Raw genomic sequence first — 144,179 nt, 5'->3', positions numbered from 1 at the left:
GAACACACATGTCAAATCATGTCAAGTCTTCTACCACTTCTCATTATAAATGAATAACTATCTGTTTTTAACATGTATGTTTAGACCGACATCCACAAAAGAAAGCTACATATAGAAAAGGCAAAAGAACAGATAATTTAAAAAGGAATACTTTATTAAAAAAAAGTATCAATAATGATAATAATAATAACAACACAGTGTAATTTTTTATATAGACACTTCTTATTTTCTATCTGTTTTCCTGGCATTGGACTCACCCTTCCCTTTCTCCTCTGAATCCCATGTCAGTGGCTCAGTCTGGTCTTGGGGAGGGTGTTATGGTGAGTTGTCCAGAGTCCTTTCTGGGAGGAAGAGGATGTTTGTGTCAATGGTTTATTCCTTCTCACTCTACAATCCATTTAGGCAGCTTTTTATAAGTTTAGTAACACATTTTTACACCTATTCTCCTTCTGCATTGCTCCATGTTACATCTGAATTTATAGTATGTGGTGAATTTTGCAGATCTTGCATACTTCTTTTTTCTCTTTGTTACCTCTAAAACTAGATTTGGTCAGGTCCATATCTGTATTTCTTTAACTGACAACTACTGAGTTTTTTATAGCCGTTGGGTTTCCAATGCCAGTCCGTGCCCTGACTCTTCTCACCACAACCCTGCACTCCTCTGCCCTGCATCCTGCCTCTCCACCCCTTAAGGTCTCTGGTATTGTGCCAGGAGTGAATATCTGTACATGACATTGTTGTGTTAGAGCCAAAAATATCTCATTCTGTACAAAATAATTACTTGCCAGTACAACCGCTATAAAATTATGATTGCATCATTGTCATGGTTTAACACTAGTAGGCAGTGATAAACAAAGGTAAACCAAACTGGCCATAGACACCCGATGAAGTTAAAAGAAAAAAAAATCTGTTACAGATAAATCAAGTTAAAACAAAGCTGCAGGTATGCAAGACACGTTCCGACAAGCAAATCTGACAAGCCTCAGTCCTCAAGCCTTGCAAACTCAGTACAAAGCCTATGGCCTGTTACCGGCAATGGTAATAATGTATTGTAGGAGTACATGGTTACATTTGTTAAGGTTCAAAATATTATCACTAAAAAATATCAATATGAGCTTGCCCATATCTCACACAGTAAATACAAAGTAACTCTTCATAGTCAAGTTCAAATAAAATAAAGATAGACATATTGTATTATGTCTATTGCTAAAGGTTCAGATCATGATTAAAGTAAAAAAAATCCATATGAACAGTTTTCTGACACAAATTTCAGAATGCACCCAGGCACAAACTTTCCTCTGAGACAGGAAGTTTGACAGATGACGCAGGATATTAACGAACTTTGCTTTTATCTCATACCCTTTAGATGGCTAAAAAAAGTTCTCAGAAAAACCTGCCGATCACTGAGAATAGCACTGGACTGATTTAACAGTGTTTGTCCTTTTCAAGCATTGTGAATAATGATCACTGTCTTCAAAGATGCTAGAAACTAAAGTTTTCTGGATGATTTATGAGATTATTAGTATTTTCTAACACAGCTCCACAATAGCTAGAATGTAGTGGGCAGACGTTTTCCAAAGTGTTTGTAAAAACATTAAAATTTCTGCTACATGAAAAAGAAAATCTTGCATTCTATTTTTCCCATTTTTTTTTGTGCTGCAATACCCTAAAATATTCCATATTCACAAACTGAGCCTGACCCCCCACTCAGTTGTCTACTCTTTCCTTCTATGATGCTTTTCTTTTTGTATATAATATTTCAGATTTGTATATAATATTTCAGTTTTGTATAAAATATTTCAGGACTGTGAGCCAAATTACACCTGGCAGAGAGCTATACCTTACTGTGGCTCAACGAATTTTCTATAATCAGGTAGAATAACACGCTAATTTTGCTAAACACACCTCATGTGTGATCTATATATATGGCCTAATTTCTTGAATATACCTTACTGAGTGTTTGCCAAAGACCATCAAGAAAAAAAAGCTGAATTATGCTTTTAATTGTCTCTAACTACCCAGGTCTAAAATAGCATTTATATAAAATAAGCCTTTAATGAAAGTGTGAATTACTACTTTTCCATTGCTGTGTAACACTCTGGATTAATTTCCAAAGGTAACTGCCAGTGATAAGCTCCAAAAGGTGCACTGCCAGCTACAGTTTTAATGCTTTACAGAGAGATAATATTACACAGATTGCAATGGTGTCTGAAGAAAGGACCTGTCAGTCAATTTGCCTAGGACTCTAAATGTCTTTATAATCTGTTCCCAATTAAAAGAAATTAATCAAACCATGACCACTCAGCTAGTGTTCCCTTGTAATGGTTTAAACAGGAAAGTAGTTTTAAATGCTTATCTTATTAAATACTCCATTAAATGATTTAGTAAGGTAAATAAAGCTGCCTACTTTTCCCTGGTGATTGCTCTTTAATTCTAGAAACAAAATATAACACAGTCAATCCATATTTACAGAAAGATTGATAGGGTTTAAATTAATGATGTGGTAGACTAAAGAACAGTGAGGTAGGCCATGAAGCTGTGAATGGTTGCAATAAAATGTATTTACAAGATGGTAAAATCTGCCCTAAATTTGGAGTTGCCAGCAGAGTGCAGAAGAGTCAAAATAGCTCTCTTTAGCCTCAGATCCACATGGTCTGTTGTGCTTTTTGGATGCCAAATATAAAAGGCACCTTGCCACAAAAAAAAAAAAAAGCCTGAACCATATAAATAGAAGTTGAATTCCTTGTATTAATTGAAAAATACAAATCTGAAAATGTTATGCAGAACTGGACTTCTCAATTCATGCCCACCATCATTCCTCATTCTATCACATCATTAACTTAGAGTGTATCAGAAGTATTCAGAGAGTTTATTTCTTCTGATCCATTGTACAACTCAAATACAATTCAGAGATAAAACTGCATTTTAACAAACAAATATTTCTTTCTTTCTCCTTTTTGTAAAAATATTTTTTGTTGTTGTTTGGTTTTTTTTTTTTTGGAGGGGTTACTTATGTGGTTTTGATTTAGGCTCATTTCTACTTCTAAGTCTAAGTATTTTCTCAAAAAAAACCCTGCAGTTCCTAAGATAGTTGTAATAGAAACGGTTATCTATTTGGAGTACAAAGCAGATAGAATCATAGAATCATAGAATGGTTAGGGTTGGAAGTGACCTCCAAAGGTCATCTAGTCCAACCCCCCTGCAAGGAGCAGGGACATCCCTGACTAGGTCAGGTTGCTCAGAGCCTCATCCAGCCTGGCCTTGAACGCTTCCAGGGATGGGGCCTCCACCACCTTTCTGGGCAACCTGTTCCAGTGTTCTATAACCTGCATCGTAAAAAATTTTTTCCTAATTTCTAATCTAAATCTACCCCCCTCTATTTTAAAACCATTACCTCTCGTCCTATCGCAACAGGCCCTATTAAACAGCCTATCCCCATCTTTCTTGTAGGCCCCCTTGAGGTACTGGAAGACCGCTATCAGGTCTCCCCGGAGCCTCCTTTTCTCCAGGCTGAACAGCCCCAACTCTCTCAGCCTGTCCTCATAAGAGAGGTGCTCCAGCCCTTTGATCATCTTCGTGGCCCTCCTCTGGACCTTTTCCAACTGGTCCATGTCCTTCTTGCGCTGGGGGCTCCAGAACTGGACACAGTACTCCAGGTGGGGTCTCACCAGGGCAGAGTAGAGGGGGAGAATCACCTCCCTCGACCTGCTGGCCATGCTCCTCTTGATGCAGCCCAGGATGCGGTTGGCCTTCTGGGCTGCAAGGGCGCATTGCCTGCTCATGTTAAGCTTCTCATCCACCAGCACTCCCAAGTCCTTCTCCTCAGGGCTGCTCTCAATCCATTCCCCGCCCAGCCTGTATTTGTGCCTGGGATTGCCGTGACCCAGGTGCAGGACCTTGCACTTGGCCTGGTTGAACTTCATGAGGTTGGCACGGGCCCACCTCTCCAGCCTGTCAAGGTCCCTCTGGATGGCATCCCTCCCATCCAGCGTGTTGACGGCACCACACAACTTGGTGTCGTCGGCGAACTTGCTGAGGGTGCACTCTATCCCACTGTCCATGTCGCCGACAAAGATGTTGTACAGGGCCGGGCCCAGCACGGACCCCTGAGGGACGCCACTTGTGACCGGTCTCCACCTGGACATCAAGCCGTTGACCACCACTCTCTGAGTGCGGCCATCCAGCCAACTCCTTATCCACCGAGTGGTCCGTCCATCAAACCCATGTCTCTCTAGTTTAGAGAGAAGGATGTCGTGCGGGAATAGTTTGGGGTGACCAAACTGTGGCATTATTTAAATTTAATCTTCAGGTGTTTTATGAAATCTTATTTTGTTTCTTTAAAATTCAAACATCCATATGGTCTCATCATCTAGCATTTCTTTAGGTTTCATTGCATCCTAAAATCAGTATTTTCAGGACAGTCTCACACTTTTAATTAACCTTTTATCTGTATATCAGATTTTTGTCCACTAAACATCGCTCTTATATCCAAAGTCAAGCAGAGACCTCAAGTCCATTTAGGTGTCTTTTCCCATCATTTTTTTCCAGTTGACAGATGAAGGATGCAGAGAGAAAGATCCCTCCTTCGTTTTGGGAATCAACTACCAGCCAGATGCAGGCATTTAACAGCCAGAAAAATGCTAATGGGTTTGATAGTTTTTGTTTTTACAAATATATTTGTCCCATCCCACTCATAGTTAAATGTCTGGAAGTGTCTGCTTCATCTGTCCAATTGCACTACTAGGTGACCTGTGAATAATTCAAAAGTTTAAAAAGGATCAAAAGCATAGGTCACAGCAGATCAACACTTCATATTGCACATGCAATGCAAACATGGAACATACCTTTGTTTCATCTGGGTGTGAGCAGTCTGATCATGTATTTCAGAAATTCATGAGACCTTAGTCAGAAAATTGAGAGGCTGTTGTGTCATCTCATTGATGAAATATTCAGATCTCTGTCTGTTAACAATACATTGAAGCAATTTTAGTTAAACATACACACACAAAAAAATTACCAGCATGACAGTACCTGTGAGAAGTGTGACAGAGGTCTTTTATTTTTAGGTGCTTTCCTAAAATTTGTCTCACAACTTCTCTTCTTCACTTTTGTGCCCTCTCCATCCTTACTTTTTGTATAGTTTTAGAGACAAGTAACTAAGCCAAAAAAAAAAAAAATACAGTTTTAAAGACAAGAAACTAAATTTAAAAAAAATTACTTTTTTTCAAGCTTTGTCTTGGAAAAACAGTTATGAGCCCATCAGTATCACTGATTGGTACTTACTACAGAAGTAGCTATAACTGGCTTTGCAGTTTGGTTTTTCTCATCAAAGTCCTCCTTAATACTTCTGTTCTTAGATTTATTACTTACAAATTCTTGCAGCTCACTTTCTTGTTCACTGTGATGTTTTTAAAACTTGGCTACTTCTGTACTACTTAAGTACTCTTCTATCAATGATAATTAGTCATCTGAAGCATAAACAATCCTCCACTCTAGGTTAAACTGGTGTCAGGATGTTGTGTTGGCTGGAGCCTTGCTTATGTTTGTCTTCACTTATGTTAAAAGATTAGTCCTTCCAACATGCTGCGGGATAGTCTGTGCAGACCTCCACATGCTCGCCTCTTTTGTTTTGCTCAGGCTCAGCCATCCAGAGAGAATTTCATCGCTAAATGGAAAGTTCTAATTTGGCTTTCCCTATTTTAAAAATATACATGTACTTGCCTTCCTGGAAGTCTCCAATATTTCACTTGTCTCAAAGGACTCCTGGCAGACTCCTTCAATATCATTTCTGTGTCGAACACATGACTTGGCTACAACTTCTGTTTGCATGATTGGGATGAGACTTTAAACACTTTAAGGTTAAAGGATCTCTCAATAGTGGGTGGGCATATTGTGTAATTCTCTTTTACAGCAATTGTATTTTCATATCTGAATCCTACTTAGTCTGCATTAAATGCTGCTTTCATCATCATGACAGCTTTTGAGTTTTCTGGGTGGCAAGTTGATTAAATAAATCATAAAAGCAAACTACATTTATAAGAAGGGTTTTCCTACTATAACATCAGAAGATGTCTACAAGCTTGATAAACAACATGGAAGTTGTTAATAATACTACAGAGGCATATTTTTATTTTATTTTTTTTTTTTCACACTACAGCTAGTCATAGATAGAACAATGCGGTGAAACAATGATATTTACTCAAATGCAATAAATTCTAGCCTTAGTAACCATAAAACAGATCTATTGTGTCTGAGATACACTTCACTGGAAACTAAATGGAACAAAACTGGTGTATTTATTCCTATTGCTGACCTGCACTCGGTTAATTTTCAGCCGTTGGGCTTCATTCACATATAGCACTTCACATTATTTGAGCCTAGTGAAGAAGCTTTTATAGTACAATAGATTTACAAAATAGGGTCAGTGTAAATAAGTATCCAACCCATATTTTCAAATAATGTCCATTAAATAAAATATGGCAAAAATGAAATCTTTATTGAAAACATGCATTTCTACTAAACATGAGAAAGCTAATGAAGACTGGTTGTGTGATTACTCAGAAATAAAATAGAATTATTGGGAGATCAAGAGATAAACCTTGTTGGGAGGATAGTTATTGACTAAAGGATGATATAAGATTCTGAAGCCATCATATAAAATAGTTCTCCTTAAGCAGAAAAATATAGGAAAGGACAATATAAAAAAAAATTACAGTTACAAACATCTCAGTAAGGATAGCTATTAACAAAAGTCCAGTGTACGAACTGCAATGATACTCTGCTACAAATATTAAAGTTGAAATTTGAAATTATATTAAAGTTCAGCTGTGAATGTATTAATAAAGGGTAAAGAGCTGACCGGCAAATGTAGAGACTGCAAACTTGGCTATTATCCCTTTTAGACAACCAGAAGCTCAGCAGTAGAAAGTGTGATAGATTGCTTTACTGACATCTAGGGCTTGGCAGAATTTAATTTAAAGTTTATTAGTCCTTTATAAACTGAACTTTATTGTAAACAGAGACCAAATGACCACAGTAATTAAACAACAGGTGGCCAACCCTACTCACAGATCACAAAACCTTTCTTCCATAAGTCTCTGTTTTGCTGTGCTCACTAGAGGGAAGTAAACATATGGAATCCCCAAACTAAAGCAAGCACATTTATGATGGTGAATCATAGCTCAGCAAGCAAAGAAGAATATGAAATAAATTCTAGTCTTCATTCTGCTGTCTTTGTTATTTTTAAAGAGTAAACTTTTACTTGAAATAGGAAGATCAGAGACTTCCAACAAGAGACGCAAGTTAGGAATATATAAACATCTTGGGATAGTAGACCTTACTAGTCCCATTAAGAACTCCACTGGCAGAGGCTTGTGTCATTCTTAATGATTTCTATAAATACACATCGGCCTTGCTATACAGTCACATTATCAGTCACATGCTCCTCTTCACTGCAGCTTTTTGGGTTTTCAGGCTTTTTTTATTTTACTTTCCAGACAAATCCACTCTGTGCCTGAGACAGTGACACTATCATTTCTACAGCACTATGATGTAAACAAGGACCAGATCTAGTTAGAGAATGATGTTCTAATGTTGAAGAATGCAAGGCAATAAGCACTTTTTGCTGGAGATCCATAAATGTCATTGTGCATCCACAAAGCTATTATTTTTTTAATGTGACAAGACAGAGAAGAGAAGAGAAGAGAAGAGAAGAGAAGAGAAGAGAAGAGAAGAGAAGAGAAGAGAAGAGAAGAGAAGAGAAGAAAAGAAAAAAAAAGAAAAGAAAAGAAAAGAAAAGAAAAGAAAAGAAAAGAAAAGAAAAGAAAAGAAAAGAAAAGAAAAGAAAAGAAAAGAAAAGAAAAGAAAAGAAAAGAAAAGAAAAGAAAAGAAAAGAAAAGAAAAGAAAACCATAGCACCAGAAGACTGAAATTACGTCTATATCCCAGACTTCAGTGGAGTACAGAAATTTCCAAACTAATTTTACATGATCAGAAACAATGATAAAAAGGTTTCATATAGGTCAGTTTTTACTTCCACTTCTACAGGACTGTAGCCAACTCTCCATAGAGGATATATTTTATCTAATGGTAGATATCAACAGAGCAGTTTCTTCTCCAGACTTAATAATAATTTTGATTATTAAGAATATTGAGAGTAGTCAGATCTATCTCAATAGAGTTGTCTGAAAGACATCTATTTAAGGTACAAGTTGTCTGACTTATTTCTCTCCCTTACTCTAAACTGAACCTAGGAGGACAGGTTCAGGTGGAGAGTTCTAGACTGTAATCAAAATTTAGTAACTTAAATACCACCTCAAGGGTCATCTACATATATGAGGTCTGGACTACACCATAATCAATTAAAAGATTGCCATTGACATGAATTAACTCACGTGCACAGTCTGGCATTAATGAGGTAAAATTTCAGCATTCTAATAAATGCAGCATTCTAAATATTTAACTTTAACATAAAATCTATAAGATACATTTTAATATTTAGTATTTACAATGTTCTTTTACTTCTGGTCTGAAAATTTGTCAGAAAGGCCACACCCAGATAGCTTACCTAACTCCTTGTATCCAACTTGTTTGTCATCTCTAGACAGTTTCTTGCTCAGAAATTTACTTCTTTTTGGAAAATCTCAGAAATGTATTGTTCTTGCCAGTTCTCCATTCCAGGGCCAAGATTTTTGCGGAATTCAAGCCTTTCAATATAGATCTCTAAACCAATTTGTTTCTATCAATCTGCGGACTCTCTCTCCTTTGAAGTTTAGACTCACAGCAGGTTCAAAGCATTCTCAGAGTGTCAAGACATGTTGTATAAAGCCATTGCTTGACGACATATTAAATATGGATCTGGAGAGGAGACAAGAGCAGAGAAGCTGGAAATGAACATGAGCTTCTTTTTCTAGCAGCAAAATTGTTAAATTATTTCTTCTTTATTGTATCATTGCTCACTTTAGTCAAAGGGGAAACAGAACAGAAAAGGAAGGAGATGTAACGGCAGGTTAAACACTTATATGAGCTAAGAAATTCTTCCTGCTGTAAGTACTGGCAGTACCTCAGCACTTACAGAACAGAAGTATCAGAGCTTCGATGTGGAGCCAGTAATTACCAGTGCATCTTATACATAGGTCTTGTTGGAACTAAGCTAGCTGCAAGACAGATGAGCACCAAGACAGAAACACTGAACAAAAATGTTTGTTCTAAAAGATAAGCAAAAAGTAGATACAGAATGTGCTTGGACATTTTATATAGAAGTATTTTTGATTTATATTACATGGAACTGTTAAATAAGAGTGAGTTGCAGCAGCAGAAAATATAACTTCAAAATTCAGTATATGGTAGACTAGGTTTTCTCGTGTGAAATTAAAAGAAAGATCATAGAATCATAGAATTAGAGAATGGTTTGGGTTGGAAGGGACCTTTAAAAGTCATCTAGTCCAACCGCCCTGCAAGGAGCTGGGACATCTCCAACCAGATCAGGTTGCTCAGAGCCCCATCCAACTTGGTCTTGAATGTTTCCAGGGATGGGGAACCTACCACCTCTCTGGGCAACCTGTTGCAGTGATTCATCACCCTCATAATAATTTTTTTTCCTTATGTCTCTTCTAAATCTGCCCTCTTTTTGTTTAAAGCTTTACTCATTGTCTTATCTCTACAGGCCTTACTAAAATGTTTGTCCTCAAAGATAACAGACAGTAATCAAAAGTAAGAACAGCCCTGACTATTTAAGTACAAGATATAGCTTAATTTCTTGCAAATCAAATAAGTTTGTATTTATGTCTAATCCTGTGAGGTGATGCTTTCATTCATAAGCCTTTAAATAATTATTTAAATTAAAAAAAAACCAAAACCAAAACAGTTGTTTATGAACAACACCGAATCATAGAGAATCACAAAAAATTTAGACTGAAAAGGACGTCTGTCTGTCATCTAGTCCAGGCCTCTGCCTAGAGTAGTACTAATTTGTGTTAGATCAGGTTGCTTGGGTAGAGTTTGATTTTTTAAGATCTCCAAGGATGGAGATTCCGCAACTTCTCTGAACAGCCTGTTTCCTTTTTTAACTAGATGTATAGTATATTCTTTATTCCCTATAACAAGCCAGCATTCCTGTTTTTTCAATCTGTCATAGCTGTTTTTTATCTTCTTCCTGTGCACTTCTGAGAAGATTTTGGCTTCAGCTTCTCTATAAAAACCTTTTCAGGCATGAACACTGCAAACAGGTCTCGTTAGTCCTCGGCCTCAAACTGAACAAACATAGATCTCTCAACCTCTCACTACATGGCAGTCCGCTAACATCTTAGTGACCTTCCACTGGACTGTCTCTAGCTTGTCAATCTTTCTCTTACTTGGTGACCCAAAACTGAATGCAAAATTCCAGGTGAAACCTCATGAGTTCTGAGCAGAAAGGACTAATATCTTCCTCTGGTTGTGGTAATCCTGATATACTTCAGCATACAATTAGCCTTTATTGACGCAAGGACACTGCTAATTTGTCATCCAATAACTTACACCTTTTTCAGCAAAGCTGCTATATAGCCACTCAATTCATAGTCTCCGCTGATCCATCCTGGATGCATTTGTCTTTGCTGAAATTCATGAGGCTCCTTTTGACTCATTCCTCCAGCTCACTAAGGTCCATTTGAGCAGCAGCTCTGCCTTTCAACATAATGAGGACTCCTGCAATTTGATGTCATTTGCAAAGTTGATGAGTGTGTTTTCCATCCCATCATCCGGAACACTGAAGAAGGCTTTAAACAGCATTATCCTCAGTATTGACCCCTTGGAAAGGCCACCAGTTAGAAGCCAAACAATTGTCCACCAATTGAGCCCAGCAGTTCATCTAGTTTCCTGTATACCTTGTAGTCCACCCATCCAGTTCACATCTCCACAGTCTGGCTACAAAGTTCTGTGGGAAACTATGCTGAAAGTCTTGCTAGAGTCAAAGTAACTGACGCTCACTGTCTACCAAGTCACTTCATCATAAAAAGCAATCATGATGAGGCACAGTTACCAGGTAAAGCCCTGCTGACGAAGTCACCTTCTTGTCCTGCTGGCATGTGAATATGGCCTTCATAAGGACTTGCATCAGTTTTCCTGAGGACAAAGTTGAGACTGAGCAGCCAATGGTTTCCTGGGCTCTCCTTGTTCTTCCTGAGCATAAGCATTATATTTTCTTTTTCAGTGATTGTGTTCTTTGAAAGCAAGTCGCTTGAATCATCTGGCCATAGGCCCACATAGTCTCTTTGCAGCTGATGATAAGCCGTTATTTTGCCTTTAACATCCTTCACCAGTTCGAAACAAGCCAAATTAAGGTTTGGTCTTCCTAATTCCATCCCTGTGCCTTTGTGATCCTTCCACATTCCTTCTAGGCAGACTCTCCCTGCTTCTTCCCTCTCTATATTTTCTTTTTGTATTTCATTTGGGATTCTCCATTCGGCTAAGCTGGCATCCCGCTATTCTTCATAGAGAACTTCTCATGAATAACAGTTTTATATTTCAATAGACTGTTTTTCACAGCTTTCAGCCACAGGGGCAGATACTGACATCAGTTAATCTGCTTAACTCCACTGAGTTCAGTGAAGATACTTCAGTTTGTGCCAGCTCTGAACCTGGGTCATTCACAGAGTTTTAATCAATTATGACTTACAGTGATGAGATTGTATTGTTCATAACACACTGTACAAAATGTATGCACAATGTCTTTTATGCAGTAGTTTGGCATAAGGGTCAATACATTGAAGGACTAGGGAAAAAATATGTGATTCTATAGAAACATGATCGTATTTTGCAACATATTGCCTAGGTTGTTTTTTTGTGAGTGTGTTAGAACACTGTTGCATTGCTGTGGAATAAAACTACAATTTCTAAAATACTTCTATTTTAGTTTGAAATTTAATATTTATTTTCTTTTATATTCATGGTGCACCTGAAAAATCTGTCCTTAATATGTATATATGTGTTATCTCCTTCTCAGTCAATAACAGGGATCTACATATGTCTATAGGTGCAGATACGAAATTATCTCCTCTGTATGCTCAGGAAATGGAAAAGAAGACTGCGTTACTTATTCTGCACAACATTTTTTTCAGTCTACAGTATAATCTTATGTTACTGTAACAGTCCTTCATTTGAACAAAATTATAATGATTTCCAGAATTTTGTAATTATGAATTTAGGTATCTAATGGCATGTATTGCTTCTTTATACATGAGAAAAAATTTCAGTGGCTCTCCCTATTATGTTGCTCTCTATAGCTATAAATTTAGTTCTGTTTCTTATAAAAACATGGTAATACAGAACTTGAAGATATCATATTTATACTCACCAGATCTAATTGCAATCTTACATCATGGAAATTTTACTTCTGTAGCTTTAGTATTATTTTCCACCTATTAATTGACATCAGAATGTTGATTGTGATGACAGCGAAGTCAGCCTTGTGTCATATGAGATCAGGTTTAATGTCAATACTCAGATTGACCGCTCTAGCTGCGAGAGAACACTGAGATCCTCTTTTACTATTCAGTGAAATTAAAATCTTTGCATACCTGGAAAAAGAAACAACTGCATATTTTTTTCTGAGCTAGATTTTTAATTGATTATGGAGTAGGATCAGAAAAAGTCTAATTTAACTAACATTTAACATAACTTCATTGCGCAACTTTGAGTAGTTTCACAGATTTTTAGCCCATAATTTATTGCTATAATTAGATACACAATGGAAAGCTTAAAGAAAATAATTCCTTTTTTTTTTTTTTAATTCAGTTCACCCTATCAAGTTAAGCTGTGCAGATTTTTAAGAATAGATAGAGTCTAAAGAGCATCTTGCTCTTTATAAAATGCAGGAGGATTTCCTAAACTGCCTCCAGAAGAAGCGTACTTCAACTTACTGAAGCTGGCCAGTCCTGCAATCCAAATATTATTCTCTTAAATAGGGAGTCTGTGCAGCAATTGTCAAAAATGTTGAACATGTCTGTGTAAGCACTGGTAGGCTGTTAGCACAAATCTCTTTTGCAATAACTGTGGCAGTACCTGTGGAAAAGCACGTCTGTTTATGATTGTCATCATGGTTATACATATTGGGAGACAGAACAATGCAAAACAGAAGAAACCCAACAAAAGTAGATAGATGGGTGAATGAATAAATAAATAAATAAGTCTTTGCAGCTTCTAAGCAGTCCTGAAAGGACAACAGTTGTTTATCTCCTGCCTGTTTTTCTCCTAGGTGTATTTTCATGTATTTCTCTGGACACATCACATCTGACAGTGGTAAACAGCACCTCCTCACACAACTGAGCCTGTGGGTCTCTCCAGGGAGAGATTCTACGTGACAGCTGTGGAGCCTGGTCAGCATCAGCCCAAGGTTGACCGTAGTTCTCTCTGTGACACAGTATTTGAACAAGACTAATGTTGTCAGAGTTTTGGCAGCTCGACCTTAACATTGTAACCTCTCAGCCTGCACTCCTCATCGAAAAGGACCCCAAAGTGCCCTAAATTCTCCAACAATTGCACTGTCTCCAGATCCATTTAGCTAGTTTAAATCAAAGCAATCCCCACATAGAAATAGGCTGCATTAAACTAATGGACTATTTGCTCCTAATCATATATATAAGTATATACGCAGCATTAATAAGCTGTAAAAATACATCAGCAATTTACATGTTCACTAGCTGGCAATTAGAGTTGGAGTATTGTAAAAATACATAAATAATTTTATTGATTCCTCATGTTTGGCTTTTATATTGCTGTTTTCAATGCTTGCTGCAGTTGTTGAGAACTGTCTGCTTTTACAGCTTGGAGGAATACGTGTGTGTGTGTAGAAATAATCCCCTTATACCTAAGGTATTTTTGTGAACTAGACGGGAGCATAGTGTATACTCCTGGACAAATTACTTGGGAAGAGCATAAAAGAAGATGAATTAATGACTTGACCCAAAGAGCATTAAGTCAAAGAAGGTGATTGTACAAATTTAATGTTCTTACAGATGGTATACAAGAATATTATGCTTAATTTGTGAGCTATCCTTTCATCTTGCTTTTCCAACAACACAAAAGCATTTGTTGTTCCTGGAGCTTTAAGTCAACTACTGTCAATGCTTAATTTTACATAAAGGCATAATAAGTGAACCTATGTCAACTAACATCATTGGAATCACTCCACTGGGCCTCAGCAGTGTTTGCAATTTCAGCCAAGATGCAAACTGAGTTTTCCTCATTGAAGTAAGTGAAGTTAAAGACATTTATACCAATTTAAAACTTTGTATTGCTATCAACAGGTACAGCTCATCTGTGAATGGAAGGTACATAGAAATATATCTATGTAGGGAGAAAATGAATTTTCTACTTTACTAACAGACTTTAAGAGAAAAGAATGTTTGGTCAAGTTAACCAAGAGGATCTGGTATGAAAAATCAAAGGGTTATTTTTGGAGGAGTGATGGGTTTTGTTTTGTTTGGTTTTTTTTGTACTAAGTGTTATTCTCCACAATAGGAAAATTTTGCACAACCATTTTGACAAGCACTTTAGCATGTATATCCTTCAGCTGCAAGGTAGTACAATTTATATCCTCTAATTACTTCCAAGGTTTGCAAATGACCCCATTTGTTTGTGATAGGAACCTTCCATCCAGATACATAGATTACCAGTGTGTGCTAAAACTGCATCCCTGCAAAAGTGTCAGGATCACCATTTAAATGTTCAGACTCAATCTTTGGTAACAATTTAATTATATTCATGTTTTGTCAGGCATCTAGAGCTAGTAGATTCTTTTGAATAGGATTTATATTGGACTTTGAGGAGGGCTAAATATTACTATATATATATAGAAATACATTTCAGAGTACTCTCCTCCTTGCAACAGCCAGATCCTACAAGAAAGATCATACTTCTTTTATTTTCACTTCCATTCTATCAAACTGAAATGATTACACTGCTGATACATAGTGTAAGGTCCTTTCTTCTACAAAGTCACATATAGACATGCTTTATTTTACACAGCATGAATGTGTATCATTAGAATCAGCTGTACTACTTACATGGCAAAATATTAGATAAACATATAATTCTTTGCTGGACTGAGGTTTAACAATATACTTAAGTCCCTAATTCATCACAGCTTTATAAAGTTCCATTTACTTTAACTCAGTTACTCGTAACAGTTAAGTTATAAAAAGAGACGGAAAGCAAAGAAGAAAGGGAAAATCCTTCAGACTTAAGCAGATGCTTGGCAGGGGCAAGTTTGTAACAAACTGTTGAAGTCTGGTAAAATTATAGTAAGATGACAAATGGCAACATACCCTTAAGCACTAGGCAATTGTAAAGGGATTTTGCTGCTGCCATAATGATAACTAGTATGTAGAACAGGTTATACAAAAATCAGTAAGATTAATAATATATTATTCTCCTTCTTCCACGATTATAGGAATATATTTGGTGTTAATGATAATGCATTTAATTTAATGGATTAATTTGGAGTCAGTGCAGAAGTTATGGACATTTAGGAAATGATCAGTTTGTAATTCCATATGTTTAATATTAAAATAAAGTGCCTCACACTGGTACTCTGGTAGATGTCACTTCACAGTGAATTAACATTGCTTCAGACCTCAAGAATCAAAGAAGAATTCAAAATTATTCTGCTATATAGTCACACTCACGGATATAATTAAAGATCTGTCAGCACTTTCATTACATAAAGCCTTTTTAAAGAAGTTTTTAAGTTAGCCATGACATTTTTACTTAAAGCTGGAAATGGGCTGTGAGTTTCCTGCCCAGGAGTGAGTTTTTGTTTCTTATAAATGTAATTGGAATCAGATTATTTTCCTGTGTTTCCCATCCGTGACAAAAGGGTTAAAAAACATTGTCTGGTTTTTATGTTCCTCCCACACGTACAAAATAGCTCTGTGCTTCAATTTAGCACCTTACAGATTATTAGGCTCCATCAGTATATAGGCAATCAAAGCAGATCCAAGGCACAAGCTGGATCACTGGCCCACAGACATGTGCGCATACACAACCCTGTGTGTGGGTGTTGTTGAGTGAGGTGGGGCTACTGTGGCAGCTTCTGCACGAAGCTGCGAGAAGTTGCTCCCCTTTGTCCAGTGGACTTGGCCAGGCCTAGGGCGGACCCACTGCTGGCCAGGGCCAAGTCAATTCATAGCTGAATTTTCCCTCTGTGATAAGGTATCTAAGAAGGGGAAAAATAAAAAAAAAGAAGACATGATGTGAAGAAGCTGAAGCAGGGGCAGAGAGGGGGAGGTGCGAGCCTTGTGGACCTTGTGGCCCTCACCCTCTGGCCTCCTGCCGGGCAGCCGACTGGCCCCAACTCGGCCCAGACTGGCTGCAAGAAGTGGAGAGGAGATGAGATGTGAGGAGAACCTGAGAGGTGTCTGCCTGAGCCGACTGTGAAGAATTTCTTGTGAGAGGAACAGCTGCAGACACCAAGGTCAGTGAAGAAGGAGGGGGAGCAGTAATGCTGCTCCTTGCAGAGATTCCCCTGCAGCCCATGGTGCAGCCCCTGGTGGAGCAGGCTGTGCCCCTGCAGCCCATGGAGGTCCACGGAGGAGCAGAGATCCCCCTGCAGCCCAGGGAGGACCCCACGCTGGGGCAGGCAGATGCCTGAAGGAGGCTGTGGCCCATAGAGGGCCCACGGTGGGGTAGCCAGTTCCAGAGAGACTGCACCCTGTGGAAAAATTACCCACGCCAGAGCAGTTCATGAAGGACAGTAGCCCGTGGGAGGAACCCCACACTGGAGCAGGAGAAGAATGTGAGGAGTTCTTCCCCCAAGGAGAAAGAAGCGACGTAAAGTGGCAAGTGATGAACCGACCATAACCTCCATTCCCTCTTCCCTCTGTGCCGCTCAGGGGTGGGGAAGGAAGTAGAGATAACTGACATGAAATTTAAGCCCAGGAAGAGGGAGGGGTGGTGGGAATTTATCTTTTCTTCTCCACATAATCCTGCTTTGGTTTTAATAATAAACAAGTAGTTTTCCCCAAATCGAGTCTGTTTTTCCTGTAACGGTAACTTTAAGGATCTCTCCCTGTCCTTATCTCAAACCTCGAGCCTTTTTTCTTACATTATCTCTCCCTGTTCTCTCGAAGAGTGGGGGTAGTGAGAGAGAGACTGCGTAGTTTGGTTCCGACTGGGGCTAAGCTATGACACCCTGGTAGGGTTTTTGCCCACCCCAGCTATTGCCTTCCCAATGTTCAGGGGCACTTTGGGGAATATCACAACCTAAGGGCAGTTTGCATGTAGCTGTGCAGTTTTGGAGGTTTGAGAGAAACAGTTTAGTCATAACTTAGACGTAAACTATAACAAGACATTTAGCTTTAGGGCTAGAGAGTAATGTCAATTTATTAGTCTTTTTTTTTTTTTTTTTTTTGTATATGGCAAGTAGACGAACCTGTTTCATTTGCCAGTGTAGACTTTTAGTATATTTTGCAGAGACAGACTGGTCAAAGGTGTGATACCAGTTTGGTTTGAGCTTAATTCTAGATAAGAAGAAATCAATTGCCATGGGAGGTTCAAAACACAGAATAAAATCGCTCAGCTATTAATACCAGTACTTAAAAAATGCATTATTAGTTAGGCAGAGCTTCAAGAAAATCAAAGGATGAGACTATGATAGAATGGTTTAAAGAAGAACAGTTCACAGATATGCTGCTTAATTGACTGTTATGAACTTCGGAGGCCAGAGGCAAGATGAATGGATGTGCAGTCACTGCCAAGGAATCCTTTGAAAGGAAAGTGCTTGCTCATTCCCGAGAGAAATCATGAGATTGCTGAAGAGGTTAAAGGAGCTCATCATGCCCATCCTCCATTCAGGCAAACCTTTTCCAGTGTATGGAGTAGTTCCAGAACTTCTCTCATCACCTTGAACAGCATCCCAAGTGGAGTCACAAGTTGTTCTCACGACTGAAAGATAAGCAGTACAGACTTTATTTATTTATGAGCAAGTATCATCATAAATCAGGAAATATGACAGAGAAACTTATTTTAATTTCATTAGTAGTCAGACTAATTTTTTAAATCATAAATCTCACAAAGAATTAAATCCTTGATGAGAAGATTACTGTAGCCTTTTCCATCTCTACCCCTTCATAAGAAGGCAACTAGGAATTCTCCAAGAGGAACTGTTTTGTGAAGGTAAACACCATATGCTTTTAAGACATTCAGAAAGCTATCAACAGCAGGAGATTGGTCTGTCTTATAAACATACCAGTATCATGCTAATACATCTTTTGGCACACTCTTTACCTGGAAAATAATAATTAAAACTAATATAGTGGCATTAGTTCACCTAAAATAGAAGGAAATCATCTGCCCTCACTCAGAAAAAAATACCTCTAAATAAATTCAGTGGCTGGAGAAATGAGAACCCCAGTCACGGGAGTATCATTTTTGCTACAGAAAAAAATAAGGAAAAAGAATAGGCTATGGTTCTTCAGCAAAAAAAAAAATAAGGATAGGCACTTGCTTATAAAATTGGTAGCAATATAACAAAAAAAAAAAAAACAAAACAAAAAAAACCCCAAACAAAAATGCAAATAAAGAAAGAGCAAAGCACATGACCAAGGATAGCTTGAAACTTAGCCCTTTCCACAGACACTTTACACCCAAAGCACATCACAGGTATGAGGATTGAGAAGGATTCAGTAAGAACCAGATGGATGTCAAGGTATACTTTCCCTTCAGAGATGCCATGGCAAGCTGGATCTACCCTTACTAAGTAGTGATGATGACCTGGAGGAGCAAACAGCAGGGTTCAGAAGGGAAATTCTCCACTGTAGATTGCTTTGCTTGTGAAGTTAACTGAACAGTTAAAGAAATACAAGGATTTGGCTTGAGACTGTCACTCCAAGCTAATGGAAACCCCAGATCTATTGAATTATGGACTCCATCTGCGGTGACTGACTCTCAGTGAATTGGAAGTAAATACAGTCTCTCTGTCTTACGCAGACAAGCCATGTGTTTTCTTACTATTTTTCCAATTTTCACAAGAATAGTTAAAGTAAAATGCAATGTTGATGTTTGCCTGACATTCCAACTGATTGTGGGGTGACAGAGCATAGGACATTTCTGAAAAGAAAGAGGAAGATTATTGTCTACATCCTTTGAAATAATGGGTACTGTTGCAGTCACAAAATACATTCTGTTGCAGTCAATGCCTCAGAGTTCTGAAGCACTCTGGTAAGGAGCCATAAAGCCTTCACAGTTCAAGGAGATTGTAGTCTAATGGTACCTCAATGAAAGATATTATGAATAAATAAATACATGAGTAGATAAACCAGACATGCAGTTATTAAAAGTTGTTTTCAGATATCCTGTATAGAGTCAAAAAGAAAGTAGACCACAAGATTCAAAGAACCATTAAAATGGGAAAAGGCCTGTTTTGATCATTCGAACACTGACTGTAGCATCGTATGCCAGTTCATGTAAGGAAAAGTATATTTAGCCTATACAAACTGCTAAATACTATTTCACATCTTGGCAGTACTTATTTAACTCTTTTCTCTGTTTAAAAGTCAAATTTAGCAGTAAGCACATAAGTTTTTCCAAGTAATAACGTGATTTTTCCTGTTTAATATTTTTTTGAACAGCCTCTTCTGACCTATGCAGTCAATAAACAGTCCAGTAAACTCTTTTGCAATTGCAAGATCATTTTATTTTACCCTGGTCTAAAATCTGCACAGATTTTGTTTTACAGTATGCTACCTAGATACAAGCTAAAGTGGGAAACAGGGATATTTCTTTACCTTGTAGCTTGTGTGTGTGAAGGGTTCTGGAAATATAACTCAAAACATGACTCAGGTGGTTTTATCTGCAATTACTCACTATACTTTTCATATTTTGTTATTATCTGAACTAATCTAAAAACATTGTCTACTGTATTATCTGAATGTTCATTTCATTTGTGCTCTGGGTTTTAATTTAGAACTCATTTGAAAGTGCTTTGTGTTCTTAAAATATGTGTTTGCCTCTATTGAATTCCTCAAATTTCATTTCCAGAATGAGAAAAAAAAATCACCAAATACATCCGATATCTGGTACTGGGACTAATTAGGAAAGCAAAGGAGCCACGCAAACTGGCCTTTAGACTTTGGAAGATAGTTGATGTCAGAGGAATATCAGACATAGCATGGCTTAACTCTCACATGGCTCAACATTCTGTAAACCTTCCCAACTGATACTGGAGAAAAAGTGGAGGACAGGGATATGGCTGATGCTGATGGAAAAAAAAATTCATTTCTTCATTTAGTCTAATAAGGACTTAGCAAAGGACTGTTCTGCACATGGGCAGCTATTTTAAGCTCGTATCATTGTGCTCATTGAGGACTAGAGGAAAACAGAACAGAAGAAAAAAGTGCATGAAAAGCATCATAATCTTCATTGAATTTTCAATAATTCAATCTTTGTGTCTAAATGTCTATATTTTAAATATTAAGGATAAAAAAGGACTATTATTGACTCCATGAATTGCTCTTGATTTTTTCAATGCCACTCTTTGGAAGTTAAAAATGGGGGGATGCTGTAGGCCAGAGCCTCAGCCAGCATATATTAAAGTCAGTAGAGTGAAGCGGACCAACTAAGGAATCATGTAGTTCTCCATTAAGTTTACTGTGAATCTACCAGTTTTGTGAATTTATGATGGGCTTTTAGGCACCATCCAAAGTAAATTAGGATGTCACATGTGCGCTCTCACTGTATCGTGAAAGCAGTAAATACTTTGAAATGTGCAAATTTTGATTCTCATACAAGTTGTTCTGAATCCCACCTTTGGGAATGTATTTTTTTTTTTATTACTTCACCACGTCTAGTATTCTAAGAATGTTAAAGAGTACTTTAATAATTAATTTTATAATACAGTTTATAGATAATAAACTTTTAGGCTCTTGGAAAAACGTATCCTATGAAACAGGTAGGTAAAATGAAAAGGCATGTTTTGACTCTGTCACAACCCCCCTGTGACCCAGAGACTGGTCAGTGTTTTCCTTTTAAGTCTATATATTATTATCCTAGGTGTGGTAATAAGAATACTACTATCTTAAATAAAACGTAACTTCAGCTTAAGCTTCATGATGTTGTATTCCAAAATAAATAAGCTGTATTGCATATTCTTTCTTAAAATAAAGTAGGTCAAGCTATTATAAAACTTATACCCCTTTATTACTGTTAATAAACAATGGTTGTCTTCTCCAGTCGTTAGCCAGTTTAATGCTGTTTTCTTATTTTCAGGCCAACAGGCCAATTGGCAAGCAAACCACACAGCTGCAAGGCCTGCTAACTTCAGCTTAAACTCTGAGTGTTCAACTCTTCTGAAAATCAGGTCAGACAGCTGAAGTCAGAGTCTGGACTGCTATCAGTTGCCTACCTTTCTAGTTTGTACTGCTTTAAAGAAAAAACTCAGACCAGCTGACCGAAGAAGTCTTCTCTGGCTTTAAAGGTTGTAGAATTATTGCTAACTTTTTTTTCCCCGAAACACAAGGACAGAATTTACTTATTTCAAGGTGGAAGTAGGTATAAATAAAAACAATATTTGGCCTTAATAGGTGGATTTACATTCTCTGGGTTCATGTAAATGATATTAATGCAAGGGGTCAAACTGAGGTCACTGTTATTGAGTGCAACTGGTCGGAATTGTTTTGTCAAAACACTTCTGAGTGAAGGAAGACTGTTCCATTTGTACTGAAAATTTTTCATTTTCTTGAAAGTTTCTGTGAAAAAAAAATTCCTCAAATTAAAGTAATATCACTTGCGAAATGGGAAATTTGCATTTGTTTTCTTTTCTTGTATTACTTCATTTGACTAGTCAGACAAAAGTACAGGGAAAATAACTTCAAAAGTATAAACATGAGAAATTTCTCACAATCTGTAAATATATCCAAAAGTAATAAGCTAGGATTCTTTACTGAACCAACCATGCAGACTTTTTAGGCAGGAAATCTAATCTTTTTCAGGAAATGTAAAATTTTTGCAAAGCAGAGTTCATAAATTCCAACTGTTCTACTCAAGGTTCAGAACACTCCTCAGCTCATGAGATAAATACTTCACTCAGTAACTGTACAGTTTTCTGCCCCTTTAGTTCCAATGTCTAGATTCTAGTAAACACTACTTTCATTTAAAACACAGCATCATTGTGCAGATGAACATCAACATGGGATACATCTTGCTGTGTCTTAGATCTTCAAAGACTACTAGGAAGATGGATTTATATTAGGAAAGGTCTTATCATTTCTTTTTTAAAACAGTCTGGGTACTTCTTGTTGTTTAGCTAAGCTATAAAGGAAGTCACTGTAAATTAGAAAACTAACTCAAGAAGTTGAATAAATAATAAGCTGGTTTGGGGCTATTGCATTTAACTTCAAGAAATATATGAAATAAGGACTTCAAAGTGAGATATCTTCCAATAAAAACTGTAGTCATTGTGATAACATTGTAGGTCACATCCTATTGTCAGTTTTGGATTTGCAATGAACATGTTCAATTTAATAGTCTGAGATTTCTGTATCTTAAAAACAAAGTAATATAGGAATAGCATGATGTGTTACAGATCTACTATTCCGTTTGTGTGTTATAATAGACAGTATTCACCAAAATGCAATAGAATATATCAGTTCTGATTAGGTAACACACTTTCACTTCCTAAATTACTGTCCACATTTAATGTATACACATGCATGCCTTTACAACATTTTCACAAAACAACTTTTGTGTGGGACTTTGATCTCTGTTACGTAACTGAAAGTCCAGATTTCCATCTGTATCTGCACATCTGCCCACTAAGTTAACCAAAAAAGAAAATCAAATAATTGCAGTATTTTATTAGTCTTAACAGTTTGAAAAACACTCCTTTAAAATCAGATAACATCTTACATAGTGAAACAAAAGAGATTTTTCTTGAAGGCAAAATAATATGTTGAAAAGAGTGATTTCGAAGTAAATCTTTTTTTTTTTCAAAAAAAAAAACATTGAGATTATGTTTCATTCATCTATTAGAAAGAACTCCTTAGGCACTACGAAAACCAGACTTTCTCATTTTATTTTCACTCTTAAACTCCAGAAGCATGATCAGGATCTAAAATGTCACCTTTAATATTCTTTTACCTTGATATTAATGTTTAATTGTAAATAACCCCTCATATTTTTAAATATTCCTGGCCTTAGAAGAAGTGACATATTGAACTTGATTGAGCTGTTTCCTATTTGTTTGGTCTTGTTGCTTTCTCATTCCTGACCATCTGACCTGCTTTTGTTACTCCAGAGGTTAGCCTTATTATTACAGTTTGCAGCAGTGCCATGCATATCACTGGCCAGCACAATTGAATTAATTATGTTTTTCTGAAGAAGAAATGGGTCAAGAAACTAGGCCAATTAGTCACTGTTAACCAACAGAAACACATTCACACTAGTGGTCCCAAATGTTCCCTGGGCCTCTGTTTAAAATTAATCCATCAGAAAATCACATGGAGGATGCTCAAGACCCCCCTCCAATTATTTAAAATCATGTCATTAAATCAGACAAATCCTGGCACTGCAACTCAGCAGGCGCTAATTTAACCCATATGCTTTGGGATCGTTCCTACATCCTTTTGTCCTAGCCAGAATTTATGCAAGAATTATTTTTTTTCCTATAAAATAAAATTGTATTGCAAGATAAACATACAATTTTAAGCCTGATGGGTTCTAAATGGAAGCTGGATAAATATATATAAAAAAAAACCAAACAACTTCAGCTCATCAAAACATATAATGACTTCTTGGACACTAATATTATAGAAAGGAAGATCCAAAAAGTGCCAAGAATCTGAAGACTGGAGCACAAGCATGGAAGTCCAGTCACCAGGCATTATGTTCCATACTAAAAATAATCAAGATAAATTCCTGCAGATGCATGACATTATTCTGGAAGTACTCTACTAAAAATATTAAATGTTTGTCTCCATCTCAGTCTCATAGTCACCTTTCTTGTCTTTCTGCACTTCTCTCTTCCATTTCTTCATAATGTTTCTTTCTTCATTTTTTCCTGCTTTGTCACTTTTTTAATACATTCCCATATTTCTCCTCTGTTCTATCTTCTCAGGTTATTTCCTATTCTTTCCCATGTTTTCCTTTGAAATCTCTGTGTGAAAGAAAAGGACAAAACAAAACAAGGCTTAATATAGTTTGGATTTTTCTAAAATGACATTGTCATTATGCACAATATGGAGTGTAAATAATCTATACATCAGTTTTACATATTGTGACTCATTCCAAAAGGAATTTCAATTAAATTATTGTGTTTATTTCTATATGACTTAGTAACAAAACCGTGATTTTTGGTATTTGAAAAAAAATAATAATAAAAAAGCACTAAAGTTTTGGGGTTTATTAGAATATTAATGAAGAGAAAAAGAAAAACAATGTTGTCTGGTGTAGTCATGGCTACTGACATTACTCTATTGGCCATTTACTATGTCGTTAAACATGTTGCAGTGCAGTAATCCCAAAAGGATGATGCAGGAAGTACCTACACACACACACACAAAAATGAATTTTCATTATTTATAATTTTGATTTGTGTTGTGATTGTGTCAGTGCATGATTTAGGAGGTTAGTATGAGAGGTTTTTTGGTTATTGTTTTTGTCTCTGTAACAGCAACTTGCCATCTGGAAATGCTAAAAGTGCATAAAAGAAATACGATTTATATGCAGAAACAATAACCTCCTTCTTCAAACTTTCTTCAGTTTGGGCTATGATTTTGTATGCAAGTTGCTCTTCTCAACTGTAATTTGGTTTTTGTTTTTGTAATTGGTCATCACCATGAGATTCAAGTATATAATTCTGTGAATGCTTCTGTGTATTAATGAGTGCTTCAGCTGATTAGAAATAGGCTTCTTTACAGGAAATTCAAAGGATGTATGCCATTTAGACTGAGATGCTTTTCTTCATTTTTACAAGCAAATTAGGAATTGTAAAGAGCTTTTATTTAGGAAAAATCAAAATATAGTGCTACCAAAGCAAGCTCATGCCTTGGACTATGCAACCTTTCTATGAGTTATCTTTCTTATCAATGTTGTACAAGTGAGAATAACAGTGAACTTGATAAAAACTTGGTTACAGAACATGATGGATGCACCCAGAATCTTGCTGCCTCAAGGGAGAAGTTCCCTCAGCCATAGACTTTGGAATCTCATCCCAGGATAACCAGTCCTTTGCTGAAAGGGTTTCTAAGCTCTTGCAGCCTGCTTGACAGTAAAGTTCTCAAAGCCTTAATTGGCAAAAGCTTTCCCTGCTACCTTTACAAAGCATTGGGTGACATTGTTCTACTCTCTCCCTGCTCAGTTATGCCCTTCCTGGTTGACATACAGGTACAAAAGGCAATGACAAAGGAGATAGAAACAGGAATTAAAGAATCATAGAATCATAGAATGGTTAGGGTTGGAAGGGACCTTCAAAGGTCATCTAGTCCAACCCCCCTGCAAGGAGCAGGGACATCCCTGACTAGATCAGGTTGCTCAGAGCCTCATCCAGCCTGGCCTTGAAGGTTTCCAGGGATGGGGCCTCCACCACCTTTCTGGGCAATCTGTTCCAGTGTTCTATAACTCACATTGTGAAAATTTTTTTCCTAATTTCCAATCTAAATCTACCCCCCACTATTTTAAAACCATTACTCCTTGTCTTATTGCAACAGGCCCTACTAAACAGCCTCTCCCCATATTTATAGTCATATTTATAGTCATTTCCACAGGATATTTCCAAAGGCGGACTGGCTGAACCAACACTGTGTAAAGCTGAGGGATGGAGAGTTTACAGAATTGGAAAGGAGAGAAGAGGAAACAGTTCATACTAGTGGAAGTTTGGAGGCTAAAAGGGCACAGACTCTAAGTTACACATTGCTCATGGATAGGCACATTCGCAGAGCTCCCGGAAAACATCAGAGAGAACAGAGAACACCTTTAAGTGGAGATCTGAGGGAATGTCCCCCCCACACACACCATGACTCACAGCCGGGAGGGAAGGTTGAGTGTGGTCTTTCCAGGATATTGTCTCTACAAGAATCTTTGTGGTCAGTTTTCCTGCTTGGTTATCAAAGCGCGGTCTGACTGAGAGACCTGTGCAGTCTGGAGTCTCCACACACAGACCAGCACCAAAATTGCCCATAACCTGGACCTGCTACGATAACTTGAAAGTTAGTTACCAATGCCTTTAACAAGGAGAATACACTGAAAAAGCGAGTAATTCAGGTCTCAGTCAGGACAAACTCTAAAGCCATATCAGTTGCCCGTCCCCCTCACATGCTCTCAGGGGAGGTATATGTTACTAATAATCTAAAAAATTCCCCTGAATAGCTGCTTTCCCCAGGTAGATCGTTATAGGGAAAAACAGATCTGAACATTTCAGTTGTGTTAGTTAAGACATGAATGAAACATGCACAGTTACCAGAGCAATTAATGTGGCATAAGAACCCATACAAACTAGAACAGCAAAGCCATATTATAATTTATACAGCTTTTCTGAAAATATTTACAATTTTCCCCTCTCCTCTGAGCAGCTGGAAAGCATTCTTTCATTCCCTTCCTATGTCCACTGAGATCCGGGAGGGAAAGCATCCTCGACTTTGCCTCAGAGGACACATGGCAAGACACACTTGTGTGATCCTCACACTTCCATGAAGATGAATATTTATTATCTAGTCAACAAAAGCTCCCATTATAGTTAACAAAAAGAATTAGGCACCCCAAGTAAGCAATTAATGAAATAAACAGGTTTTACACTTCACAATTGCCTATTTTACTCTATTGAATATAAATATGGCTTATTTAGCTCAAAACGAGACACTTAATCATCTAAAAGTCAGTTAAATGTTTCCCTGCATGTATTCTCCACATCTGCCTTTTTGCAGGCTCTAACAGCGTTGCATTCCACATGCTGCTTGGGTTATTTTGTATTTGCCACATTGAGGAGCTTCTGATACACAATAAATAAACATTCTGTGGTACTTTGGTTTTTGACAGAATCCATTTAAAGATAGCATTAAATGTCTTGTGACTCAGTCTGAAACCAAATGAAATCAAGTGACAGTCTCTCAAGTTTGTACACAGGAATTGTCTTTTAAATTTATTTTTCTAGGCTATGATTTTGCAAAGAATCTCTCATCGATTTCAGTTTTGAGGAGCTGGTAGTGAAAATGCATGTTAGTATATAGTCTTTGACTGAGAACCTGGTTTTATAAATATCATATTCAGTTACATGTTAACAGCTTAGCTGGAAGGTAAATGCTATATATGAGAAGAGGCCATGGAAATTGTTGGAGTAAATACTTTCTGAAGACTTTCCACTCCTATTGTCTAATCCTCTTCCCCTCTCTGCAGGACTTTTATTGCACAATCTATCTTAAAGTCTTCTTTAAAATCAATAGAAAGAAATAGGAAAAGTTTAACAAAGAAACCATCTTTTTGGAATAAACATTGTTTATAGATCATTTTGTAGTCTTACTGTAGAGTCGATTTCATAATCCAGAGCTGGTTCAGAGGTTTTATAAATTATTCACTATCTGGATCCACTAAAAAGAATGCAGTTGTTTTAGATAAAGAATGCAGTACAGAAAAATGAAAAACAAAATAGTTAAATGAGCAACATGATTTTTTTTCCTTATGCTTTTTTTTAAAAAGCACTCTTGAAAATAACATACTGTGAGCTAATATTAATCATATGAGGACACATCACAAAGCCTATCTAGTGATCTAGTTCCAAACTTCATAAGGACTGTGAATCCTGTTAAATTTTCATTTTTATGCTTCTAAGCCATTTTTATATTGTAACATTTATTTTTGATAATGCTCAGAACTACAAATCATTTTACTTTACAACCCTTGAGTCTTAGGATTTATGAATACAGAAGAAAATCTGTTTCCTATTTGTATCCTCTACTGTTTGGAATTACATGCTAGCAGAAGAAAATCTGTCCTTATACAAATGTGATAACACAAAAATATATGAAGGTGCCCTTGCTTAGGTATGACTAGTCAGCCTCAATTGCATAGATCTGGTGTGTCATTTTACTTGAACTATATAATGATAAATAAAGTTCTTGGCTCACAAGAAGGGGAATGCTATTACAATATATATGGGCCATATACTTCATTCTGTTTCTGGTTTGTGACTGTAATTCACTGTAAGACTCAAAGGTTGAGGATCAAGTGTTCTCAGTTTAACATAGATTTATATCACCTTTATTCCCAGTATCACCTTTATTCCCAGTGAATTCCCAGTCTGGGCACTAATTTGTCTTAGAGTGTAAATTCCTTTCTTTGGTTCAGAATGAAATTCTATTGTGAACTTAAGTTACTGTTTTCCAATGGAAACTACCAGGCATTTGTCAAGCATTTCTCATCTTAAAAAATAAGAATATTAATTAAAAAATTCTCAGCATCCTATAGTTGAATGCAAAGGAGCTTGCTATTTTTTTAAATACAGCACAGAAACACATAGTAAATATACTTGCTTTTTCTGCATTAGTAAAAAAAAAAAGCCTCCATATAACAATGGGCCTAAATTATTTAAAAATGTTCTTTTGTTCCTAATGTAGTTGAAAAAAAATTATTCGGAATAAAATATGTGCAATTTTTACAGACTTAATTGACAGAACTAGAATTCTATAGTGTTATAGATGGTCAAGATGCTTCTGCAATCACTGAATTCATTAATAAAGATATGTGATGTTATACATGCTGAAAATTTAGATCTGTGAGCAAGGGAAATGACAAACAACATCAAAAGTCTATTAGGTGTCTGTTCAAGCTTGCATAGTGAAGACAAATAAGTCTCTGAAGGCAGTGACACATAAAAGAAAATATAAGTCGCTTGATTTTAGGGTCTCTTTTCCTATGGGATTTCATAGAAAAAAAATCAAATGTGGTTACTTAACATTACTTTCAATAACATTTCAGGAGCATATCTTTAGACTTAGAGATATCAACCATCTTGTGCTGTGAGCCAAAGCAATTTCACAAGAGCACTGTAAGCTTCACAACTCAGCCCTGGATTGACTAGGTCAAGAGAAGAAAGAATAGGAACATATGACACTAAAAAAGCAAAATCTCCTGGGTCAGTGGCATTTTCACCTGGTTTAAGGTAATGAGAAGACTAGGATCAGCTAGGAATATTATCAGTATTTCCAAGGTCTTGATAAAACAATGGCTTCTGTAGGGCAGTCTCATGTACTTACAGAAGTCCTACTGAAATCAAAGAGTTGCATTTGGACACAGGGGTCTGCCCAATTGTCACTACATTGCAATTGCAGTAACTTAAGAGAAAAGAAAAAATAAATGAAAAATAGTTATTTCGTCAAAGCATAATTAAAATAATCTACATTTTCAGTCATTCACATATATAATTAGCCAAAATCCATTCTCAAATCACACTTCATCACTTGCAACAGATGTGCGTTATTGTGTTCCGTGCTGAGTGAATGCTCTAAATTTACTTTTAAATGGCATTCCTATTGAATAATCCATCTATTCTAGTGATGTTTCAACCAGTGGCTCTCAAGTTCAGTTTGACAGACCTAACAGGCTACAACTTCTGTACAGGGATACCTCCCTCACAGTTTTCCTCAAGGATTTAGATGGACTGCTATTTATCTTTGGCTTTTCTCAGGGAAAATGGTGGAAAAAGGGTATGACTAGGCTGCATAATGTGCACTGCACACAAGTCTTGAAGTTCAGAAGTCTTTTCTGGAGAAGGGTCCTATCACATTAGTTTAGCAGTTTTCCCATGGAGGTCTCCATCCGGGCATTCTCAATATGAAATCAGGACAAAATGTGCAGCTCTGTTGATTATGTAGGACATTTTTTTTCAGCATGTTTTATAACATATTTCAAGAGTTTCTTCAGCATAAGAACTGTATAGACAGCTACTAAAGTGGTGTACATTTCAGGAATCAATACTGACACCCCTAGGCCATAAAATAAAAATAAGACAAATTACTTTGGTGAATCAAGTTTGTCTAATTTTCTGAAAGGTCTGATTTTATTTAGTTATAAATATGCATTGCATTAAATTTGTCAGCACTGAATATGTGTAGTTCTTATGCAAAAGCTAACAAAACTTTAGTTGATTTCAATGAAATTAACTTAAAAAATATTTAATTTAATTAACTCCAAGAAGAAAAATTAATAAACATCCAAGCATAGTTAAATATCATTGTCTAACAAAGGCCATATGTAATTTAAAAGTGGCAGTGTATCAAGTAAGATACACTACCACCTTAGGCCCCCCCCACCAAACAAAACCAGAACAATGAGTTAAGAGACTGACAGCAAAAGTTGGTGTTGTACTGATTTGTAGTGATTCTTGAAATGCAGCCTTTCACTGGAACTATTTTACCTTAACTCCTCTCAGAACGCAAAGTCAGAACAGAACAAGAACGCGGAGCTAGTATGGACCTTCCTGATGCCTATTGTAAATTAAGAAATGGGCCTTTGCTCTCTCTGTTCAGAGCAGATGAAAGTGTATTCACAACTATACAAGGCTCATCCCATTCTTATTTTTATCATACTTCTCCTTCAGCTAAAAATTACTGTAGAAAATTTTCCTGCTGACTATCATGCTAGACAACTTAGTTATAGCGTGTTCCTGTGACTTACCATGTGTCAGTAGCCGTTTTTCCTGCCCTAGACTGTATTCTGTAGCTCAGAGACTATTTTGTGTCCTTGGACACCTGGCACGCTGTGGTTCTGGTCCACTGGATCAGGTGCTACTTCATGTAAGGTATTCATTCATTCAGTATTATTAAACACCCTGGCTGCCTAGACCAATACATTCATAGCAGCGGAAGAGTTGAATGTGTGCATAAGATATTACATTTACCAAATTGCAAAGACCATTGTACTGTGCAAATAAAACAGAAAGAGCCCATAGTAAGGCTTTGCATAGCATACTTGTTTTTTGCACCGCAGAAAAATTCTCCAAGCCAATTCTACATTGGCTGCTACAGAAGTCTGGCTTAATTCCTAAAAAGGGAGGCCAGGGCACTTGTTCAAACAGACCCAGTACCCCTGGCTCTTAGCACAGCTAGCACAAAGGAGATATAACCAGGCCATGTTTTGAAAAGCAGCTGTGAAGTGAGGGGTTATGCAAAAGGCATGTATTCTGACTGTCATCTTGGCAGGGGTGATTTCCAGACCTCAGTTCCATTGCACTCCGCCTAAACAGAATCAAGCTACTTGAAATTTATGTAACTAGGTCTATTTTTTCTCCAAACGTAGCTGAACAATCATGATTGAACACAAGAGTAGGCACAGAAATATTACTTTGCGTTGTCTGTTTATCTTTAATTGCCGTGTAACATGCTATAGAGCTGGTTTTTGCTTGTTATTTTAACACAGTCTTCTACTGGTTGTGTCATTTCAGTTTTACTGTCTACAACCTAGGAAACACAAGATTTATAAAAGGTCATATTTTATAAATTTTATCTTCCTTGTACACACACTTGTAGTTGTAACACACTATTCTACTGAAACTTTGAAGTTCAATTCTAATTTGCCTGATTGCGTAGAAAAAACTGGTTTATATTGGTATTATTCAGAAATATCATTAGTGTGTAGAAGGCAACAGAGAAATTTCCAGTGTCTCTAAATTCTAGAGGCATGGGATAGACTTTGGGCTTCTAAAGACAGTCAAATAGGCTGAAGAAGCATGATCCTATGTGCCTAGGTATTTTAGTGTGTGGGTTTTTTTGTCTGTTTGTTTTGTGCTTTGTTCATTTTTTAAGAAAGGAAAATGAGCACAATCTCATTGAAATACACCATTGATAGCTACAACTTGGCAGCAACTTTAACTCCCCTAGATATCTGAGAATGACAGCCTATGATTTATTTTTATTTATTTATTTATTTTAAAAATAATAATATTGGCTTAGTATTATGGAAAAATCTATTTCAGAATGTGGCTTGTAAAAAAGAACATGTTAAATAAAGAAATCAAATAACATTTTCAGCAGTAGTCTAGTTAAAATCTACCAGAACTACTGAGACTGAAAAAAAAAAATCAATAATGTTTATATGGAAAGAGACATTTTAAACATTGATAATTAATATAGCAGGTCCTTGTGTTGCACAATCCATCATGGCAACTAAGGTTCTTTCACAGTGGGGCAATCTCCAGGTAGTCTAGAGTCAGCATAGCTGTTTTATATCATTTCCAGGCTCAAAGCTGAGTATTCATCAAAGGTTCTAGTTAGGGAGTGTTTTGTGGTGGGAATAGCCAGAGGCTATATTCCATTCATGTATTTTTTGAAATATTTGTGAGCATAAAAAACCAAACGTCTTCACATTATTATTGCCAATGTTCTTTTTGGTGAAATATGTGTTAGCCTCAGTAGCAGAAAAGTACAAAAACAGGTGAGTGAATGAAAATAGTAGTGCTAATTCTTGCTTCAGTACCAAAATTATTTTGGTACTGAAGTCCTTTTAGCTCAAATTTCCTCAGAACTAAAGAAATCCCTCATTTAAAGTTAAGAATGTGCTGAAAAAAATATTAATTTTATCCTTGAACCAAAATAAAGAAAATATTGAGTCAAGGATTAAATGCTACAGATCTACAAAACTGAAATACTATAGAAGCTGGAAAAAAAAAATCTCATTTATTTTGAAGATAGAAAGACACTGAAATAAAACAAGATCCTAGCTGGCAGAAGTTTTCCAGAATAAAGTGAATGTGTGAGAGATGCTGCAAGAAATGTGAGTAGCTGGATTGCAAACATGTAGAAAAAACAGCAGCTTATAACACCGTTTCAGAAGCAGGAAAAGACATACAAGCTTCAAAGAATCATGTTGAAGAAAGGAGACAAATTTCAAATCTATTCAAAAGAATAACATTTCAACAACTTTCTAAAGTGGTTCTTCAGTCACAGCTCCTCCTTATATTGTCCTAGTTCTGCTGATTTTCAACAACAAAAAAAATGCCAAAATCAACCTGAAATCTATTTTAGACACAAAATATAAGATTACCAACTGAGTTAGAAGAACAAACCCAAAAAAATGCTTTCAAAATTTCAAAACCTATGGTATTTTGGATTCTATCCATATGAAATACTGCTCTTTTTTTTCAAATGCATGAGAGAATTCACTGGTATTAAACAGCTCTGGGAATTGTCACTGTCATGAAGGAGATTAGTGTCTTGCGCTCTCCTTATGGTATTTTCAACTTCTGAACCAGCTTATGACTAAATTTTTATAATGAAAAATGTTTTCAGTACTAATGCTGACCTCATGTGTCTCTTAAATGCTAAATGAACTTTAACCTTATGAATCTAAAATTTCTTCTGTCGAAACAAAAATCTAATCATTTAGACATAGAGAAAAAAAATACTGGATTTACTAGTATCCAAGTAAAACACTGTCTGTGGAACAGAAAATGAACAGGTGATAACAATATTTACATCTGTCTCTTTTCCTTTAATCTTGTTAGATTTGTTCCAGCAGGTTTATTTTCAGTTGCATAGAATGCAAAGGAACAGTGTCCCCCAAATTTTATTTACTCTAGAGAAAGCGCTACTGTCTGTTACTCTAAAACTGGAATTTTGTAACTAGATTAATGCGAACATCTGTTTTACTAGGTAAAATGAGGTGGTTTTGAATATTAACTAATGCCTGTTCTGCCTACTTTGTATTTCTTTGTCATCATTATCAACTACTGCGTTTCAGAATTCAAGACGTTGAGGAAGGAAGAATTAGATCCCAGAAAGAATAATTCTATTCTAAGTATTAAAGCTCTAGTTACTCTGTTGACTGTTAATGAAAATGTTTATGTGTGCATTCATTTTTTTAGTTATGTGAGTGGGTACAATGGATACAAACTGAAACACAGTGTTGTGGTTGATGTTGTGTCATCCAAACATCAGCAAACAGTTTTTTACTGGGAGGGTGGCTGAGCACTGGCACAGGTTGCCCAGTAAGGTTGTATAGTCTCACTTCTTGGAGATATTCAAAAGTTTCCTGGTCTTGGCCCTGGACAACCAGCTTTAGATGGCCCTACTTGAGCAGGGAGGCTGGACAAGATGACCTTCAGAGGTCCAAATTCAACAATTCAACCATTCTGTCATTCTGGGTATATTGTATGTTTGTGCTTCTGTTTTTCCACTCTTACTGGAAACACCTATTTGCTGTTTCCATAATGCTTCATAAAGAGTAAGTAACTAAGAATTGCATACAGCAATTCTCTTTCAGTCATAATACAAGATGAAGAGATAAATTACTCCCTATATCATTTATCTGCCACCATTTTCAATATCATCCCCTGCAGTGAAAACTCTTTAGATTGAGTGAAAAACTTGGTAATTCTCATTAATAGATATTTTGGCTGTAAATCAAAAATAAAAATTTGGTTTTGTTTGGTTTGCTTTTCAAATACTCTTCATAGGTACTACAGTACAATATGAGCAGTGCAGACACAGTTGTATCTGTCTCTTTAGTTTCTCTAAAGTAATGTTTTGAAAAATGTTTCAGAAGTTCAGTATGAGAGGAAAGTATTTTTCAAAATTCAGGTACTTATTTTAACTGTTTGCATTGGAAATCCTTTGAAAGTTAATCTGGACAGATTCGGGAAACTGACCAAGGCCTATCTCTAAGGTTTTCCTGTCTGTTTTCAACATGACACCTTTAATTATTACCTTAGTAGTTGATCGATTTTTATTAATACTAATCAATCTCAATATATTTTTATTTAAAAATGAAAGATTTTTATTTTTAACCAATCCAGACTTATCCTTATCTTAACCTTTAACAAGAATGAAGAAAGCCTCATTTTCATTCAGTTTAGCTTTAACTGATGTTCATTGATCAGATTCTGTCCTGAACTGTTTTTATGACAGAAATAACAGTGAGGAGTTATTGATATGGTTTATCCACTTATACATGAAGTATTGTAACAATGGACTCAGTGTATACACTAACATGAACGATCTGAAGCTACTTTAAATTAAATCAGTAAACCAGAAAAATGAATTAATCTCCATTTCTAAGTGATTTGTTCCGATTCTGCTGTCAATGCCTGACGATGTACTTCATTACCATGAGCACTAGCTAATTGACAACCTTTTCTGAGCATTCTCAAAGACAAGGCAAAACCTATCTGCTAATAAAGTCTGAAGTTTCTCTTGTATAGGGAATAGGTCTCCCTGCATTGAGTTTGAGATGTGTTAGCAGAAAATGGGATATTATAAGACTTTCATTGTGTATTACTGCTTCATCAGAGCTAGAGACATTGCAGAATGGCCCCTGAGTCAAAACTAATGACCAGATTTTCACTTCCATACCTGATTTATCTTCAGTAGCACTCTCCTGGCCAATTTTTGTACTCCAGGGGAAACTCAGCTGTACTTGCTCCTAAATGTTAACACAATGTTGTCCCGTAACTGACTTAAAGCATGCCAGATGGCATGCTTGCCTAGGAACATTCTCGGTGTCCTGTCCTAAGAGAGTCCCTGGATCATTTCTTGAAAGCCATGATGTATGTCTCTGACATAAGGCAGGCAGGGTCTACTCTTTCAGAAAGCTCTTGTCATTCATATTTCACTAGTTACAGAGAAAAGACCTTGGAGGGGAAAAGCATCACCATTCACATGTTCCTTCAATAAATATAGGATCAGTTACACAGGGTTTTCAGGAAAACAGAAAATATTTACTGTGAAATGCTTTCTTTCCCCATGGAGAAAACATTATTTCAATTTTTCAGTTCATATCTTTTTACATCAGTTTCAGAACTGAAAAAGTTGGTTTTTGTAATGACAGCAGCACCTAAAAAAAACATAGATAAGAACACTTAGAAAATTCACATGCTTTCCTTGAGATCTGAAATATGATTTTCCTTTAAAATAATATTTTAAAGGCTTTCACATGCATTCCAAATACTTTGAAAGTTCATATTTATAAATGCAATTTCTGTGGAATGTAATTAAACAGAATAAGACAGAAGTCCACTGTATTAAGGAAAGGAAGACTTTGGGGGCACAAATGGGAGGTAAGCTTTCCCTTTTCTTTCAGTGAAAGTAAGATTCACATTTTGTTTGGGATTGAGCATCAATGACATCAATGGCATAGTCTAGCTTAGGTTGTTCTGGATCAGTTTTTAAATATAAACTATAATTTTAAACCCATCTTGGAACCCCATGTTTTAAGAAAGTAAAAATTCATGAAGTGTATGAGGGCTTGTAAAACTGTGGCTCACTAAAGGGGCTTCTGTCTACTTCTACTGTCTATTCTGCATAAACTTACAAAAAGTTTCCTTTATTGAAGTATATTGTAGTGCAATAGGAGCATGCTCTCATGCTTGTGGAATGTCTTTTGTAAAAAGAAAATATTTTGGAAGCTACATCCATGGAATGAACACAGATTCCAAATCTGACTCTGTCCAATGAAGATGCTAATCAGAAATGTACTTAAAGGATGGAGTAGAAAGAAAATCGGGAACTCACTCAAGTCAGTGCTGAATTCTTGCAAGTTGCCAACAGTTTGGTAAGATTTTTTCCTGCCAACAGCAATAGGATCATAAGTTCATCTTAGTTGTGTGGCAACAGGCTTGATGTTACTGAGATTCACTGAGTTAGCAATAAATATGAGACCAGCTGTAACCTTAGAAATCAGGATAAACAAAGAGACTGGAGCAGGTGAGAATCCTTTTAAAGGCAGTAACATCTTTTTAACATAACAACTGAACTGATCTTCACTGTTAGAAGTTCTTTCCTCTAGCACTAGCTGAGTCTCGTAGCTGAACATCTTATTTAGGCACCGATTCCCATTCACTGGACCAAACAGCTGCATTAGTTTAAGGAATAAACCCCTCATCTTTCTGCTTTGTTTTCTGTCAGAAGTACTGCAATGGGACTGGAGTAATAGAAGCAAATGTGTTTATGCCTCAGTATAGATTAATTGGTGCAATTCTGCCACTTCTAGCTTCAGAGGTGCAAACACACTTTTCTTCTGTCAGCCCTTTTCAGATTGTCCAGCAAAGTGGTAAATTAAAAACTATCTTCAACCACCACAGCTAGATTTGCCAAAGGTTTTGGTCTTGTTTTTTTTTTTTAGTGACTCATTGCAATAAGTTCCCTTATTGTAAATACATTATTTAATGTTTCATTTTTTTTTGTATTTTTTCTCTCAATACCTAAGACATCAGTCCTGACTGCAATTTTCACCAAAAGGATTCAATGACAGCACAAGTCATGAGAAAGGAAATTTCCAATATAATTTATGCAGAGCTTTTCTCTCTGATATTTTGATCAGAAAATTAATATAGACTCACTTAGTTTGTAAATCGTGGCAAATTCATTATGTGTTTCATGACAACCAGGGAAAAAGTTGTGATGTTTGTATTCCCTATTTTTTCCTCTCGTTCAGTTCCCAAAAAGTTAACTTCCAAAGGCAAAAGACTACCTAGCTCCTCTCAGTTAAAAGTTAAGAGGTACACCAGGAATTTGCAGAGGAAAGAGAACAAACTGAAGCTGGTGAGCTGTTGTCTCTAAGTCTTAAGTTGTATTATTTCTTTGTCTGAATATCTACACTTTCATGAACAAGATTAATGATACCTTTAGGGCCTTGTTGCCACAGATCTAAAGCACTTGGACAAAACTAAACACATCAAGCCAGGTCCTAACCAGTCTTTCAAGGAAGCAACAACAGCTTGCGCCAGCTCAACATGTAATATTTCCTTTGGATGTTTTTAAGCATAACTTACATTTTTTATTTGAATATCGGGTGATTTTCTTCCCTCAAAGTGCAGCTAAACTAGCCTATTAATACCAGAAGAGCAGGGAAAAAAAGTTTCAAAACTGTGTTCAAACCTGCTCCTGCATGAGACTCTCAGAACAACTGCATGTGGGCTTGTATGTTCTCTTGCTTCCTTTGTATGAAATTGCTTAGAAACAGAACACAGTTGAAACAAACACTTCAGTAAGCTTCTTGAAATGACCAAAAGCCAGACTTTTTTTTTTTTTTTTTTTGCTAAAGGGCTGCAAATACTTAGGTCATATTACCATTGATAGCAGTTTATTTTGTTTGTCTGCCATAGCTGCAGATGACAGAGATCCAAAATCCATTTACTTGAATAGGCTTTGGATTGACTGTGGGGAAAGGATTTCTACTGTAGATAGGAATGCTAAAAACATAATCATTTAAGGCTCCAGTTTCAGAAAAATGATTCCAGCCTCTCTCTCTGTCTTGCACATACACTCATTTGCTTAGGATCAAGTTCTCTCTCCTTTGTTCATGCTAGATAACTATAAAACCACCAAAGCCATTCAAAGAACAAGGTGCAATCCATTGTGGATAAAGCTTTAAGTACTTGCCTAGAGGTGGAAATTTTCCCTTCAGGCATTGCTGAAAAGCTATCAGGCACACCCTGAAATGAGGTCAGCAGATTCCCATGTGTTTTTACATGCAACATTGTCATAAAAAACCCACTTGTATTAAAATCGCATTAAGCTGCGAAGTCAGGTACTCTGTGGCTAGAGTATGCCAGAACCGGTGTTGTCCTTTCTTCACCAGATAGAAACAACCTCGCCTCAGGCTGGCTGTGCTTTTGCAGGACGGTAACTCACAGATGCAGAGTGAGTGGTCCAGACAGCACTCACCAACACATACATGCCTCAGACTTCCTCAGAACAGCTGAAAACAGGATTGATTCAGTGACCAAGCAACGAGGACCAAAGCACAGCAGCCAAGTAGCTTGTTGCTATCAATCATTTATTTTCAACTTTCAAAAGAAAATAAATAATTTAAGAGGGCCAGGGGTACATGAGAGGAGGAGAGTAATGGGGAGAGAGAGAGGAAAAGGGAGAAAGGAAAGGGAGATCTGACTCAGTCAGTGAATTATTTTTTTTTTCCTCTGAACAAAAGTTCAGACTTATGAACAATTGAAGATCTTCTGAACCGAGAACTTAAGTATCCCAAGGAGACAAATAGTAATTTTCAGTTTCATCTTCTTTTTTTTTTCTGTGATAATCCAAACAAGTTATCTTTATGTGATTCATTAAATCCACATATTTCTATGCTAACCAGATACCAAATAATATAAATTAACTTGGAATGGGAAAAAAGGAATAAATTAAATACATTTTGAAAACACAAAGATAAAATTTCATGCTGAACATAATGAATGCAATTTCCAGAATCACCTTAGGTAACACAGAAACTGAAGACATGCCAAGGGACTGAAGCCCTTACAAGGCGACTTGGTGCATCCATCAGGACTTGCCAGGAATTCTGTAGACTTAGGTGCTCTCCTGGCTTTGTCACTGGCCCATTGGATTAATATGCACTAGCCACTTCCACTTCTGACAGTTTTCTAATGCCCATTTGATTCACTTCAGGATTGATGACAGAGAAACTTTATATGAGATATGTTTCACTCAACACTTTAAAATATCTGCTCTCTAAAACAGGATGTTGTTTGAATGTAAACAAGCCATGTTATTAGGACATGTGACACATGACAGTCACTGGAGCAGATAGGCATAGGAAATCTGAGGCTGAAATCCATCTCACAAAGACACCTAGATTTAAATGCCAACATGTGAGTAAGGTAAATAAAGATCTAGTCAATGGAATCTGGAGAGCTACTTGGGATGAGACTTGTGCATAGACAAAGGAAAGCAGTGCCACTGGATATACTCTGAGGTAGCCCACCTTGCATTCCAACTCCCAGAATGATATGGATGTCCCAGAAGTGCTGCATCATAACTGCCAACCCCGTGAAACTGACTGAGTTACAACATTAGATGTCCAAGTTTAGTCAAAAGAATCTTGACCCAAGTAAGTTTTTACTTTGAAGATACTCACTTTAGGATGAATCAAGTAGCCCCTGTGTGTCACAGACTGCACTGTATAAGGACTCAGTTCAGTTGCCCTTGTTTAGTGCCATTTAAGATGTCTTCAGGTGTCCTACCTGGACTCCAACTGATGGTCCAGAAGGGCACATTGTTTCCATGGGTCCTGTGTCTTACTTGTCTCATCCATGTGTGCATTTGTGATACCCTATGGCAGCCATTCCAAATGGCTCTAGAAGCTTGTGTGAGGTTAATAAATACCAATTACTGTAAGTTGAGATGCTTATCTCACATGTAGACACTTATACATAGATACCTCAGGCTATGAGTTGGATGTTATTTTACAAACCCCAGTAGGATTTAAGTTTAAGATCAGTGTCAAGTTTCTCTGCATGGGCACAGAAGCAGCTCTGTGAAAGCACAAAGGTGGAATATGCGGTATTTGCGGCATTTGGGAACCGAAAATCAAAATATTCAGCATGTGATAATCACCTAAGTTAAAAAGCAATAGAACTGTAGTTTCTAGCACTGAATTTGTGGCTGTAAATTGTAGCTAGAACCTAAATTTGACATCAAAGCAATTTTTGAAGTCTGATCCCAATTCACCCACGGACCAACGGCCGCTATTCTCTCTATTCATGGACCTGTTAGCAATTTGGATACAGTTTTAAGTAACTAAGGTAAGAACAGGTGTCAAAATTTCACAGTTTGCATACTTCAGTTCATAGATGTTTTCTATCATTTTAGACTGCTAAGATTTATTTTTGTTCAGAACTCTTTGTGAAAACTTTCTTCTGAAATACAAATTTCCTGCAGGGCTTGTTTTTCCATTTCTGAATCTTTATTAAAAAGTATGTCACAAATGTACTCCCATTCTTATCACTTCTTTCAGCAAAATAAAGAGAATGGATTGGGATAACTTTAAAAAACTCCTGGTTTTATTCTATATATTATTTTGTGAAATAGCATACTGTTTGAAACCAAAGCTTCCTGATTAAAAGCCAATGTATCTATTACATTCTGGTGACAGTTAAAATTACAAGGATACATACTTTCAGTATGTGAACTACATGTGAATTAAACATCTGTCTAGTATTATAACATCAATATATAAAAAAAAAAACCCAACTATTAGAGCCTCAAATTATCGTCTTGCAAAGCTGGGAGACTCATTCTGTCTCCGGGGACTTCCAGATATTAGACTGATGCAATACTTGTTCTTAGCCAAGTAAACTCTGTGCTACTTTCTTTGTTTCATTATGTATAAGTATGTACATGCATTGTTTATAACTATGTATACTAAGCAAGATCTGATTCACAGCTGTGAAACTAATTATGTTCTATATACAGTGGATTTCAGGGAAAATAATTTTATATCTGTACTACGACTCTTCACAGCGTTTCTTTTCTTGTGTGGCAAAGCTTTAAGGCCAGGGAGAACAACAGATGAATTAATTCTTTGATTATATAACAGGCTTAAAGAACAGAAGATTAAAGGTACAAGCAAACAAAAGAGAATAACTTAAAATATATATTGAAACACAAACTTGTAGCCTTCAGAACATAAGTTAACATCTTAATGCATTAACTGTTTGTCATAAGAAAGACATTTACCCTATAAACTGTTGCTTCAGCAACCTCCTTCTCTGATGCAGACAGCAATGCACAACAATGGAAAGTCAGCAGTCCTGCCTGAATGTGCAGGTGAGAGGAGCTCAAATGGAAGAAGGTCAGTGGGTACTTTTCAAAGTGTGAATCTAGGCTGTGAACAGCTTCCATGCATCATAACAGCAGCAAATGCTTTTTGATGGTTTATAGTCTGAATTGCCATTTATAGAAACGTGCCATTGGTGATTTTCTAAAATTACTCTGACCATGAGGCAGCGCAAACCAAAGGGATTAAAAATTGTTTTTCTTTTACAGTCAAGGAAATAAAACAAGGTCTCTCTCCAGCATCACCAGCTGGTTAACATCTTTCTAAGAAATCCTGGGAAGATATCTGGTGGCCCCCTCTAAAACAGTTTGCATCAGCAGGACTCCAGTCATTCCTCTCCCTAACCACTAGTTACAGAGTAAAGCTTCCTCCTGCTTTCTCTGATCAATCCTTCTTGTGAACCCAGCTCGAGTGTATGAAGGGGAGGTTATAAACATGCAGGATCCCCGCTAGTCCTTCATTACAGTACTGTCTTTTACTGAGAAACAGATTGGGCACAGAGAGACTGATGGGAATGATCTAAGCCACAGAGTATTTTGTGAGACGGGTAAAATCATTTCACTAACACCTATGTTTAGGTGAGACCAGAAGAGAGTTTCAAGCACTAAACTATAGTTTCATAGGCATTCTTAACTGCAGCCCTGAGGTGGACACTGAAAGGTTTTGGTGCAAGAATCTCAAATAAACTTTGTGATGCCTTTCACATTTCCTATTAACTGTATTAGTGCTGTTGAACCAGTTTCAGAGCCTGTGTCCAACAGAGTACACAGGATACAGAGTGGAGATCTAACTATGCATTGTGAATTCCAGCCCCATGTTTATGGTACATGAATTTTAGGCAGTGCAGTGCTAAGATGAATCAGCTCTTCACTCTTACCTGAAATTCAAGCAAACAAAAAAAAAAGGTTGACTCATTCAGCATTGGACTTCAGCAACTCTAAACATTTTTGAGAATTAATTTTTTTTGTGCTAATTCTCTGTTTAACACTTTTTACAGGAAGATCTAGATTACTCGTTGCAAAATAGTAGAGTGGAAATTATCTTAAAAATAAGAGTAAATCAGAAACTTAACAGCTGAAATTTGCAGAACTCATTGTTCCTCCTGAAGATATAAGCCCACGTAGGGAACAAGAGATCATTAAAGTTAATATTTTTCCATTCCATCTATCCATACTAATTTTAGGATTTTACTGCTTTAGACTTTTGAAGCCAATTCATACTGAAATCATGATGTGCCATACAAAATAGAAATTGGAACATGTTTATTTTTTTGGCTCATGACAGTTAAGTAGGTGAAATCATCCTGTTTTAATTACAAAGCAACTCCCTCTCAACTATGTTTCTTATGTTTAATGTTTTTCCCCTAATAAAATGCAAAGGATTATTAATACATAGAAAAACTTATGCCATTTATTGAGAAAGAAGAAATATATTTCCTGTCTACTATGTCTCTAAATATTGTTCACTTTTCTAGTTCAAACAATGCCACTGAGTTAAAAGTAGCTTTTGCATAAGGCAAGATTTGACCTCATTTAGATTAATCCTGAAGAAGGTATTTAGGGAAAATTAGTAACATACTGAGAAATGTTAGTCTAAAGTCACAGGGCAGGAAAAATGGGTTGTAGCAGTCTTCTTCATGGTAAAACTACACTTCATTTAATGCAAGTAAGATGAGCTACTCAGAAGCAAGTTATGTTCTCCATTACGCTGGAAATATCCTTTCAAACTGAAGAACTGTCCCCCATCCTACCAGTATTCATTACATGTTTTTGATATACAACTTTAAGTGCCAACCGATATAAAAGACATTAGGTCAAACACTTGTCATAACTGTTGTAAAAGCTTGTATCCTGAAAGTGCCATTTCTTGGGCTTAGAAAATACGTAATTCTACTTAGGAGTGTTGATTTATTCTTCAAACACAAATGTCATGGGTACTCATCCAGAAGGACAGCTGTCAGAGAAGAAGGAGCTATATTATTTTCTTGATGTCTATCTCGGTGCCAAATCATATTCTCAAGGGCAAGACACTTGGATTCAAAGCTCCTTAAAAGTGAACTCTACTAGACATTTTCCTCTTTCAATAAGAGACCCTCAACTACCAAGGTCTTGTTGCCTGCTCCTCCTGGTGGAGCTTTTGAAACAGCCTCTGCCTGGAGATGGAGCAAAACTTACTTATCCCAGTCTGTGAGCACACTGTTCACCTGAGAAAAGTCTCTATTCCCACTATTTTTTTCTGGTTTTTTTTTTTCTACGATTCCTCTTTTTATAACAAGCATAAACAGCCCTAGAGAAGGAACTAAAATTTGCAATCCTTTGCTGATGTCCAGAGTGTGAAATCATATTCCTTTCTTCACATTCAATAAGTCTTTGAAGATTTCCCTGAAAAAAAACAGAAGATGTTGACCCTTTCAGTAGTAGGAAAAACACTGAACTAACATTTCATATGACCTGGAACAATGTTTCAACTGTTGCTTTGTTAGTAACTCTTTTAATCATAGAATAATAGAATAATAGAATAATTTAGGTTGGAAAAGACCCTTAAGATCATCGAGTCAAACCATTAATGTTTGTCCTGATTTGTTTTGAAAGGGATAGTTTAAGGAGCTTTCCAGGCTGTGAATCCTAATCTCAAATACGGTGAAACACATGAGCCTCTGTAACACAAAATCTCTCTTTTCCTCAAATATGTTATAAACAGATGTCTGCCTCCTGCACACTCTACAAACTGCTTACAGGTGGCAAGGAAATTGTTTTAAAACACCATAACAAAGATTCAGAGTAAGCATGTACCACCTACCTAAAGAAAACTTAGAAAATCCCCAGAAAGTCATCACAGAAGAATAACACAGGACATTAGAAAGAGAAGGGCATTCTTCAAGAAGTGGAAAATGCTTTCAAGCAAGAGAAGTGGAATTAAGCATAAACTCTGGCAAGTCTAGAAGAATATAGGCCAAAAATAATTTTGTTGAATAATTGCATGAGGAATAAAAACTACGAATAAAATTTGTTTAAACATATCAAAAGCAGGAAGTACATCAGCTTCTCTTCAGGGTTGATAGATGACATAAAAGGTAAAAAAGACTTTCTTCAACAAGGTGCAGTCATAGCAGAAATATGAATTATTTACATTGATGTTCACTATAGAGGAACGTAGGTAAGCTCTGACACTGAGCTTTTCCTTATGGCAGACAAATCCAAGGAAATAACTCAAACTGAAGTGTGCTTAGAAGAGTTTTAGAGTTCTGATGAGCTTTTTATCATTGATAACATGAAGAAAGCAAAATAGTTTTCCCTTGAAAATTCAAAATCAAATTATATTTGACATTGTCAGAATAGCTCAAACCAGCTCAAATGCTGAAAGACTGAATGTGCTGAATGAAATGGTGTGTTTTCAAAGAATCTGTCAGGAGAAATCCATGAAACTGCACATTAATAAGCCTCTTTTGTCTTGAACTAAGCAACCAAACTGCATAATAAACCACATGAATAAATGTGATGTTGTCGTAGTTCAGCCCTGATCGGGACCAGACTATGCAGTCTCTCTCTCTCACTCCCCCCCCACTCCAAGAGAATAGGGGGAGATAATATAAGGAAAACGTCTCGAGGTTTGGGATAAGGACAGGGACAAAATCCTTAAGGTTACCGTTACGGGCAAAACAGACTCGACTTGGGGAAAAGTATTCATTTCTTTCTAAAACTAGCAGGAGAATGAGACAGGGAACAAGATAACCTCCCCCAACCCCTCCCTTTTCCCGGGCTTAACTTTATCTCTACTACCTTCTCCCCCACCGAGCGGCACAGGGGGGAAGAGGGAATGGGGGTTGCAGTCAGTTCATCACGCGATGTTTTACGCCGCTACTTCGTCGTCGGGGGAAGAACTCCTCACATTCCTCCCCTGCTCCAGCATGGGGTCCCTCCCATGGGCTACAGTCCTTTGTGAAACTGCTCCGGCGTGGGTCATCTCTTCCATGGGGTGCAGTCCCTCCAGAACAGCTGCCCCAGGGGGCCCTTCACGGGCCACAGCCTCCTTCAGGCCTCCACCTGCTCTGGCGTGGGGTCCTCCACAGTCTGCAGGTGAATCTCTGACCCTCCGTGGACCTCCATGGGCTGCAGGGGGACAACCTGCTCCACCATGGTCGTCACCACAGGCTGCAGGGGAATCTTGGCCAGGAGCCACATTACTCCTCCCCCTCCTTCTGAACTGACCTTGGCGTCCCCAGCCATTCCTCACAACAGGCTGGCACACGCCTCTCAGGCTCCTTTTTACATCTTATTCACTTCTCATCTCCTCTCCACTTCTTGCAGCCAGGCTGGGCCGAGTTGGGCCCAGCTGGCCACCCGGCAGGAGGCCAGAGGGTGAGGCCTGCAAGGCCCACAAGGCTCGCGCCTCCCCCTCTCTGCCCCTGCTCAGCTGCTTCACATCTTCTCCTTCCTTTTTTTTTCCTGTTTTCCCCTTCTTAAATACATTATCACAGAGGCATTATAACGGAACATTCTGCTACCAATTGGCTCGGCCTTGGCCAGCAGTGGGTCCACCCTAGGCCCGGCGCAGTCCACTAAACAAAGGGGAGCGACTTCTAGCAGTGTCCAACAGAAGCTGCCACCTTAGGCCACCCTCACTAAACAAAACCAGAACAGATGTAACAAGGAATACTCGGCATGAGTTTCACTGGGAGAAATCATGCTTTACTACAGACCATTTGTGAGAAACAAGGATCACAGGTGAGCTACCTATTATACTATACCTGGATTTTCAAAGAACTTTCTAAAAGTTCCTCATCAAATAATGATCATCAGCAATTAGAAAAAAATAGGATGCTAGTAAAGACAGAATAAGAAATCTTGTACCATTGTAGAAACCTGTGGCAAACACAGGCCATCCATCCTATGTAAAGTGTTCCTCACCATCTCCCTCTCCAAACATATATAGTAAAACTTGTAAAGGTATAGAGAGCTGTGACAAGGATGATGAGAGGTAAGGAATGTTTTCCATATGAGGAGATTTTAAATAGACTAAAAATCTTAGAAAAAGAAGGAACTGAGAGTGATTTGATGGGTTGTAAAACCATGAATGGGCTGGAGAAGGGGACTAGGGAATAATCATTCACTGCATTTTATAACACGAGGATGAGAAAGCACCAAGTAGAATTATCAGGGAGTAGGTCTGAAGGAAGTGAAAGGAGTACTTTTTCATACAACACCTCATTATACTATGGAACTCACTGCCACAGTTCGCTTCCATTGCAGGAAGTGTAAATGGGTTCAAAAACACATTAAACAAATTAAGGATTGGAAGATCCATCAAAACCTAATAAACTCAATGATGTGGTGCAATCTCCAGTTTGAGAAAACTCAACAAGATATGACTGGAAGCTGCATGGCTGTGCAGTTACCAAATCATTTGCTGACCACTGTCAACAATGTGATATTGGCAAGCATGAGTTTTAAATCTGACTAAATCCAGATGTTTTTCTATTCTTAACTTTTCTCACAGTTCCCAGTGAGTTCTCATTACCCTCAGCACAGTTCTTGAGATACATTATCCCTATGTTCAGTCTTTAGTGACCATCTTCATCTGACTTAATTTATTTGGGCCTGTATGTTGCACATGCATATCCTCATTCTTCTTAGACCCTTGGATTATACCTATGAAGAGAAACTGACATTTATTTTAGGTCAAATTCATCCAACTAGGACCATATTTCACTCATTGGAAGTGCATGTCTGTTTCTCTTGACCACTCAGGTTTTTAAATTAGGCATCTTAGTTCTGGGTAGGACAGATCTAGATAGTAGAGTAGTTTTAGATTCCCTTAGCTCTATTAAAATAAAAAGGCGGGGGGGGGGGGCGGAAACAGGAAGAGATGAGAAGAAAGATGAGAAGATATCTAGAAACAGAAATGTAGTATTTTTAAATGTTTAACACATTTTCACATGTGACAATTTCAGTCTTTAATTTTATTTTTAACTCATCTTCTCCAGTCTTCTATGTTTGAATAATATGAACAAAACACTGAAAATTATTCATCTGTTAACAGCTTTCCTTGTCATTGGACTGCAGAGGAATGCTACTGAAGGGGAAAAAAAAGTCACAGTTTATAAGGAATTTAATTGAAAGTATAATGAAGAATTTTTCATATTTTGTAGAGAAGATCCAACAATCTAAGCAGAAACTGTAGTTTTCAACATATGTTTCATCATATGCATTGCATTATATTCTAGATATCATATAGTATCTGTATACAGATCATTCCACAAAAACGATTCCATATGACCAGCTCAGAAATAGAAAAGAGCAAGTAGTCTATTAAACACGTAAGAATAAGATAAGAATAAGAATATATTAACCTGAAGATATTGGGTTTGTTTAAAGAACAAAGATCAGTATCCTGAACAGTAGTATTGTTTTAAATATGGAAACTAAATGCATTCAAAAGATAAAAAACACTTTACTTGACTATTCCGGAAAAAAAAAAAAAAGAGACAAAACGCAATAATGTGGTTTAATTATGCTAGAATGTCACCAAGTAATGTAAGATCATGACCCTTGTAGACAATAGATCACCATATTTTCTCTATTGCTTTCAATTGGTTAGATATCCCATGAGCCTCATATTTTTCTGTTTGATTCAGGCACATCACTGTCCTCCGCTTGCACAAGAGTTCAGAAAGACGTATGCTTTTCACCATATATGGGCAAAAGGGATCAGACAAATAGACATTTCATCCATGCTGTAACATCTTCTAGGTCATTGTGAGAGACTGTGTCGAATGTTTGTCTCAACATTGTCGAAGCGTCAAACCATCACCTAAACAATGGTACATCAGTCAAACCATAGGACTGGAGTCTTCCTGTTTTTTCCTGCAAGATGATTCCCTTATCTTGCAAGCCAGTCAAGCCACAGGGCTGGAAGCTTCCTGTTTTTTCCTCCTATTTTCCCACAAACCTGAATGCAGAGCTGATTCTGCAAAATTTAGCCTTACCCCTACGTATGCGCCCAGACCCAGGCCAGAAAAACAGAGGGGCCCAGAGATGGTATTGGGCATGCGTATCACCGCCAGGTGAGGGGTGCGGCCAAGCAAACCCGCTCTTGGAATATGTGACGTGGATAAGACGAACGATAAAAGGACAGAAATGACCAACATCGGACGGAACGTTTCCCCCACCGAGTCAACTGGACTGTCGGGACGCCGCAGCTCCGTGGTGGTAGCTATTGCAACTGAAACTCTTTTCCCTCTTTCCTTTCTTTCTCTCCTTTCTCTTGCATTTGCGAACTTCTTGTCAGGTTAATAAAGTTACCTGGCGCTTGACTCCGTTTTGAGTCTTAATTCTGTTCCCGAGAAATACGAACAAAACCACGCTCCGGTGTGTGTGAGGTTGGTCTAGCCACCCCTAGCCTCCCAGACTCGTCTGGGGTCGGCTAGAACGCAAGGGGGCCTTCCTCCCACCCGAAATCGGAGCGTGACAGTCATCGCTAGCATTTTCAGGAGGACTCTTCTAATTCCAACTCCAGCTCAATGAGCAACTGGTGAATGACTGATCAGTCTTTTAGAAAATGTCAATTTTCTTCACTGAGACCAATACTTATGTCATCATACTGCTGTCAAAGAATGCAAGAGAGGCATTAGCTTTTGTAGAATGTGCTTTCCTACTCACTTCACAGGCAAGCCCAGCCTCATCTGAAACAAACCAGTAAGTCACTAAGTCATTCAAAGACTATGAGTATTCACACCAATTAACCAATTTACATATGCCTATGTTCCAGGGCCTACACGAGTCTCTTTTAGGCCCTGAAGCCAGTTCCTAAAATCTGTCACACATAAGTGAGGTAATATCTTACATTCTTTCACATATGGCTGTAATTTTAAACTTTAGTAAAAAAAAACATTTATTTACAGAAAAGTGTCCTGATTTTCATAGGTTCTATACAATAAGCCTTTACCAAGGTTTTCTAGATGAAAAATTTAAGCTTGAAATGGGCAAGATTCTATACGTATTTCAAAACAATAGATTAAAATTACCTATGTTTGAAATCATTGGCATGCCTTTGTGTTTTGTGTTTTGGTTTTTTTTTTTTTCGTGAGGTAGCTTTTGTGAGAGACATTCTGCCTCTACTATGCCAAAGTAAAAAAAAAAAAAAGAAGTATGCTTTGATAACAGCCTGTCTTTCTTGCTGCTGGGATGCTATTACTTTGTGTTTCAAAGAGCTGGAGATTGAGAAAAGGTGTTCCCTTTCAGTTCTCAAATTTCATGACACACTGCTTTTTTTTTTTCCTATCACATGGGAAATCCCACTCAAGGGAAAGGATATATAGGAGTACAACTTGCAGTTACTTTGAGATGACAAATACCATGATGAAAAAAAAAGAAATTTCCCATTAAAATAAACCACATGTCAGATTTCAGCTCAGATTCAGCCAGCTCTCTACTAAGGAAATATGCCTTAGCTGTAGATCACAGAGTAAATACATATCTGCTTTACTCAAAGTGGCCCATAGAGAAACAAACAGAAATATGAGCTAGCGCTGACTATGAGAATAAACAGAAAAGCCTTCCAGGAACAGGCCATCTCTTGCTTTTACCAACATATTCCTGAAATAAAAAGATGCACACATCTCCTTGCCTTAGGCAATGCTTAATTACCTTATATCAAAATAAGCTGTGGAATTCAAGGCTAAACATATCCAGTGGATGCTGGACCTCATACTGCTCAGGATATTCCCTGTCGCTGGATATAAAAAATCACAAAGAACTGAAGCTTGTCACAAGGTCCAGCAAAATAGAATTAATTTCCTTTGTCATAGCTAAACGGATTTCTCAGAGACATCTTTTTACCCAATTAAATATAATAAAAAATAGATTTCAAGAGTAAAGTAAATACTGAAAATGGGGAATAAAAAATAATAGAAAACTCCCCTGTTACAAGTAATTAACTTTCTCCATCCTTTAATTAAGTAAACCAGGGAGGTATGCTATGGGCTTAGCATTGATGTTAGTCCCCTTAGACTAACTCCATTCCCACAACAAGCAATGTCGAAGTGCTTAGGAATTTTTTGATGGGTATTTTTTTCCTTAGTACTATATTGTTTCAACAAAAGGAAAAGATTTATCAAAAGTGTATATATTAACAAATTTTCTTTGGGCTAAGTTTCATGTCTACCAGGAAGAAAACTCAGAGCAGGAATGCTATTATTGCTTCTACCTCCCCTACCTTTCTTTCACTCTCCCTTAATCATACTTCGTTCTCAATTTCATAAAATCTAATTTTTTCTTGACTCAGACATTCAACAAAATCTACACAATGATTGCTTTCAGGTCAGCCTGCTTTGGTGTAATTCCTTAGATACACACTGGGGAATAAAGTATTCCAGAAAAAACAGGTGAACTAACTTTCCTGATGTGAGAAAAAGAAGTCTTGAATGGCCGACAGGGTTTCAGGCCTGAAATTTGAAATGTCCTAGCTGTAAGGTACATCTCATCCTTCTTGGATTAAAAGTCAAGCTTGATTTTTTTCTAAAATATTCATTTAATTCAATTCAAGACCCAGTCATGAGTAAATTATATAGGCCTTATTAGGTCATCAAATATTCTTTTCTCAGCTGAAGTATTTGAACAGCTTTTAGGGAGTTGTTCTGTGAATGGAACAATCATTATCCACACACTTCATTGCAAAGAAATAGGAATGGATTGTTGGAGAGATCCTAATCCATATGTAAAGCTCTCACTCCAGTTGAAATAAGCCCTGTATAGTAACAGACGTTAGAGCAATTCTGTCTGTGGTCTTCTTTAGTGAAAAAAAAAAAAACAAGCAGAAAAAAAAAACCAAACCCAAAAAAAAACAAAAGCAAAGAAGCCCATCTCATACATAGTTGTATTGCACTGTAAAACTAACTAAATAACTAAAATAATTTCTGGTGAAATTGAATTTAAACAAAAGTCAGACAAGGGAAAATTACTATTGTATCTTTAATGGATATACAGTGGTGCTTCAATGCTCACTGTCATTGCAAGGCTATACCTGAACAGCTGGATGGCAGTAAAAGTGTCCATTTCTATTATGGTATTGACTTTACGTTTCTTTAAAAGATCCATTTGGTAACAGTTTTACTATTTTATATTTTTTGCCACAAACTTACATTTAATGATAGCGTTTCTAGCTAGATATCTTGGGTTTAAAATTAAATGTAAACGTTTACTTAATTTTTTAAATATTATGTTTATTACATTTTAAAAGTATGCATATGCACTCACTGATCCTTTTTTTGGTTCAAAATCTGATGAATATAAAATTTAATTTTTTAAGCAGAATCTTCACAAACCACATGTGCTTTGGGAATTCATTTGGTTCCCTGCTTCAGGATATTTTATGCAATCTATTTATCTGTCCATTTGGCACAAAGTAGGAGAATCAGCTATATAGGTAAGGTACGGTACAGAAGTCATATAAGGTAGAAGTATTTGTATAGATAATGCTTTCAAGGATAGGCTGAATTTCCAAGGTTTTGGTTCAGTTATTGATTAAAAATATTTTCTTCTTGATTATTCGTAATAAATTACCTACATTCTTTTTCATAGTCTTCAGTATATATTCCAATATGGGATACCTCAAAGCTGTGGAAAGTTAACAGCCCCTCTGCTTCTTGCTAGGTAGGCACAGATTAATTTCTGCAGGAGAGATCTCACTCCGGGTAACTCATTTGATGCTACCAACCCCAGTTTCATCCTCCTGCAAAACTGCTAAGATTCTCACACTTGTTTGTCATTGGAGGCAGTGCTGGTATCCACAGCATTTTTACATGGATTTTTCACTTGTGAGGATGAAAAAATAAAGTACTAATTTGAGATTGCTTTAAGCATGAGATATATTTCCTGAAGTCCACCAAGCCAGAGTAGATTTAAATATAAAATTGTACATCAAGACACTAAAGTCATGAGCAATAATGAAACTCAAATATGATCCTTTATTTATTCCCATGAAGAGATCAGCTCCAAAATAAATTGTAGAACTTGTTGAACTATGACTAGGTAGATCATGTGATGGCTCCTTTTCCCAGAGTGACTTTCCCCTTGAACATTATCACTCCCTCAACAAAACATTTAAGCTTGATCCAAAACAGAAACCATAAAAATTTATATTCTTATAATCTGTGATTCTGGCCCATATTAAAAAGCAAAAATTAAAGAATTACTTGTAGTCTAAAGTACATAATGCCCCAAAAGTCTTTAAATCATATGCTGACTAAAACTTGATGAAAACTGGATATAAAGACTTTTTTTCTTCCACATATTTCAACTTGCATTGCATCCCATAATTCCCTGTATTTGCCAAAATTTATATTATGTTTGGAATATTATTTGGAAAATGAATATTTCAAATGAATATCATGACATATTTCTTTCTTTTCTATGTCCCACAGACAGCAAGTCATCTGTCCCTCTTTTTTCTCTCCTGTATAATAGATAACTTTGCACTTCAAATATCTCCTCTTCATCTTTGTTTCACAGTTACCAACTATCTTTTCTCCCCAAAGACCTAATTGATAACATGTTTGGAGCAATGTCTTTTTGACTTTGAGGACTGGGCCAATTCAGACCTGAAAAAAGGCTTGTGTGCTAGAAATCTTGTTTATTCAAACTATCTCAGTTGCTCTCATAAAGGTGTTCCCTTACAGGAAGCTGTCTGTCTCAGTGAGGACACCAATTCACAAATAAAAAAAATCTGGTTTCTGTTATCCATTAGTCTATCTTTTATTTTTAGCTCAATAGTAAAAAAAAAAAGAGATGAAATGTGACTAGCAACTAATAGAGTCGTAATGTAATGTGGTTAGCACAGTATAACTGGCAACTAATCACATACCACTAAGAATAAATAATTCATGACTTTGTGAATAACCACTGAAATTTAATGTATTCACAAATACAATGATCACCGATAATTACCAGTAGAAACAGAAGTATACAGAAGTTAGTATCAATGACTTAGAAAATAAAAGACCAACTTTTCAAAGAACAACCCAGTTGAGCTTAAGCCGATAACAAAAACTTGGAGGCATCATCATTGCAATTATAGCTGGAGTTGTATGATTTCACCTTTTTTGGTATTATATTTCAAAAAGTCTTTGTTGAAAGAAATGGCGTGATGGAAACAAAAGTGATGAATGCACTGAAAAATTGCTTCCTGTCATAAATGACTTTACAAACCTATTGGGAAATTTTTCATGTCTACATCTGGTAGATGGTGACTAATGCAGGATAATCAAATTAGAAATCATTCAGCCAGTAGGGACTAGTGACCACACGAAGGTCCAGTGACTAAAGCAAGATTAGAAGTTGATATGTGTAAATCACAACTGATTCTAATCAGAAACAGATGCCTGATTTCAGACAGGTCTTCATGGACAAGATGTCAAAGAAGATTAGAAATAATTGAGTAGATGGAGACAATGAAATGCAGACTACATTATAGTACAAAAAAACCTACATTATAGTACAAAAAAATCGACAGAATTCTATGCAAGTAGGTACACGTAGTTTAAATGTACAGTGTCCACAGAAGAAATAACAACTAAAAAGAAATATTTTCTACCTGATGATTGTGTAATTTAAATGAATAATATTTAGTGTGCACATCATGTGTAAACTTATTGTGAAATTGTGAATTGTGTAATAGTTTATTAAATTTGACATATGAAATAATATTCCCATTCTCTGATTTTCCGTGGGCTAACAGTATCAGCATCAAGCATTTGCTATTAATTTTTAGACTAAAAATATACTTTTGAAGATTATATGCTTATATTTGTCCTAAAACAATTCTAAACTGTAAATTTACATTTTAAAATGTTCTTACCAGTGAATATCGTTAAAAGTCATGGTATAACTGCAAAATGAATTTGTTGTGGCATTTATTTGTTTTCTTCTGGAAATTTTACTGCAACTTCATGTAACCTTTCTATCATTATTTATATGTATATTTGGTTTTATTTTACAGGTGCTATGTAGAATGTGTTTCACTGTCTAATAAGGAATATAGGAGGTAAAATAAGGGACAGTATAATTTTTCATATTCAAATCATTTTCACAATCCATTGTCATAATTTAGGAGTACTGAATATAGATACATGTCTCCATCAGTACTCTGCAGACTAAATAGTAAACATACAACATCTCCTACTACTAGCTTATTCACATAGGCACGGAAAACTAAATATAATGAATCATATGTTGTATTACGCAGGTTTGAATTTATGCAGTATATCTTAAATCGAGAATGTTCTAAACATTTGCCATAGAAGGATTTCTAGTGCTAGCAGAAGACAAAAATACACTCTATAAAGCCATGATAATGATTTACCAGTAATTTGCACAGTAGTGAGCACAAAGAAAAGAAGTCTAACAGTTCAAATATCTGATTGATTTTAGCAAAGTGCTTGTGAAAAGCTAGGACATAGGTTTATTTTACTAAATGAGATATTTTTTACAATTCTTTACTTTTTAGTTCTTTTCTACTTTTAATTAGGTGTTTTTTACAGACTCTGATTGTTTGACAGCTTCTCAGTCTGAATATTCGTGTGACTCATTACACATTACTCACACTTTCTGATTGTCCAGCTAAGTCTCATATGGCTCCATCTCCTGTCTGGATGACTATTTTACAAATGATATTTGTTGATCTTTAATCATGGTTCTGTATGCAAATACTCCTGTGAATTGAGATTTAGAGGAACACAATACACAAACACTACACTGATATAAATGTTTTTCTAAGCCAAAGAACAATTTAGACAAAGCAAGAGCTGGTGAATATTAGTAAAAATGTGAATCAGAGGCTTTCCTGCAAACTGGGTGGGTGGGGAAGTTTAATAGAAAGGACTGAGCTTACAATAGTTACACCTTTACATTTGCTGATTGAATAGGGGCATAAAAAAAATCAAATGGATTTTTCCACCAATAATATCTTTAACCTAAATGTTCTTTATTGATTTTAGTGGTAGAATCTTCAATATGGGTTTAGGTATAATGCAAAAGTTTGTTTCGACTATCACATTTATAATATGCCTGGAATCTTTGCACGTAAATGAGATGACTTTTGAATTGCAATTCTGCACCACTAAAAACAATGTCAGTAAGAGCAGGCTCAAGCTGCTGGCTGCTATTAGAGCACATGTAAGTCATGTATGCTAAACATAGTGTCACTAATCCAGGGATGAAATCATACTCCAGTGCAGAAAATAGGAACTTCAACTTATCCAGCCGTATACAATAGTTTCCTAAAGATCAAGACAAATGTTTGGACTTCTACTCTTTTTACAATGACTGATAGATTAAGAAAAAAAAAAGGAATTTTTGTGAGTATATATAGGATATATTTAGTAGGATAAATTCATGACTTAAAGTACATGTGTAATTGACATCTAAGTCCTTCTCAGCTTCTGAATGCAAACACTTAGAAACAGGATAAATTAGCAAAAGCAGAAAGTATATTGCACACATTCAACAGATAGAATTTTTCAGCATTAAAAACTCCACATTTTGTTAATTCTTTGAATCAACAACATATGTTGTTTACTTATTGTTACATCTTGCAGAAAAAAAAATAAAGTTGGATTCAGCAAATAATGAGCAGATGAATTTTGAAGGAAGAGGACTGTGTGGCTACAATTACAAATACCAGACAGTAATGCCATTATACTGTGGGCTTAAGGTTTTTCCACAGCAAAATAATAGCCTACTAGGCAGACAAACAAATTAGCTGATAATGGACCTCCCTTCCACAACTAACCTTTAATCCAAGACAGTTCATTTAACTAATAAGGAATCCTCTTCTTGTACTACTACGATAATATGAAATTGATGTGGAATTGATAAGCTGAAAAGAGTCAGTCAAGTTTTTGACCTTTCTCAAAAGTGCCTTTAATGTCAGCTAGACGAGAATGTGAGGACTCAGTCTTTTGGGTAAATCTCCAGTGATGTAGCCCCTAGAAAGTCTTAAATAACTTCCTTACTCATAACAGGCACTTCAGTCTGACTCACAAAACAGACTAGCATGTAAGTTCAACTCTTGGTAGTGGTTTGAGTTCATCTCACTTAGCTTTAACCAGCTTAAATATAGGGGTCTAATCTGAACTAGTCACTTCCCCACATAAGTTCCTAAAAATTTTTCAGTTTCTGAATTTTCCTTGTGAAGTCCTTCACATTCTAAAGGATGTGCTCTGTTTTGAGTAAAATATCGTAATTAACTTAGTGGCTATCTCATACTTTACTCCTTTGGGACTCACAAAACAGGAGTTTTCCAGCCTTTGACATCTGTTGACCAGCAATTTCAGAGTATATGCAAATCCTCACAGAGGCAAAGAAGGATGAAGTGTTGCCATTCTTCTACAAAAACTTTTTTCTATTTGATTGCTTAGATGATGGAGCACTCAGCCTTTTATTCCACTGCCACGTGATAAGGTTTGAACTCACTTTCTTCACAGTACTAGGACTAAGAAGAAGTAAATGTGCTAAGTAGTAAGCTCTTTGGAGAGAGGGCAAAAAGAAAGAGAAAGAGAACACAGATTTCCTCTCTTCTTCCAATTTTTCTCAGGCTTGTCTAATTTTCACAAAATGAAATAAGAGTAAGCCAAGAAACAGGTGAGGGTATTTTGCCCTGAAGGCCGTGGAAACAAGTGTGAAAATGTATCTAAAATGTAATGTAAGTCTAACCAGATTTTGCATGACAAAAGCAAGCTACTGTAATGGAATTGACCATGTTACATTAGTACTGTTTGAAAAAATGAATAGATTTGTGATAGAAAGTACATGTTTTGGGGTAGATATTCTCTTTACCTCATTTGCCACTGAGTGCAATGTTATCTCACTTTGTAGCAGCTCTCTAAGACCTACAGTGTCAAAAGAGATGAACTGCTGCCATGACTTTACCAGTTCTGGTTTGCATTACTTTGCTTCTAATTTTTGAATACATGTTTAATCACCCAACCCAGTATAGCTGTCTTTCTAACCATACATAATCAAAGGCAAAGGGCTAGGGAAACATATAATGAAAAGAACAATGCTTTTGGCTTATTGTTTGATATAATCAACAGGTGTGTAATCAAAGACTGCTGCCATTACTGTCATCAAGTTTTGTTATGGATTAAAAACATTATGAATTATCACAACAAGACTTATTTGCTCATCTGCTCCCCTCATTCCCACGTACAATACCATTTGAAGTGATGTGTTCTCCCTTGAAGGTGGAGCTTCCAGGATTCCTCTCAGCACACTACTGCAGATCTCATGCTTATGTAATTTGTGATTAACTGTGCCCTGCTTTTTCATTTTCTTAACTGTTATTCAAAATTCTTCTCTCTGCCTCACACGTTCTTTGATGTAGTGTTGCTTGGGGATCACAACTGATGGTGAAGACTGTGAGATGTATTGGCAATAAAGTTTCTGTGAGCAAGAGGTGATCTGAAGGCAGGTTGTGCCTCATTATCAACCTGCAAGAAGAGAAAGTTAAGGAAATTACAAGACCCAGAGATAAGGCAGGAATGAGCTTTTTCTTTGTTATGTTGGTGGATCAGAGTCAGCACAATAAAGGAAACAATATTTCAAAGAGCACACATGGCCCCACAGTGCCTATCAATATGTTAACAAATGTCCCACTCAGTTGGTAAGACAGAGGATGCACTAGCTGATCACTAGTTTATACCATAATCCCAAATCCTTGTAACACTAGGTGATACGTGTATTTGTCTTTCTACTTGTAGTACCTTAACTTTTGATTTAGCCCTGTTTTTAAATATTTTTCTGTGACAATACCAAGCATGAAACAATGTTTTGCTGCAGTTGCATCCACTCTGTTACTTCTTTGCTAGACAACCTTTCCTTAAACCACTGAATTTAGTTCATGGTGTGTAAATTTCAGTGGAGCTGTGTTCTTAGAATGAGAGCAGTCCAGAAATTGCTTTGGGATCTCATCTTCTGCCCCTTCTGATACTGCTAGTCTTCATACAATTTCAGAAGGATATTCCTTGAGAAGACATATCCCCCAATCAAAGCAAACATTTTGTTAGAGTATTTTGAAAGGATACTTCAACAGAATAGTTTTATTAACAATAGACCATGAAACCGACTCTGTTTATGAGCTTAAAAATTCTTTGTTTAAGACTTTAAGAGCTAAAATGTGATCTCAGGATCCCAGTGCATACATTCATCTCATAAAGGATACTTCCTTGTATGTAACATTTTAAACCTGAAGACCACTGATCAGTTTATCTAACGACAATTAGTGTCACTTTATCATAGTGAATGGCCAAAAAAAACGTAACCGATCTGGTCAGTTATTACTAACTTTGTACTTGGTTCTTTTATCTAATCCCTACATTCTCAAAAATCCTGTGTTCCTTCTGAAATGATTCTACAGTATGTTATGGATATTCTTGATATACTGATAATGTGAAGACCAGCATATCACTGAGGATCCTCTATCCAAAAAGAAAGATAAGTATCAGCAAGACATATAGCATATTGTTGTACAATCACTTTTTTTTTTGTACTAAATAAAGTTAAAAGTAGTAAATAGTACAGGCTCAAAGAAGAATATATGGTATGCTCTTATAATTATCTGAGAGGAGCTGATTATGTGTATTCTATTTTAGCATTTCCAGGGAAAATGTGTTCCCTTGCAGTAAGTTAGAGAGACACTACTACCCTCTTTACTGCTCCATGGATTTCCAGAGAGTATAAAGTGGATGGACTATGACATTAAAACAAGAATCCAGGTAGTGCAGAACTATGTTGTTTGGTTTTTTTTCAGAAACCACCTACCTGAATTGAATGTGATTTCAAATGACAGAGTAACATGGGCTGTTGGAAAAAAAAAAATCCATCAAGATATCTCAGACAAAGGCAACAGGAAATGTAACATCTGGTGACCCAAAAATAGAAAACGTTTCCCCAATAACTGCAGCATTAAGTGTTTTGAATGACTGAAGGAGAAAAGGCTCTTAAGAGACTTATGTACAAATTACCTTCAAGGTTGATGCAGGCATACCACAACAGTAAAAATCTAGGAAGAAGTAGATTTTGGTCTAGAATTCCCTAAAGAGAGCTATATGAATTGCAAACACCAGAATTTGCAGTAGAAAGCAGCAGTAAAATGATGTCTCCTTTCTCAACATATATGCCTTCCTTCAGCTTATCTGATTTTATTAGAAAAACAGTATTTTTATTACTCTTTTTGATCCACTGGCCTCAGAGTTCTGATGCTGTCTGTAGATGCTGTTCCCTGCTGTGTACAACAGAATTAAATACACAAACCCAGACAGCTTAAGCCTGTCAAAATCTTTCTAGAAACCTGTCTGTGCATGCAAGGATGGCAGATAGAAAAAGCTTTCAAGTTTATTGAAATAATTTACGTCTAAATCATTCAATCCAGTCAGTAAGTTCTGCTGAATCATTTTTCATACGGACATATCTGAAAGACACTTCAAGATGGATTCAGTCTACAAAGTAGTTTAGAAATTAATGAATTTTTGTTGTTTTAAGTGACGCTTTAAAAATAGCAGATTTTTCCTTTCTCACATACAGATGTCATCTACAAGCATTCCCTGTTCTGCTGAAATTCTATCATCCTTTGAGGCATCTGGAGTTGGCTGTTAGCAGAGGACAGATAGAAATATTGGTTGTCCTCTAGATGGATAGGGTATGACAAATTTTCTTTTGATCTGCCTTGAGGCACAGGAGATTTCAGTTCTTGTCTAAAAAGGATGCAATGCAAATGTCTTGATGTGAAATAAATTGGAATAATTACAATAACTGCCGAATTATACATGGCATGAAATAAACCTCAATTTCCATACAGTTCAGGAAAATCTAATGAGGTCTGATGTTTACACCTATTTCCTGGCTCCAAGTCAAGTTAATTTTCTCATCAAATCTGATTGGCTCTGGCAGGATCAGAATATCTGGCATTATAGTAATACAAACATTGACAGTAAAGTTTTATAACACAGTATTTTAATCTATATTTATGTTAAAAGTAACTAGTTTGTCTTTTCTCTTTTTTTCTACCACTTTCACTTTTAACCCATATTTTAAAAATTGGGTTTCACTCTCTCAGCAATCTTGATATATAAAGATGTCTTACTTCATTCACAAATGGAGAACTGTAGCATAGGGTGGAATAAATAATTTGGTTGAGTTACGGAAGTATGAAATCCAGAAAGCTTGATTTTGCTTGATAGTATGATTCAATGCACCTATACTCATCACTTGCACCTAACTAAGAATCAATGAACAGCAAGTTTCTGATAAGGAAGGATAGGAGAAGCAGTTCCGTTCCCTCTCCCACATAAACACTGTAATGCTATCTAAGCTGGAAATACAGGACAAACAATAGCAGATGAAAACCTGATGCCATAAATCCCATATCAGTTGAGACTTAGATCTCCAGAGTGTATCACATCCAAAACAGCAGCTGTATTTTCCAGGACAGTCTAATCTTGTATTTGTGATCCGCCTCCTTTCACAGTCTTCAAGTTTGCCTCAGGTTGATCACAAGTACTTCTGATGAGATGGCAGTCTTTTATATACCAGCTAAAGTGCTGATACAATCCAGTTTATGGGGAACCATACTGGAAATCTGTATAAATGTTCTGGAGAAATCCCGAAAGTTTTATGTTGTTGTAACTGAAGCCAAATTTCATAGTTGCCAGATACCTGCATGTAGATTAGGTAACTTTCATATGCTCGTTGACTGGTCCAGGTTAGTGTCTATGTAGTGATTCAGGTCAGCAGACCATGGCCTCAGGGAGGGAAACACTCTGTTGGGATACTAGATTATATTTTGAGCAGAGCCTAGAGTCCTGCAGATATGAAGTCTCATTCATTTTGCAGATTTGGAGATTTCTACTTCTGCACAAAGAAAATTAGTAGGGGGCATCCCAAATGAATGGAGGAGCTGAACATTTCCTGTTATTTCACTGTATTCTCAATGGAAAAAGACAGACATGTACCTTAGTCTGGGTTTCTCTCAGGTGGTACCTAAGTTGCATATACAAGCCACAGAGCAGACATTTGATTTCAGTAGCCTGGAACTCCACCTGCAGATCTCAGAAGTGCTTATTTCTTTTCAAAAATGTTCAAGAGATGCAGGAAGCTACATTAGAGAAGCTCAGATATTCTGTCTTCCCCTTTCTGAGGTCAGGCAGTTCAAACTGGAAATGAACCAGTACCTAAACTGAATAGACTAGACACCACCATATTATAACATTAAACAGGAATTCCTGAAAGAAGGAACTCAAGTCTGTGGTTCACATGCGAAGCTCAAGGTCTTTGTCTGGAAGGGAAGTTCACAACTGTGGATCAACCTGCCAAGTCCTAGCATAAGCCATGGCAAGAATAAGAATATGCATATGAAAATAGGAAAATCTGTCTGGAAACCAGCTAGGCAAGTGTGATTTTGTGCTAAAATATGAGGAAAAGGGTAAGGCTAAGCCTCAGCTTTCCATGGGCTGCAAATTCCTCTCTCTGTGTTAGAAGAAATTATTTCTTTAGTGTTCAATTTCAGAGTTTAATGCAGAGATTCAAACTTCATCTGGGCGTTGATGTCTTCACAGGAATGAATCAGAAGGAAATTTGTGCTTCTTCACTACTGCGTAGTTATGGTGACCTTCTGGCAGATGTGTGTGGATAAATTGAAGGGAGATTTCCTTATAATAACCCAAACCCTCTCCTTTGCCAGTCTAATCTTTCCCACTAGATCCCCACTCCTGTCCTGCAGTCAATAGTGAGCTAATACAGAAAGCTCAGAAAAAGTGTGCTGGCATTACCTTGCCATTGCAAAGTCAAGTTATCAGGGTAGGCTGTAGGAAGCACAGCCTGAACAGGGGCTGAGTTTCATGAGCATCCAAACTGATTTTCAAGGGAAATGTGCTGTAATCCAAGCAAAGTTTATTGAGATTTGAGTACAGAAGTTGGTTTTGTACAGAGCCCACAGGAAAATCAAGCAGAACTAAGACTCTTGCAGTCAGAAGGAAGGATTTTAACTGGTGTAAATTTTTACCCCTCGGAAAGCAGGTGGACTGATGTTACTGTTTGTCAGCTGAAGCTTTGGTCTTGTATATTTGGTTTCTCATATTTCCAGGAGACTGGTTTGGGAAAATAGAGAAACAATGCTCATAGTATAGACATTTTCAGAGGCCTGAGGGAGATATTTCATAAATACATGAGGCTTCATTCTTGACCAAACAAGTCCACACAGAATTTTAAAACTGATGAACCGTCCTTTACAAACAAAGTGAGAACACTGAAGATATACTACAAAATTAATTAGTATCTTTCCATGTTTGCCATATTAACTAAAACACAGACTTAAATTTACACCAGAAAATTTTATAGAAACTTGGCAGAAACATAAGTACAAAATCCAGAGGGAGTCAGAATCATTGTCTTATGTAATACAATGAAATATATTGGTAATGATTCAGAAGATATGACAGAAGTTTGCACTGTCCACATAATTTCAATATATTTAAGAACAAAAAAAAAAAAAGAAGCAGACAGAATAATACTTCTCAGTAAGGATAATTTTACTGTTCCAGACATCACGTGGGAATAATAGATCTGTAGAGACAATAACATTTTCATATCAATGAGTATAATCTCACTGCTATATTGCTGGAACTAAACTATAGTCTTCTGAACACAGTGATCTCCATGGATCATTTCTTCCAAGTGACTACTATGTGTTAGCCAAACAAGATTTCTTCAGACAGTACGTGTTTTATATCACTGTGTATGCATGTTTGTGCATGTGAGTGTCCGTGTGTAAGTTAGATTTTTTACAATAGTCTCATCTGAAGAAAAAACTCATTAAATAGTATCCCAGCCACTACAGAACATCTTACAAATGAATGAGCATTGTTCTTTTTGACTAACAGCTGCTTTGAGTTTAAGTAGTTTACTGTAGCTAAAAGCTCTGACAATCCAGATACTTCTTACTATCAAGGTTTATCTCAACCTGCTAAAGTCTAGATAAGAGGTTGCCAGTTTTCCTGCTTCAAAGGAGACAAGAGTAATTGGAACTATAAACTCTCCCATTCATCATTAAAATGCACATTTTTATAGGACCACAGAAAGCATCTGTATCTTTACTAAGACAGGGCATGCATTAGACAGATTTAAACTGAGACTGCTCAATACAGCAGATCACTTGTCTGACATTTACAGATGTTAATATGCACATATTCATTTCAGAAGAGGAAAAAATAGCACATACTTAATCAGAAGATTATTTTACAAAGTGAGGTCCTCATTCTGCACAGTTCTTTGCTTTAGCTGAAGCCAAGAGCCCTTAGTCCTTCACCAGAGTCATTCAGTAACTTCCATGATCGGGTCCTGTAACTTTTTTCAGTGTAGTTTCTCTCACTTGTGCCTTGGCATAAAGACAGTTTCTTAGAGCTAGATCCAAGATCTTTGCCATCTTGAAGATGATTACAAACACTGTGCCTTGGCCAAGTCTGACAATTATTCCACAGTCCATTAACAAAAAGTGGAATCTACCTAGGAACTAAATAGCCCTCGTTTCTATAATATGTACATATTTCCTTATGATCAAATTGCTAGAATCTTTGTCTTTTTTTTAATAGCTTGCAAATTCATCAAAGATAGAAACAGTTTCAAAGAGAGTTAAGTTTAATTCTACAGGCTGCCATTATATTCAGAATATATAAATTCTGCAGTCTAAAGTAAGGTTTTGCCAGAGAATGATTAAAAAAAAAAAAAATAGTTCCTTTCTCTTGCACTCAATAACTCTAAAATCAGACCCTGCTTCTTTCCACTGGAACACTGTAAAGAAGGTTGCCTGACAAGATGCCCATTAGTTTCCCTTGTAAAAGATATTTTAGTGTTATCATAAAAGAGGATTTTGGTTAACAAATCACTGACAGATAAAAGTACAGCACTTCTTACAAATCTAGAGGTTTCTATTAAGTTTTATCAATTGAAATGCTGTCTCTGTGTATTCTACAAATGGTGAGTTTTGCAGGATATGTGAGTAGCCTCCAGTAAGAAAAATTACTTTTTTTTTCCCTGAGAATGAATGAACAAGAATCAGCTGCACAGATATTCTGAAGATTTTTTTATATATGTTTAGATGAGTTTCCTAAGGAAACAAGATCACAGAATCACAGAATGGTTGAGGTAGGAAGGGACATCTGGAGGTCAACTTCTCCAGTTTCCCCTCTCAAAGCAGTGTCACATACAGCTTGTTGCCCCTGACCCTGTCCATGTAACTTCTGAATATCTCCAAAGATGAAGACTCCAAAACATCTCTGGGCAATCTGTTCCAGTGTTCAAGCATCCTCACAGTAAAAATGTGAGGTTTTTTTCTTATCTTCAAATCTGATTTCCTATATTTCAGTTTGTGTCTATTGCCTCTTGTCCTGCCACTGGATACTACTGAAAAGGGTCTCCTTACATCTTCTTTACCCCCTTTCATGAGGTATTTATACTCACTGGTAAGACACCTCTAACCCTTATCTTTCCCAGGCTGAACAGTCCCAGCTCCCTCAGCTTCTCCTCAATGTAAGATGCTCCAAGACCTTAAACATGTTTGTGGCCCTGCAGCACAGGAGGCTGTTGACCTGCTTTGCTGTGATCGTGCATTGCTGGGTCATGGTCAAACCCCCACTGTTCGGGTATTCCATTAAATCAGTAGACTCCTGGAGGATTTAAATAGGATAATAAAGAAACTACTTCTAAATTCCTCTATAATTGATATTATTTCTTACACTAAATAAACTTAATGAGCCCAAAGCCCAAAATAATATTATATTTTTATACTACAGAATTCTGACAGTCTGTTATAAAACTTTCTGTGTACCTCTCTCTATGTATAACTACTTTAGAAGTCCTTCTAGATAGCTATGTGATTAGGGTTTTTTTTAAATATGTTTTGCCAGCCTATTAGCATCTTTTATGACAAGAGTCTATTTTATTTGGTTTTCTTGCTTGCATCTTGAATACTATTTGTCTGTGTGAATGTGGTTTGAGGTTCCTTTTCTAAATCCCCAAATGTATTAGTCATATACATACTCTGAGACCAAGTTTTATAACAACCTTTGATGCTCTAACCTGAGCCTTAAAGAAGATTTTCTTTCTGAAAGGTCATCTAAAAAGAGAGGCCCTTTCATTGTTCGGCAATTACTTCATACATGTACAAGGGCCTACATGTGCCTACTCTGTTCTAAGAGCATGCAGAACAGAGTTTTGGGGTGGTTTTTTCAAGGATACGAAAAAATGTCAGTGCTGAATTTCCTCTTCTCAAAGAGTTGTTGCGTGGTAGAACTGAATGAATTTTGAAGCTGAATTTTAAATTCTGGCAATCTGAACAACATTGGCATATAATTTTTCAGCAAGATGAAATATGCATGTGGAAGAAGAAAGGAAAAACCATGATACTTGCAGTCTAATCCATTTAACAATCTGTCTCTAATTTTAATGATGTATTTGTCATTTTATTACTCATGAAATGTCATTTATATGAAACTGTCACTATGATATTAGAGAGGAACAGCTTGTCTTAAATTGTGTAGTGTCTTTGCCAACTTTCAATGTTAGTTGTATTCCACCTCTTTAGAATTTCCCTTACGCTTTCAATTCCGCTTGGATACTTTACTTCATGTACCAAACTTTTGCACATAGCTGCTGTACAAAATGCATGCATTTAATCTTGGAGTGGATACAGCATCTATTGTGTTTAGGTAATTCAACAATATGGAAAATATTCTGAAAAGCCTTGTGTAAATATAGTCTGATGTGACATAAAAATCCTACAGGATCTTGAAATATCTATCATAATTTTTAACATTAATATTGAACAGATGGAGTTGTCATAGTTTTCAAAGAAAACAAATTTTTAAAAAATAAGCAGTGATAGTATATTTCCTTTTCTCTGAAAGGTACTTAAAATCATTTTCTTCATGCTTGATAATCACTGAGCTGGAGGAAAGGTAGTTTTCTTTTTTTTTTTCCCTATATTTATACGAGCAACTGTGCTTGGTTCATTACAGTTAAATGCAAAAAAAAATTCACAACTAGTCAATAATTCCCAAATTTGTTAAATATTACTTGGGAAATACAGACAAACAAACATAAAGGCAAAGTTTATTGTGTATTTACACATATAAGGGATTTAGGGGTCTTTAGGTTCTCATCTGCCTTCTTTGAAAACTGTACAAGTTTTCTCAGGTTTTTGTGTTATTTTCAAAATTGTTGCTCTGAGTAGCTAGAATTAACTAAAAACTTTAAAATCTTAAGATCCCATATCCATCTATGTCTTCTTTGGTAAAATGAAGGCAATATCTGCTAATTACCCTTCTGTGGTCTCGTGAGGATTCAGGAGAAAGCAATAGCATTTTGTAGAGCATTTTGAAACAACAAACATAAGAGAGTTTTAATAAAGTTATGTTATTGAATTCAATGCTCAAACCCAAAGAAGAAAGTGTTTTTATTAGAATTAGATTAAATTAGGGCTGAATTAAGATTAAAGATCTTTATTAAAAGAGGAGCATTTCTAAACTGAAACCTTCTATTTAGGAAGCCATAAGTAAATTTTTTTTCCATATTCTCTAATGAGTAGTCACTGGTTTCCACTTTGAAACAAAGTCTGTCCATTAAAAAGTAATGATTTTTAGTGGAAAAAAAAAAAGAGGAAATTTGAAGAGTTCAGTTACTGAATGGGGGAAAGATATGGAGGATGCTTCATGCTAAACAAAGCAATGAAGGTTGACACTCCCTTTCTCTGGCACAAAACCTTGACCACTGCAGGAAGAAGTATCAAAAGCTTTCTTCTTGATACTCCTTGTACTTCTTCTGCTAAGCTGGAAAAAAAAAAAAGTATTATCATTATTTAAAACCAAAGAATCAAGGTTATCCTGGTGCTGGGAGGGCTGGTGGTTCCCTGAACCAGGGGCTGGGGGCTCCCCAGGGCAGCAAGGCAGGGCCCATTAGCCTGGGCCTGTCCCCTCTATCAGGGCAGGGTAGGCTGAGGGGCAGTTAGGGCAACCCCAGCCCCAGGCTTCAGGCACCTCTCTGAGGATGGGGACAGACTGACACTGGGATGAGCCAGAGTAGGTGGAGACAGTGTCCTACAGCCTCACTGGGGCAGGGACTGATGCCCCCAGGGGCTGGAATGGGTTTTTAGGCTGTGAGTAGGGCTGGAGGAGCCCCAGAGATGGGCAGGGACATTAGGGCTACTGAGTCCACTCGGGGTCTCAACAGACAGTTGAAGATAAAGTGACTCTTGATGAGCCAGAGGCAGAGACAAAAACTGGATACAACTCAAATAAATTCTCGTTTCATGATCCATATTGCCATTAAAAAGAAGTTTAATGATAATAAAGAATTGATACATATGTTGATTGCAAAGGGCTATTTAAGAACCTATTCTTCCTCTAGGGAGGAGCATGTCCTCAAGTTCTTCCATATGAATCCTCACTTGTCATCAACATTTGTTTTTAATCCACAAATCTTCCATGCTAATCTCAAAGCAATTACCTTGTTTGTAGAGCTGTAGAATCAAGCTTCGCTGAATAACTTACTGGAATTTCTTGAATATAATTCAATTGGTTTGACCAAATAATTCATGTGATTTAGGTATTTGTAGTACAATTTTCAAGTGTCCTTTTCAAGTCTTTTTTAATCTTCAGAATTCCTTCTGAGGGTGGACCAGAGTTTAACTTATAGAAAAAAAGTTTGGAAAGCCAAGATCTGGTGCTTTTATACCGATACACATACACCTTTTCTATAACTTAATGATAAAGGGGTTTTGGCCATGCCACATGTGAATGTTTTGGGCTTCATTCTGATCTTAGATGAAGCACATATCAGATGCAGTTATCATCATGTTATAAATATATATCTATATTCTATCAAATAAATGTCAGGCCTGGTATACAATCTGTTATTTGTAATTCTGAATCCTAAGAGATGTGTCTAGACAAGTAATACAGATGTTGCAGAGATATACACTCTAAATTCGACTGCAGAGCACAGGCCAGTTATAGGTGCTCCCCGCAGACTCTGAAATAGTTGGACTGAATGCCATTACAATGCAACTATATTGAAGTGTTCTCTGCATTGCCTTTCACCTACACAAAGATACATCATGAGGCATCTAATAAGACTCTGAAGACTAAACCACACCACCACATCTGTTTTCACAGGAGGTACACAAACTGTACTTAAAGCAGAACTAAATTTGAATGTGTCCTCTCCCATATAGGTGCAGTTGTTAAGCCTTTGAAAGTAATTTTAAGTTGTTATTTTAAAAAAAGAGAAGAGGAATGAAAGAGAGCCATTAACTTTTTTTTTTAATGTCAGTTTTGGAAGTCTTTTTTATGTTTATGATGTTCCTGGCTTAGATACTGTATTAAACAAGTACCGTCCACCCCTTAAATCCTTACTTTCATTCCGTCAAAGTCCAAATGCTTTGTAAGTTTCACTGGATGATTTGTGTCTTCAAAGGCAGGCACTTGTAAATGGGACACAAGTTTATGCTTGAAGTTAAACATATGTTTAATTATGGTTCCAAACAAGGACCTAAGTGGTTTGTTACAGCAGAATCTATTCATATTGATACTGTGGTGCTAGACACATCAGGAGGTGCACAGTCTACCTATTCTGGCTGAATGTATATGGGTATATTCAATACTTAGTAATAATATCACAAAGTTTATGCATGAGATTCTTCCTCAACACTTTGAATATTATGACAGAATTTGAAAAGCATGAAAACAGACAACATGATGATAGCATGTACAGATTCATTTCTTGCTAAAAGTATGATGTTCCTGCTGTGGAATTTTAAAATTAAATAAAATCTAATACATTAGTTATCTGGTTCAGCTATCTTGTACACTACAAACTGACTGCTTTCTCTCATGCAACATCCCAAAAAACATTATGTTAAGATTCACATCAAAGATAGCCTGTTAGGAAAAATACCCACTTTTGATTCTTACCCTCTTCCAGCTACCAAAGCTTTATGCAGCTAGCAGTCTCCAGGAACTACATCTCATTTTTTTTTTTTATTTTCATGGTTTGACAGGCTGCACTGCATATGTCCAGACAGAAGAATTAATAAAATGAAATATCCTTGACAAGATTTAACAGCAAATTTTGACTGCTACATGGCAGTGCAAAACTACTGTAAACAGAGCGATTGAAGATATTTAGGCAGCTCTGTATCATCGCAGCAATGCAGCAAAGACAAAATCCACTGCTAAGCCTGACCTTGCAATATTTCACATTATTTTTATGTTTTTCTTCACTTCATCATTTAACTTTTTCTTACAGAGATCCTAACTATAGAGCTAGCATTTAGCATCACATCAGTAGTAGCCTCCGTCCTATATAATTCAACTGATCTAGCATCTATTGCAGTACATCTGAAGCAAGGTGACAGAATCTCCTGTAATCAGATCCATTCTAGTACATGTTATTTATTTCAGTGGAATAAAAATAAATTCTAGAGGCAAAACCGAGCCTAGTGAGTCATGCCTCTAAATGGGCTGTCCATCTTTGCAGCTGCAGTTTTGTGTCAGACTACAGGCACACAATCTTTATTGTGCAAAAATCATCTACAAAAGCACAGTTCTCAAAAGGGTGATGTACTGGACAATATCTTTAAGGTTGTAAAGATAAAATGTTAGATCTTTTTAGTTTCTATATTCAGTGAAATATTTTCTTTTCCTAAGAGCTGATTTTTTTTTTTTTTTTTTTTAATATAAGACAAAACATTCAAAAAGGCCTGGAGGGAAGTCTAGCACACAAGTCAGTAGTAACAGCCTAATGCCTCTCTACTATTGGAGGAAAATATGTTTTGGTTTCTTTCTTCTTAGTCAAGTAAACAGATAAATATATTTCCCCTGGCTTCCACTACAGCAAGTTGGCAGTTACAGAAGAATCCTTTCAGTTTTGATTTCCTGTCAGCTTCACTAACAAATGACCGCAGAGTACAGAATTCTCTTGGTGTGGTTTTTATAGACTCTGTGCCTTAAAATGAATGTTTCTGAATGAAATCGCTGTATGTTCTCACTTGAAGGGGTTGTTTTGTTTTCTGTATGCAGTGCATTTCTCCTTTCAGTGAATGTGTGAGACTGGGAAAATTATAGGAAGGATGTGGCCTGAAAGCGAACATTTTTTAAAAAAACTTTTCTTTCCTTGATCCTCATCTCCTAAGTTGCAGTCAAAAGACTGACTAAATTCAGATACAGACATAAACTGGTTCAAAACACTTCTTCAATCAGCTCATAGCAGGCAGAAAAAACAAAACAAACCAGCTCCATGTGCAAAGGGCTGATCTCAGGGAAGTCAGTGGCACACTGCTGAGTGATTTCAGTAGAGCTTGCTGAAATTTCTCTCTTGAAGCTGAACTTCTTCTCATAGGCCAATCTCCCAAAAAAAAAAAAAAAAAAAAAAAAGAGACCTGACAACAACAGGGGTCATGAACTGTGGTCAGAAGCTGTGTGGTTCCTAAGCTCCTCAGTGGCTGCTCTTGTGGGCTGGGACCTAAAATTACTGCCCTCCTTTCTCACGCTTAAAATTCGCTGAGGGTAACCTCTAGCCCTTTCATTTGTCTCTATAGAACTTCTCTATTTCAAACCAGGCATCAGCTCACTACTCCTGTGCTGGCAGTAGCCCATCCTGATGAGCAATCAAAAACCTACTGTATAAGCAACAGTCTTTTCTTACAGTTTTTCTCTTTTCCAGAGTGAGTTTTCTTTTTCGGCTCTCCCACGCACCACTGAGCTCTGTCATCACAGGCATGGTTTCTGGAGAGAGTAAGGCAAATATTGTAGAAATGCCACTCCACTCAGTGCATTTGATGCATTTTGTTCTTGACCACACATGTGCCCAAGCAGCCCTTTGCTCTGTGTTTTGCAGAAGGAAGGTGTCCTGCAGTGGAGTGCGCAGTGCTGTTGCTGAATCTCCACTGAGGGACATAGGCAGCAGCGTGGGGCGGGAGGGAGGGAGAGGAGAGAGGCAAAGTGACTTCATCACTTCCACCCTTACAGAGAAGATAATGAGGAAAGCACTTTGCAAACAGAGAAAGTGAAGTGTCTTTAGACAGCTAAGGAAGCCAAAAAAACTGCCAAGAGAGGAGTGAAGAGAAGAGCATTCCAAAAAACTGTCCTTAGCAGACCATAAATCTTACCCAGCGGACAGTTCAAAGACATCACTTGCACCAGCCCTTCTATTCCCTATTTATTTTCTTCCTATCAGCGTTAAAATAGAATAGTAAAGTATCAAACAAACAAACAAGAATATAAGCAAGAAAACCCACTAGAGAAGAAAAAAGAACTGGAGCCCTCATCCATCAGCAGCGCTGAGGAGTTCCTTGGATCACACTGTGCTGCAGCGTGCGCAAACACCACTGCCGCACCGTGTCCAATCCAAGAATGGAATTCACAAACTCTTCTTACGTGTCTGAAATAACCATTCAGCGGCATACGGGAATGCCAAGGCTATATTTAAATAGCTAAAAGAGAAGCATATCCAAACCTTTTGTTTTATGCCCAACTGAGGTGCCTTTCTGTAGGTTTTGGCTCCCCAAACTCACGTCAGCCTCACAGATTCTCTGAACTGCTTTAGAGGTAAGGAGCATTTTACATTCCTGAAGAATTTCTCAGGGAAATGGGAAGAAAAGTCTGTCCTCTCCAGAGTGGAGTGGGAAAGATAGGAAGCTCTGCTGCCAATTTTGAAAGACAATGCACAACCCATACCCAAATAGGCGGGGAAATACCTCTCTGGAGGAAGCTGCACAGAGCGGGAGCCTGGGGAGGTAAGGAAGCACGCTGGAGGGAAAATAAATGGATTTCAGTTGGAAACCAGCCTGGGCTCTGTCAAACATACCAATAAAACTGACATGTTTCTGCAGACGGAGTTGGGAAGATTCGATAAGAAAATTTAGTAGCTTTAACACAAAGGCCAGATAAAGAAAACTGAAAAGCCTTTTTGATTTTGTTTTGTTTTTGTTTTTGTTTTTTTTTCCCCAAGCATGTGTATAAACCAGGCAGGAATGTAGGGCTAAATAAAAAACTTTGGTAGAAAGTTAAAGGAATTAATGCTTAGAGATTAGTGTTAGGGACTTACTTGAACTAAAAAGTTCTTAAAACTAAGTAGCATCAGAAGGGATTAAAGAACATCAGGCTTACAAATACAGCCCGACCTAGCTACTAAGATAAAGTGAGAAGTCAACCTGGAACTTTAGAAAACACTCCTAACCAAATTAACTAAGAAAACAGCCCAAAAACAGCTCCAGCAAGGCAGCAGGTTTCTACCAAAAAGAAAAAAATTTAAGACATCTTTTACATTAAGGCCAGACTCTGGTGATACCTAACAAAATTAAAGTGGAATAAAAGGAAAAAACGCATCTAGAAGGGCCTCCAAAGGCTCATACACCATTTCAATTAGCAGGGTAGATGCAAATAATTAATATTGATTCCCTAGAGAGCGTGAGCATGTCAAGAGCCAAGGCTGAGCTTTTTAATTCCTGACTTTTGGGGCCTTCACGTGCAGATTATAGTTTTACTGATGGGTCCAAACCAGTACACAACTAGCTGAACACTGGTCAGGTCTACTTGTCTGCCAGAGCTTCTACAATCCTGCAGGCAGAAGATACATGTGTATACCACACATGAACAGGCACACACACAAAGACATGTGTAAACATGCTGTCACTGCAGAACTGATTGGATTGGTTTGGATCCAGTAAATCCAGGCATATAAGATTTTTTTCTCACAATTCAGGCTTACACTACAAAAGTTTGCCATCACAAACATGCAGAATCGGGATGTGAAAAATTCATACTCCTGGCTGTCACCACTAACCTTCCTCTTGTTATCCTTGGTTATTAGGCAAAGTGAGATAAGTGCTTCTGGTAGGAAGATCTTTCTTCTCAGGTTGTGCTATTCCTATACTAAGGGACTTCAGTGAGCCCAGCTCTGAGTGAGAGGGAAAATCCCAGGTTATAACCCATTCCCTGAAGTATCTGAGCAGACTGAGAAGTTCTGAATTAGTCAGCAAGATACCATGTGAAGGCATCAGTGTGCATTTGTGTGGGTGTGGTGTGCATTTGTTTGTGTGTCCATGTGTAATTTGTGTGCTTTAGTGCTCCATCACCTCTAGCCTCTGACTATGTATGGACAGCTTGGTAAGGAGAGAGGGCTGTGGAGCACCTCTCAGGGATTGCCAAGCCTTGTTGATGTGGGGTGTGTAGGAGCCATCTAGCCCAATATCATATTCCTTTCCCCATGTTAATCTACTTGACGACAAGCTAGGCACATCAGTGTGGATACTTGAAGGCTAGTATCTGAATATTGCAGGACTGCTATGAGTTTTCACCTCCTACAGGTATTCTTAGACACATAGTCTGAATATGTTCAACGGGAAAAATTAAGGCTATGTGAGGACTGCCAACAGAAACATAGGCTTCAAAGAACTATAGGATCAGGCAGTAGTTGCCCAGAGAGGTGATGGATGCCCCATGCCTGGAAACATTCAAGGCCAGGTTGGACAGGGCTCTGAGCAACCTGATCTGTTTGGAGATGTCCCTGCTTCTTGCAGGGGGATTGGACTAGGTGACCTTTAAAGGTCCCTTCCAACCCAAACCATTCTATGATTCTATAGTTGGGACTCAGCTGCCTGATGAGGATGCACAGCAATGCAAACTAGCGGCTTTCAAGTGCATGCTTAATACAAAGCTTCCACAACTTACACTGCTGTGAACAGTAAATTTTCTGAGCTTTAATTTAATTAAAAAAAAATAATAAGGAGAGAAGAAACTATGCAATGGTAGTTCTGCAACTGCTATGTGAAGTTACAGTACTGTTAAACACAAGGCTGAACAGCAGATGGCATATTTACACCCAAGACATCAGACTATTGTTGACATGGTTTTAAGAGCAATGTTATTGTAAATGCATATTTGCTCAGTCTGTGTATCATGCTGACATTAATCCTCAAGGAAAGAAAACCATCTGGAAAATTTTCAGTTAGTATAATCTGAATTGAATTAAATACTATAGACTTGCATATCACTCAAGGTAAAACTTCTTTCAAGTGAAGAGAAAGACTATCCCCTTGTTTGTGTTTTACACTAGCCTCATCTAATCCAATGTCTTCCTCTAATGTCATATTTCCTGCCTTATTTTCAATAAATTGCTATGAATTGCACTCTTCTGTATATATGTTTTCTCCCAGTAGTACATATCAAATAACCCAGTTGAGAACAATGCTCGTGTGAATAGACACAGCTTGAGATATCTTGAGCAAATGACATCTGGGCTCTGAAGTTGTACAGGCTTTTGCTCTAGTGGAGAGTCTTTCCCTAAGGAATTTATTACTATGTGTATAAAAACTATGTTCATAGTAACTGCATCCATCATGGTATTATTATTAATAGTAATAATAATAATGAAAAATATTTTATAGTAAACAAATCAACCAATGCTTATATTCAGTTAGACTCTGAGCAAAGTTGATAGTCTACAGTGGAACTTTGATGCCCAGGTTTGAAACAAAACACACACTTTTCTCCTTTGCCACTCAGTACCAGCTTGGAACATTCCCTGAATTCTTGACTAAGTCAGGATCTGAAACAGTCCCATAATAAGGTCCCCATTAGCCCCACACTGGAGTTTTGACAGTGATTTCAATGCAAGCAGGATCAGGTCCTCGGATACAGAAACACAACTTGCGCTACATCCTCTGAGACTATATGGAGAAGTCATAGGACCTTCCCAAGTGTTCTGAACAAAAATGAAACAGCTTTAGGAAAGCTAAGGCTATGGAAGCTGTTCTATTGCTGCTTTTCACACTATATATCCTACGTTATAAAAACTGAGACAACATGAAAAAAAAATATATCTGTTCATTTTTAGGGCTTACTTTGGTATTAACCTTTCTGTGGTTTGCCTTTTTCCTCCCAGCTGTTTTCTTTCCTATTTATTGCATGTGATTTTTGTCAGAACATAGCTGTCCAGAAATTGGTGCTTTTCAAGGCAGGGTAGATACACAACTGAACTCTACTAAACAGCTGCTCTGTTTACACAAGGCCTGTTAAATAACAAAGAGCAGAAAGCAAGTACTGAGCATCGATGTAGGTTTTCATCATTTATCACCCGCAGATTACAGTGTCCATGGAACTACAATAGATAAAATCACAACAGAATGTAATATGAATGAAATATCCCTTTATAGATCTTTGTTGTGCAAATTGTTGTACAAGCAGTTAATTCTCATGGGTCCCAGGAAGTAGGTAGGTCACCTGAACATCCTTAACACTTTGAACGTAAAACTATAGCAAGATACAGTTTGACATATGGACTATTTCTAAATTTTTATAATTTTGGAAGCATTCCTGCATGGTTGAAGTTATTGGCAAGTCTCCCATTGATTTCAGGAGTTCTTGATAAAATCCACTGATTTTATGAATCAATTAGGAAAACATTTATTGGACTAGAAATAAAAAGAAAGTGATGTTTACCAGGGAAAATTCAGAATCAGACTTCAAACACTTTGCACATGAACTTATTTGAAGAATGATTCATTGTTGATATAGCTGGAGTTGTTAGCAAATATATATGTTTAAATCATCAAAATTTCAGCACAACCAGAAATGCTTAGAACTTTGAAATTTCGGCTGGATAACAAAAAAAAGAAGTAATGAACTTACTGTCCCTTATTTGAACTTTCCGAATCATAATGCCGTGGTGCTATAGGAGGCTGGTAGTGCTTGGCTGGACAGAGGCACTAATCTGGAGGGGCTGGAAGGGGTCTTGCTTGTTTCCTTTTTTTTGCTAGCTATTGTTGTTGGCTGGCGCAGCAGTAGCACCTAGGTTTGTGCAAACTATTGGTCTCCTTTGCATCATCTTATGTACTACCAGTAGTACTAAGTGATACAGTGAGGGAAGCCCTTTCCTAAAGTATAAAGTATATTAAAAGAAATACTTAAAATTCCAAGCCTTTCATACTGAAATTGTATGGAACTACAAACCTCTTGGCAAATACTCGTGTTTAGGTTAAGCACATCCTTTCCACTGGAAATATACTCCCTCTGTATCATCCTTAGGCCATTCTCAGTGCAGAATTCCCACTGGAAGCTCTTGGGAAGACTCAGCAGGATCACAGCATGGATTTGTCTGGGTCTTTCATTTTATCTGCAATTATGCTATTGGACACATTAAGTTCTTTAAAGAACCAGTCCTTCTTACTCTGCACACTAAAATCCCTCACTGAAATTAGACTTGGGAGCCACTCATTTTTCTAAGGCTCTGCCTAGCAATGGGGTTCCAAACCTTCTTCTTTAAATAAGAAATATGCTAATTAAGCTGCTGGTTTTTTATAAAATACTTTATTAAGAATAAGAGTAAACAAGGTTACAAAAATACCAACTTTATTAACTAATGAAGATGCCATTAATTACAGAAAATTTATAATACAAGTTATAACCACAGTGTTCCCTTTCCATTAGGCATTCAGTTAGTTGCATTTAATGGGAGCGTTATTTTTCCCACTTTAATATGAAAAAATACTATTATCATACACTGAATTCCACAGGCAGCTCCCTAAAGTTAGATCCCATGCAAGGAAACCATACATAAATGCCTAAGAGTATGTTTAAAAAGGAACACTGTAGAATTTTAGGGTGAAAAGCCATGTTAGTTCCTGCCAGCAGCCCCAACATTCATAAAACAATAATATACCAGTGCATGTGAGGGAGGAAGAAAATAATTGATAAGGAAACAAGGCTAAAGAACCAATCCAATAGGTTGTATACAGGTTGCACAGGAGTCAGTTGGTTTATATCCAGTCTTCCAGAAGGATGGCGATAAAGCCTCACCTCCTGTTGCCGTTGCCCTGGAGTTAAGAATCTGTGTGCTTTTTGGTGTAGGAGGATGCATGTAGTTCAGTGCACGGCTGTTTGGAAAAGCACTGAGCAACTTTCAGCCCCTTGGTCTTTTGACAATCACATTCACTAATTTCAAGGGACATTTTGCCTGAGTAGATTTGGACCCTCAGAGATATATTTGGACCCTCATCTGAAAAGCTCTAACTCAAGTGAGTAGCTCTGTCAAGTACATTGGCATTACCTGCAGCAAGGGTCTGCAGAATGCCTCAGAGAATTTTATCTACAGAAGAAGATTTCAGCAGTAGCAGCAAAAATCTAGACCAGTATATTCCCATTGAGAGCTACAGTTTCTCTGAGGGTGATGAGGTTTATGAGAGAAAAAGAAATAGGGAAAAAAGCTTTTTTTTTAAAAGAAAAAATGTTTTCATTAATGAAAGTTCCAATGCCCAAAGAAAATCAGTAATTAAGTCAAACTAACTTCAGTATCACAAAATCAGCTCTTGAGTTTTAATTTCAAAATTGTATATCCAGTTATAACACTTTTCAGAGACCAAGGATTAGTTACAGCAAGGAGAATGGAGATTAATTCAATGGAGTTTAAGAACATCCTTAGATAGGAATTTAAGTTCTATATCCTTTAATTCTAATATGAATAAAATAATATCTACAAAGTAAAGTCCAGATCCCACTGAAGTTAGTAAGCGGCTTTCCAGCAATTTAGATGGGCACTAGATCAGGTTCCCTTGTTATTACAGAGAGAAAAATGTTAGAACAGTGAAAAAGTATCTATCGAGTGTCCTTTCTTAAGAGAATCCTGTAGTTATAACAGTTGCCTGGTACGGTACCATTGGTACCAACAAGAAATATTCACAGGAATAAATGAAGTACAAATTCATTACCACATATCATTATTCTTCTCTTCCCTTGCTCTTCAGAGTCTCACGTGCCCTCCATACTGAGATAGGGAGAGCAGTAGCACCTGAGAAGCAAGTGTATGCAAACATGTTAAGTTCTGGAGCGCCAACTCTGCACAATTTATTTTACTGAGGCGCTGCCCAGAACAAACAGGTAAAAATCCTTACATGTTGTCTAACAAAAAACAGTATTTTTATCATATATATATATGTGTATATATATATATAAAAATCACAGTCTTCTGCACAGCAGAAGCTTATAACTAAAATATTTTAGGATTCGATTTTTTTTAGATAGACATAACAAAATACCTGCAAATATAATACAGTGAGCACATAACAATTCTTAGAATACACATAGTGAACATGGAATTATATGTTTTATCCACATTCTACCGTGACTGAAAACAAAACTCACTTGGAGTTTTTTAGAAGTCTCTCTTAAAAAGTTAATCCTTTCAATAAGATATAGTCAGTATGTACTTAGCAAGAATACACTCTTTACATATGCGGCAATAATTAACTGTAAATACAACAGGCTAAATCCTGCCCTCTTTGGGCCTGGTAAGTAAGAAAGTCAAAAGGAGTATAAAGACTTCAGAGGCAGCCAGAATAGATCGACACAGACTATCTGTGTAGCATCCACAACCTCAGATCCGCTGTACAGAGAAGTCGCATCTTGTCCAAAGAGACTATTTACACCAGGAGGAATTTCAGAAGCTCTGCTTGCTGAAAGGCTTCTTCCTATGTACCAGTAGAATCTGCTGGATGCTTGACACATATCTCAGCCAGTCAAGCCACTTAAGCATGAGCTGAAACTCATCCCAGTTCACCACCAGGAGATGTAAGCATATTTGAGTCCCACTGAAGTCAAAGTGCACATCTGAAGAAAATAATTTTGTCAGTCAACATGAGGGCTGCCGCCCAAGACAGCTCCCCTGAAGTGGTTGCTTTGTGCCAGGGCAGAATTCAACCCTGTGTCTTCTGAATGAAATGTCCTTTTACACGTCTACACCACGATGTCAGCTAGTGGCTATGCAGTTAGATATGATACACATACCATACAATTTGCTACTGGAAACATTTACAATTACATAGTCACAAGTGAAGTAACAGTGCAGTTACTTACATAATTACATATACAGTAGTAAAACTAACAATTGGATATATGTTGTATCAATTTTCCCAAAATTACTGGGTAATTGGTGCCACCTATAACAACATATTTGTATAAAACTTCCAGCCATACAACTAAATGCTTAAAGGAGAACAAGCACTTTTTATAGACTCTGATTATTTGTTCCCTTTCCCCATCAACATCAAGGAAAATGGTGGTTCTACACACAGGCAGGAAACACAAGCTACTAAATTATTGGTGATGTTTTCCATATTATGTACAAGATCATAACAATCTTTGAAATAATTTTATTACTCTGAATTATACAAAGGATGTAATTTTTTTTCCAAATCTAGGCAAGGTTTTATTAAAAATCTTAAGTCTTTGAAAGACTATTAATGTATAAATTACTTTTCCCAGTATCAAATCTCTGGCCAGATGTCAGATTCAACTATTCTTTTTCCTGCTGTAAATACAGAGTTACTTTCATGAAATAACTAGAATAAATGGAATTTTTAACACCTGTCTGTTGAGGAAGATTTGGGTATACTGGATTGAAATTTCTTTTAATTGTCAAAGCCTGCGTGTAATCAGCTAATCAGGACTAATTTTTCAAACTGTGTGAAATACTCTCTTTAGCATTGTAAATTCACAGTTATTTCTGGGACTAACTTGAAACAAATGATTGATAGTTTGCTAACCAATCCACTTCTATGTCTCTTCTCTGATCCAAGATGGTTTTTGAGATACCTGTTAGGGGACCACATACACGCTGAAGGAACCAAGTGCAGAACTTAAGTCTATAAGCACTATGTAAACGGAAGTGATATTGACTTCTATGAGAACGCTGCTTATGGCAGGCTTGTCAAAGTCCATCAATAATGAAAAGATTAATTTCTAAAGAGACTACTTTTAAATGAAATATTTAAATCTTTGACCTCTTATAAGGGAAGAAGAGATATATGATCATATATGCTGTTCTTGACAGATGCATATACCTCTCAGTAGGTCTTTTGTCATATAGGAAGAGAAATATATGGCTCATAGAAAGAATAAGATGTGTTAAATAAAACTGTAATCTGTTTCTCCTTCTAAGATGAACTGAAGAGCAGCATAAAAGAGGTCATATGATCTATTTCTACAAAACCATTTATCATCCAGTAATAATATCTTGGCAAAATTGTTTAGCCATTCAAGTATCTTCAGGAGATATGTCACCATACTTGCATATACTGTAAGTTGCTCCAACACTTATAAAACAACACTGATAGACAAAAACACCAAAACCACCCATAAATATTAAAAGAAGCTCAACAAACTTGACTATCAAGTAGTTTAAAAATTGTTGATCTTTACATTACTCATTAATTTCATGCTGTCCAAAATCTTTCTTTGAATGGAAGGTGTTGAGTTTTTCAGGGTTTTCTGTAGGTCATCATAATTTTGTGTATCCATCGGGAGTAATATGAGACCCGAACAAAAACCCCAGGACGATTTCGAATGGCACATCCGCGGCCGGGAACAATGACACCAACAACTATCTTCAGCCTGTTTTGTTCACAAACCAAGGGACCACCGTAATCTCGCTAGGAAAAAATAAACATAAAGAATGTCACTTCTCAAAATGCTTCAAGGTACAGGTCTTACCTGTCTCCTACTGACTGGTTTCTTTTGGGGATGACCTAGCTCAATGAACAGGCAATAGAATTATTATTGCCATAGGACAAAAATCAGCTTCTGTTATCTTTTTCACAACCAGAACTTAGGCGAACCAGCACCAAGGTTGGCCTTTGACCTTTGGTTGCTTCCTGTGCAAATTAAACCCTACGATCTATCTTCACATGTGATTCTAGTGATTTCAGACTACCAGATCTTACTCTCCTCTTTCAGCTACCTGCAAGCATATCTGTGTATGTGCCTATAAACCAGGTGAGCAGAAAGTGAATTGACTGATAAACATCTTTGTTGTGATAACAGGCTTTGCATCAAAGACTACTGCAATATCCTCTTGTCAGTCAATCACGTTGCAAGACTCTAGGATGACAATCTATGTGTACTAATAGGCAAGGGGTGTGGAGAAATCCCAAACATAGTAAAAGGTAGTATTTTGTAGACATAATTTTGAGACATAACTTGTTAAAATACTCTTTTTCTTTATTTTGAGTGAATGAGACATCTGTGCACCAGTACATGCATTCAGTGAAAATCTGGAGTATAACCAACTCAGATCAAGCTCTTATTTAGCACTAAAATACATCCAGTTTAAATTAAATTGAAATGGTAATTTAGATACATTCACATAGATTTGGGACTTGAACATAGATACTGTAGTTTTTAGCCAGGCAAAACGTATACTGAACCTAGCAAACTAGCTGCAAAACTAGACAGTACATGTCCATATCAGATAGTGAGACATTGTTTCAAAAAATAAAAGCTGATAATTAGCATTGAATTCTCTCCGGATCACCAGAGAAACAACAATGCTTGACCTTTATTTGGTTTAGGGTTGTTTTTTTTTTTTTCCTGACTGACTGCAAATTACTTTCCAAATGAACAATGAGCTATGTCAGTGCCATCAGAGTGGCTCATAAAACACTTTCAGGAGTGGAGTTTCACCTGCCAATCTGATTTTGTTTCTCTGTCTGTTCTGTGCTGAGGAAAGAAGCTTCAAAGGGGAACTCAGGGAGCAGGAAGCCACACATTGATTAAGACTGATTGCTAAAATTAATTCAGTCCATTTCTTCATGCAGGGGAAAACAAAGTGCAGGATCCATGCAGATGTTTCATTTATAAGCCTTGACATGTCTAAGAGCTCATTTATGATTAAATATTTGATTTTGAAGAAAATATTTTCCAATAAGAAAATGATCCTGTGGAATATTAATAATAGATGGAAGAGGCCTCAACATCATGAAGATCTAATTTCTCCATGGTTTGGTAGTATCTTTGGGTAGGGAAAATTTCACTGCTTGGTTAACAACAGTGTTAGGAAATAATCTGTTCTACTCCAGATAGTAAATGCATAATAATACTCATAACTGCTCTCCTTCTAGATATCGTCTCATCTGGCAAATCTTCCACACACACAAAAAAAATATTTTCTTCCTGTACTAAATTATTTACAGCATTTCTCCTCAGATGTCTTTTCTCCATCATCAAAACAAGCAAAAAAACTGTATCAAACTGTACTTTCACTGGAGTAGTTCTCCTGATTTCCCTGATACGCTGCTCAGGCTTGATTAAGGAGGCCAAGTGCTCCAGCCTTCTGACTAATACTGAACCTCAATTTTGGATCTTTCTCCTTCCTTCATAAATTTATCAACTCCCTCGAGCTGTATTTTGCATGCAAGTCCTCATCTAACTAAGTAGTTACATTTGCTAAAAGTGCTGCTAAAGTGTTTAGTCATATGAGTATATTTAACATTTAATGCAGAGAGAATAATTATAAAACACTCTAGCAAATTATTTCTGGGAAAGAAATAGCCAGGCTGATGGCTCCTAAGAATGTATTACGAAATGTAATTCTTACCTCACAAGGCCCAGCACCAATGGTTTCAGCGACAGCACAGATTTCTGACTCATTCACAGTGATCTTCCCTTTGAGATATTGGTTGCATTTCTCATTTCCCAAAATAAACAGGTTTGCTACCCGGAGAAGGCCATCATAGTTAATTACTAGGATTGAAAAGAGAATGAAAATGTTATTCTATTTTAGGAAAAAAAAATAATTGAAGATGCAGCCCGGATAAGCTTACTCATCTTCAGTTATTGTACTTTCTCTGTAGTACTCACATTTTTGCCCATCCTCACTGTTATAATGCATTTGTCTTTTGTATTTCTGATATTTGCTATAAATGGGATTTGCAAGAATTTTTTTTTTTTTGTGCGCACGTCTGTTCAGTTCTCTGAGAATATCTGGAGAAGTTTTCTGTATTAGCAGAAAAAAGGCCGGGTAACTGGGTTTACCCTACAGTTCACAACCAGCTTGCCCTATCAACGTCACAGAAATCAGAAAAACGGAGCCTAAGAATGTTTTCACTCCCATCAGTGGAGTAAGGATTTTGCTCCCTGCCTTAAACATGAGTTCATGTGTAACAGTGCCTGCCGTGGCCTACAGAAGGATGTGTGACTTGAAAAATACTGTAGCAGAGCAGAGGAGTTTTTCTTTTCATTCTGTGCTGCCTCAGCCCCGCTGAATGACTTTGTGCCCGCAAGGGCAGAGCCACAGTTTTGTGCAATCTCCATTCACCACTGTGAAGGTCAGGAAGCAGGAGCCCTGTGGAGCTTGCTCTTGTTCTACATGTCAAAAGACAAGTCTCTACAAGCTGCAAAGATAAATGAAGGACCTAGACCAGCCCATTCCCTGCATAGCCATCAAAAAAAAATGTCAAGCTTGCCCTTCACTGACTTATTATCTTGTTTTCTTGAAAAAAATGGATGTAACACTTCTTGCTTCCCTGACTAGAATGCTGTGAGGATTACATTAAGCAGTGCATAAAATACAGTACAGCGTCCTTGGATGACAGATGTTATGTATTTACTGTATTACATAACTCCACAAGATTGCAAATTCCTTATCAGTTCTCTTACGCTAAGCTTCCCTGTGATGCTGCCCCGTGCTACAGCCCAACTTCCCTCTCCCCTAGACAGCCGTCCCCCCCGAGGATGGCTAATATGGCCACGCTGAGAACATCAAAGGCAGTCATCTGGGAGAGGGCTGGTACAGATTACTTGCCACCCACAAAGAAATGCGGAGTAATGGTTACAAGGAAGAGAGTTCCAGAATTACAATCTAGTTTCTGCTCTGCTTCCAGGACAGCGTGAGTATGTTGCTGCTGCTTGCTCAGGGTCTGTGGCAAAATGACATTTGAGCACAGTAATTATTGGAGTAATTATTGTCAACTGGCAGCTATTAACTTTATCATCAACACATAATTAGCTACATCTAGTATTTACCAGACTAAATAAATTCCTGTTCTCCCACATACTTGTATTTACTTTTCACAAAAACTGTGTTTAATAAAAATTAGTAAGGTTGGAAAGTCAAGTACTCAAAAGTTAGGAAATGCCAGACTTAGGGCTGCTTGTGCATCCTTAGTTCACTGTCTTTCTGTATGTTAATTATGTCTTTAACTACATGATTCTGTACTAGTTTTTCCACAGGGCAGTCTGCTTTGGGATACAGCAACAGCCTGCTCGAGTAGATGAATCAGAATTTTTTTAAAAAAGAATTAGAACTCTGCAAAATAATTCTTCCAGATTTTTTAAACTGGAACAAACAAACAAAAAGATGAAATAGTAGAAAATATTTTGTATTAAATCATCATAGATCAAATGCTCAAAGATTTGTAAAATCAAAATAAAATTAAAATTGCTTTTTATAACAAAAGTGTTGGACAATCGTGGCATCAGGCAATACCAGCAGCCTCACCTATAATGACAAGAGGAAGTAAGCTGTCAACGTATTCATTTAGTTTTTAAAAATAGTTTCTTACATCCAGTGTATCCCCATCCATAAACACTGCAACTGGTCTTCTCTGGAATGGTACATCCGGAAATGGGCAATCGGATTATTTCTACAAAATTTGTCAGTATGGCAGGTCTGAAAGGAGAAAACAAGTAATAGATGTAATGGATTTTGCTTAACCTTCTGAAATGTATCTTAAAAAGGACGTTAAATCTATTAAAGACCACAGCAATTAAAAACTGTGCCAATTCTTTTCCTTTCTTTTCCAACTTTGAAGAATATGATGGATTCTTCTACCTATTTTTTGTACTACAGCTGTTAACTGTCAAAAGATTTCTTGAAATGCTGTCACCACTTTTATGCTATTTAACTTGGATTTTCATCTTAAAAGTAAGTAATGATGGCATTTCATTTGAATATATAGTTTTGCTAATATGGAGAAAGTTTGAAAGCTCATATATACACAAGGATCTCAGTTACAATCTGGTGCTTATTCTATAAATTAAAACCATACACTAGTCAATGTGGATTGTTTTTTTTTAAAAAAAAACAAACACAAACTCAAAAAACAATACAAAACAAAACAAAAAACCTCCCAACAAATCTAGACTTGATTATCAGGAAAAAAGTTGCAGGCATAGTTTTTCAGAAGTAACATCTGTTTTCTAAATAAGGTAGATGAACTTGCATTCCTGCATATATCAAGTAAAATTTCTTACAATCGGAATTTTACCCCATGGAGACATCTGCAGTATTAGAGATAGTAGAGAACTGAATTTGCAAATCTTATTTAGGAAGAATCTCATCAGTCAGTTGAAAATCCTGGAACTGGCAATAACAGCTACTAACCTGCTAAGTTTCAGTAAGACCAAATCTGACCCTGCAGGGCCATATACCAACTGGGAGATGTTCAGAACTTGTCTATGCTTCTCCTCTCCCTTTCCTTTGATATTATGGACTCCAAGCCAGGCTTTGTAGTCTTTCAATTCTTTGTATCTAAATGAGGCAAAGTTGGTTAGGGTTTTGCTGAGCGTATAATAAAAAAACTCAAAAAACTTTGCTTAATTATGCTAGAAGATCTTAACTAATATTCTTCAGCAGAAATTAGTTTATGCTGCCAACTACTATTCCAAAATCAACATGCTTGGATGTAAGTTTTTGGTCTGAAGCCAGTACATAATTTTATCTTTAACTGTTACTAAAATCTAATTTTTTTTCCTAATAGTATCCAAACATTTAGATCACTGGACAGTATGAACCTTTGAACTTTTTTGAGATTTACCCAAGTTTTCTATTTTATTCTGTCCAGTTAAGCAGAAGCATGAGATTATTTTCATAAAGAGGCAATTGTCTAACCATTGCACTTGGAAAACATATTTATACTTCTATGTAAAATAACCAGAGCTCTTTTAGATTAACAACACTAATAACAGAAAATATCAAGGTCCCACAAGACTTTTACATTAGGAAAGCAGTGCTAAAGCCAAACAGGAGGGAAAAATGCTGCATTTAAGTTGAAGAAATGATGTGCTGATAAGTGCCCGAAAACAGAAGTGTTTCAATATTGCAAAGCTACAGACTACTGTACCGAGAAGGGAAACACTGCCTTGCTGTTAGAACCCACTCTTCTTTTATCAAAGTACCTCCACAGATATGCTTATTCCTGGAGGGGGAAAAAAAAAAGAATAAGCAGAAAAATAATAATAAAAAGTAATAGTGTTAATTTCTACATAGCCAAAAACTTCAAACAATACTTTTGCTCCTCGTATATTTTTGCTGGTGAAAGGTGGCTGACTGACAGCCTGCAAAAACGTGTCTCTGTCCCTTTGCTCTACGTTTTCAACACTTACAGTAGCATAACTTTACAGAGATTTACTCCAAAGTATATAAACCAGGAGGAAAGAGAAATTCAGTTGCTGTGTTCATTTAGTGGTTTCAAGTTGAAATTATTGAATGATTTTAAATATTTTTTTTTTTTTAATGTAAAGGGGAAAAAAAAAAAAAGGTAAGCTACTTTTTTGTAATAGGAACTGGACTGAAACATTCAAGCAAGTCCCCAAAACTGCCACCAGATGTAAACAACATTTGGTCATTATTCATCTAGGTATTATTCAAAGCATTGACCTCAAGGTGAGGAGTTCCTATTTGATTACCGGCCCTATGAGACTTCTGTCCCCACATACTTTAGTTGGAAACAATCTGCAATATATGACATCCTACATGCGATTGCAGAAAACCTGCAGTATAATATATCAAGTAAAATTAAAGCAATTAAGCATGACAGTTCTTTCAAAAATAAAGATGACTGTGGAATGCAGATTAATTAGTTTCCTTCTTTGTGCCTCTTAAATCACATTTATTTTCTGCAGCTCTTTGGAAAGTGAATCAGAATTGTCAGCAATTTGGGAAAAGCTTAAAATCTCACAATTTATAAATTCAAATCACACAAATGTTCAAAGCTTTGCACAGAACTGCTGGAAGGAGCCCAGACTCTATATGGAGTTCAAAGACAGCAGAATAACACAGATGCTTGCTCCTCTTTTTTTTTTTTATTGCATTTTGATTGAGGAACAAAATATCTGGTCCAAAAGGCTGGACTCTTCTTAAAATATAGATTCTGCCCGGTTTTATTAGAAAAATGTCACAATCAGGAGTATAAATATGTTCTTGCATATTATCTTTGCATCACTAATTATCAAAAGGAATTTACAAGATTCCATCATCTGCTTTAGAAGATGGATTGGTACACATAGGAATGTTACACTTATTTAAATGTGGCACAAACCCAGAGCTGATTCCATGAAAGAGATTAAATTCATCCAAGTATACTTAAATATACCTGATAACATAATTTGGATTGGATCTATAAGAAAATATGTCATTGATTAATTTTACACTTAGAAGCGGGCCTTGGTTGCCAAATATGAATACAAGTTTCTAAGTATCCCTAAGCCTTTAGGAATCAGACATGGCAATTCCATTTTGAGGTGTACCATTAGTTTTTGCAGTCTTTAAGATTTTGTTTCAGACAACATTCTTGTGCTTCCTTGGTAACAATACAAAGTAAAACTACAGTTTTATGCCCACATGTAATACTTAAAAATATATTTTGCTGCTGGATTATTCCAGGAATCCGTTTTTTTTTTTTTAATAAAAAAAAATTTGCAATCTTTAAGCACTCATCTGCTTAATGGAATTTTGTTGCATAGCACAAAATCCAGATTCAATTACCTTAACAGTAGCTATTTAAATTGTAGGCATCTAGATACAGTTCACACTTCCAGCTGATGAGTTATGAACCAGAGTAATGAACACAGGAAACAGTAACTCTGTATTCTGGCTTTTACACAGCAGCAAAGTAAGATCCACCATAATGTAATGCACATTTCCAGCTGTGTATGTTAGGGTCTTGTTTTACAGAATGAAAAGGATTTCCCTATACCTCCTACTTATTTTTTTAATACAGGATACACTTCAATTGCATGCAATGATATGAGCAGAAAGCTAAATATGACATGGGTATAAATCCAACACTTCAAAACTAAATAAACTGCTGTTAAAATTAAAATATTGATGTGAAATTCTTTCTTTTTTTTTTTTTGTAACAGCCTCTAAAATAAACCATTTAATGCTGAATGCTAAACAAATGTTATGAAAAGGTCTGCAGTAGCTAAACGAAAGAGCAGAACACTATGAATGCTTTCCAGGATTATGTGTGTAAGTTAGTAATAATGAACATACAAACATTTCACTGATGGAGTGAATATTATGGAATCGCTTCATGTTCCAGGAATGCTGATTTTCTGCTTTTACAGGATTTAACTGCAATCTAGAAGTATTTTTATTATGGTCTACATTTTCTACAGTTCCGAAACAAATATCCTGGTAGATATGTTGTCTTTCTAATCAAAGTGACAATTACCTGTATGTCAAACTAACCACCCATCCTTCGTTAGTTTGTGTTGGGATTCCATTTACAACTCTCAAGTGTTTTGTTGAGGCACAAGGAATGACAGTATCTGAAAGCAGGTCCAGAGATCACATTTTACTAAAAACAGCGGAAGGAAACCTGTACAGTTGCACATAAGGACCACAAGAAGATAAATATTTATCACAAATTAACTTTCCTGTGCTAATGAAATATATTTCTAGAGCATCAAAACTATTTCAGTGAAGCTGGATCAGTCTATAAAAATATTCTGAGGGAATATAAAATACATATATTTAAATAGTTTTGTTATAGAGATTTACACAGTTATAAAACAAACATTACCATATCTCATGACTGGAAAGACAGGATGATGAGACTAGATAAAGGAGCATAATAAAACTATTCTACATTTTCCTCTTGTAAAAGCAATTTTTCCCAAGCTGTATGTTTTGGTTTTTTTTTATCTTTAACTCATCTTTCTCTTGGTTCCCAATAAAAAAAAATAGGCAGTCTTAGAGGATATAATACATGCACTGGACAGTACATCTGCAAACTTACCATCCAAGCTGGTTGTAGTAGGAGTTGTATCACCTTCACCTAGACAGACACACAAGATATCCATAATACAAAATTACAACACATCTAAAAATTGAATAGAGTGAAAAATAAAGACCAAATGACATATTGTTAATTTTAATAGTTCAAAAAGTTTAAATCTTCTATGATTTCTTTAATACTCTTCAAAAGCACAATTTGGCAAGAACTAACAAGAAGGCAGAATTTCATTCCAATAGAATGAAATGAGAATTAAGCATTTTGCAACCAGAGTTTCAAGAATTTTTCTTCTTGGCTGAATCCTGAATACATCAGACTATCAATCGTGTTTAATTTACGTGCTTCATTCGAAAAAGAAAATGCTGAAAAATGAAGTTGTGACTTTTCTATAAGCTTTCAGGAACTACGGAAGTTATGTCTATTAAATCCAAATCCAATTTAATGAAAATTTCTCATTTTCTTAAAAACCTCTGAAACTTCAAAAGTCTTTACATGTTGCTATCAGCAAAAACCTATCCTTATAAAAATGTGTTTCCCAAAATCTGGTTTGGTTCTTCCATCTAGTCCAAGTCAAAATACAGTTACCACAAGATTGCTTAAACTGGGTTCAAAATTTGTACCTGTATTTTGGGTGACTCACAGGGCGACTCAGCATTATGAGCTAGAGGTACAGGTTTAACTACAGAAAATTTACACAGGCAAAATTGAAATAGTCTCATCTAACTAGATTTCCATCATTAAGAAAATACAGATACATATATATAAAAGTGTACACTTACATACGTAGTTCAATTTCTGTGTGTACGTATACATATGCACACATATGTGTATTCAAACGTGCACGTAGGTATGTATACATATATATATATATATATATAGTGCAGTTTGAAGAGACCAGTTAAAGGCACTGATTAACCACATTTGGGAACTGCCAGCATTTTGTCTGTACTGGTTAAGCTGGTTATCAGTATTCGAGTGAGCTAGTAGTAGTTTAATACTTGTCCACAGAAGTTACAATTGTTAGACAGACTTATTCCACTCTGGAGTTTGATTCTTGAAATCATAATACTCACCACTGCCATATACCCTACAAATGTTTGCTGTGACTATTTCTTCAGGAAGTCATAGATCCAGATGATGAACTCTGAGTTAGTGAAAAATATTTCTATTTCTTCTGTGGTTGTTCTTTATCTACAAATAACCTTTTGCACAGCATTTTACTCTTTACATAGATGCCAAAATATCACCTGAGACTTCAAATATCACCTTGCAGAGATGCTGCAGTTCAGAGTATGAGGAAACACAGCAGACTGCTGCTAGGAATGAATGTAACAGTATCCTTAACCTCTAGGGTTAACAGACAGGCATTTAAAAGCCTGTTTTACCATTTAAATGTTCTCCCAGGGTATAAAGTACAGTGATTTAGAAATAAGAATTGAAGAGAAAAATTTTGAACATAAATAGGAATTGCACATTTTTTTTTGGCATAAATATATCTTTTTCCACTTAACATCAGTTTATTACTGAATTCCCTAGGATTTTTAATTCTGTTTATTTAAGTTATTTAGACTTTCACATGCAACTTTGGACGAGTGATGTTCCTAATGCTTACCAGAAGCTAAATCATCCCATAAATATCTGAAAGCAGAATCTAATCTACATAGCACATATACACTTCAGCACATATATAGTGAGTTATCCTAACTTTACAAACAAATACAGAACACAGAAAGAGACTATGAAGCTTGTAGCATGGAAGATTACTGTCCCCGGGTTTCTTGAGGCCACAGCCAGCATTCTGACCACTAGACAATTCTTTGTCTCCATCCAGCCCTCATTCAATAGCTAGATCTGTTGGAAAATGTTTGACCATCTGTAATAGCCCTTTTATGCTCCTGCTCCATAAATGAGTCTTGAAATCTCCAAGCCAGTAAAGGAAAAGGACCCCTTGTTCATATATTGCACAAGCAGCTGCTCTCCCTTCCTTCTCAGTCATGCACAATTGATTCTTGATAGAATTACAGGTTTTCTGCTGCCACAAGTGACAACAGAAAGGTATGCATAGGCATGTGACGCCACGGCTTCACTGGGACTGCACAGTTGACAATGCCTGAGGCACACCAAGTACTCACATCGAGAAATAGGGCAGTAATCCCAGGGAACAAGAGGATCATCTGTGTAACACCAGGGACCATGAAAATCATCATCTGGATTGCGGCAATAGTTTTTCTTCAGTTTACTAACATCTGGTTCTCTGAATATTTGTATATGCCTACAGGGAAAAAAAATTCAAAGTGCTGAAAAGCTTTATACTATAGCCCAAATTTTCAAAGGTTAAATGTTCCTTTGCTCCACGTTGTAATACTAGCTGGTTGAGAAGCCCACAGGTCAGGGTGTAGGGCTGGTTAAAATCAAAGGGAAGATGAGGCCCAAATATTTGCTGGATCTGGGTCCAAGTTTCCTCTGGTTGATATTTTAAGCACTATGTCCACTGGACAGCTGGGAGGTTTCTAGATCTCCCACTTGAGCTAAAATCCCTGGATACTCTGAGGAGGGATCTTCACACTGATTAGAAGAGTGTCTGTGTTGCCCTCAGCAAATCTGCAGGCCTCTCTTGGAGCACTGGTACCTTCTCCCTGCAGATTAACAGTTAGCACAAGGGAGCACTGAATCTGCAAAGAAAGCTGAATCTCAGGCAAAGGAAAGACAAACGCAAAAAAGTTAGCAAGGCTGAGCAGCAGGCAAGGAGAAGGATGAATGGCTCAGACAAACTGCAGTTCTAGGTCATATAGGTTGCAACCCTACACGAGATACCGTAAAGGTGAAAGTCTGGAGGGACAATCTGAAGCAGATAAAGCTGTTTATCTCTGGCTTGTCAGACAGAAGGGCTTGTCAGACAGAAGCATACAGGCTTCCTAAGTTACAGCTGCCCTGCTCTTTTAGTTCAGAACCAACCACGCATGCTGCTTCTAGCACATCCATAACCAGAGTAAATGCTGTGGTGAGACAGATAACCTCCCAAAAATCTCCCAGATGCAAAATTGTGGAAATAAGAGAAGAAAGTGTGATCTATGCTCAAGATTGTATGAACATAATTGCATCAAGCATCCAGTAGGTTCAAACGGTCTTATTCACAGCTAACTGAAGACTTATTAGAGCTCTCAGGAGTCATGGTCTTAAACCTCTGCCTTGCTCACATGGAGAGCACACTGGAATATGTATGCTGTCTCTGACCCTGTGTGGGGAAAAAGACAGTCCAGTTGGTGGTTCCAGACAGTGCCGCTGAAGTCCGCCTTTTGCAATACAGCTTCCCCAAAGGCTGACTTACTGATTTATATGCCTTCATCTGACTGACCACCAAGTCAGCAGCAGGAATCAGGGACAACCAAATTACACAGGGCAGTGGCTAATATGTTGGGCACTATGACTGGTGAGCCTGAGCACTAACTTAAGAACAAGTACTAAAAGTAATATAGACATAATGAAACTAAAGGAAAATTGAGAGAAAACTGTTTACATCTTGGACACTAATGTGCATAATATCTCATACAGAGCAAAATTTTTGATAAATCTCTGTCTTTGTGCAGTACCTGGAAGCCATTGTTCTTGTCACTCCTGAGATTTATTAATCTGCTGTTCTGAACCAGCAGAGGCAACACTGAAGATCCTGACATGATTGAAAAAGTCTTGGAAACTCACAACTTCTTTTGTACTGCTGATTCAATTTTACTTTAAAAAATAAATTAAAGTAACTTGAAATTTCTGCTACTTGAATACGAAGTCAAAGTAATGATAAACAACAGAAACTGCAAGTCACTTTAATGACATTTTATGTCAGTGTCATCAGACCACAGGCTCAAGATGCAATTTCAGTCTGCAAGGGACCTTAGGTGGTTTCAAGTCCGACCTCCTGCTTGAAGCAGCATGAACTATGAGATCAGATTGATGAGATAACCATTTCCTGCTTTATTCCTGGTATCATCTCATAGAACAAAACTTTCAAGGATGAAGATGGGGTAAACCAGGCCAGTAAACTAAACACTAAGAAACATCCCAAAGCCTGCAATTAGTGGTTACCCTGAACAAAGACATGTTGTGTAATATATTTAAACACCGAGAGAAAAAAAAAGGGAAAAAAAAAGATACTAAAGCTCTAGGGCATAAAAGGCTATTTTAGAATCACTGCAGAAGAAAAAGAGATGCCATCTGGAGGCAGTATTTATTCAGGATTCACTGAACCATCTCTTTCTGTTTCGTATGTACACACCTACGTAAGTCTTCAATATTCTTGTCCCATGTGGAGCAAGTTAGCCCAAATCTTGTCTTGGATAGATTCCCCATGTAACTCTTGCCATTGCCACGATAACAATCTGAATAAGAATGTTGAGACAAAAAGAAGTAGAGGGTGATTGTGCAACATTGAAAAGAAAACTCTTCCTTTCCATCAGTAATCCAAGTAATTAAAGACAAGTGTTATATTTAGCCAACACTATACAATATAAATCAGACTACTATATAAATCAAATCAGGAAGCAAGTTTTCAAATTTAGATACATAATCTCCTGCTTGAGGCCTTCATTCTCAACAGAGTAGCTTTTAAAATTTTGTCTTACTTAGATAAACTGGGAAAATTTCTTTCACAAATAGTTAGTTTATGGTTAATTTAGAAGGGTCACACAAACTATTCTAAAAGTTGTTCAGAAGCTGTTTTATGCAAAACAAAGCAAAAAAGCCCCCTTAATCCCCCCTCCTCAAAAAACAGACACTCTTAGCCTATTTGAAACAACTTACCTTTTTGTAGATTATGGATACTGGCAAGAGCATATAGTTCTAGACTTAAGTTCTACTTTGGTAAAATAAAAAAATCAACATGACTTTAACTTTAATGTAATTCAGAAACTTGCCTGTTCACTCCAGCAGAAGTCATGTTTAATTCATAAGCTTTTATCACAAGCCTTTTTGAGACTTTTCAAGAAGATTGTTCAAAATGATTACTACTATAAAGACTTCTTGTATAAAGTGTTTAATTTCATATTCATCAGTATTTAAACTTTTTGATAATTGATACTTTACAAAATCACAGCATGAAAGTCAAAGTTTAATCCTTTCTCTGACAGAACTCTTGTAATGGCAACTCTTCCAAATTTTAAGACAAAAAATGGCTAAAATTTAAATATGGGGACCTTAATGCCGTCTGATGTAGAGTTGTAGGTCTGAAGTCTTATCCTCAGTTTATGCTATGATTGACATCAGTTCTCAAGATGCAATAATATTCCTTAGAGTAATATCAAGATCTCATGGGAAAACCAATATTTGCCTGAAGACTCAGAGTGGACTTTACAGGCAGAGGTAACAACTTGAAATTAAGAGGTTATATGGGAAGTCCCATGTGTTTTTTTCAGCTTGACTCCTTTTAGACAGGAGCGTATATGGAAAAAATAAATTTAAAAAATCACTTTTGGTGGCCTCATATGAAATTATAAAATGACTGTGAACCAAGGAAATAATCTCAGCTCTGGAAAAAGGCCTTTCAGTCTAAGAAAGGTAAGACAGTGGAGCAGATCTCCAGCTAATATAAAACGGCACGCAGATTCACCTTGTCTAAAAATCAGATCCAACAGCAAATCTTTGCTGCAGCTTTCCCAGCTGGAATCGCAGCATGAACTGAGAAATGAATCTCATTTACACCACGATGATTCCCAAGTATTCAAGTAAAGCCGAAGCGGAACTACACAGGTGTAATACAGATGTAGTGATACCAACTTCTCTGTTTTCAAGACTGCCTATCTGCCATTTGGAACAGTACAGCATTCACTTAAAATCATGTTATCACCCTTCCCTCTGTTACCTTGTTCATTTGATACATCACACTTAGGAATCTGGGAGCAATAACCAATACGGATGTTTGGGTCAGTGGTAAAACACCAGGGTGATTCGGATCCATCTGGATTTCGGCAGTAGTTCTCCCTCAAATCCCTATAAAAATAAATATGTTAGCTCACAGCAGGGATAACCTAAAACCACTGATGCATTCTATTGCTTTTTATTATGAATTAGCAATAACATAGGCTCCTTAAGGTCTGTATGTTACTGATCAGTGTCAAGTGCAAGGAGATGAGGAGCCAGTAAGAACACAGTGTCCATAAAAATACAGGAACTGTAATAAGAATATGGTTATGAGAATTCATTTTCAGTGGACCTATGTTTTGACTGGATATGAGATTTCATTTGAAGATTAACAATATTTTCAATATAGTTTATTTTTATTCAGGATTCTCCATCAAAATTTGCATGCATGCTGACATTGGATACACCTGCAATCCATTACAAGTGCTTTTAAATACAAACATTGCTAAAGTGCTTAAAATTCCCTGTAGTTTGAATGGGTCTGCTGAGTTTAGAGAAACAGAGTCCTGTAGACTGTCAGCAATTCATTTAAGAAACTGAATCTTGGAATATAAAAAAAAATATGTGTTGAAATTCTATACAGCTGTTACCTTTAAAGTAAAAGTTAGCCACAAGGGAACATCTTTAAATGCCTCTCACAGCTTACATGAAATAGTCAAACCTCTTAAATGTAAGTTTTATTTTCCCATCTCCTGACAGTTGTTGCCATGTTCTGTGCATCTCCATATTTCACGATACTTTTCCGTCTGTAGCACTTACTGAAACAGACTATGGAAAGAATGGGCCTAATATTGTAATTCTTACTCATGTGAGTTTTGAGCAGTCATACCAGTGATTCTGTTGATATGACTCAAGCCATTGGCCTCAACAGCCACTACGCTTTCAATTATCTGAGAATAAGCAGTCCTAATATTGTTAGCCCCTCTGCACTGCTAGGAACTTTGTTTAAACTGCACGAGGGCCTAATCCTGCAGCAATATTTGTTACTTTGGTTCAGCACAAATTGTTTTAAGTTTGTCTGAGAAAAACCTGTGGGATCAGGCTCAAGCACTAACTTCCAGGTGAATTCAAGAGGGTCCTGAGACTGACAGAGGAGGCTCAGGATCAGTCCTATTTTCCATTGCAACGATGATTGTTACATTTTCAGTAGATGTGTTACAACGTACAGTATCTGATGAATTAATTGAACAATAGTAGTGAAGGGATTAAGACAACAAACCTAACTGTTTTACTCAGACAAACTGTTGTAACAGACATAATCTGAACTCAGAGCAGAATCTTTTCTTTACCTTGAAAGATCCACACTATTAAATTCCAGCACAAGCCCAGACTGATATTTAGCCATCAATAAAGACATTTAATACAAACCGGGCTTTGGGTTCATGCTGATCAGCTAGGTTTCCTCTGTGGTCAGTGAAAAAAAGGACTGAAAGAGCGTGACTAAGGTAACTGCCTAAAATAAGCAGATTATTCACATCCTGGTAGTTTATGAACTGTACAGAAAGGTTAGATAAGCAGTGGTCCTTCAAGTAAAAGCAGTCCTATTCATGCAAGTACATTTAGTAATGAGACGGAAAAAGGATTAAAAATATTGAAAATAAAAGAACTGTTTTCAAATATAAATGTCAAGTATTGCCAATGAGATTACACTTATTCTGAGATCTGAAGAACTGATTTTCCTCTGTTCAAATGATTTTCAGCATCAGCAAGTACAGTAAATGCATCAGCTCACAGAGCAGGGTCAGGGATCCTATGGTCTACTTTGGTGGCATGAATTTCTAAACATTTGAAAACTGAGCTCTTTGTCCACTGCAGTAACAGCCACATGTCTCTACTCACTTGCACTTGAAGTTCTCGGGTGTGATGTTATGCTGGTGAGGAAACTGGGAGTCCCATCGCTGGCACTGGATTCCACTCCATATGGTGTTGACCGTGCCGCGGTAGCCTTCACCCTGCCCCTGAATGCAAGTTGTTGTCTCGGTTGCTGCCTCTGTGCTGTTCGTGATGCTTTCATCTGCAGTTGGAGAGAAGAAGTGCTGTTTCATTTTCTTAAGATGGAGCCTGGCTCAGGGTGTCAGATTTGAACTCTACATTGAAGTTCAAATTGTGGTAATTGGAGTTTTTTGGTGAAATTGCCAATCTGATATCTTTCACAAAATAGTTTTCTCCTCTTCACATTCACAACATTCATGAAATAAAAATAGGTGCTAGCCTTCATGCTATCTTATCCACTTGCAGACAAGAAATCTGCAACATTTAAGACCTTTTGTTTAGCAAGACATCTGGCCCATGCTATATCATTGAAGGTCAGGAGATATATTTGGTTACTCTTTCCAGTTCAGCAAATATTTTCTCATTCGTTTAGCTTTACAAAACTGAGTGACCACCCATGTGCACACTGTTAAACATGTTAATACATGTTTGCAGGATTAAAACTCAATTGGTTTTCTCCGAAGAATTCTCAGAATATCAAGTCACAGGAAAAAAGATGCAGATTAAAAAAAAAAAAAAAAAAGATAAATTCTGCTATAAAATAATGAGTTAAATCCTCCTTGAAGCTTCTCTTTTTATGTCATATGTAGTTAGAGGGGGGAAAAAAAAAACCAGCCCAGCTTTTGGAAATCAAAGATCAGTATTCTCTACAGAGAGACAAATGTTTTAAAGACCAACAAATTCATCAGACTCAAGATCTTTTACAGATGTTGATATACTCTGTGTTCACCCTGGTGTGGGCTGTCTTGAACTAAATTCAGAAAAACAGCGGTTTTTTAAATGACTCATTCACATAACTTGAAAGACCCTTTTTATTTCTTATGCAATTTTCATAATTGCAAATTAATGGCACAGATATTGCATCAGATATATACAAAGTAGTACAAAACTAAATATACTACAGTAGAAGCAACACTTCTACAATGTCCCAAAAAGCTCCCAGCGTAATATTTTTGTAAGTAACTACCCATCTGCTGGTAATTGCTATTGTTCACAAGACTAATTTTATTAATGACCTTAAAAGTATTCATTGCCAGCAATAAGTATGTTAATAAAGTTTTAAAATTATATTTCTTCAAATGGTCCAGTGATTAGAACAATATTTGTGTGTTATTCATAATACAGTTCATTCCTGGTAACTTCAGCCAGTTCTATGAACTTGCAGAGAATATGGATCTTAAGGAAACCAAATGTCATAACAGATGGGTTTGGCTGATTTGCTGTCTAATCTTCTATGTTAAAGATCACTTCCCTGTCAGATGATAACATCAAGTTGTGCAGTTGAATTATACATTTCTCCATGCTGGAGAAAATTTCCCTTTTTCTCTTAATCTGGTTGATTTTTTTCACATCAGTGTTTCACAGTCAAATTAATTTCCTGTCCTTCCTTCCCAAGGCACTTTGTCTGCAAGGTTTGTCCTGTTTCAATGGGATTGTGAGCTCCAAGCTCATTCCAAAGTCAGAAGGACATTGCATTGCGAGTATGACAAGAAGGCTTCTGCCTTTCTGGTGGATTCATCAAACAGGCTTGCAGCTAGTAACTGTATTTTTAACCATTATTATTGACTTTATAAGTAACTGGACAACAAAAAGACAATGTGTACACCTAATAGAAATACGGCTACATATTTCTGCTTTCCATTAGCACTAATATATGGAGACAAATTAGAATTATATTCTAAGATAGCTCCTAAGCTATTAGACTGGACTGTGCTCTGCCACATTCAAACATATATTAGTCTTTTAAAAAAAAATGCAACACTTACTAAAAATGAAAGAGATGTGGTGTATAATTTGGAAAAAAAAAGTTACGCACCATGACAAATTTCAGCATACACGTAGCATCCTGACTGCATAATATCTCCTAAGTAAATCAATAAATTACAATTGTATAACTCTAGAAAATGTTTTCTTAAATAATAGTAAGATGCAAAAAATTCAGCATAATACAAGGCATTACAAAGACCTTATTTATATACAAGAAGTTACTATTTCAACTGTAATGAACTGTATAGTACACCTACTCTGTATTCAGTCATACTAGAGAAAAAGTAATTAGTTTGGCATTTATGTATCTTTGTGTGTTTTGTGTTTTGTTTTTTTTTTTTTTTTTAATGACATGCCTGCAGTGAAATAACTAATGCATCAATTCAGGCAAGTCCATAGAGTTATTTTGCAGAGCATTCCTTCTTATATACCTACAGATACGTAGCTCATCACTAAACTTTACAGTATGTCTGTACAGTGATCTCTATCAGTAGATCAGATTTTATAACAGTTTGTCCACGACAAAATGTTCTGTTTAAAGGAACCACATAAATTTCACTTTCACATTGTCATAAATACTTGCACAGTCAAGTCTCAAATGAAAAGACTTAGGTAATAATCACTAAGAGAGAAATTATTTCAAAATCTGCAATGTGTGATAGATTAGCTACTGCTACTACTTTGTTTCGGGTCTCAATAAGACTTCTAGTGATGGAGAGGATCACTAAAATATTTTTATTTGAATTAATAAAGCAATGCTATCATTCCAAAAGATCCACAGAACCCTACCCAAACTCTTCTTGCTATACCACCGGCATTTCCTACATTTTTTTTTTCACATTTTTCAAACCTGAAAAATGAGACCTCAAAATATTTCTGAAATGTAATTCCGAAATTATGAGGGCTTACGCCCTCAGAAACAACCTCTCTCATTCTGGCTCTTGAGTCTCACAGAAAGCTCAAAAATTATAAAAAAAAAACCAACTCAAAAAATCCTTAGTTCAGAGGGTGTTTTCTACAAACAGGCACTATGGGAACAATCTCCTTGTTCATGTGAATGCAAGATGGGCTGGAACTGCACAGGGACATGCAAAAGCTTGAAGAGTGCTACCTGCCTCACCAGGTGTTGCAGAGGTGGTCTGCAGACCATAAGGCAGTTGCCAAACTTTAAGAAGTGCCCAGGTTGTCCAACTTGAATAGTCATCTCCTTTCAGTACTAGTCTTGTTCTTGAGGCTAATTACTGTTGTCACCCACATAGCCAATTATCTAAAGTTTAGTAAGTCCGAGTACGAACATCAGATGTGCAGAGTGCTGGTGAAAAGTCCTGAGACCACAGTCACCAATTCTCTTACAAGGTGGAAACAAGATTAAGCTAAAAATCAGTAGGGCTGAATTCCCATCCTTATCCTAGCAATTCTTCTAAAATATAAACTAAGACCTGCAAATCCAAGGGCTTGTTCCAATAAGAAAGCCATTGTGAATTAAGTTAAAGATGAATTTAAGTTCAATAAGTAATCCTTACTATCCAGGCAGGTACTTCAATTTCATCTTAGAGGTACCTTTTATTTTTGTTGTTCCAGCTCTCTTTTTATAGTTCTGAACTGAGAGAAAAAGTACTATTAAAGGAAGATCACACAAAAGATCATTTTATAAAAAACTACTATTTACAATTTATTAATTAAATGTCACTTCATATTCCTATATGAAACTTCATTATGAACAGAAAAAATTGGTAATTGTCTAGCAGCATTTTGCTACTTTTGAACTTTGTTGTAATTTTTTTATATATATTCTGGATGACTCAAATTAACCATGTAATTCAGACAGCTACTTGAGGATTTCCTGTTAATAGAATTTCCACTTTCACATGTTCACTCTGAAGTCCCCAACCAAAGTGCAATAGTGCAAAGGTTTCATTTTTTCCATAAAACTCTCTCTATTCAAAATATATAACTTTATTAATAAGGGCCAGCTCATGCATTCATAGATGCTTAAGAAAAGAGGTGAAACATGATCCAGGGCTTTGTGTGTAAAGCCACAGATAGTCTTCTCAGTTCTGGTTCTCACAGTAATGTCAGCATGAGAGAATCAGCAGGGGCCTTGAGTCATTCTACAGCTGAAGTAACCAGTTTAGAGTACTACTTCTGTCTTTAAGCCTGATGACCCAGAAGAAAATCGTGCACAAATTTTAGATCAATACTGAAAGTCCTACTGACTTAAAAGAAGGTAAGGATTTTGCTGGAGTATTCATGCGATTTCATGGTAATTCTACATATGTATTTTTTGAAAATGACATAGTTGGAAAACCAGAATCCTAAACTACTTCATCAGGAAAATTCATGCTTTCGCTTATATTGTTGCAATGTCTTCCCTAGTGTGTCTGTCAATAAAAGGAACATGTGCTCTAATTTGTAACAACAAAAGTGTTTTAAAAGTAGCTTTTAAAAGAGGTGCCTAACCCAGTAAAGAAAGTGTCCTAAGCACATCCAAGTCCTCTTTAAACATGATCCATGCAGTTCTGTAAATGTCAACAAGAAACTTGAGTGATGTTCTGAGGAGAAGGCGCTCAAGCTCAGTTACACTGCTTCCAGGCATCCCTACCTCAAGCAGCACAATCTACAGTTCTAGGTGGTATGGTTAGTGGCAGTTCTGTTCTTTCCACTATCTCACAGTACATGAAACATGGAAAAAAATCTATGGATCTCTGCATATTCAGAGCTCTTAAATCTCACTTTCAAAACTATGATAGAAATGATGAAAAGGATCTGAGAGGGATCCTTTTCGAGGAAATGCAGATTAGGCATTGCATCCACAATCAGTGCTGGACCTCTGCAATACCGTCACGTGAAGCGAGGTGGAAGGTAACACTTGATCAACTACTAAACATCAGTGTCTTTCACTGCCTCCTTTCTATAAACATCTTTATCTTACATAAATATTAAGCTTAAACTGAGTGGCACTTTTATTTGCTTACATACTATGATTCATCAAATAACTCTTTAATCAGAACTTCAAATTCAAATGGGCAGTTCAAATCTCTGCTTCTAAAGGATGAGTAATCTAATATGGGCAATTCTTTGTCTTGCAAAAGTTCTAGGCACACTCAACTTTGCTTTTCATTACTTGCTCTTTCCTGTCAAACCCTGCCTATTGCCTGTAAGTACTGACAGCAAAGGCTAAATCCATGGTAAAATCAGCTGAGCTGGTTGGAAATCAGGCAGGCAGCAACCAAACATTGTCCTTACCACAATAATTCCACACAGCTCTACAGCTTTCGAATAACTGACATATGTAGCTTTCTCATTTCTGGGCCTCAGTACTTCTCTTCTCTATAGCACATCCATAGAACTGCATCTTTCCTTATTGCTGTTTTTTAAAAGCAATATTAGCTCCTCACTCCTATCTTCCCTGTAGTCCATGTCCTCATTCATGCCAAAGTAACAGTCATTTTCTTTTTTCATATTTGTTGTCACTGCTTCCATTTCTTCATTTCATCCTACACTTCTTTAATGCTGTTATAATTGCCCTTTATTCCTCTCTTCTAACTAAAAATTGTCTCAAGCCAAAACCACAGACACATATGTGAACAACTTCAAACCATTCCTGGGGTCCCTGAAGTCTTAATCCAGATCCAATTTTTGCAGCTTGAGCCATCTCTAATCCCTAATTGCTCCTGTCATCTCTTCCTCACAGCCCTGGCTGTAAGCCACAATGTTTTATGCTGCCTTCTGTGCTTGGAAATAAAGTTACAATGCCCTCCTGTCTCTTCAGTCTTAAAAACATATTTATTTTCTGAATGCTTCCTCCCACTGACTTTTTTGCCGAAAATTTTGTATATGAGCTGCTGTCAGCATTTTGGCTATAGAGCATACTAGCACTCATGACATGTAGAAAAAGCCACAAGCAGCATGCTGCCTTGTGGTCACTCCCCCGAAGAGAGGACACCTACGTTTTTGTATGTGGTCCAAGGACTTGGATTTGCAAAGCATTTTTTCTAATTAGTATTTCTTGTAAAATATATAAACAGTCCTCAACATAGCCATTAAAAACCTGTGTGAGAATCCAAACCGCAAAGCTATAAAGACATATAACTCATGATGTTCTCTTTTTAGTGTACTAAGATTGCACAGCCATAGCTTCAGAAAATGGAGCAGCCACTGAAACCCAGCGTGGACCAGTGTTTTGGGCTCCCTGCTACGAGGTGGGAAAACAGTTTTTCTATGTGACTCAAGAAAGCCAGAAAACTAAAAACAGAGCTCTGATATTTTGTGCTGGTATTCTGGTCATCAGTCTGGTGATATAACAGTAATATCAGAAATAGATTCTCTTTTTGGGTTATAAAGGAAAGCAGTGAGCAGTATCACATCTTACGTAGAGTGTAATGCCATATGCCTGTGCTAAACATCCCTTGAAAATATCTGCTGGATAAAGCACTGTCAAGATCAGTACTTTTGTATTCTTCCTCACATATATTCGTTCAGTAATTTCCAAAGGTCTACAGTTTTCTGTAGTGAAAATACAGTTTCGCATGTGAAATTTCCACTGATCTTAATATATCTTTTAGCTGAAGATGAAAGAAAAATAATTTCTTCAACTTTGCCTAGAAATGAGACAAAAAGCTTTCACCACAACATTAAAATCATTACATTGTGGGGGTTTTTAAATTTCATTTTGATTATTACCTTTTCCTCAGAGCTCTAATTGTGAATTGGGTAGACAGAGGTCATGCTACAGTAGTTTGCAGGAGATCTCCCACCCAATTATTTTACAAAGCTTAAACCAGACTGTAGATACTCAAGGTTTTGTGGACTGTAAGCTTACGTGACCAACAAAACCAGATGTGAATCCTTAGAACACTGACACATCAGCTCAGGAAATGCCAAAGGATAAAGGTTTATAAAAGTTGCATTTGAGAAACAGTTAGCTGTAACTTAGGAATTTTTTTTTTTGTAATAAAAACACTTCAAGGGAAAAGAATAAATCTAGTGTCCTACATATGATTCCTGTATTATCTAATAATTGGAGAAATGTAGGAAGCACAGATTAGTTAATATAAAAAAAAACCAAACAACTCAAAAAACACAAACCAAAAATCCAAAACAACAACCCCCAACTTAATGAATTAACTAAAAAATCGGAAAGACAATTCAGTTATAGAGCTAAGCAAGACTGTTCTCAATGGGGAAAGACTGAACTTTCCCTATTATAAAAGATTATCAAACACTAAAGATACAATTTCATGAATTATTACTGTAGTTCACAGGCAAGTCTTTCAACATGGATATGACTTAACGGGTGCCTGACACAAAGCAAGCAGTAGTCTTGTTAAGTTTCTTCTGTCTCTGGAGAAATGAATTACAGACGTTCCCAAAAGTGGCAAATTAACCTCACTTTTTTTTTCAGTGGAAAAATTTTGCTAATTTTAACTACCTTATACTGGATTTACAATGACATATAATAGCTCAGAGTAAGCTCAATTACTCTGCATCAGGAAGTACATTAAGAGTATTCTTACTCAACCTTTGGATTTCAAACAATTGACTAATTGGTGAGAACTGACTGACACTCCAACTCATCACACTGGCCTAAGCCAAGAACAAGCAAGGAGAGAAATTTCTGAACTAGTGGTGGCAGAAGCAGAAGACATGGCATAATATGGTCTGGTAAGAATTCCAAGTGAAGACGGAGAATCCCATGCTTCCTCCTTTAGGTAGGAATTGCTTATACATAAAGGTTCATGCCAGAGCCGCTCCCTCTCTCCCTCACCCAATATTTATATATATGCCAACTTTATAGAAAAAATACAGGATTACATTATGGAAATAGACTTTTTGTAAAATGCGTTACTGTATCTAATTTATCTGGATTTGAGAGACCCCAATAATCGTTTATCTTGGTTCATATAACAGCAACAACAACAATATAATACAGAGAACCCTAAAAATTAAACAGTCATTAAAAATCTCTCATTTTATGCTTATTGTTATTTTTCTTTTTCCCCCTCCTTTTTTTGCATTCTCATGTAAATCCAGTTCCAGATGAGCTTTATTATTCTTTTTAATAGAATCTATTCTCTTCTCTCCTCCTCCCAAGAGAGCCAAATGAATCTTACAGTGACATAAGCCTACTGAAGTGACACTTAGAGCTAGATGAAAAGCAGAGTGTCTGGTTTCAGGGATTTTTTTTAACACTTAATTTTGTTCAAAATTGAAACAGGACAACAAAGGAAACTGTCGTTTCTAAAACTGCAGCTCTAAGAGAAACTGACTTTCTCATGAGCTAACATGACAATGTGAGTTTCACTGAGCAGTTTTAGAAGCTTCCCTTTGCCTCCACTTCACGGAAAATTCAAAAATAATGTTTTCCCTTTTCTGCCTGTATTCCTGGGGACTCTGCCACAGGACTGGGGCTCATGAAGCTGTCAGACTTCTACACTATGGATTCAGTCAAAGTCATGTCTTGTTTTCAGAAATTGCCTGTATTCCCAATATGTTATAAACAAAGTATTTTGAGTAAAAAGAATTTTAAAAACTCCTTAGGTATTACAAGACTGCCTTTAATGTCATGCTTGTACACTGATTATTTCACGTGTTGTCAGTTCACTAAGGGCAAAAAGTTGGACCCTAAATCTAGCAATGAGAAGTATGAGAGACAAGAAAGGAGACTATCACCTGTAGATCCCACAAGCTGTGAATGAGGCAAGTAATTTCAAGGGTGCGAATCTCAATTTCCTAGTTAAAGTATGTCCCAACAAAACTTAATTCTACCATCTGCCTCTGACAGTCAATACCATGAAAGTCTAGAAAAATTACTTTACCCAGGTTTTCAAGGGAGGTTGAATAGTTTTACCTTCCTCATTGTCCCTGCACTGCTCATTTAAGACATCTCATTACCAGTAGAACAGAGCTGTCACAGCTACCACCAAAGTTAGGAGGATCTAGGCTTTGAAGATAGAACATGCTACAGAATGCTCTAAAAATTCTGAACTAAAGCATCTTAAAGTAGGCTTCTGATATTTGTATACCTTAACGTTACTTTGATTCCTTGTTTGTAAAGTGAGGATAACAAAAGCCACCATCTTGTAGCTGACGGATGAAAATAAATCAATTGCCTGTGGAGTGCTTTGATACTGGAGGGTTGAATATCACAGAGAAACCCATGAGGAAATTAATAACTCTGTCTTTAGTAAAAGGTGTGCAGGAACCAAGGTCTAGAACCACACAATGTGCAAGAGGAAAACAAAGGACTGAGCAGTTGTTGACAGCACTTGTTGACTGAGAAGGGAAGATACGCATGCATCTGCTCCCAAACGGTAATGCAGATGCCCAGCATGGCCAAACTAATACTGTACATGAGATCTTCATGATGATGTTGCCTCACTTTTTTAGTTCTTGATTTTCCAACATTGTAATGCAATTTCCTGTATGTACAATATACACATATTCCAGTGCTAAGTAACACACAACTCTTTCCTGTCCAGATCAAATATAATGTCTTTATAGGAGATACTCTTTGAAAGCTATGTTTTAAAAGTCAGTGAAGTGCAATGAATGAACTAGCTGTGGTCCTATATTGCTTGAACTATCTGTGTGCAAATTTTGGAAAGGAAACGGAAGCAATAAATTTTGCTTGAACTCACCACACGTTTTAATTGCACAGAACTCCCAGGGGGTGTTAGGGTCAAGAGTGTAGCACCACGGTCTCAGCTTGCCATCAGGATTGCGGCAGTAATTATCATCAAAGCCCTTGTCAGGATATCTGCAAACCACAACAAGAAACGTGTCAGGGAAGTCTTCCTGGCAACACTACACTGGCTTGTACAAGGTACTTAAAGGACATCCTCAGCAGAGACAAACAAGAACCAGTTCCTATTAACCTTAGGTCTGATCCTGTGAGAAGGATGCAAATACTCTTTTAACACTATTAGAAAGCTGATAACATAAAATCTTTTTCCAAATATACAGCAGAATCAGACCTCCACTGAGGGGGATTCCCTGCTGTGCTAATGCACAGGATACCAAATGGGGTAACTCCGCTAATTGCTAAACTCTTGCTCTTGTGTCCGTCAACTGATGACCAGACTCTAAAGCCATTCAGGTTTTTTTTAAACAGCCCAATTAAGTGTGGATTATATAAACACTGCCTGGCATGCTGGACTCATTAGGAAAACAGGTTATTCAGTGTAACAGCCCTGGGTTCAAACTGGAAGCTATTTTGAACAGCTATGTTACTAATGATAGCTCTATTTTTTGTAATAGAGCTCATTCTAGGTCATGCCCTCATTTCAAGCACTGGGGAAAAAAAGGGAGAAAAATAAGGAATTAACTTCCGTTTCCCTTTATCTCATTAAGATTTGAAACTATTGTGCCATTTAATTGTTTCCATGTTCCTACTGCCATCACTGAACAATCAAGCAAACATTCAAGATAAGGAGGTGCTTTTTGTACAAATGTGCTATATTAACATCTGTAAACTTAAGGAGAAGGAGATAAATGCATACTTTTTTTTTTCTCCAGCGAATACAAATTGTCTTGGTTTTCCAGTTTTATTGAAACATGTTTGTAAAAGAAACAAAAAGTGGACATGCCCCTGAGGGAAACATGAAAGTATGTAAGAGAACAATAAAGTTAACTACCTGGGAACCTGAATCCATTTACAACTGCAAGCAGATGTGTTTCGCACAAGCAGAGGAAAATATGATTTACAAGCATGTGCTTTTGCTAGGATGCTTTTCTGTCAAGCAATCATCCTGTTTTTGACTCATGCATTTGCAACCTGATTTACCATTCCTTGGGAAAAATCAGGTTCCTTCATCTACATAAGGAACAGGGACAGGATTTAAGTAGCATTAAAAAAAAAAAACAAAACCAACCTCAAAAAACAAACCACCAAACCCATGAAGGAGAAATGTCACAAAACTGAGAATTCAAGGACCCTCTGCAGTTGTAGCTCCCAAAAAAACATTCAAAACAACTGGGGATGTAAAGAGTCCACCTTCTAGAAGGCAAGTGTCTTTCATAGCACTGAATGCTCTGTCCTTCCTAATATTATTCCTCAGTTCCTATAGAAAAGGCCCACTAACACCTTTAAGATAAAAATATTAGGGATAAGATAACAACATAGCTTCAAACTACTGCACATAGTTCAACAGTGAGACTGGAGAATTCCCTGAGAGTTCGTCCCTTTTCTCTGCACACTCCGCCTTCCCCAGTACATTTGGGCACAGACCTCTTGCTTAGACCCCACAAAGAACCCGAGGTTTCCAAGATCTTTCAGAATCCAACATATTTCTTCTTTTTTCTCCCTGAAACTGCAGTAGCTGAAACTGAAATGAGGCATTAAGTTACACATCTGGTGTCAAAATCAAGATGTTTTCTCAGTTTCTAGGGGGGCAGAAAGTGTGTTAGACAAAGAGATAACATTTATTCTCTTTAAAGAGACAGATGCTGATCTCTAGCTCTGCTGAAAATAAACTTAGTCTCTAAAATTCTTCACTACTATTTCTTTTTTCCTTCATTTTGCTATAAAAGACATGCAGGACTGGAAACTTGGTTTTATATGAAGTAAATTTTCATAAAAGAGATATAAAGAAGAGTATTTTAACAACAGCATACTTGCAGTTATACTACACTTCAACCCTACTTTCCTCCATACAATAACTACCTGTTTTCACAGAATATTTGATTTTGAGCAGGAAATATGAGCAGCAGAAAACTGTTGCTTCTCTATGCTGTCTTATGCCTATTTAAGTCATCGTCCTCAATGGTCTTCCTTCCATACTGAAGCATAATCCTGCCCATGAGGAGTACACGAGAGAACTAGAGCTTCAGAATGCAATTCTGCATCCACTAATACCTAAAAAAGGGCCATGCAGGAGCTCTTTGAGGGGTTTCCTACTGCTAGCTTCAGTCACATCTAAGTAAACAGGTGTTATCAATTCTCTTCAGTAACTGACCTCTGAAGGGAATAAATGGGGAACAATTCATTGAGGTGACAAAACAAATAAGTGAGATGTGTTCACCCTGAGCTGAAAACTTTGTCCAACAACAGGTAGACTGGAGCGTTTGAAAAGATTACTAGTTTTACCCCTCTTTCTTCATCATTGCAACAGATGAATCCATAAATGAAATTATGTTTAAATCTGTCCAGCTGGTCCTTCCTGGTTTCCAAGTTATTCACACTACCTCTAGATGATACCTGTCTAGAGATTGCTGTATTTTAAGGAATCTTTTGTTCTGAACCTCCTCTCTTATTTTCAACTTAAATGACTACTAAAAAGCCCAAACAAACTAAAGCCCACAACATTTGTAAAAGCTAGTATAATCAAAGTATAATTGTCACTACCTTTAGTGACCATTTAATGAAGTTAATTAACATCAGTGTATTAGAAGTGTACTGGACCCCAGTTACTCTTCTGAAAGTACATACAGATCAGTTCAATCTGGATGGGTCGCTTTTTGATAAAAAAGTTGTTTTACTAAAGTCTGAAAACTCTCAAGAAGATGTCTTGTGAAGGAAATCTTTTAAGGAGGAAGGCAATGGTTCATGAGACTGCAGTTAATCTGAAAAGTCATTTTGCAAACAATCCAAAATTAATGGAAAAAATAAATTTCCTCCTGACTGTAAAATTATTATTGTTTGTACTCAGAAGTTCTATAAATGTTTCACTTCTAAGAAACAAAATTATTTATGTGACTTATTCTAGAATGTACAGTAAGTGCACGGCAAAACTCAGAGACAGATTATCTTCAGTCCCAATGTGCTAATACAAAATATTTATTGTAACAGAACTATGGGATAGCCTGGTATTAGTCATGAAGCAGATCATCTGAGACAAAAGGAAAAAAGTTATATCACATAAACTCCAAACTGCAGATACTTAATATTTTGCTGAATAATCAAGCTTTCTAAGATCTACCAGTGTCTGTATTTCTGAGTATAAAAATGATGCTTTATTTAGTGGAACACTTCTACATATATAAAGATACTTTCAGTGGAAGGTCTCAATTATGCTGAGTTTGTTGGTTCTTGCAGTCTTCCTCTGGCAGTTTAAGTTTACTCAATCTGTTTTATAAATGGAGTTAATCCAAAATCTAGAGTAAAACTAAAATGAAACTTTAGTCCAATTTAAGAGAAACACAAAGGTCCGCCTGTGTGGCCTAAACCCTCACATAAAATCCTTCCAAAAGGGTGTATTATAGATGACTCCTTGAGGTCGGGTGAATTTTACCCTCTAGGAAAAACCCTAATGTGGATGTAATTTGTCTTCCTATTTCTGACTCATCTTTTGGCATTATGTATCTATGTCTAAATTTAAAAAATTTAAAAGTCTGAAATATAAATTAATGTACATAAAATGCTAAACAGAACTATGAACTCCTTTTCCAGGCTGAAAAAAAGCATGTAGTGGGCAAATATTTTTGTAAAAAAAATTTGATACTTAAATCTGATTACAACAGAGGACCACCTACAACTCTAAAGCTGTTCAATATTTTAAAAAAAGCAGCATACTCTGACTTGACAATGATATAAGTATGTATTCACTAATTGTGTTAAGAACTCTAACAAAAATTTATTACTTTTAGTCATTATTTACTTTGTGATTACTTTAAGGTATTTTAAACTGGCTGAAGCTGCATCACAACATATAAAAAACATTCAGAGGTTAATTTTTTACTGTCAATGAAGCTAGTGAGGAAATTTTGATCAATTGATGCAGTGCATATACATCACTGCACTGCACAGCCACAGGATGTAGCCACAACTGCACTAAATTGCCTCTACTCCTCATCTTGCACCTCCATCATGACGGTAGCCAGCCTACACACACCATGGGCCACAAGCCCAAGCAAATAAAACTGGTGAACTCCATAAGCGTCTGTTCAGCTAATGCTGATTTTGCCCAACTAGTTCCAGAATGTGTGTAATTTGCAGATTATAACCACATTAATTTGCTTGGTGGGGAGGAGAGGTTACCTCTCTGGACGAAATTTGTGCTTGTGAGGTCTCTGAAGATCCCAGCGCTGACACTCCTTGCCCGACTCAGTGTGATCCATTGGCCCTCTGTAACTCTCTCCATTGCAGGTCATGCATTCAACTAGGAAAAAAAAAATGTACTAGTAATTCATCATGATGATGACTTGCAGCAGACAAAAAAAAAATTGTAAAGAAATCGAATCATATCCCTGCTGTTATAAATTGAAACCAACCTAGAGCAATATAAAAAAGTGGTATCTTTTAGTTAGGTTGGCATGGGAAATATCCTTTAGAATACAATTGCATCTCTTTCTTAGATCTAATCCAGATGCTTACATTTGATATCACTTTATAGGACACTTATGGTTTCAAGGCAGGTAGGTGTGAGCTGCTAAAGGCATTCATGTTCCTAGCAGATTTTTAACCTTACCTATCATTAGTAACAAAGAGAGACACACATCTAAGAAAGGAGTATTTTTTAGAGGTGATATTTTCTAACTAAATTACATTCATTATTATAAATCACTCTAACTCATAGTGTAATATACAGCACAAGTTTAAGTCCAGAATAATGGCTGAATCGCAAGTTCATGCAGTATAATCTGTCTCTTTAAATTCCTAGCACTGTCAGCTATGTATGATACTGTTTCTTTTCGATACTAATTATTTTTGGCAGCTTACACTATGATAAATTTTCAGCCCTGGTTTGGGAAAGTGGGTGGTGGAGGGAGAGTTAACAAAACCTACCAAAGGGATTTGAAATCACTGTTAAATAAAACGTGCTTCATAATTTAGAGTAAGAAGTCTTAAAATATAAAATTAATTCACCTTAATTAACTATAGACACATTTCTCAAGTGCCCCTTCATTAGAGTAATTGTAATGAAGGAACACTTAGTAAATACTAATTTATGCAATTGCAGATCTTACTCTTCAGTCAAAACATCCGTTACCAAAGTCTTCATCCTGCAGTGAGCTCCAGATCTTAATCCATTTGAAGCTCACTTAAATTGATCTTTAAATGTTAGCTTTTAATAGATTTGCAAGCCCCTTGTAAATCATTCTCTCCCTTCCTCTCTTCTTCCCTCCCTCTCCCTTTTTTCGCCCACCACTGCACAGCTCTTGCACATGACACATTAGCAGGAAAATTAAAGGCATCCTATCTTAGGAATCTAAATGGTTTGATTGACTGGAACTGAACTGGCTGATTAGCAAGATACAACAGCTCAGTCTGGAGGTTAACAGAACTTAAAAGTCAACAAATGCAATGGTTCACATGAAGTGTCTTTCAAATTCTGTGACTTGAAAGTCAAATGGAATTGGATTTATGAAAAGTTTTGCTTATTTACAGTATTCATTTGAAAAACAAAATGCCTGTTAGATTGAGCTTTCGTCCTGTAATTCAGTTTCGATATTTTCATCAAAAAGAAGAAAAGTTGATTTTACCGTGGAATGGCACTAGATGATTTTATCACATAGTAATACTGAAATTGTTAATGGATTCACTATGGACTAGACAAGTGAAAAACAGGTCACATTTGTGCAATCAGCACAACTTCATTGCTCCAGCTCCTCCATGACCTGAAAAAACCTGCCGAGCCTGAAAGCTTGTTCAGGTCTTCCAGAGTACTGGAACAAAACAAGATTCCCTGTTTCTCCAAGAACTGCTCTTCTTGGTACATAAGTTATTCTTGCTGAGAAATCACTTATTCTTTCTCCAAAGTCTATGAGCAACTGTCATGGAAACTACTGGAAGTTCTGCGTACCTGCTGCCAAGAGAGAAAAGGCAACTTTCCGTGCGAACCGTGCCGGCTTACCTTGTGAACAGAGGGGGATGTCGCAGACTTCATGGCGCGTCTCCGGACTGGTGGTGAAGCACCACGGCCCTCCCTCTTCCCCTCGGGGGTTTCGACAGTAGTTTTCCCGCAGGTCTTTACCCCGATAGCTCGAAGGCAAAAAGCTAGTTTTAAAATGACAATCATTACAGTATAAGAGCATGCAAATTTTGGTGTTAATCATACTATATTTTATAAACAATTAGAAATAATCCCATTTCCTTCTCCCTCCAACTTGCCTAATTAAGTGCACACACCCAAATATCTGTCTATACACAAATACACATCTTCAGTGAGGATTACACAATCAATGGTCTAAATCTGAGACAATCTGTCTAGCCCATAACTTGCTCTAGTGAGTTTTTCTCCCATCCCTCAGATGTCCAGAGCCAACTATCTGCTGCAGAGCCAGAGGCAGCAGCCATGCTCCTTGCCAGCTGTCGCTGCGCTCTCCTTCACGACCCTGTAACTACTCACACAATGGCGGAAGATCTTTGGACAAGGGGAAAAAATGTATGGAGTGCACAGGGGAAAAATTCATTGGGTTCATAGCCATGTCAGACCTGCCTTTCCTATGCATGTTGTGCACATATGGTGGGCCTAGCTGGGCTTAGTGTGTGCCTACTACACAAAGCCCACAAGCAGAGAAAGCTTTTCCCATCCCTGGTCAGGCAGCAGCTAGAACTGAGCATCAGGAGCATGTGAGCGTGACTGAGTGGTGGGACACACTGCGCCGAGAGGCTTTCACTGCCCGAAACCATGGACTGCCTTGCATTTCAGCATCAGAAATTTCCCCAGATCCCGCTTTAGCTGCCTTGCTTCATGTTCTGCCACAAGCCCCACAGTTGTCATCTTAGGGTCTGCCAAAAGACCCACTCATCATTGCTATTGTACAAATTAGTCCATTTAACAGCAACCTAGCTGACTTAAACTGTACTCCCGCTTTCATTATTTTTCTGCTTTTCCTGTAAGGGGCTATTAAATAACAATACTCCTTAAGATTTTTCCCTTAGATTAGGAATTCTCAGGCCAAAGCTAATCACTTTGTTTTTCTTCAGTGATTTTATAGAAATGTGAGCTAATACTATATTTTTTGCCTAACACACATTTTCAGTATGAGACTTTGCTGCTTGTGCTCAGTCCATCAAACATAAACTTTCCAGGGTCACGGGTTTGTGTTCTTAGCTGTCTGTAAAATTATGTGCTTACCTCTAGAGAAAACCCCCACATACACACTGACATATATAGATACACATGTAGGCACACACACATATATATATTTTTTTTTTTATATACATAAAAGTAATACTAGTTATTTTTCCCCACAAACTAGGGAACAGTTAACCCCATAGTAAGGAGCCCAACTCCAGAGCTGGTTCTGTTCAATGCCACTAGAAGAGCTCACGACCACACTCAGGCTGCATGTCGCAGACAAACTCAGTGGCACTTCACTGTTGGTTTCATGGCAGTGATGCTTAAACAGTAGCTAAATCTCTATAGTTATAAAGCACATTAAATTCCGAGTTATGCTCAATTCCGTGAAGACTTCTTTTTTTTTATTAATCGAAAAGTTGAGCAAAATACATAAAGGATCACACAAAACTTGTAATTCAACTTAATAAAATTATTTCATTTTTGAGCTTTCTAAGATTTCTTCCAGGGTTTTGTTTTTTTTTTTCTTTCTTAGTATATTTCAATTCTGGTGGAAATATCACAAGTGCACCTTTTATTCTGAAAATGCCCAATATTTTATGTTGTGTGGGTTTTAGGTTGGTTTTTTTTTTTTACATTTTTTGTTTGTTTGTTTGTTATGTTTTGTGGGATTTTTTGATCACCAAGGGAATTCAAATGTATCTATACCCTAAAGGGAAAAAAGAAGGAATAAAATTTCATATAACCTCTTTTAGAAGACTGTAGACACTTTCAACTTAGAAACTTAAACTAAGCAGTTGGGATAGTCTTTATACACAGACACTCATTTAATGTATATACAAAAGTAGAAGAGAAATATATGGTTTCTGATGTCCTTGGCAAATTCTATGTAACAAATGAATACATTTTTTTAAAAATGAGAGAGAGAAAGAGAGAGAAACAAAAAGTAAATTCTGACATGTGACATTTTAATCATGTTTTATTCCCGTTAATGAAATTTTTGGACTAATTGAAGTGGAAAATATCTCTGTTAATTGCATTGTGGTTCTAGTCAAGGCAATGTGGAAGTGTTACTTAAAAGTGTTTTTCTTTTTTTTTTTGGCACTTGAAGAGAATAATTTTTATGTCATGATTGCTGCCTATCAAATTGTTGCTTCTGTTTTTCCTCTGTAGTCCTGTAATATAAATGTCTCAAATTTTTTTTAGCTAAAGACAGCTCTGGGCAAACTGTTCTGATGGGATATTGCAACCTGTGTATGTGTTAATCTAGTATGTCAGTGAATATTACAAAATTTCATTTAATTTTTCTACTGGAAAATCTTTCTACTCAGAAATTATGTATGTTAGAAAATATAGGGAAAATACATTTCAAATTACATCAGATATACTGTCAGAACATTTTTTTTAAAAGTCTAAGTGAATAATAGCATTAGAAACTCAAGATGGGTCAGATATACAAACGTCTTCAACAGATACTGAAGCAACGTTTTTGAGGGAGGAAAAGATGAGATGCAGAAAAGACTCACCCAGAAATGGAACATACAGCCACTCCTAAAACTGAGTGTTGATTTAGTTCGACTACATTAGGTAAGGAAAAGAAGAAGAAAGCAAAAAACTGAAGCCAGAAGGAGTAATGGTAAAAACAGATTCAAGCACAGGAAAAGTCACAGAAACTAGGAAAAAGCCTGTTAAGCACTGGTCTACTCTTTGACCAGCTCTCTTTGAACCCATTTTGCATTGGCTTTATCCATTTAGATAAAAAACTCTTGAGAGAAAAAAAAAAAAAAAAGTCTTGTAATCTGTACTAGAATGGAGACAAGAAACAATGGAACCCTGATTTCATCTAGGAGTCTCCAGGTTCTACTGGAATACAAATATTTAAAAATATCATTTGTTAAATCCAAGCACAAGTTTAAAGTCTGAAGTTATTTCAATTCTTTCTAGAAAGATAATGAAAAATCAGTAAAGTACATTTCTCCCTTGAATATGAAAAAGGGATCTATTTTCCAGTGTCACTTTGTGATAATCAGATGTTGAGAAAAACTGACCTAAAAACCTAAGACTTTCATACTAATAAGTTCCAAACACACCACTACTGTCTGCTTCTTCCCATCTCCCTCATGTCTCTGATGATGAAATCATATTTTCTGATGTTGAAAAACAAAATTAGCATGCAGCCACCTCATTTATCCAGTGACCTTTTAAAAATTGAACTTATTGCACAAGGCAGGAGAAAAGTCATTCTCATAAAATTCATCTTAGAAGAGTGGCTGTCCAAATGTATTAGATAAAGCTGTGTATGCTCTATATTAAAATGTAATTTAATGATAATATATACTATCCAGGCACTTTTTTTTTAAATTAGTAATTATTGAGAATTCTTTCATTTCTAAAAGATGAAGATTGTATACTTCAAGGTGTTGAGTCTCAAGAGGTCATTGCTGTGGGAAATTATGGTATTTATCATACGTTCACAATTAAGAGCGGGTTTGATCCCACACTGAAAATCAGACACGCTACTGTCTATATTACAAGCAGCCAAGTCCAGTCAAGTTCAAGCCTGAGGCTCAGCATTGTAACACATCATAAGAGTAGAGAACCCAAGTATCCTTTGCCTTTTGATGTTGTTCCAAGATATCATCTTGCACACTGGATAGATTCAGTCAAGACAGGACTGAGCAGTGCACAGCCTGATTTCTCACTAGCAATCTCCAGCTTGGCTCCTCCTAAGCAAAGTGCTGAGTCCAGAGTAAAAGGCAGCAATGTGGATAGGAAGTTTATGGGTGAGAGGATGCTTTGTGGCCAATACAAAACGGTTCAAAGAGAAATGGTCAAAGAGTAGACCACTACTTCATAGCCTTTTTGCTAGTTTCCAGCAATGCTTGCTGTGTTTCGCTCTGTTTTCACCATTATTCTCTGGCTTCAGTTTTTCACTTTCTTCTCTTTTTCCTTAGCCAATATAGTTGAACTAAGTCTACTCTCAAGGTGTAGATATGGTCTCAGTTCCGCACTATATCAGGTCTTAAACTCAAAGGTTAAATCCCATATCTGCTAAGTCACTCTTTAGTTATTGCTTGCATGATCTGAAGGAAAGGATTTCAATAATCTATTCAGTCTTTTCCATGTATCTGCTGCCTCATCTAAGTGCGGTATAGAGTTTAATATATTCTACAAATAATAGAGAATTAATAGCAACTGTACAAAATACAGTAACAAAAATTATATACTGATCAAATAGGTGGGCTATTATCCCTATTATCCCTAGCTTCCTAATGTATTTTTTTAAATTATCCATTTCCTGGCAGTGGATTAGAAAACGGTGATAAACTTCCAGACCCCAGGTTGAAAATGTTTTGTTTCTGCCAGTAGCTAGGAGATCAAAAGGACATAAACAGAAAAAAAAAAAAAAAAAACTGACACAGGAGAGGAAGGAATCCAGACACATAGGCTGGCATTAGGAGAGACCTCTTTGGAGTAAGCCCAAGAAGGTAAGGATTTTCTGGGATCTGGAAAATGGCATCTCTTGGGGAAAATCAAGAATACATCTAAGAGGTTTTTCGTGTAAGGTCAGTTTTCTCATAAATTCTTTGTCTGCTAATAAGTCAAATCATGCTTTATGGAAGCTGTCTGAGCACTATTCCCATTGTCTCTGCTCCTGAACTCTTACCTGTGCTCATGGGGGATCATTGAATTCCAGGCTTGACACTGGATTCCACTTTTGGTAACAGATATTGTTCCTTTGTAGTCGGCTCCTTTTCCAATGATACAATTCCTGACATAGTCTATTGAAAGAAAAGAGAAGAAAATTAGAAATTTTGCTAATGTATTTAAAATTAGAGATCATCATCACTTGTCACGTAAAAATGTTTTTGAAAGCCTTTAAATACTTAGTTATTCAAAATACTGTTTAATTTTCCACAGACTTTCTTGTCTCTTTTTTTTTCAAAATATTTATCACTAATTTCCCAAAGAAAACTACTGAAAATGTTTCTAAAGTGTCTGATTGACCAAAAGTCCATGTCTGAGGACTTAAGCTTCCCACTCATTAACTAAGTAAATAAAAGTAATATTTAGTCAATAGAAGTAACTCATACAACTGAGCTTTTAAGAAGTAGCAATTCAGACTAGTACATATGATGGTAGGCAAATATGTAGGTTGGAAAACTGAGCAAGAGCAAGCGTGTAGATGAACTGGCATGACAGTAAACTCAGGATATTTGTAAATAAAACTGTAGGATGCAGCTTTCAGAAAACATAAAACCATCCCATGCCCAGAATGCTCCTACAGCCAAAAAGTCACTGACTGACCTCAGCTTTTTTTCCCCCTCCATAGCTGGAAAAACAAAATCAGTAAATAAATCAGTTACCCTTCTTTTCATACAGATCAAACGCATGGTCTTGCTTCTTTCTCACACCATTTGTCAAGCTGTTGAAGGATAACCAATGGCACCGTTTTGTAACTCTGTCATAAGCAAAGGCCCTGCAAAGAAAATCTGGATGAGAAAAAAAATCTCTGTGTGGTTTATAATAATGACACATGGCCTGCCAAAGAGCATGCAATGACATCAGATTTATTTTTACTGGGAAAGTAAGAGAAACAGCCCAAATTACTATTTAAACCCACAACTGTGCTGACAAGAAGAAAGAAACAAAGAAATTAAATTGATGTGGCCATTACATTAAATACCAGCTTGGTTGTTCACACTAATCTAAGAGTTCCCTTGTCATTTAAGATCTTTATTTTAAAAGTGAGATAAATGTGACTGAGACAGCATTTCTGTCTCCAGTTGTGCTGCTTTCTGGGGGAAAGGAAAAAAGAAAGACTCTAAAATATCTTCTTTACTCTGCTTACAGTTATGACTCTGAAATAGTTAAGTAAAGTATCTCACATTGATGGCTTGAGGAAAATTCAAGCACAAGGAATCTGTTTCTTGCCTAGAAAAACAGAGTTGTTTAAAAACAAGATTATTTTTATTTTTATGAATTATCTAAACTGTGATAGTGTACCTAGAGTTTGTCCTTGATTTGCTTTTGTTTTCTTTTTTTTTCTCTTATTTTTGACTGTTTTCAAGGGTAGAGTACAATGTGTGCTGAATTGAGTAAATTTGTGGAGGGAAAGATAGACAAACAGAAATCAGAAGAGTAAAAATACTTTTATTCAATATTTTATGTGAAATGTGCAGATCTTTTTATCCTAAAATCATTTGGAAAGGAAATTCCTTGAGTGTAGGTAAAATATTTTAAAAACAGTTGACTGCCTGGGTGGGGAAAATTTATTCCAATAAGAAAACAACAACAAACAACCAAACCAAACACTGAAAATTATTTTTTCCCTTAACTTTTCAGCACAACCAAATAACAAATCACTGACATGATACTATTGTCTGCAGCCCACCACAAAGTCTACATTTTTGTCAGTCATCTCAAACCTTCTGAGTTATTTTATTCTGACCTGAAAAGGCATTTTAGCACTACTTGATAATATCCAAAAGACACACCAATTTTCTACACTTCATCCATACTCTGGCTGTGCCATATTCCTGAGAATTCCATCCCCCAGCTCAAAGCTCTTTGATCTTCATTTAATTCCCCTCTCACCATACAAGTTTTTCTGTGTGAGATCTTGCTGGCTTCAGTGAAAAATATTACAAGATCCTATCCAACCTCCCCACTCTTCTCTCTTTCAAACATCCTCTTCATTATCATTTCCATCACCAAACAGATTTTTCATCCAACTGCTCTCTCTACTCTGTTGACTCCAAATGTTTCCAACCTGCTAACCTTCATCCTTCTGCCCTTGTTCAGCCTTCTGTTCTCTCCTGGCTAGTTCTCAAATATGAGCGTATCCAAGTGCCTCTAACTCCACCTTCACAAAAATATCCTTGACCTTTCCTGCTTTTCCAATCACATTTTCCTTTCCACTCCTCCCTTCTGAAGTGGGAATGCAGAATGCACTGTTTACAAACATTTCTTTCAGTTTCTGCCTTTCAGTTGCCTTTTGGTTTCTTTCCAGTTTGGCTTCAGCCACTTCTGCACATAAAAGTTTCTAACAATCTTTTCTTGGACCCAAATCTAGAGGGTTTTTACAACTTCCAAAGTCAACATATTTAAGCAAATTCTTGGACTTCCTTCTACTGATACTGTCGATCACAACAATTTTTGTTGTTGCTGTTTGTACTGACATAGTCGGTAGATTTTCTGATCAGATAGTGGAATCCTATGGTCTATACTGGAATCCCTTTCTGTGTAAACATGAAGATACTCCAGAAATAAAGCAGATAACAAAGGAGAAGAAAAGTACAGCTTTGTAGGTAAAAAAATGACATGTCTGCAAAAGTCATCTGCATAGCCAATAAAATAGCAACTATATTATCTTTTTCTCATCCATAAGTAATGTAGTGGGAAAAGCTGCAAGGATGACTGAAGAAAAACAGTGGGAGTAATGGACTGCAAATGGTGATGAAACAAAGGAAGAAGCACAGATTAGCAGCAGGTTAATAAAGCTGAAAGGGAAGGCAGAAAATGATGCACAGAGAGTTATGAAGTCAGAAATACAAGGTAAGTGAATCTAAGGAGTACTTTGATGGGGGGGTTTAGGAATAGTGTTATGGAGAAGAAACAAGGCTAGATAAGGATCTTGTAACTCAGTCGGAAATGATCAAGATCTGTGAAAGCATGATAGCAAGGGAAAAGAGGAAAGGTCCATTCTGAGAAGTGACAACAAAAAGATATCAAGAGTTAAAACCAGTAAGGACTAATGTAATAAACATAACACTCACAATTTACTTGCAAGAAACTTATCACAAATAAATCAAAGGTTGCCTCAATTCCCCCCCCCCCCCAAAAAAAAAATAAGGAGTAGCTGAACCTTTATAAGTCTGTAGTGCCTGGAATCTGCTATTTTACCACTTTCTGGAAGAAAAGAAACTCAATCCTTTTCCTGCTTGTGTAACTCACAGGGCACAAACCCAGGGGTTGCTGCTCTCAGGGCTTTTGTCACAATTATGTTACAAAGTATTTCTATTTTATTTGACCTTAATACTTAAACAAATTGAGTTCGCATTCAGAAAATAAAACATCAGTGCTGTGACTCAAGTGATGGAGAACTACTCATCTATGATTCTACGATTCTATGATTCTGCTGCACGGATACGGAGCATCAGAAGCAAGCCATGAAAGTGTCAATAAACAAAGGAAAATCCAAGTCTCATATTTCAAGTATTTAAAATGCCATTTTGTATTACTTAGAATCATAGCATCATAGAAGAGTTTAGGATGGAAAGGACCTTTAAAGGTCATCCAGACCAACCCCCCTGCAAGGACTGGGAAAATCTTCAATCAGGTCAGGTTGCTCAGAGCCTCATCAAACCTGGCCTTGAAAGTTTCCAGGGATGGGGCACCCACCACCTCTCTGGGCAACCTGTGCCAGTGTTCCACCGTCCTCATTGTAAAAAATGTCTTCCTTAGGTCTAATCTAAATCTAGCCGGTTTTAGTTTAAAACCATTATGCCTTTACCAATTGCATCAGGCCCTGCTGAAAAGTTTGTCCTCATCTTTCTTACAAGCCCACTTCTGTTCTTATTTTAGAATGCTCCCACAGCAACAAGTAAACTAATTGGTTGTAATTTAAGTTGGAAAAAAATGTCGCCTTGTAGTAACCATATGCTGGTACGAAGTTAAAGACTGGGGATCCTAGGAATAAAAGGGAAACATTAGTAATCACTGATTCCTTTAAAAGAGAACACATGTCAAATATGTGTTTACAGTTAACATCAAGAACTATGCACACTACAACAGGACTCATCTGGGGCCAAACGGGAAACCACAAGAATCTCCCCAGATACAGAAAATCCCTCTTGCTCTGCTGCACAGTGGTAGCCCAGGCAAGACCTAACCACCTACACCGCTGCTCAAGCCTTCCTTGCTAAAAAAGTGTAGGGGAAAATTGGAAATTCAGAGGACAAGTAGTCAGATTTGCAATTCTTTTTCATCTTCAGTGCAAAATAGTTACATGACTATAATTCTGCTACCTGTGAGTAGGATTCTTCTAAGCTGGGTTCTCAAAGTCCCGCATGGGTCCTTTATGTTACTTTATTGACTGATTATGGCAGAGAGAATTTCCCCCTTAAAGAGTCCATCAGATACTGACTCAATAGAAAAAAAATCTTCACAAACGAGAAAGTTTTAAAAATTCAGAGACATTCTAGATTATTATTCACATAAAATATAATCTATAAATATATACTTATACATTTTTTAAAATACTTTATTTACTACTTTTTATTTTGAGAACATAAAACATGCCAGCCAGGGCAGCTACAGCTAGCTTGAGACAATTTTCCTAAGCAGATGTTGAAATACAGAATTGTTGTTTGCTTGGCATTATTCAGATTTTTTTTTTTTTTTAATACTGTGAAATCTAATTTTATAATACTCCTCACTGCTGATCATCAGAATGCAAGGATCTCTTTAATACAGCCTGATCCATTTGGCAATGATATCAGTGGAAGCTCTGCCAATAGGAAAAGGAGTGGCTTGTACTATGTGAAAAATATTAGTGCCTGGAAAATATTTTCTAACAGAAATAAGTAAGATTTGCTCATAGTTTACATATATAAATAGTCAAAGTACAAAACAATACAAACTAGATCTTGCAGCACTGGAATTAAAGGCTTAAAGAAGGATTAAATTATAGTTGAGGACCTTTTCTACAAAGGAAAAGCTTTTGTTATCACATTTGGTCTAGCTTTGTAGTGATTGTCAAAATGTTTTTATGTTTCAAGATTAGGCTCACATTTAGCCCAGTACTCACCAGTATAGAAGCCATCCATTTTCTCCAAGATTCTCCTGCATTCATGTCCTTTCATTTATTGCTAATGGTCTAGACTATGAGAGGCCAGAGGGATAATTTAAGTCTAATACACGGGAAAAATAATAGTGATTTGTTCCAAAAAATAGTGGAGAATATGTACAAGGCAGACAAGCAATCAGCTGCAGGATGTGTTTCTAAGAGACAGCAGATGCTGAAGAATAGCTATCGTATACTTCTAATGATTGTGCAGCCCAGAAGGTTTGATTCCATTGTACCAGATTCGTTATATTTGCCAGTGAACTTAAGCAGCACATGTATCTGTGCTCCATGTGTGAGGTTCCCATTGATTGCAGTGGGAGTAATGTGCAAAGAATGAAGACAGAATATGGTCTGAAGTGGTGCTGAAATACTGCAGCTGTGATGTGTGACAATAACCATTTTATAAGAGACGTAAAAATCTCAGAAATGTTCACTGAACACTACAGTGCAGCACAAGTCATCCACATCTTAACATGAGTACATTTTTTTCAGCTATGTTATGGAAAAAATTACAGACTGGACAAGCTAAGAAGACAGAACAACTCAGGTAAAGCTTGGGAAATGACTGACACTCTCTGCACAGGTAGAATAAGATCAAGGAAAACAAAAGGCACAGTCTTCAGGTTGTCCTCCGGACAGGCTACCACTTATGATAATTAGAGAGAGACCTTTGGTCAAAGGGTGTTATATAGATTCCATTAGGAAAAAACTAATAAAATAATAGAGATACATAACTTACTTGCAAGTGAATGAAAGGCCTTTGTTCCTGCTGCATCTCTTGGCACATTGCTCAGTGGTATTTAACAGCTTGGTTTTTACTTCCAGTGTTTTGTTTACTTTAATAAGGATCAACTCTCCTGTTTTTTTGTAGTCATGAAGGGGATTTCTCCTTTTTCCTTTACCCTCTAAGAAAGATGTAAAGATGAAAAAAACACAAAACAACACTGTAAAGAAGAATGCTGAGATTAAACATGGCATTAGATACTAATAATATTTATCAGGAATTATAGGAACACTGGTACCCGAAGCATAGAGAAATTCACAACAATAAGGTAGAAGCAAGGTACTTGAGAAGAATTGATTATTTTAAATGGTGATCTCCATTCTTAAAAACAGTAATGGTAGGAATTATGGCAAAACTAATTTCAAATAAGGAATCATAGAATGATAGAATCATAGAATGGTTAGAGTTGGAAGGGACCTTCAAAGGTCATCTAGTCCAACCCCCCTGCAAGGAGCAGGGACATCCCCGACTAGATCAGGTTGCTCAGAGCCCTGCCCAACATGGCCTTGAATGTTTCCAGGCATGGGGCATCCATCACCTCTCTGAGCAACCTGTTCCAGTGTTTCACCACCCTCATTGTAAAAAAATTCTTCCTTATATCCAGTTTGAACCTACCTCCCTCTATTTTAAAATAATTACTCCTCGTCCTATCACAACAGGCCCTGCTAAGGAGTTTCTCCCCTTCTTTCTCATAAGCCCCCTTTAGGTCCTGGAAGACTGCTATAAGATCTCCCTGGAGCCTTCTCTTCTCCAGGCTGCATAATGCTAGAAAAGAGTAAGAGTAAGTATTTCACTCTTTGTACATTTTTTTTCAAAGCTCCCAAAATATACTTGGTAATAACAATAATCTGAGATCCTATAAATATTTACATTTGAAACTCAATTGAAAAGATGAACAAAGGTCTTTTTGGATGGACAGAGCATAGTTACAATCAGAAGGAAAAGGATATAAGTATTATAGAGAATCAAGACTTGAATGTGCTAAACTGTTCTTAAAACAGCAAACTTTTAATTACAAATTGTGAAAAGAAGTGGGGCCTGGAAGTGACATTAAATAATAATTTGTCCTCCATCTGCTCCAGTGAAGACTCAGTGCAAGTGTTGTGTCCAGTTTAGGTGTGACTAAATAAAGAGCCATTAGCCTACAGAAGAGAAGACGAGGGGAGACAGAGGCCACAGCATGGAAATAGTCTTCACTGTTGCAAAGATTTCTGCAAAAAGGAATGCACTAATCTGGTTTCTATGTCTCTGTTCAAAGGCCCAGAGAAAGGGGTATAAAATGGAGCAGGGAAGATGGCTAGAGATGTTTGACTAAAGTGCAAGAGGAAAAGTCTTTGATTTTTGCAAGAAAACCCCACAATTTTCCCAATATGTTTGTTTTTTCTTTTTTCCAGGTAGGGTTAGGAGAATGAATCCCTCCTTAATTTACAAAGTAGGTAATATTATTTTTCATAACTTTTTTACACATAACTTTTCTCAGCTGTCTTTTCATTTTTCTCTACAGAATCTGAAACAATGATAGAACATGAATGCTGAGCGTAAATTTATTAAATTTTGCCAGTCTTTCAAATATACGAAACCTCAGCCTAGTGCTCAGTTATCCTGAATATGTGACTCCTCATACAAATGCAGAGTGCACTTAGGTCAGAAAGTTTTTGCTTGGTGCACTCTGTGCGGACACTCAGAGTAAAGTCTATAAACTGCAATAGCCAATGCTCTGAAGGAGTTACTGACAGCTCCGCACACTGTAAAGCCAAAGAGGACTTCAGGGTGTTCCCTTTGCAGAACTTCCATCTGATCATTAAGCGAGCTCACATTTTCACTGGATTCAGCTAAACCACACCTCTCAGTGGTGAGTTATCCCTAAGACACCTAAAAATACACAAAAGACATTTAAATTAGATTTCATCAAGCTTCAGCCTCTAAAAAAAAAAAAAAAGAAAGAAAAGGAGTAGAATCTCTGCTCCAATATCCCTATGAAATAATCTTCACCCCATCCTACTCCCCTTCTTTTTGGTCTGCTGAAGGTGTACTATGCTATTCCACTGCACCTAACAGCTCACAATTTTAATTCCAACTACAAACATTTTCAGAAAAAAAATATTTATCTATTTACTCCCAAATCCATGTTATTATTATATGAATAAGATTTTGATGAAAAGATCAAACGTTAATAGTTTTGGTGCTGTGTTAGGGACTTATATCAGCTCTCCCAAGCATTTTCAGCCTTTGTATCTGTGCAGTGCACACAAAATGAATCATTACATTTAGGGAAATGCTGTGAGGACACTCTTGCCTTAAGCATCAGTACCCATTTACGGGAAGCTGTTGTGTCTACACTAAGGCTGCTTTATTTTTTGCTGTACCTATGATAGAGCCAAAGTGCTACAAAAAGGATTGCATCTGCTCTTTAAGATAACCACAGAAAAACAAGTCTTCTATAAAGCTTTTGCGGTAAATTTCTCAATCTATTATCTTACAAGACATATTTGTTAGTTCCATGTTGTCTCAGCCAAGGCTTTTATGTCAAATGGAGGTAAGAATCTGTATAGAAATATCAAAGTATTTTCTTTCAGTTCCTGATGCTAACATTTGCCATCTACTGATAAGTGTCATTATCTTAATTCCCAATGATAACAGCTTCTTAAACTCACCAGCTAGCATGCAAGAATATGATTTAAAAAATCAAGAAATCCTGTTCTGCCTGAAAAACATGGTTCACAGTTCTGCTTTTTTTTTCTTCTTTTCCTAGCAGTTGTCCAAAGAGGATTATGGGTTTGATCTTGCATTTAGCAATTCATAACAGCCTGATTTACTTTAGCTTTCAAACAACAACATTCTATGACTTGCCTATAATCCAAAAGGCAAAGGGCCAAATGCATCTGTGGTGTGACTGTTAGAACCATCAGAATAATACAAAGCTTTAGTTTTACAACTTTAACAACAAAATAAATTACAAATAATTGCGGCTTTTTACTTCAAATTAGGTGTTTTTATTATTAAAATCTTAAATCAAATAGTGCCCTAGAAATGTTCTACATTAAAGGTTAACATGCAATATGCTATAACTTATGTTCCTAATTTTTGGTTACCATTCATTTCAGTTTCCTAAACTGATTAGTCAGGACTTTTGGTTATTTCGTGGGCCATATCCTCTGATGTTTCTTGTAGCTGAATATCATATTACTATGGAAGTCTGATATTCCACTTAAATTTGAAAATAATAACAGCTGATTCAAACACAAAAGAATCCAGTCAAATATGAATCAACATTTTTTTCTTCAGTAGAAGGAACCACTGACTCAAAATATTTCTTCATTCGACTTTAAAAATTCCTTGAAAAGGTGATGGTGCTGGCCCTCTCTGCTTCTTAACATGATAGTAACCCTGGTTGAACAGAAAAAAAGAAGAGTTCATCCAGTGCCCAAGGAAATGGGAACTACCACATTTGCTCAAGTAGGGTCCAGCATTGGACAAGTACTTCATAATCTGATTTGGGATTTCCACAGCCTCCTTGCTGGATTTCTTCCATTTTCATAAAATGTTTAAATATTTACTGAAGAAAAAAGGTTCCTCACAGCGAAAGACATTTACCCAGGAGCTACAAGAACCCAACTTTGGGTTTCCTTATGACCTTTTTCATATGAGGGTTCTTTATAGTTTTCTCAAATATGAAGCATTAACTAAGATTGCTCAAGCTATAGAGCATCTGAGATAAAAGATTTCCAATAATACCTTTTATTAGAGTAGTTCCAGTTCATGCCAAATCAATAATTAGAGATAGAGAAAATTATAATTCTGCAGCATTTTGGTGGGAAAACTCACTAGGAGGTTGCAGTACTTGTATTCTAGAACCTACTTAACTGCAATTTTAATTATATGTATACAAAATAGAACCACCAAAACAGCAACTACTGAGAGTAATGTATGCTATAATATTCAATGTCACAGAAATTAAGACACTTTCTTGATCAATAACAGAAATACATTTGAATCAGCAAAGAGGTTTGTATTTTGATCTCTCCCACTCTCCACATATTTCCTAACCACTAGGCTAATGAGAAAATGGCACTAAAGTAACTTCCTTTTTCTCTTCTGACCCTGTGTCTCACATCAAAAAGGGCTTTGGGTTCCCATACCACCACACCTCTGTGCTGGTTTTGGCTGAGGTAGAGTTAATTTTCTTCATAGTAGCCAGTATGGGGCTATGTTTTGGATTTGTGCTGAAAACAATGTTGATAATACAGAGATGTTTTTGTTATTGCTGAACAATGCCTACACAGAGCCAAGGCCTTTTCTGCCTCTCATACCTCCTCACCAGCGAGTAGGCTGCAGGTGCAAAAGAAGTTGGGACAGGACACAGATGGGACAGCTGACCCCAACTGACCAAAGGGATATTCCACACTATATGGCATCATGCTGGGTATATAATCTGGAGAAAGAAGAAGGAATGGGGGTGATGTTCACAATTATGGCATTTGTCTTCCCAAGAGACTGCTATGCATGATGGAGCCCTGCTTTCCTGGAGATGGCTGAACACCTGCCTGTTGATGGAAAGCAGTGAATGAATTCCTTGTTTTGCTTTGCTTGCATGCAAGGCTTTTGCTTCACCTTTTAAACTGTCTTTATCTCAACCCACAAATTTTCTCACTTTTACTCTTCTGATTCTATCTCCCATCCCACTGGGGGGGAGTGAGCGAGTGTCTGTGTGGTGCTTAGATGTCAGCTGGGGTTAAACCACAACAGTCCTGAAACTATCTGATTGTGTTCTGTACCTCCATTAAAAATTCACACCTTGCAGAAAACAATAGGTCTCATACTGAGTTATATGAGCATCAAGAAATTAAATATAAATCTAGTTTCAGGCCATTTAGAGTTCAAATACCCAAACAAGTCAAGTTTCAGGCTTTCAGGTCTTAGTCTGACCACAGAAAGGATTTTTTTTTTTTTGCATTAGCTGTTTAGTAGTAAAAAACTAAAATAGCCAATATGTTACTATTGTTGTGAAAACTACAATAGCATACAGGACATCAACAAGTTTAAAGATGGTCTTTGCCCACTATAATGAGATCAAAACACTACTTGCATTGTCGACAGCAAAATTTTACAATGAAATTATCTGACTTTATTTACCTCATTGGTAATCACCTTCTCTTTCCTCTGCCAGTTCGGCTTTTTCTAATGCAGATGTATGTTTAGGCTTAGGAATCATAGCCTTACAGAGCACACTGAAACATACTGGCTGTCTCCCCTAGAAAATTCTCCACTTTTATGGACTTTTCATAGACTCTACAAAGCTTTTATTAAACAGGAGTTATGATGCATTTGGCATGTCAGCTTCCAGGGTTTCCAAGTTTCACTGTGGTCTACACAATAGTTAGTGCTTTCTTAAAGAAACACATCATGAAGTCTTGTGATAATGTGAGAAGCCTTGTTCTTTTAATTTCTTTCTAATTTTGCATCCTATATTACTATCTAGAACAAATGTATCAAAACTCAACATCAAATTTTCCAAATGAGAAGAGGAATACAATTGAATTAAAGGCTTATATTTAAATCAAGAAATCTAGATGATTTGGTATGGAGATTTATTTCCTTATTCTGTTTGTTTACACTTGCAGAATTCCAGCATTTTTCTAAGTAGTTATTTACTTTGCTGTGCTAAACTTTCAACTGTCTGAAGCAATTATTTTTTTTCTATTATCATAGTTACTGATGTATGTAAGTCTTCATACCGTGCATGGAAAGAAGATCTTTCATAATTTTCAGTTTTGAAAAAAATATGGATAGTCACATAACAACATCGCTGTTCATTAAGTTTGTTAGATATCAGCGATAAACTAAATCTTAGAGGGGAAAAAAATAAATCAAGAAAATGAAGATACATTAACTCCTTAGGTTGGAAGATACTGTGAGAGAACTCCAGGAATCAACTGCAGTCCTTCCAAATACTTCAATGAAATGCAAGATGGCACTGGGGAGACAAATTGAAAGAGAGAAATTTTCCACACACTGTGTAGGAAGCTCAGAGAAGCTGAATATTCAAAATATATTCCAGTAAAGAAAAATGGTCATATAAAGTAATACAATCATTTCAGAAATATAGACGAGATATAGCCTCTTTTTTAGCATCAATTGACATTTTACGTCTCTGTTTAATGTTTTTAATGAAGTCACTTGACCTTGAGCAGTTAACAGATGGATTAATTAGAGACTGAATTATTTGTGTTATAACTGATAAACAGGTCAGAATGTCAAAATGAGATTAGCTATTAACTTAATTTTGCAAACAATCATCACTACAAGCCAAAGTAAATTGGATTTCCCCAATGAGATAGAAAAAAGAAATTACTATAAGATCTGAATTTCATGTGACTTAGAATTTAGGGGAAAAAAAATCAGAAATCTGCCATCATATGAAAGACCTTAAAAAAAAAAAAGGAGAAAATAAATATAAATAAAGCCCAACTCTAAACATATCTGAAATAAATGCAGGAAAGCACAGTTAAACACAATAAATGTAGCAAATATTTTATCAGGGAATATCAAACTCAACACAAATAGCATGGTAACACTCAAGCAAAGATATTCATAAGTACGTATCTGAATGGAAAGAAAAGAAACAAACAAATGTTAGATCTCAATAAAATGTACAAAGCAAAAATCTGCAAAACTATGGATTATCACAGTGTCAGAAAACATTTTTCATAAGAGATATCAAAGCTGGATGCTTATCTCTGTATAAATAGTGACAATTTAATATGAAAATAAAAAATAAAGTATGCTTAATTATAAGCATAAAATTGCATTTGGCAAAGATTGTGTAAGAAGAAATATCAATGAGTAGAGTTTTAAATAAAGCAACAGTTCTCCGCATACTTGGGTTGAAGAATAGTATGTGAACGTAGTGAGGTGTTTAACTTGTCTATAAAACAGGGTTCAAGGGATACTTTTAATTAAATTCAATGATATATTTCCAAGACAATGCTTTTTGAAGGGTACAAAACATGAAGAGTAAATTGCACATTGGTGCAGGCCCCAATATGACAGCATTAATATACTGACTTCATTAAGGGAAAAAAAAAAAAAAGTTGACCAGATGGTGAAAGTAGATGTTACTAAACAGTTTGAGACACCACATGCTTAAGTTAACAGTATGGCCACAGTAATAAAATAAAAGATGTTAAAGGTGAATGTTGATACTAAAAATCATTAATAGAGTCATCAAAGTATTGTTATGTATGAGAATAGTTAGGAAGCACTTTTTAAGTAAATACATTCAAGGCAGTTTTCTTTCTGAAAGCAAGTCCTAACAGAGCTGCTTTGATAAAAAGAATTGATGTTCAGCACTTTTAACTTACTTTCATTTACTTTGACTTCTCCTTATGCCTGTCTCAGTATCAGAAATGTCCAGATTCCTGGCTAGAACGTAAAAAAAGTGAACACCTTTTCCAAATGACTTCTCATTTGGAAAAAAAAAAAAAAAAAAAAAGAGAGAGAAAAAAAGACCAACATAATAAGAAACTGAAACAATTCTGAAATGTGCCCAAGAATATAACTTTGTAGAGTGAATAGACTTAGATGCCAGATTAAGTTTAATGTGGTTATTTATGTAAGACAATAATTTGGCGTGAAAGAAGTTTACCAACCATACCCATGAAAACTGCAGTCAGCTGTATAGATGGAAAGTCACCAAAATAAAACCAGCTGTCCAAGGAGGCATCTCTAGCTTGTCACAATTAAACAGTTTCTCAGAAAGGTATCTGGAGGATAATGTGATTATTTTAACTTCTGAAATTTATTTTCTTGGCAAAAGAGCCATCATGGAAAAAAATCTACAATAGTAGTTCGAAGTATAGATACATAATATAAAGATAATTTTTTCCTTATTTTTACATTGGCTTTCAGTCTAGTTGTTCAGCAGATTCAGGAAATGCAAAAAGATATTTCTTTTTGGCTTTACATTGCATATTACCATCCACACGCACACACCCATGCACACATACCCCTTACTAGCAGCCACAAAGACTGCCATGTTACTTGGAACCCAACTTCACGTCTGTGCTAAGTCCTGCCTTTGTAACCCTCTCCTATCATCAGCATGAAAGCTCAAGAACCTAAGGATAATGCTAACAAGTGATAGTATATTCTAAAATTGGACAGTAGATGCAAAGCACAGCTCTTTTTCTTCCCAGAAAAAGGTTATCTGCTGAGCAGAATGCTGGGACCCACTGACAGAAACAAATGTTCTGCAGTTTGTACTCTGACTTGCTGTATCTAACCTCTGGCTAAATTACTAAGAGGATTTTCCCTTCTAAGATTTGTCTTCTTATGCATTTTGCACAAGAATTAAGTCCCCACCATTTTGCATCGCATTCCACAATCTTTACAAGCACGTGGCGTCTCCTCCAAGGCACCCAGGATGTTGTCCGCTTCTTTTGTGACGGGGTCTCAGCTGCCGCTGAGGATGCCAGGGCATGGAGTGCGAGGTGAAAAGAAAAACACTGGCAGGCACTTGGGTAAAACAAAGAGTGATGGACTGCTGAGGGCAGTGAAACAGTGAAACAGCCCCTGTGCAGAGTGATGAGAGCCTTGCTGCATGTTGTATACACAGAAACCAGTGCTGCCGGCCAAGGCCGGGAGTTGTAGGAAGAGCTAGAGCTGAGGGGAGACGGAGGGAGCAGCCAGGCCCCAGCTGGGCCAGCAGCACAGAGGGCTGCCAGGCATGGCTGGGCTCGTCAAGACAGCACATGGGTGGAGGCCCACAAGCCATTGCAAACTCCTAGATTTGCTAGATTTTGCCAACACATCTGACTAATCTGGAGCATATTCCCAGCTCTGTTTTACTGCAGCGCTGCTTTATGTGTAGGTGCTAACCACGTTCGGCAACAGTTCTACTGTCCTCTAAGGGCACTGCCAAAAAAAACCTCAGAAAAAGGATGGCGTAATAGTGAGGGTGTCCTCACCCTCTCCCAGGTCTTTGTAGTGGCCATATTTCCTCATGGCAAGGTACAAACATTGCTCACATCATGTCAATTCTCCTACTATTCACACTTCCCAGCCAATAATGGAGACCAATCCTTCCTCACCTCCATGATCCATCCTTTCTCACCTCCCTGCTGCCTTGCAGCCTCTGCCCTTCAGCCTCCCACCTCGACACTGATGGGGAGAAAGCAAAATTCCAACTCTCATCCACTACAGGTAATTGCAAAATGTTCAGGGCGACCCTCTCCTTTCCACATAAAGCTTTTACCCATCAAGAGGCCCGGTTATCCTGCTTTCAGATCTCCTTGGAAAAGTTTGAAATGCTTAAGTAGCAAACTAATGTTCAGCGTAAAGATCCATAGGGGAGATATTGCACTCTCTGAGGGAGGCTGCACATTTCCCTTCCAACCCTGGCCTCAGTTGAAGTATTACAATAATGACAGATGAGCTCCTCCAATAAGAAGCTTTCCTTTCCTTGACTTCAGTGCACAATTTTCCAGAGTTTTATGCAACATTTTAATCTCATGTCTTTCAACTCTATATTCTCCTGCTATGTTGCTTATGAAAATGGCATTAATAGAAACAGAAAATCTGTTAAGCAGGGTAAGTGCTGTACTACATGTGAGAGCAAAACAAGCAGCCCCTGGCACTGAGCACCAAAAGGATTCCATTAAACAGAAGGAATACAGTCTCCCAACTGGCAGAGTACCATTTCGCTTTGTTGACAGTATATAGTATAATGATTATCTACAGCTGGGATGGGGAAGTATAAATCACGTTAAATTTTTAAAATATACTTAGCTATGCAGACCACAGGAATATACAACATTCATACATCGATTATGGCTATGGGATTTTTTTTTTTTTTTTTTTTTCTAAGCAATAGTTATTTATAGGAACTGAGTGCAACTCCCACATCTTCATTAGCAACTGTGTCAGATCATCCAAACTACAGAAAGGGCTGAGAAATTCGAATAAACACACTTGGCTGACAGTCTTTTCACAGAAAAAAAAAATCTTTAATTTAAATAAATCTTTAATATTCACTTTTTTGCAATATACCAGTCTACTTTTTGCTCTGATTAAAAAGTTATTTTTAGTTTTACTAGATTAACATTATTAAGGAGATACTGTCTAAGAATAATGAATAATAAGAGTATGCGAACAAGGAAGAAAACTCCCTGATAAAGTTATTAGCTACAGATTAATTTCTTTGTGCAAGTGACAGAGACTTCCAGAATATTGATAATGACAAGGCGAGTAGTCTATAAGAATCTTGCACATATATCTTTCACTAATCACCATCTTATCTTTTACATATTAAAAAGAAACTCAGAAACTGATAATGTGGACAGCTTGCTGACATGAAGATTTCGTGGTGTTTTCTTCACCCTCCTTTTTCTTTACCCATTAATATAACTCAACATGTATTAGTCAGAAAACTCAGCAACACAGGACTTTGTCTTCGCACAGAGCTTAGGACATGGGATTCCAAACTTAAAAGATCCATTCACAGAACAAATAACACTCATCAGTAGGTACATGTAAAATTAGCTTTGACAGAAATGTAATAGAAAAAGTATGGACATGCATTAGCAAAAGACTTGTTTTTTTCCTATTTTCAAATTATGTTTTCATAACTTAGCTTGTTTTTCATATATAAAAATAATCAATATGTAGGCAAATACTAGTCTTTCTCAAAAATATCCCAGTAAAAGGAATTCAACATCCTGTACAAAGATATCATGTATGTTTAGAAAGTAATCAATATATTTTCAGAAAGGAATGACACAACTTTCCCTTGCCTACATTGTAAAAATCCAGACATTATTACTGAAGATTATATATTTTTAAAAAGCAAGGTAAGTGCAATGGCAGCGTGCAGTAAGAGTCCTCTTTCTTGCCCATAAGGCAAAACAATAGGTTTGATTAATATTAAAGCGGGTGGTGGAGGAAAGATAAGAAAGGGAGGGTTGCCAAGAAACTGTCACTATGAAAGTTGGCCAGAACACAAGTTCTACTCTGTGAAAAATTCAGGAGTTTTGGAAGTCTAATCTTCCTCCATACTAAGACAAACCATCCACTCCTAAACAGGAGAGCCCACTGGTTAGGGCACAACCCTAACCATCAGCCTACTGATCCTGGCAGTACTGAGGCTGTCTCTCAGTCTCTCCTGTCGGAATATTAGATAGATTAAATATCCACTGAGCTTGGTAAACTAACTACAAACCAGTACCAAGAGCCTACAGTCAGGGAGAACAAGGACTTTCTCTCATTCAAGAAAAGCGACCTGACTATCAGGAGAGTAAGGATGATCTAGCTTCTTATGAACTTGGCTATAGACCAGTTTCTATATCTTTGGCCCATGGAATAAAGTTGGGGGTGGGGGGAGGAGGGTGTTTATTCATTGGGGTTTTTTTTTCAAACTAGACCAACAGTTGGTGAGTTTCTGTCATAGGTGAGGATTTCTCAACAGCAAGTACCAGAAGCTACCGGTACCAGAAGCTATCTCCTGCCGCAAATTTCTCTTTCATTTGATCTAGGAAGAATGAAGCCAAATAAAGTTTCTGTTTAAAAGGAATTATTTCTGTGAAAAGTTGTGATGGGTCAGCATTTTCCAGTAAAAAAAAAAAAACAAAACAAAACATTTTCTCAGAAAATTCCTAAGCAGCTCTAGTCATCACTTCTCAGAGAGGTCACATGTCCGTAAAATGGAAATTGCAATGTACATGAAAAGGAAGATCAGAAAAGTGTAGTAGCATAGTGCTTATATCTCTGTGTCACCTGCTAAGAATGCCCACAGAAAAAAAAATAATCACTGAGCAGACTGAGCACAGAAGCTCTGGTCAGATGTTCAGCATCCTACAGAACCACACACTTACTGTAGGGGAAAATGACAGGTTTTACCGCACATGATGCTGCCAGTCTTTTTTTGACTTGCCCTCTCAGATCACTAAATATTCCACTTTTAAACTCTATTCCTTTTTTTTTTTTTTTAGCTAGAAAATGTAGTTATCTCTTGGAAACCATCAGCATCACTTGCTGTGCACGTCGCCTGATGCCCTCAGACCTTGCCCCAGGACCAGACACTGCGTGTGCCTGCCCTCGCTCTGCCTGCTCCTGGCAGATCCTTTCCCTGAATTGTGGCTGTCTTTTGTTTCTCTCTGTGCAAAGGTCTGACCCCAACAATGTTGGCGGAAGGAAGGAAGGAAAGGTTTGTAGAAACCTTTGCAAACTTTTTTTTTTTTTTCCTTAAGCTTCTCCCCAGAGAGCCAATAGAAACACAGAGTTAGCTCTTCAGATATCCAGTCCAAGGGGGACACTTCAGGAAAGAAATTCAGCTAAAGAGCTTCCAGCACTTGATTACTTATTGTTTGTTCCTGTGTGTGTCGTGTCGTGTCGTCCGTCCGTCCTTCCCCCCCACCCCCCCCGCCTCCCGGATTTCATCGGGAACGTCTAATGAAATTAGAAGTATTTCAGTCTGGAAACAGCACGCTCACGCCGCTGAACTTCAGCAAGGCTATTCCCTTTCAGCAGCGTCCTGTCCTGCGTTTTGGGTATCCCTTGTCAACTCCTGCTATCTAACGGTTATTCTACCACTTGGAAATTAAGGACACGTGTATCCTCCTGTCCTGATAAGGGCCGGGAGCAGCATGGGCAGCGATGCCAGTTCCTCTTCCCGCTCTGCAGGGCTCCCTGTCCCGACCCAGCCCCGACTCCCCCCTTCACCCGGGAAGCCGCCGCCTCTCCCCAAACGTGCCGTCTCTCTCCCCAAAGTGCTGCGCCCCCCACCTCCGCCCCGCACCGCAGCTCTCCGCGGGCGCGCCCCGGCGAGCAGGTAGAAAGGAGCTGACGGGCGCTGGAGGTGGCGGGGTCTCCCCGCCTTCCCCACCTGCGGAGGAAGGGGGGTGCGGGGGGTGCACCCGGTGCACCGCCTCGAGCACCCACCCGCGCCACGGCGGAGCCAGGGAGAGGGAAAATGATGTAGCTGTGAAATAGGGGTGGGGGGTGTCACTAGCGAAGTGACGGAAAAACTAACCTGCCGCAGGGATGGTGATGGGCAGCAGCAGCAGCTGATGGAGCAGCAAGGCTGGCAGGAGCTGGGTGGCCCGCATGGCGCTGGCGGCCCCCCCCCCGGCGGCTGGCGGGGAGAAGGAGAGGAGAGGGCTCCTCGGAGGGACCCCGTGCACGGTCGGTCACTAGAGGAGGCAGAGTGAGCCGAGCCGCTTTTTATTGCGATGATCTAAGTTTGCTGTGTGATTAACTGGAATGATCTGGGTCCCAACTCCCTCTTACGGTAAGAAACTGTTTAACAACATCCCCTCTCTGCCTCCTCTCCTCCTCCCCTCCCCAGGAGCTGCCTCCCCTCCGCCCCGCCGCCAGCCCAGGGAGAGGGCTCCCACCGCCTCATCCCTCCCTCCATCCTCCCTCCTTCCCCCCTTCCTCCCTCCCTCCAGCCCTTAGAGGCTCAGGCGGAGCAGTCGGGCCGGGCTCCCCCAGATCTTGCCCCCAGGCCGGTGTCTGCTGCTGCACAGCCCCCCGGAGCCTGCTCCCAGCTCCTCCTGCCCCCACCGCCCTCTTTGCCCTCTCACCTGCAGCCAGAACAAACTTCTCCCTGCCTGCAGACTTTTCCCTTCCAAACCTTCCCCTCTCTCCACCATCCCCTCACCCCCATTCCTGGGCAGCACCCTCATCCATAGCCTGTTCAGCAGGACTCCCCCACCCCATGGCCAGGGACAAAGCAACACCTGGTGCCCAGTAAAGAAACACCTTTCCTCCAACCTGCCCACAGCTGCCCCTGGCCACCAGTCTGGCCTTTCCGTCACCCTCTTTGGCCATCTGACAAATGCCACTTCCCCAAAATTGTGGCAACTCTGGGGAATCTAAAGGTCAAGTATCAGCTGGCTGGCGTCGCTCCATGGAGACAAGCCTCAGTCCGGAGCGAGGCCTGACCTTCCTTCTGTCGCAGGCAAAGTGGTTGTAATTCTTCTGCTGCACTTCACTTTAACCTCATGGAAGCAATGGCACTGGTTTTTGTTTAAAGTCATGAGACTGGCCTTCGTGACACGCGAGTGTTCAAAAATAAACACTTCAGGAAAAGTTTTCCCTTAATTTCAAACTGTTTATTTCTCCCATGCACCCACCTACCATCTATAGCACGAGTGTGTGACATCACAAACAGCAGGAAACTTTCCCTCCGTTTTCCACAAATAAACCAGAGACCTGCATGTGGCCTCGTGCCATCTGAGTCAGAAAACAGGTCTCCTTCTCCAGCCCAGACTAACTATCCATACTGCTGATAAACACCTTTGAGTGAAGCAGCTTTTCTTAAAAACTGGTTGTTTTCCAAGCCATAAATGTTCGTTGTTAACTTTTATTCAGTTTTTTCTATATTTCCAAAACATAGTTGTTTTTTTTTTTTTTTTTCTTCTCACCCAATTTATGCCCAGTGGTAAAATAAAATAAAAAAATTCCTTTTGGACATTACTGTCTCAGTGAGTGAAAGGAAGAGGACAGAAAGGAGTTGAGAGAGAGTCTGTGAAGAAAATATTTTGAACATTTGGCGTTACAGGAAAAACACATTTATGTGAGAAAAAAATACTTTCTGAAATCTGCAGAATGAAAATTGTTTCTAGGTTGGTTTTTTTTTTTTTCTGTCCTTGCTTTTCTCCAAAGAATAAAAGTTAATTTACAGAAGTTCCTTAGAGATGCACAACTTGAGAACAGAGAAATTATATTCCACTGGCCAATGACCTTATGCGAAATCCTTGTCCACTGCAACTGATAGAACACAGCTATCTCACTTTGTTTCTGTTTTCTGTTTTTCTTCCTGTGCTTAAATATAGACATAAATATAAACAATGAGCAACAAAAATAATCGAAGCACCATGCGGAGCCCAAATTAGCCACATTCTGTTAACCAGATGTATTTGACTTGTTGTCCATGCTTGTGATGAGTGACCTTTTTTGTGTAAAGCAGAAAATTATGTGCCATTAAAGTGAAGCAGATTTTTTTTTTTTTTTTTGCTACTGACTTCCCTAAGAGGAGTATTTGGCCTGTAATCAGAGTTCTCCCGAATTTTGGGAAGATTTCTGTTGCATCTCTTGAGGGCTGGGGTGCTCCCTAATGGAGGAAATATTTTGCTATATGGATTCCCATTATCAGTCTTGTGTATTATTCATGATGTATCTGCAGTTCTGCTTGAGAGCTCAATTCATGGGCATGAGCTTCTTTGGCTGTATGTATTATTCTGGGCAGGTGCAATGCCATAGTCCTGGTTCTCCATTTGTCCAATTTTGGGGACCTCTGGAGGACACTTCTGCCTTTTCCATAAGGCCTATATGTTTCCCCTCAGGGCACATGGAGTGGAGGGCCAGGGACAGAAGGGAGATGGGAAAGGGAAAGATGCCGTAGATGCTATATGCAGGCGCTCCATTTGTAGGCAGTCAAGACAAAGGTTTGCATCTGGATCTGGGAGATGAAAATGCTCTTTGGTCCCACATCATATACTGCGAAATGTAGTATGATCCTTTTTTTATCTTCTTGCCCCATGTGTTTTACAACTGAAGCATAATATTTTAGTTTAGTTCAGTCAAATTTTACATTGAAATGAAATTCAATATGAAGGAAGGCTGCAAAAACTGTATTTCATGCTTAAGTTTTAAAAAATAATTCCATGTTAAGTTTCAGTCTGCACATAGAGAAACTAAAGATCTAAATATGATAATCAGAAGTTGTAGGTTTTATGCAAGAATATTCTGTTATGTTTTGTGACCTTTTGAGGGTATGTTTTCTGACCTATAAATCTCTTTTTCAGTTTTTGGGGCTTAGCTGAGAGTGGGGATTTTTCTTTCTTTCTTTTTTTTTATTATTCTATTTTTTTTTGGCAGCTTTGCAAACTTGCCCTGATAATCTAAGTTTCAAATCAGTGTAGCTCTGTATTAGGAAAGTAGCATAACATTTCTGTAGAAGATATCTAGAAAGAAAAGAGTTACTGCACACTTTACCAAGATGCATTGGCTCTGGACTGCCTACATGATGAAAAAAGTTTGAAAAGCTTTATTTTGGTTGGAAAAGTAAGCAGACATGACCAAATACATAGAAACTGCTATTTTTAAATTCACTTTTCTGACCATAACCACAGTTGGATCTGTTTTTCAGATGTAACTTGCTATTCAGAAATGCTAAATATTCATAGTTTTGGCAGGAATCTTAACACACAGAGCAGTACCAAGTCACAATTAGCTTTAAAGGAAAACTTTTCTAAGTGAACCAGCATCTGTCATATTAATCACCTCTTGTTTTCAAAATAAACCTTTTTACTTCTTATTTATCCAGTATAGGTATTACTCTGTTAAGATCCTACCAGATAAAAAGCCCAATAAAATAAGCAAGTGCATGTAGTAATTATTGTTCAACACTGAGTTCACAGAATCATACAATAGTTAAGGTTGGAAGGGACCTTTACAGGTCATCTAGTCCAAACCCCTGCAGGGAGGAGGGACATCTCCAACCAGATCAGGTTGCTCACAACCCCATCCACCCTGGCCTTAAATGTTTCCACGGATAAAATCATAGAATCATAGAATGGTTAGAGTTGGAAGGGACCTTCAAAGGTCAAGGTCCCTTCTGCAAGAAGCAGGGACATCCCCAACTAGATCAGGTTGCTCAGAGCCTCATCCAGCCTGGCCTTGAACGTTTTCAGGGTTGGGGCTTCCACCACCTCTCTGGGCAACCTATTCCAGTGTTCCACAAATCACATTGTAAAAAATGTTTTCCTAATATCCAATCTAAATCTACCTCCCTCTATTTTAAAACCATTACCCCTCGTCCTGTCACAACAGGCCCTACTGAAGAATTTCTCCTCATCTTTCCTGTAGGCCCCCTTTAGGAACTGGAAGGCCACTATTCGGTCTCCCTGGAGCCTTCTCTTCTCCAGGCTGAACAGCCTCAACTTTCCAGACTGTCCTTATAGGAGAGGTGTTCCAGTCCCCTGATCGTTTTTGTGGCCCTCCTCTGGACTCTCTCCAACTGGTCCATATCCTTCTTATGTTGGGGGCTCCAGAGCTGGATGCAGTACTCCAGGTGGGGTCTCACCAGGGCAGAGTAGAGGGGGAGAATCATCTCCTTGGACCTGCTAGCCACGCTCCTCTTAATGTAGCCCAGGATGCGGTTGGCCTTCTGGGCTTCAAGGGCACATTGCCTGCTCATGTTGAGCTTCTCGTCCACCAGCACTCCCAAGTCCTTCTCTTCAGGGCTGGTCTCAATCCATTCTCTGCCCAGCCTGTATTTGTGCCTGGGATTGCCATGACCCAGGTGCAGGACCTTGCACTTGGCCTGGTTGAACTTCATGAGGTTGGCACGGGCCCACCTCTCCAGCCTGTCAAGGTCCCTCTGGATGGCATCCCTTCCCTCCAGTGTGTTGACGGCACCACAGAGCTTGGTGTTGTCGGTGAACTTGCTGAGGGTGTACTCTATCCCACTGTCCATGTCACTGATAAAGATGTTGAACAGGGCCAGGCCCAGTATGGACCCCTGAGGAACACCACTCATCACCGGTCTTCACCTGGACGTTGAGCCATTGACCACCACTCTCGGAGTGCAACCATCCAGCCAATTCCTTATCCGCCAAGTAGTCTGTCCATCAAACCCGATCTGGTTGGAGATGTTCCCAGTCTTTGCAGGGGTGTTGGACTAGACGGCCTTTAAAGGTCCCTTCCAACCCAAACCGTTCTATGATTCCATTATTCTGTGTATGAAAGTCGTTTAAGCCATTTATAGCCTGGTGTCCAATGACAGCTGATGGTAATACAGCCCTTCAAGATTGGTTTGGAAATTACTATTTCCAATATTTTGGGGAAAAAATAGTAAAAGAAAAATGCAAGAATCTATGTAGAGCACATTGCTATTAGTAGGAACTATCTGAACAAATTTTATGTGATCAAAATTTAGATAGTTCCACACCTAAATCCTTTATCTGTTAGAAGATAAATTTTGCAAACAAATGTGCAGGCAAAATGGTTATTTTCATAAAAATTCCCAGTAATACCCATTTGAAGTTTTTGTGAGTGTTCTGCATTGTGGCTATACACTTGTAGGAACGCAAAATATCCCTTACTCTGCTCAGATAAATTGTTCCTTATACATACTCAGAGTTTAGGTATGTTGACTGAGGATGTAAAACTTTTTGTTCAAATTTGATTCTTTCCTCTTATATTAGTCTCTGCAGTGCCAAGAAAGTCTAGAAATGTTAAATGTCATTGGCAGTGTTGTTAAATAGATTCTAATGTACTTTGTCTGTATTACTTAGGGCCTAATTTGATCTGCAAAACCTTTACAATAGATTTTTTTTTGTGTGTAAGAATGTAACAAAAAATGAACCTTTCTTTGACAGGTTGTGGTACTGACCATTGGGAAAGAAAAAAAAAAAAAACAGAATCTGAATACTTTTGATATGAAGCAATGGCCCTAGAAGCCCTTAGTTTACCTGCCAAAGTTACTGACTTACTTTTCTGAGGACAGTTACGCTCTGTACTGTTTAACCATTGAAATATGCGTACATTGTGCTTTTCCATAGGTGCTTCGTTTTTAGCAAATAAAGACGTGTCTTTTCATGCTTATTAGAAGATACATTCTCTCGGAAAAAGTAATCAAATCAAAGGTTTGGCCACATTCATGTGGTTATTGCTCAGTCTTCAGATCTCACTTTTTCCAGTTGTTGTTCTTTTTTGCTTTAGAAAGCCTTCATTTCTTTGCATATTTATGTAATTTGCAAAGCTCAATCATTATCAAGGAAATCTACATTTGTATATATGTTTTTAAGTACATCTCTAGTCTTTCTTATTGTTGAAAAGCTTAAAAATATCAGCCCAAAATATTCAGTCACTAAGGAAATCTCCAAATCCATTGATTTTAAAATAATCTGGTTTTTAAGTGAGTTTAATGACTTTAAGGCCTGAGCCAAATTATGTATATATGTGATTTTGACAATACAGTAATGCTTGCTCTCCAACTTTTATATATTCACATAATTCACCCCTCTGTCTGCATTTTTTAAGTCAATGAAAACCAAGATTGTGATTACACAAAGCCACAAAAGATACCTGACTGAATCTTTTTTTTTCATTTAACTGACTAAACCATAAAACTGAGGGTAGTTTTTCTAAAATATTTTCTATGTTAAATCCCAGACTGGAGAACTATTTTTTTTTATTTTCTAGAGCGTTTTTAAATTTTCAGAAATTACTCTTATTTAAAAAATAAAATAAATTTTTGAGAGTTTTCAACTGAGGACACAATTTTTAATTATAAATTATAAAGGATTTAGTGTACAAAAAAAAAAATACAAACAAACAAACAAACAAAAAGGATTACAATGAAAATTTTGACAAAAACAGTACAGCTATGTTAATGCAAGCCCATGTATTATTTTATTCAACTTAAGCGTGTGTTTTTAAGTTGGGAAAAGTTTAAAACAGTTTCTCTGTAGTATACAGAGAGATATGCTGAGAAGACTCTACCAAACTGATAATGAAGACCAGATACAAAAAATTAATGTACAGAGGTTTAAAAAATTAGATATTGCTGTAAAAATACTCTTAATATCTCTCAGACTGATACACATTTTAAAATGTATTTTCAATATGTTTTGAGTAACAAAAAATAAAATTAAACTGGACCTTGACTGTGAATTATACATTATAGAATAACTTCAGGAATTTGAAAATCCGGAGACTAAAGCACTAGCCTTTTGGATTCCAGAGAATGAAGTCTTCCAGAACTTGCTTGTCAAGAGTAAATTCTCTAGGATTTCATATCAAAGAGGAGAATTTCTACCTAGGGTGCTGTTAAAGATTTTAGAAAAAAACCTAAACACGGATTCATCAGTTTCCTAGCAATCTCTCAGAATGAGGACATATTAATAGCAGCTCAGAGAAAACACAAACAACAAAAAAGAACTCACAAGTCATGGCCATAAAGCATTGATTTTTCCTCGTTTAAGGTCTGCAGCCCCAGAGACTGAAAGCTTGCCAAGACATCAGAAAAGATGTTATCAGAGGAGGAATCTCAGCTTGGATTCTTTACAAGAACAAACTTTGGGTACTTTATTTGAATCAAAGTTTCCTTGTTTGGGATATGAGCTTTGTAATGCAGCTACTGGAAAATAGTCAAGTAGGGAAAAGAGATGTGTGGAATCAGGACAGGAACTCTTAAAGGAAGACTGGGCAAGCTGTTAAATTTCTCTGCTGTTTCCATTTCTTTAAATACTAAAAAGAAACCTTTTTCAGTACAGTTTTGTTCCTTAAAGATCTTATCACGGGTATTGCATTGCTGGTACTGAAATGACGCTGATAATGGTGTGATTGCTCTACATTTGCTATGCCAATAAAACACATACACTTTTTTGTCTATGCTATTTTTAGTATTATTTAGTACCTCAACACTACAGTGTCTATTTTTACAAAGTACCCAGTCCTCACTTTTCATAGAGATTAATTGTTGCCAAGCCTTTTTTCTT

At 37.1% G+C, this 144,179-nt stretch overlaps 1 protein-coding gene across 2 annotated transcripts; it reads right to left on the bottom strand.

The window, feature by feature from the left end:
- Window positions 1–79,746: 79,746 nt before the first annotated feature.
- Window positions 79,747–136,828, bottom strand: HGF (hepatocyte growth factor). 2 transcript variants are annotated; one of them, XM_086739949.1, is made up of 18 exons: window positions 136,700–136,828; window positions 123,631–123,796; window positions 118,408–118,520; window positions 117,708–117,822; window positions 112,871–113,013; window positions 111,055–111,175; window positions 106,718–106,836; window positions 97,158–97,332; window positions 95,260–95,387; window positions 93,679–93,781; window positions 91,544–91,683; window positions 89,415–89,453; window positions 88,848–88,944; window positions 86,514–86,588; window positions 85,775–85,921; window positions 84,954–85,060; window positions 82,988–83,133; window positions 79,747–81,044 (listed from the first exon to the last, which is right to left on the bottom strand). In XM_086739949.1, the coding sequence occupies exons 1-18, from the start codon at window positions 136,773–136,775 to the stop codon at window positions 80,874–80,876; spliced, it is 2,181 nt and encodes a 726-aa protein (XP_086596075.1). In that variant the 5' UTR covers window positions 136,776–136,828; the 3' UTR covers window positions 79,747–80,873. The 2 variants fall into 2 exon arrangements, with proteins under 2 accessions (XP_086596075.1, XP_086596077.1); XM_086739951.1 differs by having other exon boundaries at window positions 112,871–112,998.
- Between the last annotated feature and the right edge of the window lie 7,351 nt (window positions 136,829–144,179).

Source organism: Chlamydotis macqueenii, chromosome 1 (genome assembly GCF_036417535.1).
Source record: "Chlamydotis macqueenii isolate bChlMac1 chromosome 1, bChlMac1.mat, whole genome shotgun sequence".
NCBI classification, from domain to species: domain Eukaryota; kingdom Metazoa; phylum Chordata; class Aves; order Otidiformes; family Otididae; genus Chlamydotis; species Chlamydotis macqueenii.
This window is presented reverse-complemented; position numbering and strand designations above follow the sequence as displayed.

Coding starts and splice junctions, on each gene's coding strand:
- HGF (XM_086739949.1), bottom strand. CDS start 136,775: ATGCGGGCCACCCAGCTCCTGCCAGCCTTGCTGCTCCATCAGCTGCTG. Junction 117,823..118,407: donor TGATCTGTATGAAAAGAAGG/GTAACTGATTTA, acceptor TTCTTTCAATAG/ACTATGTCAGGAATTGTATC. Junction 106,837..111,054: donor CACAAATTTCGTCCAGAGAG/GTAACCTCTCCT, acceptor TGTGGTTTGCAG/ATATCCTGACAAGGGCTTTG.